Below are 144179 nucleotides of genomic sequence, written 5' to 3'. Positions count from 1 at the left end.
GTACGACATATTGGTGATTCCTGTTTTTTGTTTATTTTAAGGAGTCGCCACCTAATTATTTATGGTGAATTAGGACACCTGAAGTTTATTAAAGTTATGTTTGAAGTTAAAAAAAAAAAAGTCTGCGAAACTTAAGATTCTAGATAAGGGTTCAACTAATCTAGAGGGAAGGTATTAGGCATCCTCTAAATTCCATTAATAATGGTTAATCCGACCGGACTTATAATTAGTTAGGCTAAGTGTAAATATAGTATTATAGGAAAGAGAATAGCTTTGTAAATATAGCTAAAGTGGTAAATAGCCATGTAAGAATGCTAATAAAAATAAGACTCGAAGGAAAATAGTAATTTGCATAAGAGCTTTGTTATAAATAAATTGAAGGAAACGTGAGATGGTGTAACATTTTAAACGTATATGAAAAATAACTCAAAAAGGGAGACATTAATTGATTTTTGTTTTAAGAGTCAAACAAGATGGGATTTTCCTTTCTCCTTTTATTATCTCCTATTAACTATCTTTAGCTATGCGTGATTAATTCAAAATTGAAGAGTTGTCTATAAAATATACTTGAGTTCATTACTTACATCTTAGTGATGTTTCAAACTTTCCTAAAATAATAAGAATAAAAATGTGATCTTGATTTAAAATAGATGCTCACGACTTCACGTCCTTGAAGATCAATTGTTTTAATAAAAATGGATACTATAGGTACTATAAACAATTTTAGAAACAAAAAAAAAAACAAAAACCGGTGGAATTAACTAATAGTTTTCCCTTAAGATAACTAACCGTTGTTTCTAAAACTGCCCATACTAATTCCCTATAATTCATATAAGCTAAGAGGCAAAAGTAAGGTGTTAATCATACAAAGTAAGTCCAAAACACACACAGCGAAAATAAGATAGAGGGAAAGAAGAGCAAATGGATCAGTCCATCCTTAAGACCACTGTTGCAGTCCGTTTTGCTATTGGGCTTTGGCCCAGAAAGTTTCTTTTTCTTTTACTTTTTCGCTGCGGGCAGGCTGGACAAGAGAGGAGGATTTTGTTGGGATTTTAGCCCAACACCGAATGCGGAGGAGGACATCGGATGCACGTTTCAGGCCCTTGTGAGGTGACGTCGAGTCTTAAAGTAATCTTCGACTCCGGTATGTCATGCAAAAGAAAAGAAAAGAAAAGAAAAGTGGAATTAGCAAAGGGAAAACATAGGCAGTCGACTAATAAGAATGACTTCATGTAATAATTGAAATGAACACAGAATTGAGAAAGAATGGGATTGATTCCATGCTTTACACGTATATCAGCCAGATGAAAGTTAAGCAATGAGAAATCAAATAGTCTACGAATGCTCAGCAGCAGATTTATGGTCATCAATCAACAAAGGGCTGGCATTGCTATTTAACGGACACATAACAGGAACATCCAAATATAGGCCATGTACAACATTCACTGTAATAACCAGACCGTATACAACACCATACAAAAATAAGCACAATCAAAACCTCACGGAAGCGGAACAAGGCGAATGCTAATAATCCTTTAGCACAGAATTATCACGAATTTGGCTTGAAGAGTGACAAATAGAAAAAAGGATCATAAAATGAACTAGGTATTATTTTGGTTTTTCGAATAAGGGAAAAAGAAAGATTCTGGGAAAAGGAAGCAACCATAAAAGAGTAGCCATTAGGGGTGATGAACATCAAACAACATTAGATCCTAAATCACCAGACCAAACCTGATTTGGGAGAACACACTTTACTACATTTCGAATTAGGAGCAGACCTATTTAATCAACGAAATGGATCATAACTCATGCTTGTTATACTAACTAATTCCTAAAGAAATTCTGAATCTAAACATAATGTTACAAAAATGCAGGGGGAGCAATAGCTAAAGGACTGATTTTACTTGATCTTGAAATGATAATGAAGGTGAACTAAGTACTAAATGGCGCATGGTTTACAAGTAGGAGAATAAGGCAGGAGTCACTGTAAATGGACTATCATCAGCCTTCACATATATATATCCTAAATGACACAAAACTTGATCTAACACAAGCTTCAACTAAACGAATTGCACATGAAGAACAAACATCATACTTCGGCACAAAACAATAATGAGAAGCTGATTTAGCCCGATAACCCGAATAAATCTTTCAATCAAAGTCATTCAAACTTTACCAGCTAAAAAAAAACAGCAACTAGCTAATAAAAAAAACACAATCTACATAAAGATTCTTGCTTTTATCAAATACCCATTACAATATAATGGACTGAATTTGATTCACGCTTTTTGTCGAACGGGTAGAGTATAAAGTTTGGTTTAGTCAACAACAGCGATACAACGAATATAGTCCATGATATGTCATAGTATACTACTTTTATACACAGTGTATATATGTTTATATGCTAATCCAGTGAGCTGAACTATTCAGTTCCTACGACGATAGGGGTTCATGACTTAAGATTAACTAACTCACATATTAAACCAAACCAACCAAGAAAATCAGATATTGAACCTGTATGAAATCGAATGGATTTAAACCAAAAACAACTTGAACATACTCCTCCAAAATCCCGACGTATATTATGTGAACAAATCACAGAACCTAAGGACGTGATTTTTCTACAACCTAACTAATGTCGACAGAGAAGAAGGACAAGATCAAGTATTACCTATTGTCGAAACAGCTGAACGACATGCTCATACAAATAAAGACCCAAAAAAGAAACTAAACTAACACTGAATACAGTATAAACTAGGAGACTACTCTTGGCTTATCTATTTGCATATAACACACTAACAACATACAACTAAGCTAACCCAACAAAGCATATGGCTACATTCTATATCTTACGAAAACAGTGAATCTAAACTAAACAACAATTAACTTAAATGTTAAACAACACACGAACACAAATTAAACTAAACACGTAAAATACTAAAAATAAAGAGAAGGTGAAAGGTTTACCGACCTCTTGTGGGTGCAGTGAACTGGGCGACGAAGTCTCGAATCTACTCTCTCGTATGAGCGACTTCGAAACTAGCGTTGGGTGAGTCGAACCCCTTGGTAGCGGTTAAAGTTTGCCAGAAAAGGGAAAATCGAGTTTTAAGATTGATTGTGTCCCATAAAACACTGAATCATTCCCTCAAAACACTCAATAAAATCCTCTAAAATACTGAAAAATCCCCCCTTCGGCTGAATTTCAAGAAAATGTTTTTAAACCCACTTGATGAAAACTGTCCGTTTTCTCGGAAATTTGAGGTGATTAAAACTTATGTTTTGTGGGAAGATTTTTTGTTTCCAGATCTTCCACCTTTTTCGATCTCTCCTCTGCCTAAAGTTGATTAGGTTTTTCCGCTCAAAAAAAAAATCCTCCTCGATCTCCTCTCAATTCCCCTTCTTTATAGGGTTGTGATTAGGGTTTAAGAAAGGAGAGAGGGAGCGTGGGGGGACAGAGATGAGTGGGTGACAGAGGCGTGGGGGACAGGGGTAAGTGGAGGAGAGCGTGAGAGGATCGGGAGAGAGAGGGTAGGGTAGAGAGATGGAGAAGATGACAAAGAAGAGGGAAAAGAAAGAGAAAGAGGAGGGAGATGGAATGAAGGAGGCGGCTGAAGGGGTTAGGTTTAGGGGTGAAAAAAGAAATAGAAATTGGGCCGGGCTGGGTCGGGTAGTTTTTTGGGTTGGACCGGGTAGGACAAATGGGCTGGTCAGGTCCGAAAGTATGGGCTGGGTATTTAAAATGTGGGTTGATTATTTGGGTAGGGGAATAACATTGTATTTGTATTTTGAGCCATTAATTTGGCTGAAAAATGTTGGTTCTTCCTCCCCTATTTAATTAATTTTGGGCTCCTAATTTAATGACCAGTATAATATATACTATGATAATTAATGATTAATATGTAGAAAATAAAGGATTTAACAAAGTGTTGTCTTGTAATTAATTTAACGAGCTCAAACCCAAAAATGAGACGATGACGAACCATTTAAAATTTGTGATAAAGTAGTGCTCATAATGTTGAAAATAAAAGTAGCGCAAATAATAGTAGTGAAAATAAAATATTTAGCTTGTCAGTAAATTTAGACGCCCGAGTGAATAAAATTAAATAAAGGAGGGACAAAATTGGGTGTCAACAAACCCTCTAGAACTTATCCAAACATTTCATCCACAAAATTTAAAAGAATAAAAGGGAGATCAAGATCAACAACACCAAATCCATGAAACAAAATGTGTGAAACTCAAGTGAAGTTCATCCAAACCAAGAAATTCCAAGGAAGGAAAAATAGGGTTTTGAGGAAGGAGGAAGAACTCCACTCTAGGCTTGTTCCACCACCATCTAAGGTAAGTTTTATGACTTTAGCATGTTGTTTAAGGTATTGGAAAGTTAAGATGCTTGAATTGTGGAAAGACATGGAAAATGGGTCTTAAATGGGAGAATAGTGTCATAATTGAATAGTAGTTGAATGGAACCATAAACGTTGATGTGCCATGATTATGAATATGTTGTAAATGATGTTTATACCAGGAAATAAGCATTATATATGAGAAAACGCGATAACGAACTACAATAAATGTGGAGAAAATAGAGAAAAATGGTGGATTTTGCTAAAAGTATATGAATGACGATTGTTGATACGATATTGTGGGTGTTGTTGTGAATGTTTGGTAGTTGAAATGAAACATGGGAAAGTAGTATAAATAAAGGAAGTGCTGCCCAATTTTCTCTAGAAATAGTGACGCCTTCGCGTAGTCGATTAACTAACGTCAATACGAATTCTTTCGTGAAGGTAGCGACTTGACATTAAAGGAGAGCAAGTGAACGATAGCTTAGCTAAACGACAAAGGTATGTGAGGCTATTCCTTTTATTTCTATGGCATGAATCCCATGATATGATTCTTCTCCCTTTCCATGATTCTCCTGTATCCCGGAAAGCCAAGAGCCTAAGATCATGAATAGTTATATGAGTCAAGAGATATGATATGACGTTCTTATAAAGTAAATGATGTTGTTCCTTGTATACACTCACCTTATATACTAATCCCTTCAAGGTGAGGCAGAATGTTCATATATGTTCATGATGGAATCGAGGGTTCTCGACCTTACGTCACCCCGACATTGTTATAGATTGTTCATAAGCCTCAATGTATGTCCTATGACCAATATTTCGAGAAACTGCGAGTCTATGTTCATAAAAGATTTCATGTGAGATAAAGGTAAGAGATACGCTATAGAAATGATAATGGCAATGATGAGCTTAAGCCCAAAGATTATAAAGACTATCATGCGATATTTATACGAAATTCATGCTACGAATATGATGTGATTTTCATAGATTGTCTTTAAATTTAAATGTGTGCATTAATAGAAGGTTACGATAAGCTTATAAGATGTATGTGACAGCAATGATAATGATGAGATATATTGATCCTTGGATGATTCATGTGATATGGTCGAGCCACTACGTGGCCGAATACGGATATTGTCGAGCCACCATGTGGCCGAATACGGATATTGTCGAGCCCTACGTTGCCGAATACGGATGATGTTTTATGTGTATGAGAAGCTACCGCACTACGATGATGTATTATATGACATGATGATGTATACGCTATGATGGTTCATGTACGACGATTATGTATATGCGATATATGTATGAAATGTATTCACCCTTAAAGGTCGCGCAAGTTTTGCCTTCACCTCATGACTTATGATTTCTCTATTATGTTTGTTTCATTCATGCCTTACATACTCAGTACAATATTCGTACTGACGTCCGTTTTCTTTGGACGCTGTGTTCATGCCCGCAAGTAGACAGGGAGACGGCACAGACCTTTAGGAGCTACTAGCAGATTTGCAGAAGCACTCCATTATTCCGGAGGTGCTAATCAGGTTAAACTTCTGTGTATATATATATGTATAAGTATTTTGGGAACGACGGGGTCTTGTCCCGTCCATATGTCTAGTACTTTAGTAGAGGCTCGTAGATACGTATGTGTGGGTTATATGGTCTCACAAGGTCACTACTGTATATAAGTAGATATGTGTACATTATCTTTTGATAGCCAAAGGACTCATCTATATGAAAGTATTTATGTTCTTTAATGAAAATGATTTTCTTATGATCATGAGATTATGAATGACAAAGGGGGCTTAATGAGTATGATGAGTAGTAGAACGAGCGGTGCTCGGTGGTCAGCCCCGGGTACCCATCACGGCCCCTAGCTGGGTCGTGACAACGGTGCATTACTGTGGGAATACACATGGCAAAAGGCTGATTTGAATGCCTTCAGTGATAATGAATTGCTGCCAAGACCAGTTAGGCCAGCCATAGATTACAATGCAATTGAGACAATAGTTGTTAATCAGTCCATTAGGTTTTAATGTTGAATTTTTATTCACAATATTTTTTGTTGACAAATTTATACATTTTGCTATGTTGTTTTGTTAAGAATTGACAAATTGCAGTGTTTTTTCATCAATAACTTAACTAATTTCTATTACGACTATTTTTTGCCTAAGCCTGCCATATTTATATTTATTGTTTAATGAAACAGCTTCTGATGTATTTCAATGTATTCCAATGTATGTACACAGTCTGCATTTTTGTATTTCTAATTTTATGAAACAATTTCTGGTATATTTCATTGTATTTCTGTGTATATATGGATACTGCAACTTCATATTTCTTAAGCATTTCAACCATATTTCATTGTATTGTTTTAAGTTAATACGTATTTATTCATTTAAGCAACCATTAACACGGAATGGTATGCACTATTATTATGAAAATAAAGGACAAAAAATGCAGAATACAACGATTAACCATTAATTTCTTTATTTAAAATTTTTGGGGATAAGTGTTTTTAACAAATGAACGCACTTAAAAACTAAAAATCTACTTCTTACGGGGCTCATTAGAACAAGAATGTCTATTGTGACCAAGACGTCCACAAGTACTACAAGCATTCCTATGTTTACCAATCATCGTCTCCATTAATGGTTTATCTCGCTTCTTCTTTGGCCTTTCCGGGGGTCTCTTGTATCTTGGTGGCAAAACAACTTCACCGCGTATGTGTGTGGGAATATTCCACTCACTCTCGTCAGTGAGAGGATCCACCGGCACATCATACGTCTGAATCACTGTCATTGGTTTGAATAGGTCTGAGCAATATTCATCAGGCATAAGACTTTTACTCTTTAATACAGCCCATGCATGTGGACATGGTATCTCATCCATTTGGAACATCCGACAACTGCATGTTTTCTTTTTAAGATCAATTATGAAACGTCTTGCCTCATCATTTACGGTATACACATATTCAGTTGATGGTTCAACCTAATCAACAAGAAATGTGTCACACCAGAATATATTGAATATTAACAACGATAAATATATGAAATACATGGAAATATACAATTCAAACAGAATTACTTAAGTACCTTAAAAAATATACTGAAATACATTGAAATATATGTAGGCAGACTTCAACAAATAAACAGTAACATACCGTCATACGTAGAGATTTACACTCGTTTATTGATAATAATGGTTGGAATGCATTTCCAAGTGTTGTGAATGTGTATGTACCATTTCTCCTATTAGTGCAATTTCATCTCCCAAACATCTTCCTCACTTCTTCAAGAAAATCGAAAACAGGCAACTCTCTTGCTGCTACCAGTTTTCCATTAATACATTCCGCTATATTTGAGGTCATTCTTCATCATCTGTTAACGGGTGAATACAGTCGAGCCCACTTTTCCCTTCCAAAATCTTCCAAGTACTCTTTTACCCGAAAATCAACCTTCTCAATCTAGTCCATCAGTTTATCAAACTTATCCTGTGTGTATGTTTTTGCAAGTGCATAGAATACAGGACTCAATACTTTATCATTCGACTTGTATTTCTCTGTCACATTTTTCCATAAATGTCATATGCACGCCAAATGTGGCACAGTTGGATATACTCTAGACATTGCCTTAATGATGCTCTCATGTCTGTCTGATATAACACACATGTTATCCCTATTCCCATAAGCTTGCTTGAACTGGTAAAAGAACCACGTCCAAGACTTATCGTTCTCTGAATCTATCACACCATATGCCAATGGTAGAATATTACCTGCACAAACATGTTTAATTTGAGTATAATGCAGTGTGTCTTTACAGTGAAATATAGCATAAAGCAATTTGAAATACATTTGAAATACGATAAAATATACCATGAAGAAAAAAAATTGTATTTATACATGTTGGCACCTATGTGCACCATCCAACGTGTTGGCTGATACGAATGTACCGTTATATGTAGTTTTAAGATGGGAACCATCTAATACCACTATTGGTCTACAACACTCGAAGCCTTTTATGAACGCTTTAAGTGTTACAAACAAATACAAGAACTCATTTTGTTGTGATTTGTGCATTCTCACATGTGATCCAGGATATGTTTTATCTAATATGTACACATATCTCGGTAACTTCTTGTATGATTCTGCTGGTTCCCCCCTTAATTCAATCATTGCCTTTTCTCTAGCCCTCTAGGCCGTCATATAAGAAACATCAACACCATACTCATTTTTTACGTCGTCTAGTATATCACCAGGTGTATATTTCCTCTTGTGATTTGCTATTTTTGGCTTAACAACTAATCCCCCAATCAACCAACTTGTTGCTGGCCTTTGGGAATACACCTTGTCCTTCAATGGACATGTATGTTCGTCATGGAAATATCTCACTCTGAACATTTTAGAGTTCGCAATACTTGAAGCTCGGAATTTCCAATGACAATCAGTTGACCAGCATACCAGGGTGTAACTACAAAAACCAATCCAAAAAAAAGAACAGTCAGATTGAAGTTTCAATCACATATATAATGCTAAATACATTGCCTTTATATACTGAAATTTTACATAATGGAATTAAATCCTACAAAGAGCACATATTTCGATGTATTTAATCTAATACCACTGAAATATAATGTCACAAAAACAGTTTATTTCAATGTATTTCATAGTATATTTCAATGTATTTCATAGTATTTTCAGTACAACATACCTTATGACATTCGACCTCTCTGTCCTGAAATTGAATCTTTTGCGAATTGCATAATTCACCATAACATTCTTCAAAGTATCCTTATACTTGTAAATTTGATCAACAAAAACTTCCTTCTGTTCCTTGTTTCAAAATTATCAAGTTATCGTTGTTTTCAAATAAAACAACAGCCTTAGCACAATCTGACACATCCAAATCATTTGAATCAACTACGCCCATAGCATGCATATAATCATTAAATTCAAGTTGAAACATATCGTCTCCAACTGCAGATTCACCGGATAAAAAATTCTCAAGATCATTATCAGTTATGCTAACGCACATCGGATACATTTCAAATCCCTTGTTTTCTCTCTTAAGCTCAACATACACCCTAACTCCCATATCGTTATGTATTTCCATTGGCATATTGTCTCCTTCAACAACATATTTTATTGATATCGTTTTCCTGCTAATATCAACTCCTAACTGAATCGCAATAGTTTCAATCAACTCAGTGTATGAACAATAATCTTTGAAGACAACTGCGTCTATTTTGTAATTACCAAAGCAATTCTGGTTGTTTAAAAAATCGGAGTGTCTGATCACAGCTGTTATGCTTGACATTTTTTCGTTTTGAAATAGAACAAAACTAGAAGAACAACGACTGCATTGGAAAAAAAAATTCATCGTTTCAAACACAGAATATAGAATCAAAAAACAATCTCAAATAAATCATTGAAAAATTGGAACAGACCTTTGTAGAATCTGAAATACAGATCTGATCGTCACTAAAATTCTATATATACACTCGTTCGTATGTTATCAAGTGTATGCCAACTTTCCTTTTGAAGAATTCGAATGTTGAAAACAGAGCTCACAAAGATTTTTCTGTATTTGGAAGTTTTCAGATCCTTAGTGGTTTTTGAATTCAATAAGTTTTGATTGTGATAAAAGTGGAGAGAGATACGTAAACTTTTATGGAAGAACAGCCGTTATGCGCGATTTATGGAAAGATTTAAATTGAATCTCAGAATTTAAAAAAAAAAAATTGTTCCATAAATAGGGCCTGATTTTACTCACCAGTGTCTTGCGTTTCTTGTATTTCACTGTATTTCATAAAAATGAAATACACGCGTTTTAGGATAAAAACTAGCTACGCTTGGTAAATAACAATTTTATAGCTATTTCTTGTTACAAGCTAATAAAGGTAGCTATTTATGTAAGTTTCACTTTAAAAATATGATTTCGGGTTATTTTGGGGGATAATTTTTGTCAAGACAGGGGTATATTTGAAAACTTTAAGGATGAGAGGGGTATTTTTGACCCAAAATAAGTTCGGAGGATATTTTTAGCCATTTTTTCAAAGTAAAGGGGTATTTTTGACCCTTTTCCCTATTTTAAATTGCTACTCACTTACATGTTTTCAAATATATATACATGTTAAAAATTATAATTATCCTCAGAAACGCATTATGTAATAAAAAAAAAAGTTACTTAAACTACACGTGGAACGCACGTACGGAGAGACTAGTTTATATATATATATATACTAGTTTCTGGACACGTGCGCACGTGTATCCCTATCTCGTGTCAAATACTAAGAACTTTTTAAAATGACATAAATAAAATCGAAAAAATGCATAAGCGATATGACGTTGAACTAAATGATCGAACACATATGTATGTTTTGTAATTAAGTTACATTCTTATGTTATAAGGTGCAAATAGGTGATACGATTATATGTACCCTAATTTTTCTATATAGATCTGCTTGGAGAATCTGTCTATAAGGGCTTGTTATCACTAATAAAAGTCATATTTACAAAAGAGACTGTGCCCTTCAAAGAAATTGAATGACTAATACCCGTATATGCAAGTCTTCATTCAAAAGTGGATATAATTAGCTGAAAGACCAACATGATATTAATCTTGGTTACAGAAAAGTTAATTAATCAAACTTCAGGAAAACATGAAAAGAAACGCCAAAAGATAAATTTGTAATGCATATTTCTCACTTATCCCCACTTTTCCTCTTCAATTTTTTTCACGTGAACAATTGTATCTCTTGGGTAATTTAAGCTGAAAGGAGTCTATACTAATCAACCTTAAGTCTTTGAAATATTACTTACTATAATTTCATTAGAATTTTAGAATGGATGACGATAGAGGTGACTCAAATCAGACAACAATATTATACATGCAAATTCACTGAACATGTGTCTTTTAAAGAGTTTGACATCATATAACTAACAGGAAAATAAAGTATTTGATATATCATGAATATATTTTAAAGACACCTTGAATGAAAAATAAAATTAAGAAGAAAAGAGAATGCTTACACAACAAAGTAGCAAAATTAGACTTCAACGATCATAAGGGGCAAACTGTATGAGCATAAAGTCGTCATCCAACCTGCACCCACTAATCCACAAGGTAATCCACACAGTTCATGTCTTTTTCTCTACCATATTTGACTTCAAAAAACTCATATCTGTTAGAAATCAATTTAGGAATTTCACTTCCAGATTTCAAAATAAATCAAAAAAAAATAAAAAATACCAACTACATCAATTGAAAACCATATTATTTCAGAAAATAACATATAAATGAATCACCAAAATATAAAAATAGGGTAAAATCTGAAAAATAGAAAAGAACAAATAGCATTTGGAAACAACTATTATCATTGACAAAATAACACATCCAGATGTTACCAAAAAAAAGTACAAATAGGGTAAATGGAATTACATTCAAAGTGACAATAAATTCTAGCCCAAACAAATTTTAAAGAAATCAAGAACTGGAAAAAAAAGATCCCAGGGAAACTGACCTAACGTCAAAAGGAATGACAATGAATAGCACATGAAACTCTGATTTATCCTCCAACTAAATATGCATTACGGTGATATTTTCGGTTGATAATTATGTATTGTTCAAAGATGTGGCACCTAAACGTTGTCATCATAAAACAACAAAAAAGTAGAGAAATAAAGAACAACAATCTTAAAATACAACAAACAAACAAAAAATCGAAAAAGGGACATACCTACTGATCCTTGGAAATCCATTAACGTTGAAGGGTGTAGTATTTTCGCCAATACATAATGGGTACATCAGCATTTTAACGTGCATCTCAGATTTACACTATAAGCAAAATTCAGCGTTAGTATTGAAAAAGTGAATAACATAATGAAGTTATTCAAAGTACTTTAAAACTCAATTACAAAAAAAGATGAGAACGATAATAATTTTCTCAAAGTAAACCAACTTTCCCCTAGCTAATGACTAATAAGAAGGTTTACATACATTAAAATGTGGCCATTGAATTTTTTTAGACAAGAAATAATTGTTAATTTAATAGTAAAGACTAACGTGGCCATTGAATTCTCGCCAAAAACGGTTGTTAATTTAAGAATAATTACTCTTGACTTCTCTTTCACATTTAAAAGTAATGACTCTTGGTTCTCTTTTACCGGATGTTCCAAAGGGACATGATTTTTGCACTTTGAACATAATTTAAAATGAAAAGAATTAATTGAAAAAAATATTTTAACAAAAATAAATAGGTTTGGCCTTTAATAGAAGAGAAGGGTAATAGTCGAATGTAGTCTATGTAAAGTTATTACAACTCTTCAGATTATTCCGTTTTCAGTCCAATGAGGGAGAACATTGATTAATATAAGCTAGGTTTTTTCCGTTCATGCATTGGGTATAAATCAATAACTTATTTATTTATTAAAGGGTATTATTTGGATTCAATGAATTTTGATTGTCTAAAGCGTTAAAGTACTATTACTTCATTTTTTGATTCACAGATTCACTTTTAGTGTAATAAAAAAATTATTTAATTAATTAATGAATTTAGATATTTTATCACATTTTGATTTACTGCAGGGGCAAAATTGTAATCCAACTTTTAAGCTAAAAGCTTCCCATTTTTAGTATTGTAAAAAAAAAAAAAAAAAAAGAAGAAAGAATCGACACCCTTTCTCTGATTCAAACATACAAGTCCTTTCATATGTGAATTTGACAAAAAAATATATTAGTTGAATCATACATATAATGGTGTTATAAGTCAACATCGACCTGTTTTGTGCGAGCATGCAGCATCGAATTAGACAAACATAAAAGTAGTAGTGTACCTTTGTTTGCCAAAAATGTTGAAAGTACACTAAGCAGTGTGTGTTTTTACGGAAGAAGCACATAATGATGTGGTAAAGGATCAAAGGATAGCATTTTATAGCACCTAATAAGGATATTAAAGGTTTTTCTAACTGATAATAGAAGATAAAAGAAGCAAAAATATATTAAATTAAACGCATAACGTTGTCGAAATTAAAAGAAGCTGAAAACGGGGAAAAACGGACAAGCCTTCTTACAATAAAAGCTTGCTGAAAGCCTTAGTATGTACACACTATTAATATTTGTGTATGTGATTTGGAAAAGCGAGCAACTTCAACCAGTAATATATATACTTGTTTACTGTATAGGTTAAAATAAGTCACTATAAAAATGAAAGATAGTTACAATATTGTGATGCCCTAATCCAAATAGCTTGTTGAAAGAATTAAAACACCAAATTTAGACTTCATAGCGAATGAGGAATAGACATATATAAAATAATAAATGTCACATTCAAATAAGAGCTCACTTGATGTATTGGGTGTAAATCTACTTTTGTATAGTAAAAAAGCTGAACAAATTTGTTTGTGGTATTGAAATAAATTCATTTGAATGTTATGGATCCCCTTAAACGGGAGTTATCACATCATTATAATTACGAAATCAACAGCCTCGTAATCTCCTGCACAAATTTGAACTAACCATGTGTTTGAAACGAAGGGGACACAAACTACTCTGTCTCATTTTTTAGACATTTTATATGACATAATCACAATTTGGGAACTATCAGGGGAGTTTATTGTTTCCTTTGTTGTGATATCTTCCTCAAAACCAGTAAATTAAAAAGTGAAGAGTTTTGAACATGGAAACGACAAAATTTGTAAAGTTGTGTTAGAAGATGCTCTTGAATCTCATATTGAATTTCATTTTATAAGTCGTTTATAGGAAAAAAGAACAAACATAATGAAAATAGAAGCTAAAGGTAAGTGGTTACATACTTGCTGAGTTTGTTTCCCCGGTGGTGAGGGGTATGCATGTGTTTGATGTTCATTTATAGTAGATGGTTAATGAGCAAATTTAATGGAAATTCATCATTACTGCTATTGACTTAAAGAAGGAGAACAGAGAGGCAAAAACGCTGCAGAAGTTGAGAACGTGTAGAGAAATATTACAGGTTGAGGCTATTAAATTAGGCGGGGTGTATTAAATATTCAAGGTTATTACTTACTCCCTCCATTCCATAAGAAGTGACTCTTTTAGCTCATGCACATCCTTTAAAAAATTACTTACTTCTAAAAAATTATGAGTATTTTTACTAACTTACTCCTAATTAATGCTTAGAAAAAGAAAAATTATTTAATGATTCTTGATTATAAATAAGGGTAAGTTTGGAAGAATAGGATTAATTTCTTCTTGAAATCCTAAAGCGTCACTTATTTTGAAACAAAATAAAAAACCTAAAAGGTCACTTAATATGGAATGGAGGGAGTACTACTTTCCTTGAGAATTTGAAATGTGCCAAAGTTTAGGATGTAGGAAAAGGAAAAATGCCATAAATTTTTGGGATGAGAACGTGGGGTTTAGGATGAGGAAAAATGCCATTAATTACTACTAATTGGGATGAGAACGTGTGATGCAGCAAAATGGCATAAATTTTAATTGGGATGAGAACATGTAGGGATTTGAAATGGGTTGTGGGGTATTAAATTACGTAGCCCGTTTAGCATTCATTAAGGTGTAGAAAATATTTAGACAATGGGGTATTAAATAAGGCTTTCATATCAATATTAAAGCATTCGACTGGAACGTGGGATGGTTTCCTTTTGTTTGAATTGTCACCTAATTAATGAGAATTTAGAAAATGATGGAAGTCATGAATGATTAGAATAAAAAATATATAGAAAATAAAAACATATTAGCAATCGATATCCAACGCGGCTGTTTGGTTATAGTGGTAAAATGGTATTTCAACTTTTAACTTAGAAGCTTCCCACTTTTAATAATATATGATATGATATATATATATATATATGACCCTAGGCTGCTTGGACCCATTAAAGATGTCAACGAGCGAAGTAGTGCATTTTGAAAGATTCGACGCGGGTGCGACAATATTATTGGAGAGTCTGAGCAATATAATTGAACCCACTTGAACAAAATCTTGGGTCCGCAACTGACCTCACGCTCCCTCAAGCAAAAACTTGTGGTTCAGTTAGGTGATTTTCGTGGCTGGACAGTGGTCACGAAACTGGTTCTCATGGGTATTTAAAGCGACTCAAAGAGAAGGGCGTTCATCAGTGGTGGCGGAGATGATTTGGTGGTGATGTTACGGTGATTGGTGGTGCAGGATGGTGAAATAGAGGCGGTCTTTGGTTGAAGCTTTTGCTGCTAGGTAATGTTTTTGTCTTTTTTCTTTTTGTAAGAGCAAAAAAAAAATGTGTGTTATATGCCCAAAGAGAAAAGAGACGTTGGGTTATAAAGATGGAAAAGAACCTTCCAATTTTGGGAGAATATGGAGAGATTTGTGGTTTAGTCTAATCTCCGAAAAAAAGGTATGACATTGAAAAAATATCTCTTCCTTAAAAATATGGGATTGAGAATGATTTTATGGGATCTTTGACGTTGGAGAGATTTGTGGAACTTGGTCTTTCTATGCCATTAAAATATACTACGTAAGAGAATAATTTGGTTAACTAGTTACAAAATTCCTAAAATAAATAAATAAACTAATAAGATACACAAACCTAATAATAATAAAAATAAAGTAAGTAGCTTTAAAACATATAACTAACACGGAAAGAAGGAGTGCAATTTGTAGGGCAAGTTGAACAATTATGAACGTAAATACATATTTAGTGCATCTCTTAGAAATGGTTCAAACAATTTGCTCAATATTTATAAATAATATGATTATAGAGATAAAGTTATTTATTTTAAAAAGTTAGTATAAAAATAACAGTGAGATGATAACGGTAATCATAATATGATAATATTATAAATAGCCACAAGTATAGACATGACCGGAATATGTCGCTAATAAGAAAGTACTAAGTAAATATTTATATTTATCAGAAGATAGTGAAATAAAGTCTCCTAACCTAAACCCTAGCCGCCACCAGTACTGGCCGGAATGGCCGAACCAATCGGTGGACAACCTCCACCGGTAACCCAGAATACAACCAACACGATCATTCCACAGCCTACATTATTACATACTGAAAATACAAAGCCCAACACTCAGAATCAAACCTATGCCAATTTTTTCAAGCCTGCAATTATGGATACAGCTACTGTCGATATTCCATCAAAGCAAATTACATACATCAATGGGGAACCATTCATTGCTTGGAAATCCAAGGAGATACAAAAGATGATAGTGAAGGAGAAATTACAATATGCAGTGATTGGTAAGTTTTCATACGATAATATAGATATTAAAGAACTTAGGAAGGTAATTCCAATACAATGTGGAATTAAAGGTGTGCCAATCATAGGATTGCTTAATGAAAGACATATCCTGATCCGACTAAATTTTCTAGAAGATTATGTTAGAATGATGTCTACCCCTGCATACTACCTAAAAGTGCATGACCGATATTGTCAAATGAGACCTCTCATATGGGATCCATGGTTCAATCCAAAGGAAGAGACTTCTAGGGTTGTAGCTTGGATAAGCTTCTCTGAACTGCCTCCAAATTTCTTTGCTAAAGAGGCTGTGTTTTCCATGGCAACTGCAGTTGGAAAACCTTTAACTGTAGATCTGGCCACAGCAAACAAAACAAGGTCAAGCTGCGCAAAAATCAAAGTTGAGGTTGATTTATTAGCAACACTACCAAAGAGGATAAACATTGCTGAAGAGGATGAATCAGGAATACTAAAATCAAAATGGGTAAGGATCAATTATGATTACTTACCAAAATATTGCAAACACTACAAACTCCAAGGTCATGAGGAGAAGGAATGTAGAGTACTTAATCCTGAACTGGCAAAGCAATTCAAAGAAGAATTAAGGAAAGAAAATGCAGAAATTGTTTCTACGGAAACACAAAATAAAGAAGGCATTCAAGGGAGAAGGGGATGGTACAATACTGGTAAACAAGAATGGATGCAAAGAAGGAGCAAATACAAGAAGGATAAATCAGGTGTTATAATTGGGGAAGTCAGTCCAGTACAAAAGAATAAGGAGGGAATCATGGTAACTACCAATGCATTTGCAGCACTGGAAGAGGTCTCAGACAATCATGACAAGGTGAATAAAGAACAGGTGCCACAAGAAGATACTAGAACATGGATTGAGAAGAGCTTCTACATCCACAAAAGTCAGGTAAAGGACACAGACAAAAAGACAGATGAAACAGAACAACCACAAGGGGATAGCAGCATATCTGGGGATGAAAACCACAACAAACACATACAAACATCAAGGGACCAGCACATAGTAAATGATTATGTGGAGGGTATTTTACTTGATGAGTCCCAAATGTAGACACCAGGCAAAAGTATTCAAACAAAACATGCAACAACAAGTCATCAAGGGCAGGAGGATGAGCAGAAGAACGAGAGTACAAATCAATCCAGTGTGAATAGCAGCAAGACAACAGCAACAAGCAGAGGGGAAAAATAATATCTGATGCACATGATAACATGGTGAAATTTCAGACTCCAGATCTAAATCAAATAGTGCATGGAAGGGAGAGTGATAGTCAAAGCAAAGAATTGGCATTACAAGGAAATCATAGCAGGTGGGATTTGAAGAGACAGGAGGAAAATGAACAAGCAGGGGATAGTAGTACCAACAATATGGAAAATGAGGCAATCAGTCAGGGAAATATAGAAAGGACAAAATGGGATAAGGAAAATCATGAGCTTAATATGGGGCAGCATGAACAAGGCATATCAACAGTATCAGGGCAGATAACAGTGTGGGAGGAGATGTCAAAATCAAAAATTAATATTAAAGGGGGAAGCAGAGATCTAGATGTGCATACCTTAGAGCATAATTTGGAAGCAGCTGTTAGAGCAGGAGATATTTCACCAAAGTATCTTCAAAAAGAAGGAGGAAAAGCTAGAAAAAAGACATCAAGGGAGACAAGTGTTCCACCTGGGAGTGGAGTTCATACTAGAAGGCAGATTAATAAACTTAATAAACCATGATGAATGCTCTTATATGGAATATAGGTCTGTTAATACCATGGAAGCTTTTACAAGGTTGATAAAACTGAATCAAAGATACCATTTTGGTTTTATAGGATTAATGGAACCTTTTCAAGATTCAGACAAGATAGAGGAATATAGAAGAAGACTTGGAATGGAGCATGCAATAGCTAATATATCTGGTAAGATTTAGGCTTTTGTGGAAGACATTTTTTATTATTACATAATGGTGGATCATCAGCAGCATTTAACCATTAAATTAAGGGTTAGAGGAAGTCAGGAGGATATGCTAGTGTCACTAGTGTATGCAAAGTGTACTCAAGCTGAAAGATAGGAGTTGTGGGACTCTCTGGAGGATTTATCTACCTCAGTTGATATTCCTTGGATGATTGGGGGTGATTTTAATGCAATAACTTCAGAGCATGAGAAATTTGGTGGTCTTCCAGTAACCATCAATGAAATTCAGGATTTCAGAGGTTGCATCCACAACTGTGGAATATCAGATTTGGGATTTAGTGGCAGTAAATTTACTTGGTGGAATGGCCAAAGTGGTTATGATTGTATTTTTAAGAGATTGGATAGATGTATGGGTAATCAGCTACTACAAGCAAAGTATTCTAGTGTAGGTATCAAACATTTGATCAGGAGTGGGTCAGATCATGCTCCTATGTTAATTTCCTACACAGGAGACAATAGAAGCATCAAAAAACCTTTTAAGTTTTTGAACTTTTGGGTAAAGCAGGAAGGTTTTATAGAGTTGATTAAACAAAATTGGACAGCTGATTTTCTGGCAAATCCTTTCATACTTTTTCATCATAAACTAAAAAAAGTGAAAGCAGCTTTGTTACAATGGAGTAAAGCAACTTTTGGGAATATATTTCAAGAAATTGAAGCTCTTGAAGAGATCATTAAGGTGAAGGAAAATCAATTTCAGAATCTTCCAACTCCTACTAACAGACAGGAATTGCATAAAGTGCAGGCATAATTAAACAGATATTTACATCTAGAGGAAGAATTTTGGAAACAGAAAGCTGGGATGCAGTGGTTTCAGGATGGGGATAGAAATACAAAAAAAATCATGCCTATGTTCAGGGGAGAAGGAAAAGGATGCAAATAAGAAGAATCCAATGAGAAGATGGAAACTGGATAGAAGAAGAAGGGGGAATCATTGCTGAAGCCATAACATTCTACACTGCTCAATTTACAAAGGAAGAAGATCCAAAAGATTTTGAAATTCTAAATCATTTGCCCAGAATGGTTTTTGAGGAAGATAATTTGTGGTTTGAAGCAGAACCAACTAAAGAAGAGGTGAAGGCAGTGGTTTTTCAACTAAATGGTGAAAGTGCAGGAGGACCGGATGGTTTTACTGGTGTATTTTATCAAGCTTGCTGGGAAATCATTGGAGGGGATGTTACCAATATGGTGAAGGCTTTCTTTTGTGGAGCTAAACTGCCCAAGTTTGTTACTCATACTAATTTGGTCTTATTACCAAAGAAAGAGATGGTTAACACCTTCTCTGATATGAGACCAATTAGTTTGAGCAACTTTGTGAACAAAATCTTTTCTAGACTGATTCATGAGAGATTGGTTTCCAAACTATCTGATATTATATCACTCAATCAATCTGGGTTTGTTAAAGATAGAAGTATTGTGGAGAATATATTGTTGACTCAAGAAATTGTTTCTGATATAAGGTCGAGGACAAAGATGCAAATGTTATAATTAAGCTGGATATGGCAAAGGCCTATGATAGGGTATCTTGGTTGTTCTTAACTAAGGTACTTAGGCAGATGGGATTCTCAGAGAAGATGATAGACATGGTCTATAGGATTGTTAACAATAACTGGTACTCTGTGTTGGTAAATGGGCAGCAACAAGGTTTCTTTCAATCTACCAGAGGAGTAAAGCAAGGGAACCCTCTTTCCCCTACTTTATTTATCCTAGCAGCTGAGGTTTTATCTAGGAGTTTGAATGCACTTCATCAGAATATTCAGTTTAAGGGTTTTGGCATGCCTAAATGGAGTCCAAAAGTAAATCATCTTGCCTATGCTGATGACATGATTGTCACACCCCATTTTCACCCGGAGATTAAATTAGGAGTACGACATATTGGAGATTCCTGTTTTTTGTTTGTTTTAAGGAGTCGCCACCTAATTATTTTATGGTGAATTAGGACACCTAAAGTTTATTAAAGTTATTTTCTAAAGTGAACTCTGTTTAAGGTCTGCGAAACTTAAGATTCTAGGTAAGGGTTCAATTAGTCTAAAGGGAAGGTATTAGGCATCCTTTAAGACCCATTAACAATGATTAACTGACCGGACTTAATTAATTAGGCTAAAAATGTAGATGAAGTATTTTATCATATTTAAGAAAACATCTTTATAAGGATTGTTGAAGTTATGGATAGATATATAAGAACACTATTAAAATAAGACTGGTAGAAAATAATGATTTGCATAAAAAGAGTTTAGTTATGGATAAACTGAGAAAGTGCACGATTGTGTAGCATTTTTTGTAAATACGGGAGAAAATAAGTTATGTTGACTAACAAATTAAAAAGTTATTGTAAGATTAATAGTAATAAAACTTTAAAGATTTTATAGGAAGACTTATTAGTTCAATACAAGCTGTGAAAAGATTGTTTAACAAATACGTATTTCCAGTGTTGGGAAAGTAACTAAATTAGAACAGTTATCCATGAAAATAGTTAGTTTTCCTTATTTCTCAAAAAATAAGTTAACGTCAGTGCAAAATTTGTAACGCTTTAAATTTCGAAGATAGTAAGAATGAATCTTGATTCTCAAAATATGTAGTCATGATATTTAAAAATCAACTATTCTAATAAAAATAAATAGTATAGATACTATAAATAATTTAACATAAAAAAAAAAAGAGAAATGAAGCCTATGAATTAATTGTTAGCTCTCTTTTAAATTAACTACCCATCGTATCAACCCACTAATTTCACTAAGGTTTATTCTAGCTAAGAAGACAAACCAAGTAAAGTACTAGTTGTACAATATAACTTAAATGTACGAAATAAAGAGCAAATAGAATCAAATGGGTTCAGCCCATTTTATAGAACTGCTGCAAGTGTTTGTTGTTGGGTTTTGGCCCAGCGAATTTAGTATATGGCTGCGGATTCCATGCGGTAGCGGTGTCGTTGAGTCTCAAAATGAGACTCTTCGGCTCCGGGGTGTCATGCAAAAGCAAAGAAAGAAAAGTGGGATTAGAGCAATTGTGAAGGATAAGGAAGAAAGTTAAAGAACTTATGCCAAACAAATTCAAAACATTGCATTTACTGTAATGTAAACAATATGAAGAAACAAACGAATTTCCATATCAAATACGACCAGCCAAAACAGATGTGAAAAGCGCAAAATGGACTGAATAAAATGTAATTTTGGACGTGAAATAGGCCAGCTCAAGAAATGGAAAATCAGCAGATTTAAATGACACGAGACATGACCTATCTTTCTATTTTATCTTAGTTACTAGACTGAAATCAGTGGCAAAGTATTTAAGCATAATAAATTATGTGAGTCAATGATAGAAGCAGGTATTCGAACACCATATCGACCAAACAGATCCTTAGGGACAAACAAAAAAAAACTAAAGCTATGAAAAGGAGTTTAGATTGAACCAACATGGAGAAAATTGAGCTTTATCTAAGAAAACAAGTTTGGGAAAGAGGGAAAAACAACATCTAATTCTATAAGACATGATCTAGGGAGATGAAGCAAAGCATAATCATGGCAAGAAGGAAATGAACACACATCTTTGGATTAGGAACTGTTTTAGACAGGAAACTGCTTCTAAATCTCTGAAGTATCGTGAGATGGACCATTTAGAGAACACACCAGTCAAGTAAAGATGTTATTTTGCCTACAAGATATCAGTTTTTATACAGAAGGCATGGTCACAATACTAAACAAGATGAGATGCCTTGAAGGCCATGTGATTACATAGAACAAGCATATAGAGTGTTTTAGCTAGGACAAGAAGCAGGGTAGGAGAGAACTCTTAACCTTTATGGCTAATACTGATGTGGAATAGAGTCAGAAATGATTTGGGGGCAGATTCCTTACACCGAGAATAACACAGATTTACGAACTAATCTTTCAACTAAACTTCAACAAATTAGCTTATGGAAATGGTATGCTAAACACAAATCAGTTTTGCGGATATGAGTATAAAGGACAAGTTCAGATATATGACTGATTCACTCAGAGGAAATCTAACTTCAAAAAACAGGAGAATACCATATACAAGTTCAACACTTATTCATTAGCCTAATCTTGTGAATGATCAAGTAAACTGGATTCAAATGGAACCAAAACAGGACAAGACCAGATTACTATCTTGCAAATTCAGACAAATGAGTTAAAAGGAAAAACTAATCCTTTTTGTTTCAAGAGGGATTGGAACTAAGACTGGTGTGCGCAAATTGTAAACAGATCAGCAGGATGAAATTCTAAAGCGGTAAAGAATTAGCGCTTGAATCCATTGATACAACTGGACAGATAACCAGAAACAGCCTCAGCATGATTTTTTTTTATAAGCCTTACAAACAGAACCCTCGGATACGATCAGCGTCGAGGTCTAAGATATATCTATTTTTTTTTAAACATACTAACAAATGGGAAATAGAATTAGGTACAATATGTGGTTGCTAACGAACGGAGCACAGAACATAAACTTGAGACCAAATCAAATCAACAAACAACATCGACAAGGGGCAGAATCATTTCATCATATCCAATCCAAATAAGTTAATTACATAATAGAATACATTATTCAAGACAAATAGAGCAAAAGAGGGACAGTGCTGACCTGCTTTAATTATATACATGATATGTCTAAGATATACACACCATGGCGTGTATATCATATGTATATCGAACGTATACGTTCTTTTTACCTTGATAACCCATTGTATATCCTATGTATATTCGACTTTAAATAAGTTCTAAGTCCTGCAAATTTCATCTAATCATCCAAACTACAACAGACATCTTTCAGATTTCATCTTAACGATCGTTATTCTATCCTAACAGCATCCAAACGTCAAACAAATAACGCGACGACAAAGAAACTTCATAACCACTAAGCATATAGCAGAATAAGCTAAAATCTTAAACAAACAGAAATTAAAGATCATGAATGACAAATATATCTAAGTTTACCTTTTTTGTGCGCAATGAACTAGGGTGTCGAAGTCGTCGAATCTACACTCGAACGTTAACAAATTGGGAATCGACACAAATGGATTCGAAGAGTTCTATCGCGGCCAAAGTCCACCAAGACAGAACGAACATTTACCAATCTTAAAGTTAGAATCGTAATCAAAATGAAAGTCCTAAAAAAATGCTAAAGATTTCTGGGTGATTCTTGTTGTATCCCAAACAAACTCAATCCGTGTCTTTTCTTTTTTCCCCCGATCTGTTTTCTTCTTGATTTTTTTTATCTTGTTTGTTGCTAAAAAAAAGGAATGGGGTGTTTTCGTTCCAGAAATCCCCCTCTAGAAGGTGGAGTCGTCCCTCCTTTTATGGGGGAAATTGGGTGAGTGGAGGAGCAGGGTGCGGCGGTGATGATGAAAAAGGGAAAGAGAGGAGCGGGGGGAGCGTAGGTAGGGTAGAGAGAGGAGTGTGGTGGGGTAGGGGAGCGTGGTGTGGGGTGCGACGGCGTTGAGTGGGGAAGGGAGCGGCGGAGAACAGGGGAAAAGAAAGAGAGAGAGATGAGGGTAAAGAGAGAAAGAGGAAGGGGTTAGGTTTTAGGGGGAAAATTGGACCGGGTCGGGTAAAAAATAGAATTGGGCTGGGTAGGGAAATAATGTGGGCTGAATTGTTTTGGGTAGGGAATAATGTGGGTTGGTTGAATTAATTAGAGTATGGGCTGATAATTTGGCTGAAAAGTATTGGTCCTTCCTCCGCTATTTTAATTATTTTCGGGCTTCTAATTTAGTAACTGGTACAATATATACTATGTAAATACAATTAATAATTAATGTAAAATAAAGATTTTTCAAAGTGTTGTCTTGTAATTAATTTAACGATTCCAAACCCGAAAAAAATGAAATGATGACGAATCATTTAAAATTTGTGGTAAAGTAATACTTGTAATGTTGAAAATAAAAGTAGCAAAAAATAATAGTAGTGAAAATAAAGTATTTAGTTCGTCAGTAAATTAAGAAACCCGAGTAACTAAAATTAAATAAAGGAGGAACAAAATTGGGTGTCAACAATGATCATCTTTACTTCAGCAGATGTGGTATCTTTGCAAAAGATAATGGGGATTTTGAAGAATTATGAGCAGACTTCTGGTCAAAAGATTAATATGGACAAAAGTGTTGTTTATATGCATAATAATGTCCCAGGGGACATTAGTATAACAGTTGAGATTGTGACTGACATTAATAGAAAAGAATTTCCTTTTATGTATTTGGGCTGCCCTATTTATCATTGTAGGAGGAAGAAGGAATTCTTTAATGCTTTGATCCTTAAAATCATGAATAGATTACAAGGATGGAAGGGTAAAATGTTATCTTTTGGAGGAAGGGCAATTCTTATTAAACATGTGCTTCAAAGCATGCCAATACACATGTTATCAGCTGTTAACCCTCCTAGTGGGATCATCAGGCAAATTCACAAGATGTTTGCTCAGTTTTTTTGGAGCAATACTATTGGGGGCAAGAGCAGACATTGGGTGGCTTGGAATAATTTGTGTGTTCCAACTACAGAGGGGGGCCTAGGTTTTAGATCATTTCATGATGTGTCTTTGGCACTTTTTTGTAAACTCTGGTGGAATTTCAGGACAAAACCTACCTTGTGGAGTGCTTATATGACCAACAAATATTGTAGGAAAGATCATGCTATAGTGGTACAATGGAAACAGGGGTCACAGACCTGGAAAAGAATGTTAGAAGTCAGGGACTTAATAGAACATCAAATTTAGTGGCAAGTTAGGAAAGGGGATTCACAGTTCTGGTTTGACAATTGGACTGTATTGGGAGCTTTATACTATGTAAATCCAGGGAATACTTATGATGAGAGAATTCAAAATGTCAAAGAAATGGTAGTACAGGGGAGGTGGAATAGAGGAAAATTGATGGAAGTACTCTCTGAAGACATTGTTGATCATATAATGGAGAATATAACTCTACCCAGGGAAGAAAGAGAGTTTGATAGACCATGGTGGATACTAGACACAAGTGGGGAATTTACAATTAAATCAACTTGGGATTTTATTAGGTTAAGGGGACCACAACTGGATAGTTACAGGTTCATGTGGATAAAGGGGTTGCCTTTTAAAATTTCTTTTTTTTCTGTGGAGATGCTGAAAATACAAAATCCCTACAGATGATGTGTTAAAGAAGATGAATATCAATTTGGTGTCTAAGTGTTGGTGTTGTATAAGTCCTAGGGAGGAGACTATGCACCATTTGTTTCTAACATTAGATACAGCTAAAAGGACATGGTCCTTTTTTCTGCAATGCTGCAGGAATAAGTATGGAAAGAATGCAACTGCAACAATTAATTGTGAACTGGTGGAAGTCACCAGTAACTGACAGATTGAAACAGATATATGTTGCAGTGCCATCAATTATAATGTGGGAACTTTGGAAGAGAAGAAATGGTATTAAACATGGGCATAGGAAGGTTAATAGTTCAGTTATCTATCTAGTCTTAATCTCTATTCAAAGACTAGTATTATGCAGGAATCCCTCTATTAGAAATATTCCTGCTGGATGGAAGGATCTGATTCAAATGTTGGAGGGAGACAAGGCAAGAGTGAAGGTAACACAAGTTAGATGGAATTTACCTCCACTTGGGTGGTGTGCTTGCAACATAGATGGTGCTTCTAGAGGTAACCCAGGGAGGAGTGCCTATGGTTTTTGTTTGAGAGATGCTGAAGGGAATTTAATATATGCACAAGCTGAGGAAATTGGTTACGCCATAAATATAGAAGCAGAAATTGTGGCTCTTTTGGAAGCCTTGAAGTACTATAAGCAACAGGGGCTTCATAACATCATTTTTCAGACAGATTCTCAAACTGTTCAGAAAATTTTGTCTGAAGAATGGAAACCTCCATGGAATATTGCAGGTTGGGTGGAAGAGGTGGAGGAATATAAGAGGGATTTGGATGTCATATTCAATCATACCCTAAGGGAAGCAAATAAGTTGGTTGATGCTATAGCTAACTTTGCCTTAGATGAAGGTCCTTTATAGTGCTACTTGTTTGAGGAGTTGAATTTGCAGATGAGAAGGATCTTAAATAGTGATAAGAGTCAAATTCCTTATCTAAGAATTAGGAGATACTGAAGGGGATGGAGGAAAAAGGAGAATGGACACTAGGGGAACATCTCATTCAAATCCTAGAGGAAGAGAATGAAGTCATTTTCTTAACTAACTGTTTGTTTATTTTTGCAGGTTTATGCTACAGGACTAAACAATACAGAGGAAGTGGCAACTGCTGTGTACTACATCTTAGCAACAACAAGTCAGTTACTGGACATCAATACAAACACAAAAGGTACAACAATGACAGGGAACAAATAGAGATGGTGTGGGTCTACTTTGTGGTATTAGTACCAAATGGTACTCAATCAAAGGGTTACACACTACATTTATTTGTATCAATGTCAATGGAAGGCATATCATGCAAGGAGATCCACAGGCCACAACAATCAAAAAAGTCACAATACAGGACAAGCACATATATACAAGGCAAAGCTAGTGTCATTTAGATACAGCAGGTTCAACAGAGGGGGAGAGTACACAATCAAATTCTAAGTCATGACCTATACCAAATAGATTTGATGGATGCCTTATTTGTGGTATTAGCATCTTATGAAGCTCAGTCAAGTGGGCAGAAATTAAATCTATACAAGTATAAGCCATGGCTAGAAGGAGATTTACAACAGATTCAAATACATAGGACAAATCAAGTAGGGAACCAAATAGATTCTACAAAGCTTACAAGTGAGATGAAGTTTAGATCCAGCAGCTAGCGGAAGCTCAGATTCAGCTAGTTGAGGGAGCATGGAGTCATCAAAAACACGAATCAAGTCGAATCCTCAATTCGTATCAAATGATCCAACAGAGAAAGAGGGGGAGTACGTCAGTTTCAACAACATGCAACTAAGGGAACAACAGATAACAATGGAGCAAAAGGACCGTACTTCATTCGGAACACTTACCAGAAAAGGAAAGAAGAAGAGGAGAAAGGCCATCTTTAGATTAGCTTCAGGAGACTACATGATAAGTTTTGTCAGCTGGACTCGACGAATCAACAATAGAGCTTGAGGATCGGAGTGGAAGATTGTTAAGAACAACAAAGGCAGAAATCTCAGGTAGATTTTGGGAAAAAATGAACAGATTTTCGAAGTTGAAGCTTTACCTGAAGTTTTTGACGAACAACACTTTCACACCTGGAGGTGCGAATCAGAGACGAACCACCAAAGCAACATCATTTGGTCTCTTCATCACCTTCACACCACCAGCGGCAAGAAAATACAGAGAGAAACGTGGATGAAAAGAGAGAGAGAAGACACCGAGCATTAGGGTTTCAATTAGGAAAGTAGTGCAAATGTTATTTGTTTTGGTGTTTTTTGTGTTTTCGTTTTTTTCTTTTTTTGGGCCTGACTCGATTTTGGGTTGGGCCGTTCGAACTTCATTTACTTTTTGCACATTAATAAGAAGCTCGGATGGGCATAATTGATTTTTTAAAAAAAAACTAAATAAATATTTATAAATACGCTGAGTAGTATTAGTGCACTAAGAGCAATGTTGTGATGACAGAGAAAAAAAATAAAAAGTTGAATAAGTGCACGTGATAATAATAATAATACAGAAAATTATAAAACAATTGACTTCACATTAATAAAATAATAATATGCTTGATATGTTAATATAATAGAAGCTCAAAGAGGTAAATTGGAAGAAAGGAGTGTCAAAATTGGGTGTCAACAGTGATTATTTGTCACAATCGTTCGACCATGGCATTTTACAATTGCTGACTTCTTTTTTAAAAATATTATGATTATTATTGAGCCTCGACCCATTCCTACTCACAGAGATTTTGTTCTGCTAATGCCTTGAATTTTTCATGACATTCTTTCTTCATTGATTGTAACTATTTTCTTATTCTTAAAGATGTTCACTGTAATCTTAGTCCTAAACAGTGTTTGTTATTGATGGATAGAGATTGTAGACAACGAAATTTAAATTCGTAGGAAATTTGGATTATATTAAATTCAAGATATATTAGTCCAAATAAATTATGGGCTAATGTAATTGGATTAATTGTTTAAGTCCAATAAATATGGATTTAATTAAAAAGGTCCACATGCATTGGGCTATCCAATTAATTGGGCTGTAAATGATGAGCCCACTTTGCTAAGCCCAAGATGTCATCTTCCATGAGGCCCACTTTGGTGCCACGTGAAAAATGATGTAGCACGCCAAGTCAAATAAAGAAGCCTATAGGGTCATCACACGTGTCAAAATGATGCAGCATGCCTAGACAAATCAAAAGCCAATGAAGATGTGCCACGTGTACAAGTGACATGTTCCGGCCAATCATATATCGGCATGTCAGCTTAAATCTGATTGGTCGAAAGAAGTTTGTCCTTATCACAACTCCTCCGTCCTACAACTATAAATAGGGGTCTCATAATTCAGAAAAAGGGACAGAAATTCTAACAAGAAGCAAGAGAGAGCTCGTGGATCAAACGCTGCGGATTTCTATACAAGCTAAAAGCATTCAAGCATTCAAGTATTTCTCTAGAAGTTCTAGAGATCCAGACGAAGATTCAAGATCAAGCTTCAAGCCCTTGAATCCAAGTACAAGTTCAAGATCAAGACCACCAGATTCAAGATCAAGCTCAAAAGCCCTTGAATTCAAGTACAAGTCAAGATCAAATTCATCAAGTTCAAGATCAAGATCAAAAGCCCTTGAAATTATTGTTGAAAAGACGAATCAGAGGAATAATAGAGATTGTAACACTCATATTCTGAAATCAAATACAAAGATTGTTGCGATATTTTCCTGTCTTGATTATTATTTTCTTGACGCGAATTTTATTGTCTACAAATTCTGGCACGCCCAGTGGGACTATCTCTACCTCTCATCTCAACTTTTCAATCATCAAAGCTTAACAACATCGAGATGACTTCAGAGAAGATCAACTCCAAATCAGTTTCCTCCAAGGTTGCTAGCTCCAAGTTCTCTGCTGATGTGGAAAGCATTCTCGACATTACCTTTGGTAGCATTGGACCAGTTACGAGGAGCAAAGCAAGCATGTTGGGACAACAAGCACTCCAAGTCTCATCCGTAACAACTCCTGTTTTTGGATCTTCATCTCCAAAAGGAGCGAGATCCTCTACTGATGCATCAAATAAAGGAAGCAGCATTGCTGAAAAGATTAAGAAGACTCTAGCTCTACTTGATCTTTTTGGATCCAAGAACTCTGCTATGAAGGAAGATGACGATACTTCAAGTGATGGATCCACTCCACTCACACCACATGAAGTAGGCCAGTCAAAGATCAACATATGCGATAATCCATGCTATTCTCCAACATCCCCAACAATCATGCAAGCAATGGTAACTAACGTTTCGTCAATGGAGGAGACACTGGCAAATTTGGCAAAAGTGATTGATGGCTTGGCCAAGCATGTGCAAAATCAAGACGCTCGGATTGAGAAATTGATGGACAAGATGGATGGATTATTGGAAGGAGAATCCAGCCACGCACCTGGGAAGGGTCCAGAAGTACAAGAGACTGAACCTCGTGCAAAGCAAGTACCACCTACCAAGGAAATTCCTGTTTCTTCTGAAGGGATGATCCCGCTTGACCGACTAAAGGAGTTCATCGAAGAGACTATCAAGGATAAGTACGAAGTTACTGCCAAGTCTTCGTTTACTTACGGAAAGTCGTACACTACAAGAATCGATAGCTTCAAGATGCCCGCCGGTTATCAACCTCCCAAATTTCAACAATTTGAAGGCAAGGGAAATCCAAAGCAACATGTTGCACATTTTGTTGAAACATGTAACAACGCTGGGACCTATGGAGACTATCTCGTCAAACAGTTTGTTCGCTCCTTCAAAGGAAATGCCTTCGACTGGTACACTGATCTTGAGCCTAATTCTATCGATAGTTGGGAGCAACTAGAGCAGGAGTTCCTCAATCTCTTTTATATCACAAGGCGTACCGTGAGCATGGTCGAGCTTACAAGCACTCGCCAGAGGAAGGGCGAACCAGTTATCTATTTCATCAACCGATGGAGAAATGCGAGTCTAAACTGCAAAGATAGGCTCAACGAAGCTTCTGCGATAGAGATGTGTATCCAAGGAATGCATTGGGGGCTTCACTACATATTGCAAGGAATTAAGCCAAGGTCTTTTGAAAAACTAGCTACTCGTGCTCATGACATGGAGTTGAGCATGTCTTCCACTGGGAATGAAGTAATGCCTGTCTACGACCCTCGCAAAGGAAACGACAAGCAGGAACCCAAGAAATGGAGCAAGTTCGACCCCAAGAGTGATAATAAAGAATCCATGAACGTCAACACCTCGCCTGTAAAGTTTACTACGAAGGTGAGCAAGAAGCAGAGTATGAAAGCAACTTCCTTTCAAGACAACAAAAACCGAAAGTCTACCTTGAAGGAGATGCAAGAAAGAGAATACCCCTTCCTGGATTCTGATGTCCCTGAAATTTTTGATGAACTACTTGAGCTGAAGCTCATTGAGTTACCAGAGATGAAGCGGCCCAATGAAGCTGGAAGAACAAACGACCCGAACTATTGTAAGTATCATCGACTTGTGGGTCACCCTCTTGAGAAGTGCTTTGTCTTCAAGGACAAAGTTATGCAGTTGGCTAATGAAAACAAGATTCTGCTTGATGATGAGAAGGCAAGTTCGAATCAAGTCTCTATCACCTTTGGCTCTTTCGATCTGGTCCGAATATACAGCTTTGAAGAACATGAGGGAGGACCATTGGAGGAAGATAGAACCCAAGTTGATGAAGCCAATGATAAAGGTTGGATTCTAATGACTAGGCGGAGACGCTGTAAAACAAGTCCACGAAAAGAATCATCTAAACAACCCACAAGGAAAAGGATGGTTAGAAGACCAAGGAAGCAGAAATCAGTTAAGCGTCTGAGGAAAGCAAAAGTGGAGGAGAACTACCACCAAGAACCACGACGTCCTGTGACTTTGGGGGAATTCCTACCAAGCTGGTTCCATAATAAGATTGCTCGAGACAACATTGAGGCATCATGCTTCAATACTGATAAAGAGGAAGCAAATGATGAAAACTTATCAACATTGTCTATGTTATCATCTGAAAAGCCTGTTGAATCTTCTTCGAAAGATGTACACACATGTGATACAAGAATCACATTCACAGATGACGATCTTCTACTTGGTGAAACACTACATAATAGTCCATTGTATATGGTGGGTTATGCCCTCGAGAAGAGGATAAACAGAATATTGATAGATGATGGATCTGGAGTTAACATTCTTCCTATTCGTACAATGAAGGAACTTGGCATCACAACTGAAGAACTTTCTGAAAGCCACTTGATGATACAAGGATTCAATCAAGGGGGGCAACGAGCCATAGGTGCTGTCAAAGTAGATATCACCATCGAAGATTTGCGATCAAGTGCATGGATGCATGTCATCGACGCGAAGACTTCATATAATATGTTGCTTGGCAGGCCATGGATACACGAGAACAAAGTTGTCCCATCCTCCTACTATCAGTGTTTGAAGTATCTCGAAGGCAGTGTCGAAAAGAAGATAGTTGCTGATGATAAGCCATTTACTGAAGCAGAGTCACACTTCGTCGATGCGAAGTTCTACTTGAAGAACTACATGGTGAGAGAAGTAAAAGTCGATGACATCGCAACGACCAAGAGTGATAAGATCGCAACTGAAAGAGATGATGAGACTATTGGAAAAGTTGAAGTTGGTGCTGAGGTGTCGCACTCCAGTCCCAATAAAGGGAACACCGTGTCTTTCAAAGAGAAGAAGACAACCCCCGTGCCCTGCTATGTCCCAAAGTTGAAGAAAAAGGAAGGTCAACCATCTGAAGCTCAAGAAAATACGCTAGGAGGGCTAACTCTTCCCATCAGACGACTTGATGCGATAAATTCGTCCTCAAAGTTACTTAGAGACTTCGTGGCTCAGAATCCGCCACAAAATATGGCACTCCCTACAAAACGTACAAATGAAGGCTTTGATCCAAATGCTTACAAGTTATTTGTCAAGGCTGGGTACAACCCTAATGAGCCGTCAAAGTTAGGGAAACTTCCATCAGGAGCTATCATGATGCAATCACGTGAAGGTTTGGGATACAAACAACCTCCGCCAGTTCGCATATCCATAAGAAGGGCAAGTATCAACTACGTCACTGTGGAAGATGAGTCTGTTGCTTCCAACAAAAGGCCTTCAGTGTTTGATCGTCTTGGAAAGTCGGCCACAAAAGCTTCTGTATTTAAGAGATTAGGGTCGTTAAAACAGAAGAAGAAAAGGAAGAACAAGTTCCACAGAGATTATCAAAGCGTGAAAGCGCTTGCTTTGCCTGGAACCTAGAGGGATATACAGAGTTTGATTCCTTCTAGAATGAGACGACAAACAAAGCTTGTGGTTTCATGTGGAAAGGTGCTAAAAGCAAAGTCTCACACTGTAGTGTATACCAAGGAGCGTGACGAAGATGAGGAGAGTGTAGGTTCTTCATATCATATTACTGCACAAAGTGATCAAGATACTTCATTTCAGATAGAGGTTGCCGAGAAGTTGGAGGACATCTCCTCGTGTTACCACATATCTTTCAATGATGGCGATCCTCGAGAGGATGAAGATGCCAGAGATGCTCCTCCAGAACTTGAAGAAAGGGTGAAGACCACAGTAGACTCTTTGAAAGAAGTTAATCTTGGTACTGATGAAGACCCAAGGCCCACCTACCTAAGTGCTTTTCTAACAGGTGATGAAGAAGACACTTACATGGAAATACTCAAAGAATATAGGGATGTTTTTTCTTGGAGTTATAAAGAGATGCCTGGATTAGATCCCAAAGTAGCAGTCCATCATCTGGCGGTCAAGAGTGGTGCCCGTCCTGTTAAGCAGGCCCAAAGGCATTTCAGACCAGATTTGGTTCCTTCAATCGAAAATGAAGTCAACAAACTGATTGAAGCTGGCTTTATTCGTGAAGTTAAATATCCTACATGGATTTCGAGTATCGTTCCCGTAAAAAAGAAGACTGGCCAAATTCGAGTTTGTGCTGACTTCAGGGATCTTAACAACGCATGCCCTAAAGATGATTTCCCGCTTCCCATCCCAGAATTGATGATTGATGCTACCACTGGTTACGAGGCGATGTCTTTCATGGATGGTTCATCCGGCTATAACCAAATTCGCATGGCACCAAAAGATGAAGAGCTTACTGCATTTCGTACACCCAAGGGTATTTATTGTTACAAAGTGATGCCTTTTGGTTTAAAAAATTCTGGTGCCACATATCAAAGGGCTATGCAGAATATATTTGATGATTTTCTCCACAAAAATATTGAATGTTATGTGGATGACTTGGTGGTAAAATCAAGAAAGAGGAGCGACCACTTACAAAACCTGAGAATGGTGTTCGAGCGACTTCGGAGATATCAACTTCGAATGAATCCATTGAAATGTGCCTTTGGAGTTACTTCTGGAAAATTCCTTGGTTTCATTGTTCGACATCGAGGAATCGAAATTGATCAAGCCAAAGTTGATGCGATTTTGAAAATGCCCGAGCCTCGAAATATTCATGAGTTAAAAAGTCTGCAAGGGAAGCTAGCTTATATTAGGAGATTCATTTCGAATTTAGCTGGGAGGTGCCAACCATTCAGTCGTCTCATGAAGAAGGGCGCCCCTTTCAAGTGGGACGAAGCATGTACTAATGCCTTCGAGAATATCAAGTCATATTTAATGAAGCCTCCAGTTCTAGTAGCCCCTGTACCTAGAAAACCATTGATACTGTACATTTCAGCACAAGAAAGGTCGGTTGGAGCGTTGTTGGCCCAAGAGAATAGCGAAGGGAAAGAAAATTTTCTTTACTACTTGAGCAGAATGATGACACCTAATGAGCTGAATTACACGCCAATTGAAAAGTTGTGTTTGGCACTAGTCTTCTCGATTCAAAAGCTGAAGCACTACTTTCAAGCTCATAGTGTTAACCTCATTTCCAGAGCAAATCCCATCAAGTTTGTGATGTCAAAACCAGTCCTCAGTGATCGACTAGCAAGGTGGTACCTCCAGTTTCAACAATTTGAAATTACATACATCCCTCAAAAGGCTGTAAAAGGACAGGCATTGGCAGACTTCCTAGCAGATCACCCGATACCTGATGACTGGGAGCTAACCGATGAACTTCCCGACGAAGATGCAATGGTCGTTGAAATTCAACCTCCGTGGAAAATGTACTTTGATGGTGCTGCACAACGTGATGGAGCTGGTGCTGGTGTGGTGTTTGTTACTCCACAGGGAGAAGTTCTACCATACTCCTTTACTTTGACACAACGTTGCTCCAACAATGTCGCTGAATATCAAGCACTAATACTTGGACTTGAAATGGCCGTCGACATGAAGCAGTTGCAGTTGCAAGTCTTTGGTGACTCTCAGTTGGTGATCAATCAACTCTTGGGAAGCTACGAAGTCAAGAAGCCTGAATTACTCCCCTATCATGGTTATGCTCAGAAATTGATAGGATGGCTTGGTGATGTGACTCTTCAGCATGTTCCTAGGAGGGAAAATAAGAAAGCCGATGCTTTTAGCTGCTCTAGCTTCAGCGCTTACTCTGCCAGATCAAACACAAGTGACTATCTGTCAAAAATGAGTAGTACCTCCGTCAAATGAGGATGAAGGCGCGGAAAGTGAGCTTGAGCATCTCGTAGATGTTTCTGAAGCTGCAAAGGAAGACTGGCGACAACCCATCATTGACTACTTAAGTTATGGGATACTGCCAGAAGACTCAAGAAGAAGAACTGAGATTCGTCGTCGTGCACCTCAATTCCTTTACTACAAGGATACTTTATATAGAAGATCTTTTGAGGGGATACTCTTGCGATGTTTGGGGGAGGATGAAGCAGTCCAAGCTTTGCAAGAAGCACATTTAGGAGTAGGTGGATCACATCAATCGGGACCAAGGCTCCACTTCCACATAAAAAGGATGGGATATTATTGGCTAACGATGGTGAAAGATTGCTTGGACTATGCTTGAAGATGCAAGGCTTGTCAGTTTCATGCGAATTTTATACATCAGCCGCCCGAAGCATTACACCCAACCGTCGCATCTTGGCCATTTGACGCTTGGGGGTTGGATGTCGTTGGTCCGTTGCCAAAATCTTCTGGTGGACACTTGTACATCTTGGCTGCAACTGATTACTTCTCAAAATGGGCCGAAGCTGTCGCTCTTAAAGAAGTGAAGAAGGAGAATGTTGCGAACTTCATCCGAGTAAACATCATCTACCGCTTCGGCATTCCTCGTTACATAATAACGGACAATGGCAAGCCATTTGATAACAAATTGATGAACAAAATTTGTGATCTCTTCGGCTTCAAGCAGCATAAATCTTCTATGTATCATGCTGCCGCCAACGGTCTAGCTGAAGCGTTCAATAAGACTTTGTGTAACTTGTTGAAGAAGGTTGTGTCCAAGTCCAAAAGGGATTGGCATGAACGAATGGAAGAAGCCTTGTGGGCATATAGGACAACTTACCGCACACCAACGCAAGCAACCCCGTACTCGCTTGCTTATGGAGTCGAAGTAGTCCTACCACTTGAGCGCCAAATACCTTCTTTACGACTTGCTATTCAAGAAGGGCTCACCGAAGAGGAAAATGCTCGATTGCGTCTTGCAGAGTTAGAAGCACTTGATGAGAAAAGGCTGGAGGCTCACCAAAATCTTGAATGTTATCAAGCCCGTCTATCTCGTGCCTTCAACAAAAAGGTTCGCTTGAGGTCCTTCCAAGTGGGAGATCAAGTCCTTGCAGTAAGAAGACCCATTATAGTTTCCCATAAGTCTGGGGGAAAATTCACCTCAAAATGGGATGGACCATATGTCGTACAAGAAGCATATTCAAGTGTCACTTACAAGCTTGTTGATGCGGATGGCTTGAGGATCAGTCCTATCAACGCAAAGTTCTTGAAAAAGTACTATCCTTGAAGCGAGATGACGCTCCTTAAGGCACGAGCATAAACTGCATACAACTCCTGGCCCGCAAGAGTATAAACTGTGCACGGCCCAAAAAAAATGCCCACTAGGTTGAAAATCTCGCAAGAGGCGGCCTAGGCAAAAGTTAGGACACAAAAAAAAATGTCCGCTAGGTTGAAAACCCCGCAAAGGGCAGCCTAGGCAAAAGTTAGGACACCAAAAAAAAAAGAAAAAAAAAACTCATTTTTCTGAACTACGGTATGACTTGATCCTCTTCACCGAGGTACGTAGGCGCTTAGAGTTTTATTCTAAGTTCAGTCGCATGAGTAAAAAAAAAAACGCATCCCCCTATGCGTTGTTCAAAATGAAGTTCGCCTGACTAGGCGCATGGAGATCGTACATACAAGCATCCTTTTGCTTCAATTTGGACTTTCACTAAATATTAGTGGTCCAATGAAGGCAAATCTCCATGATAAATGGGTTTCCCCAATGGAATGACTGTAATCTCTTAGCAAGTGGTTAAATCAAGGAGTTAAAGTCTGCAAGACCATTGGTCTCCAAATTGAAGGCCTCAAATCCGGCAACTCTTTGAGTTGAAGACCAAAGCCATCGCAACTCCAAGGCGAAGCCTTCAAATATGTTAGTCTTCAAGCTAAAGTTTTAAATTCACCACGTCTGCAAGTTGAAGTCTTAAAATCTAGCAAGCCTTCAAGCTCAATCCTTCAAATCCATCAAGTTTTCAAGTTGGGATAAAAAAATCTAAGGTGGATTTCCCGAATTTATCTGGGATGGTCCAAAGGGTTTCCAACTTTGATTTTTGGATACATATTATATTAGTAAGTCTAGTTTCCTAATAATTTGGCGGCTCATGATTTTGATGTTCCTACATCGAGATATGAATTTTCTCGATGAAACTGCACAAATCTGAAACTATCGACGTTTTAGCATGTATTGTCAATTTCTTGAATTTATCTGGAACTATTAAGATTGTTGTTGGCTTTGATTTTTGGATACATGCTAGATTTATGAGTCTAGTGTCTTGGGAATTTTGCGGCTCGTGATTTCAACGCTCCTACGTCGAGATATGAATTTTTAGCGAGACTGCTCGAATCTGAGAAATATTGGCGTTTCAGCATGTAGAGCCAAATTCTTGGATTTATCTGGGATGATATATATGTTTGTTGACATTGATTTTTGGATACATGCTATATTTATGAGTCTAGTTTCTTGGGAATTTTGCGGCTCATGATTTCAATGCCCCTACGTCGAGATATGAATTTGTTTGGCGAGACTGCTCGAATCTGAGAAATATTGGCGTTTCAGCATGTAGAACCAAATTCTTGGATTTATCTGGGATGATCGATATGTTTGTTGACATTGATTTTTGGATACATGCTAGATTTATGAGTCTAGTTTCTTGGGAATTTTGCGGCTCCTGATTTCAACGCCCCTACGTCGAGATATGAAATTTTTTGGCGAGACTGCTTGAATCTGAGAAATATTGGCGTTTCAGCATGTAGAACCAAATTCTTGGATTTATTTGGGATGATCTATATGGGATTATACGACGAGCTAAGTATGGTAGAGCGGACGCAATATTGGCATGATGATGGTTTGGTGCTTGGAGTGACCACATCTTGGATGATCGATTAGAATTTTGGGTTTTCTCCGATGTCCAATTTGCCATGTGAAGCGGATTCCTCAAAGAAGGCCACAGACTCGCATATCGCCAGCTAGTATGATATGAATCAAGAATCTAGTTTGGTCCGCGCCATCTTCAGTCTCAACTACGAGATACCTTAGTTTGGTGGATGGGGAAGTGTAGTGTCTGAAGTAAACCATCTCTTCAAGTTGCAAAGGACAAGAGAAGTTATTAGTAGCAGACTTGGACGTATATCCATAGGTACAAAGACCTTGACAAATGAACTCCCTAAATTCTTAAGGCGGGGACGAGTGTCCATCCCTTTGCGCCGTAAGATTACCTTACCATTCTTAGGGCGGGGACGAGTGTCCATCCCTTTGCGCCGTAAGATTACCTTACCGTTCTTAGGGCGGGGACGAGTATCCATCCCTTTGCGCCGTAAGATTACCTTACCGTTCTTAGGGCGGGGACGAGTAACCATCCCTTTGCGCCGTAAGATTACCTTACCGTTCTTAAGGCGGGGACGAGAATCCATCCCTTTGCGCCTCAATATTACCTTCTTCATGCATGGGTCATTCTCTTGAACAAGAACTCATCATTGTCGTTTGGACAAAAAAAAAGGGGGGGGAGAAACAATGCAATAAAAGGAAACGCTGAAAAAAAAAATATTACCTGTCGGACGGCGCAATTGAAGCAAAATAATGGAGAACATGCTCTTATTTATAGATGGGCAACGTCAGTCACTGTAGTACCACTCCTAATCCAATATTAATTGGATATGGAGTCCTAGTTGGTTGGAAAGACAATACTTTATTTCAATTAAGGAAAGGAAAGGGGTTACGTCGGTGCTGCACCAGACGTCAAATATTTGCCATAAAAAATGGGATCTTTCTTTAATTAAAGGAAAGTGGAACCCTTGGTCTAATACGGGGTTCGTATGCCAAGAATTGCATATGTACGTGGTTTACAATTGTTAGTCCTAGCATATGTACAAAAATGCATTGGCATTAAATTCTCAAACAGTCTGATGGACCTTCTCTTGACCCGAATTTTGAATTACGCTTCAATAATACTTCAAGACTGATCTTTTGAGGGTCAGCACGTCTATATCTCGATAAGTCTTGAAGTAGGGGGCATTTGTAGACAACGGAATTTAAATTCGTAGGAAATTTGGATTATATTAAATTCAAGATATATTAGTCCAAATAAATTATGGGCTAATGTAATTGGATTAATTGTTTAAGTCCAATAAATATGGATTTAATTAAAAAGGTCCACATGCATTGGGCTATCCAATTAATTGGGCTGTAAATGATGAGCCCACTTTGCTAAGCCCAAGATGTCATCTTCCATGAGGCCCACTTTGGTGCCACGTGTCAAATGATGTAGCACGTCAAGTCAAATAAAGAAGCCTATAGGGTCATCACACGTGTCAAATGATGCAGCATGCCTAGACAAATCAAAAGCCAATGAAGATGTGCCACGTGTACAAATGACATGTTCCGGCCAATCATATATCGGCATGTCAGCTTAAATTTGATTGGTCGAAAGAAGTTTGTCCTTATCACAACTCCTCCGTCCTACAACTATAAATAGGGGTCTCATAATTCAGAAAAAGGGACAGAAATTCTAACAAGAAGCAAGAGAGAGCTCGTGGATCAAACGCTGCGGATTTCTCTACAAGCTAAAAGCATTCAAGCATTCAAGTATTTCTCTAGAAGTTCTAGAGATCCAGACGAAGATTCAAGATCAAGCTTCAAGCCCTTGAATCCAAGTACAGGTTCAAGATCAAGACCACCAGATTCAAGATCAAGCTCAAAAGCCCTTGAATTCAAGTACAAGTCAAGATCAAATCCATCAAGTTCATGATCAAGCTCAAAAGCCCTTGAAATTATTGTTGAAAAGACGAATCAGAGGAATAATAGAGATTGTAACACTCATATTCTGAAATCAAATACAAAAATTGTTGCGATATTTTCCTGTCTTGATTATTATTTTCTTGACGCGAATTTTATTGTCTACAGAGATTATTCATGTAATTTCATATGAAAAATTTAATATTAAAAATAAAACATGAATAATTATATCATATTCTTGCATGCTTTTTAACAAATCTTGTGGGAAGAAGAAATTATTGAAAAGAAAGAAAATAAGCTAAAAGACGAGAATAACAAATTTCTTCTCAATTGCAAGGACACCAATGAGAAAGACATAAAAATTAATCTTGGTTTCTTTCTGTTCTTTCCTTTTTGTCATTGTAGGAATAATATTTTTCTTTTTAATTTATTTATCAATTTTTATCTCTTTTCCATAATGGAGTAGTTTCTTGCTGTTGGGATACTAAATGAAGCTTGATGAAGTTTTAGCTTTTCTTTAATTATGTGATTAATAAAAACATTTAGTTTGATCTGGATATTTTATACTTCTGTTGGATTACTCATTTTGTTCTCTCCATCAGTGTTATTAATAGTCATTTTTCGTCGCTTAAAGCGATGCGAAGCGAGGGGTTATTGCTTTATGGTGAAGCCAAGCGCTTCAAACAATGATGTAAAAACGATCTCAGCAAGAAGCAACCTCAATTTTGAGGATTTGGATTAGCAGCGGCATTATTGTATATTTGAGGCTGAAATTAGTTATTTTAATGGCACTTTAACTATTATGGTACTAAACTCATGTGTTCAGTTTTTAATTTTTTGTAACTTGTGCACTTGACTTAAAAGAAACGTGCACTTCACTTCATGCTCTTCAAGCCTCATGAACCTTGTCATTTTGTTTGCTTTTCACTTTCAAAAATATTGCTCTCCAGTGATTTCATCGGTTACTATTTCATAAATACAGGAAAAGACAGAATATAACACCTTCACTGAAGGATCTGTCTCTTAGATACTTCACACCTAGGCATGCATTCGTTCTATTCAGTTTTGTCAAATAGTTCTCTTCTTACTTTTACGCTTCTTTTTTCGGAAATAAAGCAATACAAGACATGTAACGGCTCTTGATTGAAGGTTGCGAATTTTCATTCTTTTCCAAAAGACTTGTAGCTTTCACAACACATCAGTCTTCGCCAACGGTACATCTTTTTTGGCAGTACTCATACTTCATTATTAAAGAACCATTTTTCCTTAACTCTTGTGATTCTATAGCTCAAATTGTTAGCCTATAATTGTTGTTTGTTATTCATAGAAAGTGATGTTGCATAGGCCTTAATGACATTGTTGATCTTGGACTGAAGTTTTAGAAAATTTCCCATGTCCCTGTGCTACGAGTCATTTTGACTTTTCCTATTTTAGAAACAGTGTACCTCCTCCGCAGGGTGGCCCAATGATGTTGGTGGCCTAAAGCGAAAATATATCAGAAGGGCCCTAAACTTATTTCGTAAATTTCATATAATTTATAATGAAACACAAAAGAACCTCCAAATTTTTTATCTAACGATAAGGCACACACATCACAATTTCGAACTTTACCGTAGGCAAAAGCACGGTAATTAAGTGTAGCAAGGTAGAAAAACAGGTCTATTATCCATCGAGTTTCTAACTTTACGTCACTTAGTTTTAGTGATTTCTTTGTTAAAAAAGATGACAAATGTACTTGATTTCTGATGCATGGATCAAACATGACAAAATTAAGTAGCTAATTTAGAAAAATCGAAAGTAAAATCATTAAAAACGTGAAAGAGAAATGAGTGTACATACAGAAAGAAAAATTCGAATCAACAAGGAATATTAATATACTATTTAATTTAATGAATTTTTTTTAGCGTTATTTACTCACTCATCTGTACAACTTCAATCAAACTAAAATAAAAGTTTACATTTTTTAATTATTAATATTAATAATAATACAGAAATTATGTGTTATATATAATAATATAATACCTAGTATTTGTAGTTATTTTGGGGCCCTAAATTTTTGGGGCCTAAGGTAAAGGCTTCATTTGCCTTACCCTTGGACCGGCCCTGCCCCTCTGCTTCATTTTATATGGTGGTGTTTGACCCGTCATTAAGTTTAAGAAAGAGAGACTTTTTCGTACATACGCAATCATCATTACCATTAGAACTTGTGGACTTAAATACACCATGCCATTTTTATGGCTATAAGAACATATCATTTAGGGTAAAACAGGAAGTTCAAAGTTAACAAATTTTCAAATACAGAAAGGTGTCATTCATTTTGGAACTGATTACAATGATAAGAGTGTCATGAAAAAGAGAAGTATATGATGATTCTGGTCATTTCATTGTTTGAGTTGGATAGAAGGTGATTAGACCTTATTTAGAAATGCATATTTCCAGCGCTGTTTATTTTGCTCAAGAAGGAGATGTCCAACGCAGTTTATACCTGGTGCTCTTTATGCTTACTATGTCCAAATGTTGGCCCCTGACAAACTTCTCAGTTATTAAAAAAAAAAAAAAGTACTTGCACCTCAGTAACTTAGAAACAGGACCCCCTCAAACAAAGCATAAAATCTTTGGTCCGAGATAGACCCCCTTCAAAAACTGCTCAAGAAATGTCTAATGCTGTTTACTTTGAGTGCTAGACACTGAACACTAAAACCAAATAACTGTTAACAACAACATACCCAGTGTAGTCCCACAAGTAGGTTTGGTGAGGATAGTGTGTACGCAGACCTTACCTCTACCTCGGAAGGTAGGGAGGTTGTTTCCGATACACTTGGCCCAGAGAAATCATATCAAAGTAGTTCGGAAGAAACTCTCTGAGAGCAATCAAATAAAATTTTCATAGCAGCTGTTCCTTGAGGCTTCAATCACCAGCTCCCCTATCAGCAGGCAATTGCCTAGACTTAATATGATGATATTACTGTCACTTGCACAATCATAGGGAGAGTCCTCTACCCACAGAGACTTGTAATCAACTTAATTTGAGGTAAAAATAAATTTTAATGTTGTCAATGCTAAATAGCAGGGATGAAAGGGTGGATAAAAGTGATCTCTCAAGCTATTAAGAGGTAGCTTATGCCAACTAGAAGCTAAGAAAGTACAATGTGATACAAAAAGAATGAGCAAATCCACTTTTTCATATTAAATGGCCGTGCATCCACTCATGCTGTTCTTCAACTAGCCGATCTATTTTAATTTCCATGGGATTATTCCATAAGGGTAAAAACTGCACAACTCCCTCTTAACATCAACATCTAAAAATATATCAACGAATAAACAACTGTCCACCTGATTCCACCCGTCGTTTCTTGCTGCCCCATTCGTTAAATAAGCTGGAAGATAACTTGTTAGAATCATACTTTAGGGTGGAAGATATCTTGGTCTCGTTAAACGAGGAGGGGCCATACTTTATGTCTCTCCATATTGATCGACAACATAAAAGTTCCCCTTATACACAATGATATCGTCAATCTTGCGACTGAAGTCTTCTAACCTCGTACACTTCTCATCCGCCGACTTTAAATAAAATAAGTGATCCCGAATACCAATTGCCATTAGCGTGGTCTGATGATCAGTCCGTGCATGGTTGGTTGAAATAAGTAAATTCTACTAAAAAGATGCTCTCTTGATATATCATCTTTAAGGACCAAACCATGACATACCTTCTGCACGTAACAACTTTTACAAACTTGAGAAACTCGGAAGTCCAGTAAATTCACTACCTTAGGCATATTATGAAGCAAAAGCCTCAGTCTGTTGTTTAATGGATTCAAAACCAGCAGTTCTCCATCTAGTGTTTTTTTAACCTTCACCAACCAGCCGCTGCACTTCACCAACATCAGGGAGTTGGAAAAGATAATTGGTGATTCCAATTAGATAAAAATCAGGGTTGCCCCCCATAGTACCTGCCATGTTGGGTAGAGGGGCAGTTTGATGAGATAATCAAAAGAGTATTGAAAAGGAGGAACTGAGGAATGCCATGAATAGCAGACTGCACGAATTTGGAGGACATCAATACCGCTGTTGAGGCATTTACTGATTTCTCAAATATGGTTCTCAGTTTTAAAATCATTTATGAAGATAGAAAGATTGACATCGACGGCTATGAAGACAAACAAGAAAATAGTGTTTGAAGAATACATCATGAAGCTGAGCATGAACTAACGGCTAGTAAGCTCAAGAAGGAAAAGAAGCTGAAGATGATCATGGCATTGAAATGTTTCAAAATTAGCAAGGAAAGAAGTCCAACAGCTACAAAGATCAAGACTTCAAGTATAAAATGCTGCTATGATGAACAAACTGTACAACTGATCACAATCTGCAATGTTAACCTTCAGAAGCATCCTTACTCTCAAACTCACAGCTTTTAATTTTTGTCATTCATTTTGAGCATCTATTCTTGTTAGTAATTCTGTATTCCACAATCAAACATAAATAGAACGGAAATATAGAAAAGAAAAATCTGAGCCCACTAATTTAACAATGTGTCCTTAAGGGAAATTATTCACCTCAGTTTACCCGAGGTTTGGAATATTTCCTCCCAGGATAGAACGGATTACCTTTCACAGTGTAGAGGAAGTACAAATGCAGTGCTGGTAGCAGCTATCACGAAAATACTTTAGAGTGCAGAAATGAAGAAAGGAGACAACTCAGAATTTCGCAAGGAATATCTGATGGAATTGCCATGTATATAGCCAAATGTTGGGTTGAACGAAAAGGTGCAACACAAAGGTTGCAACCTTTCTGGTGGCTGTTAACACAAACTGATGGCGAGAAATTCAAGATAAAACGGAAAAATTAAATGGACGAAAAAAGCTAAGAGCAAAAATTCATTCTGAAGGTGAGCGACAACTAGTAGAAGTGACTTGGTATTTAAACCCAAGAAATGTCTTTTCCACTTCCTATGTGGGATAAGTTTCCTTTGTAAAAGGAATAATTCCATTTTTCTTCCCATTTCCCATTTCCCATTCACACCACATTTACAAAACTCAACAATTCTTACTTAGAAATTTTGTCACACCTTTTGTAATTGGGCAAAGAGTCATATGCCCCTCTATTTTACTTTATTGGTTAAATATACTCTCCGTTAGCCAAAGTATCTAAATATACCTCTCTGTTAGCCAAAGTTGTTAAATATACCCCTACATGGATGGAAATGCCCAAATCAGATGAAATTAACCATTTAACTTAAAAAAATCATGCCCCATAATTTTAACCCGACCCGACCCACAAGCCATGCCCGAGATTGGCAGCTTATATCGGCTTTATTCTTTAGATCTTTCTAAAAAAATTATGGACTAACTAAACATTTATGCTTCAAAGAATTTTTCAAGAACAGTGGTTTAAAGATTTTGCAATATATCAAATTCCTTGGAACTATAATAAGATAGACCCATCAGTTTAAATAAAATAGTAACTCAACAATTTTTAATCATTGATTGATTAAGTTATAATAAACGCTCGAACTATTGTTAATTTTTTATGTCATTCATTTAATTAACTTAAAAATTGACATAAAATTCCTTTACAATAGTTTTTCCTAGTTCCCGTGCACAATGCATCTTTTCAGAAGAAAAAAAAAATTATCAACTTATGTACAATATAAAAAAAATTAGTCATATTCAATTGACTTTTTATGTCTAATTGCAAAAGCCGAAAGTCATTTTTCATCGTTCTTCATTGTAACTTTAACAATGCTAAAGCTTCACCCAAAAAGAATTCACATATAAGATTCTCACCCAATTAGAAAGTTGATTATTAACGATATTTTTAGAAAGGTTTAAAGAATAAATCCGAGATAAGCTGCCAATATCGGGCATGATTTGTGGGTCGGATCGGGTTAAAATTATGGGGCATGATTTTTTTAAGCTAAATGGTTAATTTCATCTGATTTGGGCATTTCCATCTAGGTAGGGGTATATTTAACAACATTGGTTAACATAGGGGTATATTTAGGTACTTTGGCTAACGGAGGGTATATTTGACCCTTTGTAATTTGTTGAAAGACATGGAAAGCTAGGTTTGCAACTAAATACAGCGACTCTAGGATATATTTGAAAGGCATCCAATTTCATATTCTTTCTCGGCTCCTCAAATGGGCATTGGGTAGTATCCAAGCTTACAGGGATTAATGTGTGGACTTGTGATTGGAGTTGTATTTCCGAGCAGAATTTTCAGTTAAGTCCCAAGATCACATGTATCATTGTGAACTGGGGTAGAACACTTCCGAACTGGATAAAAATCGACACTGATGGTAGCAGGAATGATGAAGGACTCTCAGGTATGTGCAGAAGCCAAAGCTGCGTTATTTGGGGTTTATTGGCAATGGATACAATCAGTTTATTCTGGAATGTGAGCCGCTTTTGGTTATCGATATTTTGACTGGGACCTTGAAACCTCCTTGGCACATGTCATAACACCATCAAGGATATTAAAAACATTCTGCAGCATGCTACCTGCCGAATTCAACATTATTACAGAGAAGTCAATCAAGCAACAGATGCATTAGCTAAATGGAGTATTGAAGATCGAGTCTTACCAAACACAATTTGTAACTTCTACACATCAATGATTAATGCAGTAAAAAAAAAAAAAAAAAGAGTATTGAAGTGCAGGAAATTGTATTCAACTCTCCTACTGAATTGCCACAAGGGCAAGATGGACTTACATGTTTGATCTTGTTAGAATGGCCACCATTAGACACAAATCAAGTAGGAATTTTTGTGTTCTTAAATAAGTACTGAACGGGTCTGCTATACTTTACCCAAATTGGGTGTTCATAGAATGTTGAACGCTAACCAATTAATTTCTCTAAGGAATAAATGCTGCTATGCTATGTAATTAAAAGTAGTTACTTTTATTAAAAATTTCATTCAAGTGTAACAAATTAATGAAGCGAAGTATTAATCCTGAGTATACATGTTGAACATCATTTTGTCCAATCATATGGAAGCCATCTTTTGTGGTTAAACTTTTTACAGTCATCCTCAAATGTGCTGAGTGTTGTGGCAGAGTAGAATAGAAAATTTCAGGTTCAGACAACAAGCTTGGTGCTTGCTAGTAGGACCTGCAGGAAAATGTAAAAAGAGCTACCAACAAGCATTTCTCATTAAAATCTACAGTATAACTAAATTTGGTTAACTTTGCACTGAGATATAACTGCCTAACACAAAAGAAGTTGGTAATTATAATAGGGAAGAAACATATACATCCAAGTTATCCAAGAAGCAAACATCTGGAGGAGATGCTAATATTTCATGTTTTAATCATGTTAGTGATGATGTCCTACTGCCGGTAAGCCGCGTTTCCTAAATGCATGACAGAGATAATGTACAAGCACCAAATCATGCGTCACGGTTCGTCACTCGTCTAAGTTCAAATCATTTGAGTAGTATTAATTTTAAATGAACCAGAGGAGAACATGCCAGTTCAACTCTCAGCTGCTCAAGAGTTCCTGGTTGTAATTCATTATACATCCAAACACTTCAAATTAAATAACATTAACGTAATAGAATAGAAAGGAATATGGTGATGACGGCTTGCACATTCTCAGATAACAGAGTTTGATTAAGAACTCACTGTCCTTTCAGCTCGAAAGACATGAGCATTCACATAGATTACTATAGGCTATTTAATCATGTTAACGTCTAGTTTATCTGGCACTTTTCGTCTCAGCACAGCAAGGTGCGGCATCTTTTAAAAGGCATGTCATTTGTCTCACAAAAGAGTAGATGCAATGCGACACTTGCACAAGAGTACCCTTTAGCACAAAAATGTAACAACACAAGTAAATTTTTATCTTCTCGAAGGCAATAAAGTTTACAAACGAGTAGACGCAATGCGACACTTGCACCAGAATACTTCTTTAGCACTAAATTGTAACAATGCAAGTAAGTTTTCCCAAAGGATAATCAACTTAACACCAAAAAAACTACTAATACGACATAGATTAGTCCAGAAAAGTAAATTAAAAAGGTGTGAATAAAAGAAAGGCATTGAGTTCAGAAACAAAGTTCCTAAATCTTCCTATCATTAGCCAGTATATCAAAGTAGCAAAAGCTTATTAAAAAAAAAAAAAAAAGGGCAACAGTTGCGGCGAAAATTCAGTTGTGCGCGGCTGAAGAAGCTGCCTGATCCTCTGTATTAAGCCAAGTGGTGGTGGCCAGAAAATATCTGCATATTCGCGGAAGGATAACAATGAACCAAGTTTACCATCTTTTAAGGTAAAGATACCCGTGTGATCACCATGTGATCCTTTATATCTAAGTTTCAATTCCTTGCAAAGAACACCAGATGATTTGCTACCAAGGTCATTCTTGTCAATCTTGCCATCATTGCTGCTAAGTTTACATCACCATCAACATGAATTGGACCATAATCATCATCACCACTAACTACAGCCACCACAATAAAAATCATGATCAAAGTCGTTATCATAGTTATCATAGTGGACTTCCCAAAAATGTCCACTATTATACCTTGTTTTCATAGTAAATGCAGTTTCCTCTGCACTAATCACCAATATCTAACGAAGAAACAACAGTCATCACCAAAAAACGAAAATTGGATCACTTACCCAATGTCGTTTGCAAAAGGACAAACTAGGCTCTCAATGTAGAAATCCTCAGCAAAACAGTAACTAGAGTTGGCGACCTCTAAATACCTGATCGAGTCATCCTTTGGATTGTATATCATGAATGTTGATCGAAATGCAAGGAAAAATTCACCTTTATGTGACTTGCAAAAAAGTGGAAACCACACATTAGAAATATCATGAGAAAAGTTGATGGTATATATTTTTGCCCAAGACTCTTTGACCCCATATTCCTTCATAACCCACACATCCGCGCAAGTTTTCTCATAGTCATGAAACATGCAAAGATCACTTCCCAACACTCCAAGCTTATTACAAAACTCTCCTTTTCTATAGCAAGGCTTCTCCAACTTTCCCCATTTCTCATCAGCCAAATCAAAAGAAATGATGCACCCCTCATTACACCAAGGATTACTGTCACTGCTAACCCAATGAAGCTTCCCATTGACCAACTTAGCCGAACCACATTGTCTCCTCCCAGCCGGGAAATCATCAACTGTTCTCCAAGAGTCACTCGTCAAACTATATATTTCGACCTTAAGATCATTGCTAGTAGTAGTATACATCCGCAGTATTTTATAATCATCATGAAGCTTATCATATCCAAAACCATACACTTTCTGACCATACCTCTCTACAGCTTCTGCAGTAACTTTCTTGAACTTCCTTATAGATGGATTCCATATAAAAAATGGTTCTACCCCGACTCTAAGACAAATCAACCCATTGACCGAACCCATAATCTGAAATTTGTCTTTCAGGGGACAATCCAAATCAGATGGTTCTAAGACAGACTCATTAAGTATAGACCGAACAGAACAAAAGTTAAGATTTTTTTCCTTAGGTCCAGAAAGACTCAAGATAAGCCTGTGGTGGGCGTAATCCTTGTTATTAGCTGATAAACTGAGATGGGTGTTGATAAATTGAGGGCTAGATATTAAAGCAAGCCAAGATTTTGAAACAGACCTGAATCGCAAGAGGATTTTTACGGGAAGCCTTAGGAGGATCTCATTGATGAGTTCAGATGGAAGGGTAGGCAAGATTGCTGAAGATTGAGCATTTTCCATTTGGGTTTCACTGGAAATAATTGGGTCCTGAAATTCAGATGGAAGGGTCAAGATTGAGTTTTGCATTGAAGATTGAGCATGCTCTGCTTCATTTTCCATTTGGCTGAAGTAGGAAAAAATTGATTGTGTACCCGAAAGAATCAAACTACCTGGGTTTATGAGGGTTTAGTAAGAGTGATTCTGGAATTTGAGGAAGGTCTCTGCTGGCCTTATAATCCTTGGTGTAACATGAAAATGGCTCAAAATTGATTGATTTATGTGGCTCTCTATGCAGAAAATGTGAATTGGGATTTTTTACTTTCACAAAAGAAAGTCAACAAGTTATAGGTTTACCATTTTTTGCATATGTGGATAACCAATTTTTAATATACTAGTGGGGAATCGCCCGTGCTATTGTAACATCTATGATGAATAAGCGGCGATGGAGTGGATTAGGGTTTAATTAGAAATGAATTGGGAAAGTGAGTTGGTGCGGATTTATAAAGGGTTAAGAGTGAGTACACGCGGCTCAAGCTCAACAATTAAGCGAGCACGTGAACGCATGTGAGGACTTAAATGAACAACTGAGATCGAGTACAGCGAGTTAGATCTAACGGCTCCAATTAATTAGGTGACTATGGAGTGTGTTATATCGAACATAGCTATAAGCAAAGACATTAACTGATTTCTGGTGTTTTCCTATCCTCTCCTAGATTCTTTCTTTCTCTTTACTATCTTCAACCTAATTCTCGTCTTCCTCACATCAGTCTCTCTTTTTATCTCAGGTAGTCTTCCATTAAAGACGGTTCCAAGCTTTTGAGTATTGTAATTGCTTAGAACTTTTAACCTTTTCCAATATTATCAATAAAATTCCCAATTCTTTCGAATACTTATGTTTGCAATTATAATTAGTTACAATCTATTACAAATTGGTATCAGAGCATATCCTGGCCCAAAATGACTATACCAGAAACAAGATCTAAATCTAATTACGAGTTTGTAAAGAAAATAGATACACAACTTCAAACCCACATCGCAGAATCCAGCAAAAAAATTGAGTCCCGTAACTCGAAACTGGATGATTTGGGATGAAAAACATCTTGATGAAGAAACTTCTTCCAACTCAAGATGGTATACTGCGCGCCGAGAGATGTTGTTGCCTGGACGGTGTTAACACCTAATTTTTAACCTCGCATAATTTATTTTAATTACCCAAACTTCTTGAATATCAAACGAAGTAAAATGTGCATTTTTCTACAAGTCAAAATGATTCTATAAAATTATTCAGATAATATTTTGCCATGTCATTTGGCGACATAATTTCTATAATATTATTAATCATCTAGAAATTAATTTACACATTTTATCATCAAGAAGGTAATTTAAAACAATTGTTTATATAATTTTTAAAATTACCAGAAAATAAATTAGCAGGCACTCTATTCCGTTTAATTCAAGGAATCTGATAATTAATTAATTAAATTGATCATTTTTATCCCTTAATTCTAAATTTTGCATGTCCTAATTTATTTAAAATTAATCATAATTAATTAAGTGTTTAATTTTAGTTAAATTCCATAAATTGCTTGCCGCATGGCTAATAGTGGCTACAATTGAAATAATCAATTGTTAGCTTAATTCTAGCCTTAATTGAAATAGCCAAATTCATTGGTTCAAATCAATTAAGGTCATTAATGCAAATTAGCTTTAATTGTTTAATTGGGCCAAATATGGCCATAATTGAAATAACCAATCCCGTAGGTTAAAATCAATTCAGGTCGTATTTGCAATATAAGTTCATTCGCATAATTAACCATGTTTGTCGTTTTGATTAGCCAGTTAAATAATCAGGTTTGGCCATAATTAGAGGATTTAAATTAATTGAATCACTTAATCACGGCCATTTATTTAACTAAAGTTAAGTCCATGCACATATATACCTGTATATCATGTATATATGGATGTATATATATGCAGCCCCCTTTGTTATTTTACTTTTAGACGAGCCCGGTCTATTAAGGACCTGACCCGGCCAGTACGTGAAATTAAGGAAGGGTAATACCTTTTTCTTTTCCTCATTTCAATACCAAACACCCCTTAACCTTTTCTCTCTCAGGGTTTGCGAAAATGCTAGCCGCCGCCTGCTTCACCTCCCTCTCTCCTACGTTACATTGCCGGATATGGCAAAGACGAGGGCCCACATGGCTTTTGCAGCTGTGGAGTTGGCCGAGAATGGCAAGAGCATTAAATGCTCTGCAATTTCGCACCTATCACCACCCAAAGGCCACTCTAAACACGGTATATCTCTCTTCTCTCCTGACTTTTCTATGAATCAACGGTTTAAACTCGGAAAATCCTTAATGGTTTTTGTTTGCATACGTTTTGAATACTAATTTTTCATTAGTTCATAAAGAATCATACGGATTGGCTTTGATTGGGTCAAATCTAACCTTTGATTTGTTTGTGTGTTTGATTCCTAACCGTTAGATGTGGTTTTGAGAGAAGCAAACTCTCAGATTTGCTATACTCCCACATCGATTACAAACTAGGGTTTGAGAATTTGGGGGTTCTATATAAAGAACTCCATTCTCCACTATTTCAACAAGTTTAGGCATATTGATATACCACTATACTAAAAAAAAAAAAACTCAAATACCTAGGGATTTCAGCATAAAAATTGCGAGAACCTTTAATTTTTTAGTTAAGTTTAAGTTTTAAAATTTGATTGCTTGTGTTGCGTGTGGCTGAGGTGATTTGGGAGCAAGGAGAATCTCTAAGTCCAACCTCGACTTGGCTGCACGAGCAAAAGGTACTTTTTCATCCTTTTCTTTAATTTAGTTACTTTATATGTTTTCTCTTATGTGATTATGTGGTAGTTTAGCTTAGTTTAAAATAGTCTTAGTTAATTTATATTTCTTCTGCTATGCATTTGTTAGAGTAGTTTAGTATTAATCTCTGCTTATTTGATAGTGTTTTAGCTAATTTGAGACTGCTTAGTATTAATGTTTGGCTTATGATCATTTTGAATCAGTGTAGCTCTTGCCCTTAGCTTAGAATGATTATGTGATCTATTCTTATGGTATAGTTTAGTTGGTTCTTGGTCAGTGTTGAATTTTCTTACAAATCAATTTTGGTTTCTTTTTGTTCTTTTTTTGTCCAAGACTGTTGTACACTATTTAGCTAATGTTTTAGTCTAGATTGGTTATCTTGTGGCAGTTTGCTTTGGTTTAATAATCAGACATAGTCATGTGGGTTGCTTAGTAGTCCATAGGCCAATTGGAACATAAGTGGTTAATATAATGTAATCATATATCAAGTATGGTTTTGAATATGAACTGATGAACTGGTATTAGATAATAGATACTTGTTTGTGTTTGTTGAAGCCCATAAACCTGATATGAGTTCCAATTTTCTAAAAAAGGTTGTAGTATGGTGGTTTAACCAAACTGTTTGGAGTCTATATTTTTTAGATCACCCTTAGAAGCTATGAGTTACCATCATGTGTCAAAGGCTGTTTCTCTTGTTTGTGGTTTAAACCTTTTTCTGTCAAAAGATTTTAAATGAACACTGAGTTTAGACCACAGTCCATGGTATACTTTGCTTTCCAGTCTTTGTTTAAACATTATTAAAGTGAGTATACTAGTTTAACTGAGTCAGTTTGGTTCTCCTGTTGGTTCTTATATCTGTGTTTAGCTGTCTAAAAGAAAAGAGGAATTTAGGTTCTTAATCTCATCTAGGAGGTCTTGTTCTTCATAAACTATCTACGCACTTATTTGTTTACTCAGATTTTTTTTTTTACAAAAAAAGACTGTTCTTGTTTTTTACATGTCTAAGTGTCTTGTGTAATCTGGAGTCCTATTTGTCACTATTTAATCACTGGTTTACTATGGTTACTGTCATAATGGGTGAATCCCACACTTGATAATATGAAAGTTTAGTTAACTGATTAGGTAAACAAGCTTAAAAACGATTGAACTAATTTTCCTTGGAGTTAGTTAAATCTCTTAAGTTTACAGATTAGGAGTTAAGTAAAACAGGATCATGGTTTATTTCTTATTTTCTCTTGTTTGTCCTCTGCGCTCCTAAATGTTAAACACATCAACTGCCACTGCCTGTGTCCTGTGTTGTTTTATGGGTTTTGATATTAAATTGGCTTCAAAGTCAGGACCTCAACTTTCTTGTTACTATTTTGACATCTGACGAAACTGAGTAGTCATTTGAACCTGTTTTATGGAGTAGGATATTTATTTATATGGACTTTAAAGGACTGAAAATAGGGAGTAAAGATTTGAAGTTGAATTACTTGTGTCCGGTTGTCCTGTTCTGTTGAAACTTATAATGTTAAGGTGATTTCTTTGTCTCTCCATGCTCTGTTTGAATGAGATGTCTTTAGGTTAAAATCTTGAACCATGTATATCCCCTCCCCTTACCCTTTATTTGTTTGAACTAAATATCAGTTATATACAATAGATATACATAGGATATACAAGTCCAGTATACATTCCGATGTACCCAGAGTTGTATATAATGTATATCACCTGAATTTCTCTTAAAATAAGCTTAAACATCATGGGCTTGTCTGATCCAATCTGTTTGTCCTCACGTGAACCTTATGGGCTTGAGTCCAATTTGAATCATCAGGGCTTTGATATAAATTTTTTCTGAAACTGTTTGCATTTTTTTACCGTCTGGGCCTGCGTTTATGTATCCTTGGGCTTTGAATAGTGCTCACGTCTCATCCAAACTTGTTGAAGTGTATATCTGAATTAAATCTGTTTAGTATATGTATGTTTGAATACTTGTGTATTTTAATTTCTGTTTAATTGTTGTGAATAAGTTGGGTGGTTCTAACCCCAAATCTCTTTTTCCCCTTTCTCTTTGCATGGCATACTACCTGGGTACTCTTCTCTTTTTTATACCATGTTGGTCCTGAGGCCCAATTTCCTTGATCGAGTCAGCATGATTTTAGAAAGGGAAGCTAATATATTGAAGGCCCAACGATGGGTGAAAATGATCACTGGTCGGCTTAGGTAGGCCCACCAGTTTTAAAATCTTATTCCTTAGTCTCTTATATATATATTACTTGTATATATTGTATGTATAACAATGTGTGAATAATGAAACCCTTATGTATGGTAGAAGTTAGGAAAAACGTTTAGTATTGTTAGGAAGTCGCTCAAATATTTGTCAAACCCCACTTGATACAATATTTGCATGAAATCAAAGCTAATTTTCTCAAGATTAAAACGGGTCTAATTGGCTAAGTCTAAACGATTAAAAAGATGAAGTTGAGTTATAGAGTTAGGTGTTCGCCCGTATAAGAACTTGTAGCCCATAAATATAGTTTTGGGCATTAAGACCGTTTTGAAAATCCTGCAACCTTCTTTACTTGGAAATATTTTGGGAACTGAATAATGAGGCAGACTTGAAAATTTAGCTTGGGAAAAAATTGGGCAAAACGACATTTTTGTAGAACTTGTATAAAATTGGATAAATACTTGAAATAAAAGGTTTCCACAACTGAAATGGGCCATTTTGATCAAGAGATTTGGACAGCTGTTTTTTCAGAAAAGAAGTAAGGATTTTGGGACAAAAGCCCAACTCAAAGGGACCAAAACAAGGAGAAGTACACTTGGACTGATTCTAGATAAGATGGCTTTGGGTATGAATATACTTTTTGGGCTTCAAATGGATAAAAATGGACTCAACTAAACTTTCTTCCTTTACATATATTACTACTATATAGAAGCATGGGTCATGCTTCATCGTCAGTCGTCATTATTAAAAAAAAAAAAAAAGGTGGGCCCCCTACTAAAAACATCAAGCAATATTTTTAAAAAAAAGTGGATCCCACCATCTCCAAACTCATGTTAAAAAAAATGGACACCGTATTAAAAAAAATCCAGCAATATAAAAAATTAAAAAATAAATAAAAAAAGTGGACCTCATATTAAAAAAAAAGCAATGTAAAAAAAAACGTGCACCCCATATTAAAAAATCAAACAATAGTCATGTAATTCTCAAAGTATTCCCATTAAGTCAATAATGGATTCATTGTCATATCAACGCATTAGTGAGAGCAAATGAAATTATTGTACAGCAAAAAACATGGACCCCATATTATTGCTTTTCTTCAAAAGGTTAAGTAGTCAAACCATACAATTTCTTTTGTTTTCATATATTAGCCTGAGATCTAATCTAGATATTTAACTGTTGTATTTGCTATTCCGTCAAGTCATTTATTTGTTATGTTTACTAAAATAAATATACTTAAAATATTTATATTTTAAAATATGATAGAATTTAATTATTTTTCCATTTTTATTCTTACTCTAATAAATGTGAAAAGAGATTAATGTCATAAAAGAAAAAATAATATTAAATGGAGATCAAATAATTAATAAGGTAAATTAGTCAAATTATAATTCTAATTGAAGTTTCCTTAAAAAAAAACGTGCAAAAGATAACATAACAAATAAAATGAGCTAAACTAAGAATATTTACCAAAAATTAAAAAATAGTAGTTCTTCATTTAAATAAAAAATCAAATTTCTACTTTGTTTCGTTTTAAACATGTAAAATTAATTTAATAATTTGAATTAGAATTATACAATTCACAACTTGATAAAAAATAATAAGTATTGTTTAGGTTCAATCTACATACATTAACAATAGAATATTTTCCACCTTTAAATAAATCGAATAAAAATTCAAAGTATCAATTGATGCTTAAATATTGCTATTGTTTTATCTCAAAGAAAGGAAAATAGTTTCCTTTTAAACAAGTCTTCTCTTTTAAAAAGTATTAATAAATTTTTGTCAACTTTGTATTTGTAGCAAACACTAATATAATAAAGTTTTGGATACAGAGCACAAACTACAATGTTATATTAATCGTGTTTTGAACATAATATATATATATATATACTATCACTACCCAAACACAACTACATACACATAGATACACTATAATCCAAAGTGTTGGGCTCGTGCGCAGCACGGGCATACGCCGTCTAGTATAAGTACAAAAATGGGGTATATACTCCATATTTTGCTATATATGTAATAAAAACCTATAAGTACTAAACTCATTTTATTAGGACTAAAATAGTGGTGACTCTATTTGGGAGAAATCTTGGGTGTGTCTTAGACCGGCAATAAAATGAGTTGAATACTTACATGGATTTTGAAACCAAAACCCTCTTATTCTAAAGGTTTAATTTGCCAAAATTTTAAATTTTATGATAAATGAATGACAATTTTTTTTTGCGAAAAATTAAACACTTAAGCAAATAAATACATTAATTACACATTGAAGCTCGTAGGTCAACCGTATTCTACGGATCCTTAATACTAGGGTGTTTAAAACCTTCCTTATGGGATCACCAGAACTTTTACCTCGAACTCTGGTCCAAAAAGGATTTTTCTCTTGCTTGATAAACCCTTTAAACTCGGTTTTCTAATTTCCCTTAATTAATTAGGTAGCGACTCTAAAAATACTAAAATCCAATTAGAGCACCAACAACCTCTTAGTAGCTTTTATGTGTCCGCGTAAAAGTGAACCATAACAGATGGTTCGAGTAGCAGAACCAGGTCAGATGAACAAAATGACAACCAGTGGGTCGCACCCAAGAGAATAATCACCACCCTCGACTGGATTTTCCCTTCTTTAATGGAATTGACTCTTGTTCTTGGTTGAGGAAAGCCAACAAGTACTTTCAGTACCATCACTTCTCAGACCCTGAGCAAAACTTGGGGATTGCAGTGCTCCATCTTCAAGGTAAGGCTAAGTCATGGTATTTCCTACTACACAAGTAAAGGCAAGGTTAGATGGCAAGAATTCATTGATGAAATATGTAGAAGATTTAAAGGAGCTGATAATAGCAAACTTAACCTAGTAGGGGAGTTTAAAAAGGTGGAACAAAGGGGACTATAAATGAGTATCTAGCGAAGTTTGAGGATCTCAAGGCATGGGTACTGATTAGAAATCCAACAATTCCTAAGGATTTCTTTATGAAGTTATTTGTGGAGGGTCTGATTCCACAGCCAGGTTATTGGACCCTTATTCACTCAGCAAAGCAGTGGATAAGGAAAGACATCAAGAGAGGTTGTTGAATGCACAAAAAAGAAAAGAGGGGCCATGGAACAGGGGTGTAACTAATGGGGGTCAAGGTGGTTATAGGGCTAATAGGGGCCTCAATCCAGCCAACAAATTGTTTGAGTTAAGAAAAACTCAAGGACTATGTTTCAAGTATGGAGAAAAATATCATCCTGGTCATTAGTGTGAACAAAAACAACAAAATTCCATTAATACTGCATTGGAACAATTGGAGTTGGAACAACAGGGAAACCCTGAGTCATGACTAAAGAAGAATATGGAAAAGTTTATGCAAAAAATTCACTAATACCAGAGAAAGAGATAGTGCAAGAGGCCATAAGCCTTTATGCTTTATCTGGTACTGAAGTACCTAATACAATTAAGTTTTAGGGTGAAGCAAAGAGGAACAAGTTACTATATTGATAGACTCAGGAAGCACCCATAATTTCTTAGACATGAAAATTGCTAAAAAAATAGGATGTGCATTTGTGGAAGTTGCTCTTATGAGAGTAACAGTGGCAAATAGAAATCATATAATGAGTATGCACTCTTGTCCTAATTTCAAATGGAGGATACAAGGAGTGGAGGTTGAGGACTCATGTCAAACTAGGTGGGAATGATATGGTCCTTAGGAGGGATTGGATAAGAGACGCAATCCACTGTTGCTTGATTTTGTGGAATACAATATACAAGTGACCCACAAGGTCAGAAGGATGGAGTTGAAAGATATATAAAACCAAGCAGAACTAAATAATATGACAATTACCAGGGTCAAGTTACTTAGGAAGGGGCAAACTGTGTGGACATATCACGCCCGAACCTGGGCCTGGACGTAACACGGCATCCGGTGCCTGACTACATGTGACCAAGCGAACTAATTGGCTGACTGAATTAACATGTGATATCACTACATACTGAAAGCGGAAAATAGAACTAAGACATGCTGATCTACTAAAGTGTGACTGAATAAATAACTGAAAGTGCAGAATACTGAACAAAGTACAACCACAACAACAACAACATACCTAGTGAATCCCAAAATGTGGGGTCTGGAGAAGGTAGAGTGTACGCAGACCTTACCCCTACCTTAGGTAGAGAGGTTGTTTCCTGAAGACCCTCGGCTCAAGAAAAAACATAGGAAAGGTCAGATAAAACAAACAATTCAAAGCAATTACAAAACAATGAAAGTAAATAAGCCATGATAAACCAACAGATACTCGCAGAAATCAAGGGACAAGAAACTATAGAGCAATACAACTACTCGTAAAAAAGGATAAACGCGGCTACCTACTAGCCTTCTACCCTAATATGAGTCCTCCATACCCTCCTATCTAAGGTCATGTCCTCGGTAAGCAGGAAATACGCCATGTTATGTCTAATCACCTCTCCCCAATACTTCTTCGGCCTACCTCTACCTCATCTGAAACAGTTGCTAGCCAGCCTCTCGCACCTCCGCACTGGGGCATTTGCGTCTCTCCGCATCACATGCCCAAACCATCTCAGCCTCGCTTCCCGCATCTTATCTTCCACCGAGGCTACTCCAACCTTATCTCGGATGACTTCATTCCTAATCCTATCGCTCCTAGTGTGCCCACACATCCATCGCAGCATTCTCATTTTCGCCACTTTCATCTTCTGAACTTGAGATTTCTTGACTGGCCAAAACTCCGCCCCATACAACGTAGTTGGTCTAAGCACCACTTTGTATAACTTGCCTTTTAAGTTTTAGTGGCACCTTCTTGTCACACAACACTCCGGAGGCAAGCCTCCATTTCATCCACCCTGCACCAATACGGTGTGTGACGTCATCATCAATCTCCCTATTTCCTTATATAACAGACCCAAGATGCTTGAAACTATCTTTCTTCTGTATGACCTGGGTGCCAAGCTTCACTTCCACGTCAGCCTCATGCACTATATCACTGAACTTGCACTCTAAGTACTCTGTTTTGGCCCTACTCAACTTGAACCCTTTAGACTTTAGAGTTTGTCTCCAAACCTCCAGCTTAGCGTTAACTCCGCTACGAGACTCGTCAATCAGGACTATGTCATCCGCAAATAACATACACTATGGCACCTCACCTTGAATTTTCCACGTCAAACCATCCATCACCAAGGAAAATAAAAATGGGCTAAGAGCTGATCCCTGGTGCAACCCCATCACCACTGGGAAGTGCTCTGAGTCTCATCTCATAGTCCTTACCCTGGTCTTGACCCCATCATACATGTCCTTGATCGCCCTAATGTACGCCACAGGTACATCTCTAGCCTCCAAGCATCTCCATAGAACCTCTCTTGGCACTTTGTCGTATGCCTTTTCTAGGTCAATGAATACGATGTGCAAGTCCCTCTTCCTCTCCCTATACTGCTCCACCAGTCTCCGTACAAGATGAATAGCTTCTGCAATTGAGCGCCCCGGTATGAATCCGAACTGGTTCTCTGAGATAGACACGCCTCTCCTCACCCTCATCTCCACCACCCTTTCTCACACTTTCATAGTGTGGCTTAGCAGCTTGATCCCTCTATAGTTGTTGCAACTTTAAATGTCGCCCTTATTCTTGTACAATGGAATCATTGCACTGCATCACCATTCTTTTGGCATCTTAGCCGTCTTAAAGATGACATTAAATAACCAAGTCGATCACTCCAAACTTGCCCTTCCTACAGTGTTCCAAAATTCCCCAGGAATTTCATCGGGCCCGGTCACTCTTCCCCTACTCATCCTACAAACAACACCCTTAACTTCCTCAACCTTTATACTCCTACAATATCTAAAATCATGACACCTCTCGGAGTACTCCAAATCTCCCAACACAATGTCTTTGTCCCCTTCGTTGTTCAATAGTTTGTGGAAGTATGACTTCCATCTCCGTCTAATGAGAGCGTCCTCCACCAGTACCTTGTCATCCTCGTCCTTGATGCACTTCACCTGATCCAAGTCACGCGCCCTCCTCTCCCTCGCCTTGGCTAGTCGGTAAATATTAAAGATATTTAATACTGAACAAAGTCTTAAAGATAAATATTATAGCCAACAAGGCTAACATTAAAGCCTGAGACTATGTCTAGCTGCTAATATGTTGTAAACCGATTGTTACCTGGATAAGGCCCCTGGCATACCTGATTGTTTATAACTACTATAAAGACTGTAAATAAATGATAAGGCCCCAAAAGAACTGGGACTCACCAATCAGCTGATACTGGAGATCCTAGCGAGCAAATGCGTCGTCCTATAAATTATTCGTGCATCGCGAGATGCAGGCCCCGGGCAAAAAAGACGTCAGTACATTTGAATTGCACTAGTATGTAAAACAACTAAAGGAAAGAATTGTAAGTGGGGTGCTCAGAAAAGGGCAACCCAAATCAATAAATGGTAATATCATTTGAAACTGATAACTAAACTAAACAAGAGAAGTAAAGTAATAGGTACTCCTTGTTCTGAATATGAATTCACCTATTTTAACTAAGTTGATATGTGAGGCCTCCACCCAATATAAGTGCATAAATCAATGGCCTTGGCTAAGTAAGTGTGTCAGTCAATAGCCTCGGCCAAGTATACATATACATGAGATTGTGCGCTCGGGCAAAATACGTATGATCAATATTCATTAATTATTATTAAGGATCGAAGGTCACTGAAATAATGAACATTGCTAAACTGAGACATGTATTCAAGGACTGATTATGAGGTCTGAAGCCTTAACTGTTTCTAAGCATGCTGAGTGTCTAGACTGAGACTCATGGGTATCAAGCACGAGTTTATATATATTACATTTTGAGTTCGTAACATCTGAAATGAAAGTCACGAACGAATTACAAAACTAGAGAACAGAGGTTCTGCAACTATTCATGGAACTAAGGTATAACTATAATTCTGAGGCAAATCGTAATAGTCAATAAACCGTATCGTAGGGAGAATCATCAATATTCCCAAACGTAGAGAGTTAGCCTCACATACCTTAATTCCAGCCCTTTGAGCAGTAATACAACGTTCGTCAACCGTTTCAACCTTAATCTATAACAATACAAGTAAAAGGGATTCAATAAATCTCATGCTCAAGCCATCTAGGCATTTTATCAAACACTTGGTGGGCATAAAGCTCCACAACCTTCATTAATGGTGTCTTCTTCACCCAATTCTCATTCTATTACTTCTAGGTGATTCTATAATCTCAATTAGATGTAATAACACCATTCTTCATCACCCATGTGATTATAACAATCCTAAGTCAACAATCCAAAATCCTACCATAGTCCATATGATTCTCTTTATCAAACTCATTTACTAATCTCCTAAGAACTCATCAATTCACAACTACAAATGATTAGAAGAGGAAAGAATTACCTTTTTGGTGTTCAATTTCCTTGAATTCGAATGCTAGTGTTTCCACGTCCACGATAACGTCTCAATCAAGGTTCTAGGATTAGAAAGGTTTTAATTACGTTAGAAGGTTATTAAAGACTTGAATTCAACTTAGAATCATCATAAAACTTAACTTGGAGGATTCTTGAGGCTTGGGACTTGTTCTCTCTACCCTTAGGATGATTTTTTGTGATTAGGGGTGTTAGGGAAATAACCTCAAACTTAAATAGGACTTAAAACACGAAAATCTGACTTTTTGACCCAAAACTCCACCTTTTCCACGATAGCCCTGCGACGCATGGACATCGAGGGACCACCTGCAGGTCAGAGAGGCACTTTTTGTGCACTGGGCCCACTATGCGTGGCCATCGCACGCGACGCGTGGCCATCGCGAGTGCCCTATGTTGGCTTTTGCGTAGTGTTTTTGTGACACACATAACTTCTTGTACAGAGCTCCGCTCGTCCTCCACCACATATACTTGGAAAGGTATTTCAAAGATCTACAAATTTCATGTTTTAAATTTTCTCAAATTCTTAACGAATTTTCATGAAATCAGGCTAGAAGGCAGACCTCCGTAAACTTAGTTGATTCTATCGAATCTTAAGCACCTCAGTATTCATATTGATTTCAAAACAACTATTTCCACCCAAACTCATCCCAATAGTACTTCACATGTCTAAAATGCCACATTAAATTTAACACATCCATACCTAATCCGAATTACGGAGTATTACACGACACATTTATTCACACTTACTGTTATGGGTGTTAAAAGTGCTTTTCTAAATGACTTTATTGAAGAAGAAGTTTATGTTAAATAACCTCCAGGTTTTGAAAATCCAAAACTTCCATATTATTTTTTCAAGTTGACCAAAGCCTTATACGGTCTTAAACAAGCTCCTAGAGCTTGGTATTATCGTGTAAGTTCATTTTTAAGTGATCATGGTTTCTCTAGAGGAAAAATTGATATTACTCTTTTTATCAAAAGATCCTCTTTAGGAAATCTCATTATCCAAATTTATGATGATATTATTTTTGGAAGTTCTAATCCTTCTTTGTGCCAGGAGTTCTCTGATCTTATGCAAAGTGAGTTTGAAATGAGCATGATGGAAGAATTAACCTTCTTATTGGGACTCCAAATTGTCCAAAGTAAGGATGAAACCTTTATTTGCCAAACCAAGTAAACTAAAGAACTTATTCAAAAGTTTGGCATGACTGAAGCTAAAGCTTTAGGGACTCCAGTGAGCCCTACCAACTCTCTCGATAAAGATGAAGAAGGAAAGCCTGTTGATGAATCTAAATATTGTGGTATGATTGGATCTTTACTTTATCTAACTGCCAGTCTACGAGACATTATGTTTAGTTTTTGTAGGCGTGCAAGATTTCAATCAACTCCAAGATTCACCTCATATAGTTGTTGAGAGAATTATTCGATATCTTGTTGGAACTCCTAATTATGGTCTTTGGTATCCAAATACTAACAATTTTAAACTTGAAGGATTTTCTAATGCGAATTTTGCAAGTGATAAAGATGAGAGAAAAAGTACTAGTGGAACTTGTCAACTCTTGGGAAAATCCTTGATCTCTTGGAACAGCAAGAAACAAGGATCTGTCTCACTATCAACAACTGAAGTTGAATACATTGCCATAGGACAATGTTGTGCTCAATTAATATAGATGACTCATCTTATTGATTATGACTTGCTATTTAGACTTGTCAAAAAAAATTGTGATAACTCTAGTGTTATTTGCTTGTCAAAGAATCATGTGCATCATTCTAGGGTAAAGCATATAGATATTAAACATCACTTTATTAGAGATCATGTTATTAAGGGTAACATAGAAATTGCTTTTGTTAGCAAGACTCTCAACTTGCTGATGTGTTCACTAAACCCTTGCTTGAAGAAAGATCTTATTACTTAGAGACTCACTTCGAATAATTGCTAACCATGTGATATATTTATAATTTCCCTAATTTTTGCATGTACTCTTAATTATTTTTCCTTAAACGTGTGGTGTACGAGTTGTTCGTGCGTCAATCAATATATTTTCATTTATTCACTGCCTTAATTGGGTACTAGGATCCTAGCCTTTTTCCCACCACTTCACGCCTCTACATTTTCCTTTTATACCAACTCCCTCTGTTCCATCATTACTCTACCGCCTCTTCCTATACCTTATGATGTTTCTTGTCACACGTCACACCAATTCTCTTCCCCATCATTTTGAATTCTATCTAACCCTCTTATTTACTCTTCCCACCTTACACCACTCTGCATCTTCCCTCCAAACCTTTCACCTTTCATCTTTTTCATCCATGACTAAAACAACCTAGAATCCTTCTAGCCCTGTCCGCAAAAGCTCTCACAGCAAGACCAACACATCTCGCAAAATGGAACCTGTTCATATCGACTCTAACAACTCTGACCACACTCTCTCCGATCATGACCTCTCCGATTGTGGGGAAATTTTGTCTGAAAAACAACTCGGTAAGCGTCCTATCTCACACCTTGAGTGTTCTGAGTTTCCCAAAAAGGTAAAAATCGAGCTTGATAGTTTTTATGACAATAGGATGAATTTCTAGGAAACTAAGAATTTTGATCTTTTTACCATCCTTAGGACCAAACCTGTTAACCCAGGTCATGTTGTTGATCTTAACTTGTTTGAGACTCTCCATTGTAATCTTAAGCCTTATTTTGACTATCAAGGTTGGAGCAGTATATTCCATGTCCTGCTGAGGTTTATGATAATCTTGTCTGTATGTTCTATGCTAATCTTCGTTCCTCTCGTCCTAATGAACTCGAAACTCTTGTGCTAGGAAAACGTATCTTTCTTGATTGTGAAATGTTTGATCCCTTTTATGTTGTTCCTGCTCTGGCTACTCTTGTCCTTTTCACAATGCTTGGCCTGAAAACTTTGAAGTTACCTATGAACAAGCCAAAGAAGTAATTTCTGAGCCTTCTACTGACCCTCCCCCAAATCAACTCACTCCAAATGAACTCTGTTTCACCACTAGAGTCCTTGCCCACATTGTCTCTACCACAATTTCGCCCCGAAATGGCTCCGTCTCAACACTCACTCAGCGGGACACTCTCATCACCTACTATCTTGTTATGTAAAAAAAACTCAAGCTATCCTCTCTCATTATCAACAGTATGATTGAAGTTTCTCCTGATTCTCCTTACCTTCCTATTGTATGCTCATAACAAGACTTCTTGAAGCATGTGACCTCGAACTTGTCTAATTCCGTAGTACCTCTGTCACTAAATGCTATAACTCTAAGTATGGGGTATGTTCTTGGAGGTGATTCTTGGGTGAAGAAAGAAATTGAAGTCCCTCTACCTCCTCTCACTTCTGACACCAAAGAATTTATTGCCTTAGATTGTGATCTTCTCGCTAAGCTAGTTGTGTTAGATGGAAAAATTAATGGTTTGAGGGAATTGCTCCTGTCTCACCAATCCCAACTCGACAAACTCAAGGATGTCGCTACAGAAAGGGAATCTGACGTGAGCAAGCTCAGGTTGTTGGTGGAGAGAACTTCTAAGGATGCGATCAAGACTTTGAAGAACGTCTTCTCTGCAGTGGATGTTGTCCCTGTTAGAATTGACACAATGCAACATAATGCAGGAGGCCCTCCTTCACAAGTTGGACAATTTGAAGACCGCTCTTCTCCAGCTCTTACTTACTTTTTTATTCCCTAGATGTTGGGTTATGTTGCTATGTTAAGACAATGTTTTGCTTTATGGTTTGTTGCTACTTGGTTGCATGTCTCTGTGAACTGCCCCTTTTGCTACTTGCCTACTATGTGTTAATTCTCTTAGTTATATTAGCCAATCCCTTCTATGAATGTGTTACTTGTATCGTTTGTTTGCTCCTTTCTTTTTGTTGATGCCAAAGCGGGAGAAATATTGAATTCAGGGGGAGCATAAGTGCAAGTCCTATGCAAGTCAATTACCAAGAACTCAGGGGGAGCAGTCAATTTGCATCTAAAGGGAAGTACAATACATTATATTTCAAAAAAGGGGAGATTGGCAGATTTTAATGATGACTTAATGTATTATGCAGGTACACCAAAATAAAAAAAAATAAAAAAGGACAAAAGTGACACTGGACCCTATACCACGAAGAGTCAACAAAAGAGAATAAGAGGAAGAATATTGCATTAATTAATTAATGCAATGATACTAGGTAGGGGTGGCAAATAGGTGGATTTGGTTGGATTTGGTTCGGTTGAAAAAGGTCTGAACAAAAATGAATTGGGTTTCAAACCGCTCATATTTTATATGGGTAAATATGGGTTTGGTGATAAATATTTGGGTTGGTTATGGGTTAACCTATACTCCTTCCGTTTCAATCTATATGAATCCATTTGACTGAGCACGATATTTAAAAAAGAGGGAAGACTTTTGAAATTTGTGGTTCAAAATAAGCCTTGAAAATTTGTGTGGCTGTAAACATTCATAAAGTGAATTTATTTTCAAATTAGGAAAGAGATCATTCATTTTGGCACGGACTAAAAAGGAAATAGGTTCAAACAAATTGAAACAGAAGGAGTATTATACAAGTGTATTATTATTTCAAGTGTATGCTTATAATTTTTTTCTTTTGTCAAGTTAAATTAATTTTTTCATATAAATTTCAGGGGTGGGGGTCGTGGAGGGTGTGGGGTGGGGTAGGAATTTTTTTATAATTTTTTATAAAAGTAAAATATATGATTGATTTTTTTTTGTCTGGGGGGGGGGGGTTTGTTGGAGGTAGGGGAGGGGGTGGGGTGGAGGACCAGAAATTCTTTTTCATTATTTATAAATTTTTTATAGAAGTAATATATATGAAAATTGAAATGGGGGGGAGTCATGGAGGGGGTGGGGCGGGGGTAAGAATTTTTTTTTCCCATTTTTTATAAAACTTTTATAAAAATAAAATATTTGAAATTGATTTTTTTGAGGGGGGGGGGGTCTGAGAGGGGTGGGGAGGGGGTAAGAAATTTTTTCCATTTTTTATAAAAGTAAAATATTTGAAATTGAAATTTGTGGAGTGAGGTGGGGGTAAGAATTTTTTTTTCATTTTTTATAAAATTTTATAAAGGTAAAATATATGAAATTGAATTTGGGGGGGTATAGTAGGGGTCGGGGTAGGGATCAAAGTGGGAGGTAAGAAAAAAAATTCTCCTTTTTTATAAGCTTTTTACAAAAAAAAAAAAAATGTATGAAATAAAAAAAAAGTGCGGGATGGGTAGTGGGGTAAGGGTCGGGGTAGGAAGTAAGAAAGAAATTTCTCATTTTCAAAATGAGTTGTTATTGGGTCTATTGTGTTCTTATATGTATACTCATATTTTACCTATATTTGCCCGTATTTTTATGGGTTAAAGAGAGACTTGAAGTCCATATTTACCCACCTGAAATATGAGTAACTCACTAACATGTGGATAAAATGGACTAATTTTCTAAATATGGGTTCAAATTACCACCTCTAAATTACTAGGAAAGAACATATCTCTCAAGTACCAACGGTCAGTTCTACTTAAGGAAGCAAGTATCAATCAACGAGATTCAAGAAAGAATAATCAAGGCCATTGATGGGAAATCTTCAGTCAAGATTTCACAAGTATCAAGCATGACTTCGCTAAGGAAATAAGAGATCCGTTGTCATTCAAGATCAAGCAATGGATTGCTACGAACTTGGAAAGCAATCGGTCAAGGAAAAGCTCTAACCTTATTCTTAGAAATAGGATCAATCAATCCCTCTTTTCAAGAATCAATTCTCTTGGATTGCCATTTCTGTGAAAAAGCCCAACAAATATTTTCTAAAGCTATATAAGGAGGCACACCGAATAAGGGAGACATACTTTCATTCAACCTTCATCTCTCAACCTTTAAATTCTTTACTCTACTTTTCATAAGCATTGTATATTTGAGTGATTTACTGTTTAACAAAAAAAAAGAAGAGGAGAGATAAAATATAGTTGGTGAGACATTATATCAAAAGAGTACGAGAGTTTGAGTGTAGACGTAGGAGCTCCATTCAAACAAACTATTATAACAAAACCAATTACAAAGAGCTACAGAGAACACCTTTGCAACTTAAGAGAACTGGAGTAGAATCTACATTGGATCCGAACCAATATAAAATATCATGTGTCACTTATTTTCTGCAAGTTAGTTTCTCCGTTACTTAAGTACTAGTTGACTACTATACCTAGACAGTCAACTAACAAAGAAAAATTCCCGCACTTTCTAAAATGTGCCCGCGCGTTCTACTTTAAAGTCAAATGTTTATATAATACGAAAAAGCCTCCTATGACAATGATTGCTTGTATCTTTTGAATTGCTTATGAGAAGATGCATATGTATTGCACATGTATAGAGCATAGGTTTACCACAATTATATAGGGGTATTTGTTCAAATATTATTTTGTATTAAAAATAACTTAATTTTGAATAATTATGAAACAGTGAATGAGTTTCAAACCGCAACCATGAAAGTTATTTGTCAAAATCGTCCAACCAGGGCATTTTACAATTGTTGACCTTTTTTTCAAATATTATTATGATTATGATTGAGCCTCGACCCATTCCTACTCAGAGAGATTTGTTTTCATAATACCTTGAATTCTTCATGCTATGATCTTCTTTCTTCATTGATGATGGTAACTACTATTTTTTTATCCTACCGCCAAAAGATATGGTGTAGTGGATGGGCTGCTCCTCCCTTAACAAAGCCCTCGGGCTCAAATCCTGGGTATGAAAATCCTTGGTAGGAAGCGATTCACCCAAATGGGGCCTATGCGGCGCGAATCCGTATTTAGTCTGACTCCAATGCAGATACCGGACACCGAGTGAGGAACCCGAAAAACAAAAACTATTTTTTTATCCTTGAAGTTTTTCACCGTCCTTAGTCCTAAACAGTGTTTGTCATTATCCTATTATTCAGAAGTCTTATTTGGTGTGGGTTATTTACAATAAGTTTATGTCATCTCTACACTTCAAGAACTACCTCGCGACACCTTTTTCTAAATCATATGTGTCTTTTGCAGGACCTCGATATCCTTACTGCAGAATGTGGATGAGCTTATTGTTCACAGTCTTAGTTTAATGCAAAGTTCCTGATCAGATTCTGCATTTAGTAACCAGTATTCAGGTTGTTGCAGTACAAATGTACAATATGTTTCTATATGTGCTTTGGGAACTTCCTTCAGTGGTTGCATCGCTGCTACATAAAAGGGAGACCAGTTTGGGAAGTTCAGACTTGTACAGAAAATACTTAAGGCTAGAGAGACATTAATTTGAAGTTGTTGGTTACTCCTCAGATGATGTGATCCAAACGAGCTCCTTCTCTATCAAGAAGCTAAACCATGGGTGACTTTCCCAAAGTGAGTTGGAGGAAATTGATATGCAATAACTTGAGAGCACCCAACTGGTGCTTCATACTATACCTAGCAATCAATTATAGGCTGCTCACCAAGGATACATGCATTGGCAAGGTGGAAAGACATGGATGACTTGTTGTGCCCTCTCTGTGAGGTGGAGGAAGAAACCATTGATCATCTGTTCTTTAAATGCTCATTATCCTCTTCTTATGGGGTAAGGTGTTGGTCTGGCAAGGTGTTAACAGGGGTTCACTATGTTGGAAGGATGAAATACAATAGGCAATATCACATACTAAAGGAAGAAGTACTGGTGTTTCTATTCTCAGAATGTCCCTGGCATGCTGCTCCTATACAACTTGAATCGAAGGAACAGAAGGATTTTCCAAAAGCAGAAAGTTGCAGTAGGTAGTTTAGTGAAGCAAGTAGTGCGAGAAGTATATTGTTGTGGTGCTAAGTAGGGCAGGCTAAGGAGTAGACTTCATAGTTTAAACTATTATTCCTAAGCTTGTGTGAGGAGTGCTAGATCTTGGTTGCAGTGATGCCTGGTAGTGCAGGTTTGAGGTTGTCCAAACTCTGTTGTTTTTGTTTTCCTGCTCTGTAACATTTCACTTGGTAAATAAAATCTATTACTTATTACCAAAAAAAAATAATTAAGTTTAACAAATTTTGCGCCAGCTTCTATATAAAAGCCATTAGGAAGGGGTTTACCTTTTGGATCCCTATGTTAAAGGGGCCCTTTTACGTAGAGAATTTAAGTTTCAAGACAACCCATTGTCAAAGTTATTCGTTAGGATGCTATTTCAATGGAGCTGCATTATTATCCAAATCTTATTTACTTATTAAAGTGGCTCAGTTTTAGATACTCATTTTAATTTTAAATAAGAGTTGAAAGTGGTTATTTCTGCACTTCACACATCAATTTTGGAGATTCTGCATGTCGTACAATAAACAAAGCCCAATCTGGTATTCCAACCCAATTAACAGTCCAAAATTTTGGTTTAAAAAGTGAGAACAACAAGTTACTCTTTAAGAAATTGAACACAGTTTTGAGACACAAACAAAAAATAAATGAAGGATCAAGACTTTGCGGCTGCTCCTCTTCTAATATCTGCCCGAAAGATTTCCTTGCAAATGTCGTTACACTGTCAACAAAACATTGTAATAACCGTGTAAATAAATAGCACTACAAAACTTTAGCGTAGTGACCAATGACTTACACATCATAATTCAGTAATGACATATAGATTCACTAAAATAAAAAGAAGGCTTAATGCATATGCGGCCCCCTAAATTTGTCCTTTTTTGTCATTTTGACATCTTAATTAAGCGTTTTTCCTATTAAACCCCTTAACTCATCCCCAAGTGTGTCTATCAAACCCCATAAATCTAATTTTTTATTAGAAGCATAAATTAAAATGGGGAAATTAAGGTGGAGTAATTTTTAAACATGTGATAAGCTATTCTTTAGGTCATGGATATGTCGGTTTCTGTTGGTTCTGCTCTTCTATTGCCAACTTAATTAATAGCTACTCTTTTTTTCCCTCGCAATTGTTGCTAATCTTAGCTAAAAGTGGCATAATTAAATTATAATATATATTAGCATGTTGCTACATTGAAGATAAAATACTATGTGAGACGGATTGTGTTTGATAGACGCACTTGAGGACAAATTCAGGAGTTCAATAGGAACAACACTTAATTAAGGTACCAAAATGAAAAAAGGGACAAATTTAAGGGGCGAATATGCATTAAGCCTAAAAAGAAACATTGACAAGAAAACTACACCATTGTAAAATGACAGCTTGACGTGAGAATCAACTCTAATGTAATATTTTCGAGCCCTCCTGGCACATCTATATAATCCATTCAGAATCCAAAAATTAAAATCAACATTTTCCTTGTTTTCCCTTTCAACTCCTAAACAACGAAAGAACAAAAGATCATTAAGAAAGATGAGTAATTTATTATCTCCTCCAGCTGGTTTTAACTTTTCTCAACTCCCTTCAAACTTGATTCCGGACGATGCGAATCCGCCATGGATGAGCAAAGGTGACAATGCATGGCAACTAGTTGCAGCCACCCTAGTGGGGTTACAAAGTGTACCAGGCCTTATAATACTGTATGGAGGTGCAGTAAAAAAGAAATGGGCAGTGAATTCAGCTTTCATGGCTTTGTATGCCTTTGCTTGTGTTCTACTTTGTTGGGTTTGCTGGGGATACAGGATGTCGTTTGGGGAAAAACTTATACCAATATGGGGGAAAGTGGACGTCGCGTTGGAACAAGATTACCTCTTTCGCCAAGCATTTCTAGGGATGTTCCCTAATTCAACCATGGTGTTTTTCCAGTTTGTTTTCGCCGCGATCACTTTGATTTTGATCGCGGGAGCATTACTGGGGAGAATGAATTTTTATGCTTGGATGCTGTTTGTTCCATTGTGGTTAACCTTTTCTTATACCTTTGGTGCATACACCATTTGGTCTACGGATGGTTGGCTATCTGTTGAGGGTATCATTGACTATTCTGGTGGCTATGTCATCCATTTGTCTTCTGGGGTCGCTGGTTTTACCGCTGCTTATTGGGTAAAGACACAAACATTTCCCCACTACTAGAAAAATCAAGATTTCCGATGGACTTTCAGTCGGAAATGTACTCTCGCTGTTTCCGACAAACTTTCCGACAGATATCTGGGATTTCTGACCGAAAGACAAACTTCCCGTTTGGAAATTGATCAGTTTCTAGCAGTCTCATGAACTCAAAAAGAATGATACGTTTTTTATATTTGGAAGTTCTTTAACTTTAAACTTCCTTAGTAACATATTCTTATAGCCATAGAATTGTCTTGATATGTTTTAGACCACAAACTTTAAGGATACTTTTGATGTGACAAAAATCCTTTTTCTTTTTTACTTCCAGTCAAACAACCCCATATATATGAAATGAAATGAAGGGAATAACTGGACAGGGATAAGAAGGAAGAAAATGAAAAGGGAAAACTGTAGCTCTCTATTAAAGGGTTGCCTATGATTTTATTTTTTGTTTAATATTCCAGGTGGGTCCAAGGTCAACAAAGGACAGAGAGAGATTTCCACCAAATAACATACTTTTGATGCTGGCTGGGGCAGGACTACTGTGGATGGGGTGGACAGGGTTCAATGGAGGTGATCCATATCAAGCCGGCATAGATGCATCCTTGGCTGTATTAAACACTCATGTTGCTGCTGCTACAAGCTTGTTAACATGGCTCATTCTTGATGTCATCTTCTTTGGAAAGCCTTCTGTTATTGGTGCTGTCCAGGGCATGATCACTGGCTTAGTTGCAATCACCCCTGCTGCAGGTACCAGAACAAATTTATTTTCACTAATAAACTTTAAACATATTAAAACTAGATAAAATACTACGAAATTTTTATTTTCATAAACAGTATTATCTTTACAAAGATTAAGCCAGAAAAGATGAAGAATAAAAAGTATATCTTGAGAATTGAAATCAAATAGAGATGGTAACAAATAGAACTTACTTTAGTATTTTCTATTGTAGAAAGAGCTATGTTGTGACAAACATCTTTCTTGCCTTTTTAAAGTAACAAGTACTTTAAAACAACAATTGTCTAGCAAATGTGACAATTATTATGGGGAATAACGTGTTTTACTTGTTTAATAATACACAAACTTAAAGTACTAGTTATTGGAAACTACCATAATAAATATCGTTACATTATATTTTATTTGTATCTAAATATGTAACTTCCATATTAGGGTCATTGCTGTCATTTCAGGCACTATATAATCAGAAGCTTAGGTTACTGTATGCTGACGATGTATAAAACATTTACATTATCAAGTTAAGTTGCCTATACTAAGAGTAACCATCTCTAACAAAATGATCTGATAACCTAGCATATGAGTAAATCGTGGTATAACATGATAAATTATATTGATCGTGTTACAGTATAAAACTTAAACTCAATATATATTTTAAACCCTTATATATGTTGATGTGTAGGTGTTGTACAAGGATGGGCAGCCATAGTCATAGGACTGTGCTCAGGCTCTATCCCATGGTTCACAATGATGGTAGTACACAAGAAGTCTGAGCTTCTTCAAAAAGTGGACGACACAATGGCTGTTTTCCATACCCACGCGGTGGCCGGATGCCTAGGAGGAATCCTCTCAGGACTCTTTGCTAACCCAAGGCTATGCTACCTTTTCTACGGCGACTATAAAAAATACTATGGCCTCTTCTATGGTTTTCACGATGGACAAATCCACAAAGGATTCAGGCAAATGGGTCTCCAGCTTCTCGGGATTCTGTTTGTCGTGGTGTTGAACGTTGTGATGACAAGCTTGGTATGTTTAATAGTGCAGCTCATTGTGCCACTGAGAATGTCAGAGGAAGACATGGAAATTGGAGATGAAGCTGCACATGGTGAGGAAGCTTATGCAATTTGGGGACAAGGTGATAGACTTGAGAAATCTGCTGGATTTTCAGCTTACAATGATGACACTGCTAGAGCTGCTAGCTCCACTTATAATACGTCTAGAAGTCAGGTCGAAATGGTCTAATTGAAAATAATTTCACAATATTGGTGATGTGCTGATGCATTTCTTTTGTATTGTTCTTTTTATGTTTTGGTGTAGTTTTCTTTTGTCAAAGGGATATAACTGATGATGATGTTAAGTCATCTTTCGCACTAGCTGCAGGCTGCAAGAGGGCTTTTTGGCATTCATTAAATGTATTTCCTAAGGAAGTGATAATAATAAGAAATACAAGGTTTCAATTTCTTGTTATACAAGAATAGTGGCAAGGAAATTGCTTTGTTTGTTCACATATTATGTTTTTGTCGCTTTTCTTCTTCCTGCATTTTTCCAATAAAAAGAAAGGTGAAAAGTTCAATCTAGAGATTGAATAGTTTTCCTGCCATAATGAACTCGCATTTGCAAGTCTAATTTTCCAATCACAATTTACAACTACTAGCTATTGACCAAAAAAAGGGGGCGACATCAGTGGCGGATCCAGGATTTTCATTCAGGGTGTTCGGAAAAAAAAGAAGCTAAATATACACTGTAATTTTTTTGCCGAGGGTGTTCAAAAGTTAATATATGCATATAAATACAGAAAATTTATCCTATATATACACTATAATTTTTTGTCGAGGGTGTTCGGGTGAACACCCTCACTTACACGTAGATCCGCCCCTGCATGCTATAGTGGTTAACAAATTCCAAAAGAATTAATATTTTGTTGTTATTCACATGAATCCCTTAAGTTTTTCATTAGTCTTGGTTACTTCATAAAAATTACCCCGCGGCATGTTAATCATACACCATTATAGTCACGGAAAAAGGCCTAAAATGCCCTTGAACTTTTAGATTTAATACAGAAATACCCTCCGTCTATCTTCCTGCTCCCAAATATCCCCGACGTCAACCAATTGGACCTACTTTGCCCTTATTTTTAATGGCTCCATTTCAAAATCCAATTAATCAATTCACTTTGTTATGTGGCACCCTATCATTAGTCATCCCTATAATTAACTTAAATTAACTAATTCCCAATCCATTACCTGGATCTACCTACTAAATCCCCATCCGCTCGAATTAAATCCCATTACATCAAATGAAAACTTCTCCGAACCTAAAGGTGGTAACCGGTTTGACCTTACCGGTTTTAACCAGTAACCGGACCGGTTAAACCGGAATCGGAACCGGAACCGGAACCGGAACCGGTAGAACCGGTTAACCGTTTAATGGTTTACCGGTCCGGTTCCAATATTTTGGAAACCGGAACCGGACCGGTTAAACCGGTAAAAAAAAAAAAAACGAAAGTATATATAGTATATAGTACATATATATAAGTATATATAGTATATATATTAAGTTATACACATATATAAGTATATATAGTATATAAGTATATATAGTATATAAATATATATAGTATATATATTAAGTATATATATATAGTATATATATATATAATAAGTTATACATATATACATATATTTAGTATATATATATTAAGTTATACATATATATAAGTATATGTAAGTTATACATATATATGTATACGAAAAACACTATTCTGTATTGCTGACTTACTGTTAGGCTGTTAGTCAGTAAATATTTAAACTTTAATTATAAAGTTGTATAACATATGAAAATATAGTACAATATACAAATAAATACTATAATATATATATATATATATATATATATATATATATATATATATATATAATATACAAAAAACAAAAAAAAATAGATTTTAAGCACTCCAAACCGGACCGGTTCCGGTTTGAGGTTTAAAACCGGTAAACCGGAACCGGCCGGTTCCTTAACCGGTTCCATAACCGGTTCCGGTTGGAACCGGTTGCCAGCTTTATCCGAACCCCTTTCATTTCCAATCAGCTCTATCTCTTCTTCCTCTTCTTATTACGGTTCTTAGAAAATGCAATTTTCTTCTTAGTTTTCCCCCATCAATCAGGTACATTGCTGTTTGTTTCATTCTTTTTTGTTGAAATACCGGCATCCTCTTCTGTTTCTTCTCCTCAACAAGTTCAGTCATGTGCATGTAAGCGCAGATTGATTGCAAGACATTTTACTGCTATGACCCCTGAGAACGGTGGATGTCGATTCTACAAATGTAGTTGTCCTGGGTCAAACTCTTGTGGTTATTGAGATTGGATCGATGATAAACTTCCACCTCACGTATCAGTGATGACCCACAATAAAAAAATTGAGTTGGACTCGATTCGGAAGGAAAAAACCATTTGAAGAAGATCGTGACGGATATGAGTGGTATTGAAAGTCAAGAACTCAACAAAGTGTCTAGCAATGATTCACATTTGAAAGATATGGCTGCTACTTACTGAAATTTCTGATTTGAAGAAAGTTTCTACCTTGGAGGATAAAATGTCAAACTTGGAGTTGAAGGGTGGTAATGAAAGTTCAAATTTGAAGAAAGTGGACACCTTGGAGTTGAAAAGGCATCAATTGATAAGCCGACTTCTAATTTCTTGGGTTGTTTTTGTTGGTTTTGTAGTTGCCAAGATGATGTAGTGTGATGATATTGTTTGTTTGTGTTAGAATAGTATTATGAGTTGGTTAGGTTAGTTTTATGAGATGGGTTTGTTGTCCAATGAAAGAAATCTGCAGATTTAGTAGTTTAGGAATCTGTAGGTTAATTGTAATGTAATGTTATCCATCTTGGTGTTTTGCTTACTAATGAACAATATATGTCAAGAATTTTGCATTTTGCTCTTATTTGCTTGCGTTAAGAATTTGCATTTAGAAATATATGGTGCAACCCACAAGACACAAGTAATGTAAATCAACAACTTATAAGACATCTTCATAGATGACTAGCAATAGCATTGTCTACAACCCACAAAACACTTAAACATTGTTCAACAACTAAAAGAGTACTTCATTGCCATTGACATACATGGCAACCCACAAAAACTAAGCACCCAAAAACTTTCTGGAGTGAATCAATCATTGACTTCCAAGATTGATTCACAACAAAAAAACAACAAAATATGAAGTTTCATTGTGCCATTACATAGCATTGAGAAAACTGGAAAACAACTACATAATGCAATGACTTCTGCCCTAGTGCTTGCTCCTCTCTGCCTTCAATCAATCTTTTTCTCATTTTCTGCTGCCAACTGATTTCAGGTCGCACATGGTTTGCCTCTCCAAGCAAGCTTTCTTTTGCCCTAATAAATGAAGTGCATATTTTTTACTATAATATTCGCGCCTATTAGCATTTAAAAAATTCTCGTGTAATGATTTGAGAAATTAGTAGTTAATTATAAAGGTAAAACATAACAAATAGTTTTTTTTTTTTTTTTTTTTTGATATGCTAAATTGGACAAGTAAAATTTAAAATTTATTTTTAGTATAGTAGACAAATAAAGTGAACATAGTAGTTTAAAAGATGAGCAATTTACTTAGCTATTCTAGTTGTAAGAAAAAAAGCACTCGAATTTGATACTATGTGGATTGTGGGGTATACTTGGGTGGTATATTGACAATTATGCCCCAACTAGAAATGTTCGCATCTTCCAAAATATAGTTTTTTTTCCCTATAAGATTTTAATCAAAAGTAGAAAATTTGGAGAAAGATAAATTTAGACAGTGAGTGAGGTAGAAACCCTAAAGCTGCATAGCCTTTATCGCCGCTCTCGTCCTTACATCTTTTTTGCTCTTTCTTTTTATGTCTAATTTTCAGGTACCCATCTTTCTCCTCTGCTCAATTTTCAGATTATATCGCCTTTTTATGCTATAATTAACTATGAATTTGTGCTATATATGTGTTTTTTTTCTTCAAATTGTTGTGTCTAATTGATTAATTTTTGAGCTAATTGGCTGGTGTTAGTTGAGATTAGGTACAAGAGAAACAGTAGGGTTTTAGGTACTTTGTAGGGCTTTGGCAATGTCGATGTTATTGAGGTTTTTGGTTGCATAGCTGTTGAGATTTGTCTTGCTGTTCTCGTGTTTGAAATTTATCATAATTTGTGGTTTCTCTTTGCAGATCGTTCAAATTATACCAAAAAAAAAAAAAAAAAAACTTAGCTAAACTGATTGGATGAAATTTAGGGATATTTACGAGGCGTTTGCCCAAATTTTTGAGTTTTTTTTCTTTTTGAAACCATATCTGTTTGAGTTAAATTTGCTCTGTTTGATATTTCACTTTACCTTTTTTTTCCAGCTTTGTTGTCCATATATTTGTTATTCGTGTTTATAATTATAAAACTTGTTCTAAACGTATATATTTGTATTTTTTTTTTCTATTTGCGCTCACGCTTTATTGCGCTGAAAGCCTCAACAGCCGTTAGAACTTGTTGTGCTATTCTCTTTTGATAACATTGGAGTGTACGCAGACCTTACCCCTACCTTGGGAGGTAGAGAGGCTGTTTCTGATAGACCTTCGGCTCAAGAAAAACATTTCAAAGCAGGTCGGAAAAATAGCGAATTTGAAAAAGCCATGGCAAAATACTATTGAAAGCCGCTTTCCTCTTGTCCTCTTTTGCAATTGGTGCTGCGTACTAACCTTGTCAAAAAAAAATTGGTGCTGCGTACTAAGTTTGCTTTCTACGTGTTGTTAGATGGGCGTGAATCTAGCTGAGTATAACCTTTAGGGTGAGCAGTTTGCTGTGTGTACTTAATGATGGGACTAGTTAAGATTTATTACTTGTTGAGTTAACACGGTTCTTTTTTTTTCTTCTTGTTGGTGTTGGTGTCTATACTTTTTAAAGGTAATTGTTGGTTTAGCAATAAAGATTCATGCGCGTTTACTTTTGATGGTTGGCTCTTTATGCTATTCTATATCTTATGTTGGCCTTAGTTTTTTTTTTTTGTTTGGCACTTTTTGACCAACCTTTTTGTGATGATTGCATGCTGCGAAAGACTAAAAGCATATCTTTTGGTAGAGGATGCGTGGTTTGTTGAATTTAACCTTATGTTACTGGATATATGTCTTTAATTTGTTGTTATTAGGTGAAGTTAAAACTGTTGTTAGTTTCACCAGATATTATAACAGCCAGCCTTCTTATTTGTTCTTTTTGGTTTTTGTTTGTATCAAGTAAATGAATTTTGTTTTAATAGAGCACAGTATAGTCAAGTCTGAAGTGAACAAGTTTGCACCAGCTATACAATCTCCCCTTAAACTCAACTTTCCTTTTCATAGCTCAAGTGGAATTGCAACCTTCTTTATAGCTCATGCTCTTACTCCCCTAATTCTTATTTGAAGATATACCTGCCAGCCTGAGGTTGTGAAGTAACAAGTTCCATAAACATGAGTAAGAAGAAACCACAGGTGTTCCTTGATGTTTCTATCGATGGTGACCCAGTTGAAAGAATGGTTTTTGAGGTATCAAGCTGTCAACTAGCTGGCTTTGTTATCCCTAAATATATTTATTAGAACTCAGAGACATACTTACAGTTGACTCCCCTTGATTTCTCTTATTTGCAGCTTTTCACTGATGTTGCTCCAAAAACCGCAGAAAACTTTCGTGCACTTTGTACAGGTGACAAACATAAGAGTGCTGCTCATGTATCACATATTAGTCTAAGCTTTTTATATTGGTTTTCTAGTTACATTTTATTCTGTGACCTTTTATCCTGCCCGTATTCCACTGAATTCTTCCCTTTAACATACTTTCGACCTGCATTCAGACCTTATTTGTATTTCCTTGACTTGTGGTTCCATAACGTGACTTTGGGTTAGTGCTTTGGGTTAGTGCTGCAAAATATGTGGATAAGTGATAAACTCTATCAGACAGATAGAATGGGGAGTTGGGGACTCACTTTGAGTAATTCTTAGTTCTTCTCTTTTTTGAAAGATCCAAAGTTGTTTTTTTTGGTGCCAAATTGTTACATACCATTAGATATTGAATATCTGTCAATCTTTCTTGCTGTCTCTGAATTTTCTCTTAATTGTGCTAGAATACTTTCTTTTATGATGCTTGTCCATGATAAAGTAACTACCCTTGACATGAGAAGAAGTATAAGTACTGTACTTTAAAAAAAGACAAAAAAAGAGGATAGATAATGAACTTCCTGGAAATATTTTGTAAGTAAGTGGCAACTCCACGTAAAAAGAAAATGTACACTCACCAGCAAACAGTTTTTGGATAAAGAATTACTTGCAGTGCAGGTGACAGGTAGATAAAGTCCACTAGATGTTAACTCGCTTCATGGAAGTTTGTCAGCTCAGTTTTAATACTTATTTCCTAAGGATTTTTTTTTTTATAGAGAAGTGGTTCAGGTCACCTTAATAACTTCCTTTGCTGGGGTATTGGCTGGTTGCTGTTGGCTGGTGGTTCAAGGTGCCAGGGTTGTTAGTTCCTTATGTTATAGATAATTTGGTGACATGACTAGTCATCCAGTGGGGACTGATCTTTGTCTTCTTCCTTTTCATAGATGCTTTATCCATCTGCATGTTAAGTGCTGTGGTATCCTCAACTGATATAGGAAGAAATTGTTATTCTTCAGGGGAGAAAGGACTCAGCTCTAAGACAGGAAAACCATTGCATTATAAAGGAACCTTCTTCCATCGCATTGTCAAGGGATCTGTGGCTCAGGTATGTTTGTAGGTTCTGGGTATACTGGTTCTATTGACATGTAGTTTGAATGTGCACCATTGCACAGTTACCTTAAAAAAGTGCTCCATTACACAGCTCTTAGCTTTGTGGTTGAGCACGGGTAAGAAGAGGCGTTTCTTTTAGTCAGATATCCTTTTTTATGCTGTAGGATGCAGGGCTGATGGTCACGACTGCATTTCTTGTGATGTAGTTTTAAGGTTGTGCTACCTGAGTTGTTCGTCCTCTGTATTGATGAGCTTCGGCATATTATAAGGCTCGTTTTCATGTACTTTTATAATAGCTAACTTATTGTTTTTTTCCTTCTCTATTGCAGGCTGGTGACTTGCTGAGACAAGATGGTATGCCCCTGATCAACATACTACATTAAGTTTTGTGTATACTCAACTGTTGGTCAGCTAAAATGCAGTGTTTGTTTGTCTAATCTTAGTTGAAGCTAAAGTCCTAATTTTGGGTTTAGTTTTGACCATTTATGTTTTTGCCCTAATAAGAATCTGTAGGCTCCCCAGACCCCCCTTGTGGGACTATACTGGGTATGTCGTTGTTGTAACTTGTAAGAATCTGTTGGTGAAATGAGATTAGCAAAATTGAGGTACCTGCATGAAGACAAAGACGATGCGTTTTTTTGGCTTAGTCTTTCTACTAATTGTAAATCGTGTTGCCTTTTGTTGAGTTGAAAATGATCCTCATATGCATTTTTTAAAATATAAGAATTTCTCGACTTAGTCAACAAATTTTGCAAGGCTGAAGGAAACTGCAACAGATTCTGGTTAAAGTTCCGGAGTTAATGTGCCTACTTCTTTGCAGGGAACTATGGGGAAAGTATCTATGGAGGAAAGTTTCCAGGTGAGACCTCTTTTATTGTTTCCACCTTTATTCTGGAATTTGCTGCATATCTTATGACTGCTTGATGATTGTCTCATTTACTGAATGAATGCCCTACTATTTTTGGGAGACTAAGATATAATGAATAGTAAATCAAAACGCAAACAACAGTGTGTATTCCTTTTAGCAAAAAATTATCTTGAAAGAAAATGGGTTTCCTTTTGTATTGCCTGTGAAGGTTGGGGCTGACTTTGATCTAATTCTACGCTGCTTGGGAGCTTCAATCTATTGGTATTGGACATTGTTCCTCTCAGATAATGGTAGGGGACATGAATGCTATGTTGCCTGTGCTTTTGTCGATATTGTTTTTGGTTTTCTAATTTATAATAGTTTGAGAATTCGAAATTTAAATTGCAGTTCTTTTTTTTCCTAGAGATTTAAGCCTTGTTTTGATTGTTCTGTGTGGTTCATTTTGTTCAGAACAATCCCAGGGAAATCTATTATAACTTTACTGCAGAACTGAGGTAATTGGTTATCAGATCAGAACAGTATTCAGCTGTATGGTAGAATTTCTGATTTATTTACCTAGAAAAAATGTCATGAGGGCAAAAATGCGGATTGGCAAAACTTGGCAATTTCTATTGTAGAAAAAAGCCCGTTTGTACTTTTATGGGTAATAATACTACTGTAATCTGTATATAGACATCTTATGTTCGTTGTATATTGACACCTCAATTATTCTCTCGGTCTAGGTAATCTTCTTACAAAAGAATCTTTTGGAAAGATTCAGTAATGGATCCTTTTTATCAATTTCTACATACACAGCTTCACAGGCAATTGTAGTAGGTTATGTTACTTTTGGACATAATGGCTAGGGAGAGGGCATACTTTACAAATTAAAACTATCTTGTTGGTCTCAGTTTTATAGTTCATGGTATAGTGCACTTCATATGTAATTAGTTCTCCGTCAATTGTATAAATGAAATGTGTCTAGCATCACCTTTTGGAGGTGCATTATTTGCAGGGCCCTCTAGATTTATTACTTTATGTGACATCTTGAACTAATTAATTCAATCAATTTCTTGAGAGAAAACTGTAACAAGTGAAATCAATTGAATATTTCAGATGAGTCGCCGAAGATAAAACATGATTCCCAAGGCCTTCTATCTATGGCGATTGCTGATCGTGATGCACGTGGTTCTATATTTTCCATCACCTTTCAGGCTGACCATCATCTTGACAGGTTTGTTATAATTTCTCAATAAATTATAGTGCCTCTTGTAGATGCTGATTGTAATTTCCTACTCTGCTGGAAGTTTGCTTTTATGGATTGCTGCATTAACCTTTTCTTTACAGGAAATGTGTTGTCTTTGGGAAACTTATTGATGGCCTTGAAGTCCTTAAGAAGATTGAGAATGTGGGAAATGAAGAGGGAAAGCCTGATGTAACTGTGAAGATAATCAATTGCGGCGAGCTACCTGATGGTGAGACTTCTGAAGTTTCATTGCTCATGGAAGTTTGCTTTGAAACACTCCTTTACTGTTGTTTTCCCCTGTAGTTTTTGTTAATTGAAAAGTCTGCCGGTGATGAGGCTTTATTGATTTTACTTCTCCTTGTGCAGATAAGAGAAAGCTAAATAAATTGAAAAATGGGAAGCACAAAAAATCCTCCAAAGAGAGAAGGAAAAAGAGGAGGAGATACTATACATCAGAATCAGAGAGCTCTACAGATAGTGATACCGAGTCTTCTGAGTCTGATAGTGATTCTGACTCAGATGTATCTTCTGATTCTGAACTTAGCTCATCAAGTGATGATAGACGGAGGAAGAGGAAGAGATCTAAAAGAGACAGGCATAGACGTGCTAAAAGAAAGGAGAAGCGACGTGAGAAAAGGCGCAAAAGGCGTGATAAGAAATCAAAACGCAAATCAAAAAGGTTTCTCTTCAGCATTCTATCCTTTGTCCCATACTTTGTTAAGTTGTGCAGTTCCATATGTTCAATAATGGGTGATAACAATTGGAATATTTTCATTATCTCCGAAGATAATGATTTTGTGCCATCTCTTAAATATGTGGGTGAATTTAAGAGGCTAAAATTCTTTTTCTTCTTTTCTTTACAATATTCTTTTACAGGGCATCAGAGAGTCTTTCAGAAAGTGAGAGTGGACGTGAAAATAGTTCAGAGGATAATGGTTTAAGACGTGTTTCCGAAGGGAAGCACAAAAGTATGGAAAAGAAAACAGGTATTTCGAAGAACCTTGTAATTATGCCCTCAGTAACATAGACATACTCCTAGATCATATTGGGTTCAGGAGTCAATTCTGTAGTCTGTATATGTGATTCCGAATTTACTCTTTTGGATGCATGAAAACTCTCTCAACTTGGGAGCCGTAAAAGATGAGAACCTGAATTTGACATGCTTTTGAATCTCATGCATTTTCATAAGATGGTTCCATCCAGTATAATTGCAGCAATAGGCCATGGGCAAGAACGTAGTTAATTAACTGTAGAAAAATTTGTGTAGTTGTACAATCAGAACAATAATTTTCCGACTGATTGTTAAATTTATCTGTAGCATTAAAAAAAATACTCACAAGCAAGCAAGTGTAAGGTTACTTCAAATAACAAGCGTAACTGCATGATTCCCCAGAATCATTGTATTTTCTAAGTCTTATTTGAAACTTTTCCAAGTCAACGTTCTGTGTTAAGTGTGTGCAGTTGCATTCTTTGAATTTGTTTCACAACAGGCGAGGTTTCAATCCTATTATGAGTGAACATTTCTAATTCAGGAGGGGGGCAGTCTGCAGTTAATCTTTTTGAGTTATTGACACTGTTGTTCGATCTTCTTTTATATACACCTATGATATCAGCAACCGACCAGCAAATTCCATCAAGTCACTTTGTGATTTTCATGAAAATTAGATAATTTCGGGAGCTCTCCTTTCTCTCTGTTTCTCGGTGTCCTTTCGTGTCCTTCACTTGTTGCTGTCAAGTCTTGATTTCTCTATTTTTCTTAACTCTCTGAAGTTTTGTAAGATTGTTTCCGGTTTTGTACAGTTCTTTCTTTGATGGTACTACTTATGATTCTTCATCTCCATCAAAAAGCTTTTATTGTACACACTTTCTAGTAGATGGATTATGTACTGAAAATCTGTTATTTGGAGAATTTTGGCATTTAAAATGTGCAAGTAACATTTAATCTGTACTGGTCATATTGCAATCTTCTTTATTCTTTGAAAAATCTATATGATGTAACTTGCTTGTGGGTAACTGGTTTGCGGACACTTTGTAGAAGGAAATCATTCTCCTTCGCTTGAGGAGGGAGAAGCATTTTCTCTTCATCACAAGAAAGAGGCAACTGACATTTTTGAAGTAGAGGAGGTAGCATTTCCCAAGGAAAACGGAGAGCGTCAAAGCAATAATACCAAAGTGGAAAATAGATCTGATAAAGCTGTTGATAGGCAGCCTGATGTAGTAGATGATCACCCGGGCAAATCTAGGTTTATTCTTCATTTCTCATTGCTATTCACTTATTCTTTATGCTTAATGGTTCTTTCATATTCAGAATTTTATTAGAAGTCAATGCAGGAGCAGGAGTATAAGTCCCAAAAGGACCATGAGTAGGAGTATGAGCATTAGTCCTCGGAGGAGTTTAAGCAGAAGTCGAAGTGTTAGCCCGAAACGCAGTGTGAGCAGGAGCCCAAGTGTTAGATCCAGACGTAGTGTAAGCAGAAGTCCAAGTGGCAGTGAAAGCCCTCGTCGCGTTTCACAGAGGAGGAGCAACAGCATGGTTAAGAGTGGCAGTGGTAGTCCCGCAAGAAGCATTAGTAGAAGCCCAGTGAGAGGGAAGAGGGGAGGAAATGTCAGCGTGAGTCCTCCAGTGAAAGCTCATTCACAACGAAGGAGCAGCAGAAGTCCCTCAGCATCTCCTAGAAGGCGACTTACCCCGAGTCCAAGTCCACCCAGAACCTCATCAAGGAAATCATTGAGATCAAAAAGTCGAACACCAGTTAGATCTTATAGGAGTCCAAGTGGAAGCCCTGTTAGGCCTTCTCGAAGGAGCCCAAGCAGAAGTCCTGTTAGGTCTTCACGGAGGAGTGCAAGCAGAAGTTCAGGTAGGGTTCCTTCTAGGCTTAGGCCTTCTGCAAGGAGTCCTAGCAGAAGCCCTGTTAGGTCTTCTCGACGGAGTGTAAGCAGAAGTTCAGGTAGGGTTCCTTCTAGACGAAGCCCAAGCCGAAGTCCAGTTAGGGCTCCTAGCAGAAACAATCGACGCAGCTATTCAAGAAGTCCTGGTAGTGTCGGTCGTAGGGCAAGATCTCCTGTACGTGGGAGGAGTTCTTCAAGAAGCCCTTCGGTGGATGGATCTCCCAAGCGCATCAGGAGGGGAAGGGGCTTTAGTGAGCGTTACTCTTACGTCCGTAGATACAGGAGTCGGTCTCCTGATCGGTCCCCTGTTAGGCCATTCCGTTATGGTCATAATGAGCGTGACAGGTGAACATCACATGCCTTTCTTAATATTTACAGGAAACTAAAATCGAATTATTTTTCTCATTAATATACATATTAACCTGTGGCTTTTTTGGGAAGATATTCGAGATACAGAAGATCACCTCGGCGTTACAGGAGTCCGCCTAGAGGAAGAACGCCGCCCAGGTATGGTGTTTCTGTTATCTGTTATTTTTGTTAGATTTATCTGTCTGAGATGCTAATCTGTGACTGCCTAAATGCAGATACAGAGGCAGAAGAAGCCGCAGCCGCAGCCCCTCTCGTAGTCCCGTGCGTTACCGAGCTCGTCGTTATAGTCGAAGCCCCGTACAAAGTCGTTCTCCTGTGGGTAGATACCACAGGTCACCATCAGCTGAGCGGCGTAAATCACCTTCTCGGAGCAGAAGCCGATCAGAGTCAAGATCATCTGGGGGGTCACGATCACCAAAGCAGGCCAGCAGAGATAAGTCAGTATCATCCTCGGCGAGTCCCCCTGGGAAGGCAGGTCTAGTTTCCTATGGAGATGGATCTCCTGATTCGGGATAAGGAGTAGAACCATATATGTAGTTGCTGGGTAGTACTCTGGACATACTTATTTGGGTTTTCACCATTTTGCGACTATGGCTTGGACATATTGAAATATTTCCCCTGTAGTGGGGCGTGGACGACGTGTTGGATATTTAATACTTGTGTGTTTGGTTTGTCTGATTTATGCCTTGAATAATTTGTTATGCACTGCTAGTAGAATGGGTGTAGGGAGTAATGTTCACGCTGTTCGCTTACAAAATATTGGATGGTATTCATCATGCAATGTATCTTGGATTCCTTCACGGAGGAATTCTCGGTTTGACATGACTATTTTGTAAGTCATTTGTTGGTTTTGCTTGGCCTTGACGTCTTTCATGGCTTGAATCTGCAGCAGCAGAACTTCTATTCGCGCTCAAGGAACTTTTTCACCCATTGATATTCTGCGTTCTTCTCTCTTTTTCTTTCAGATATATTTTAAGTAATTCTTGTCTTGCCTTTTTTAATCTGTGGGAATGATAATCTTTAATGTTCTAAGGAGAGCTGGGAATGCCATTTCAGCTCGCTGGCTACTGCATTTAGCAGCAGCGCAAAAATATTTTGATGCCACTGCCTTGCAATTCTGATATGAATATGTAAATAATCAGACCCATATGTGTGATTACACTGGGTAAGGCAGATGTTTTGAGCTGAAGGCAGAGCTGTTTTGCTTTCTACTTTGGGCGGGGGAAGCTAGGGAAATACCTCAAGTGTTTATAAGCTAAGTTAGCCAAAAGCAATAAGTTGGTCGTTGTTTAACTTGTGACTTTTCGGCTTATAAGTACTTTTGATTCGACCAAATTTCGTGTTATTTTATTCTCAATATTTTTGCTAGTTCACAAAATACCCTTTTCATAATAAAAACCCGAACTTATTCATTGTTCTTTCTTTTCTATAAAATTTAAGGGTATTTTGGTTATTTTAACAATTAAAACATTTATACTTATCAAATACATTAAGTGCTTATTTTTAATTTCAACATTTTTATTGGGACATGTAACTATTTACTTATAAAATCAATTCAACACTTAAATATTTTACCTATTTACAATAATCTAATTCAAATGGGCGCACTCAAAAGTTATCAATTATTTATAATCAGCTAACCTTAAACATTCTCTTAGTTTTGTGCTTTGTGTTGGGATGAGAGGGAAGAAAGGCGCTGATATTATTTCAATATCTACAAACTAGGTAAGCTCAGGTTGAGAGATGTAATTTCGTTTCCCCTAAGATACTTGCTGCTGGTCTCAAACGTTGGAAGGGTATTTATTTGGTTTCTATGTCACGAACTTTATTTTTGCTTTTCTTTCTGTACATGCTTTTAAAATTATCTTGGTTTCACTTGGTTGGGGTGACGCCTGACCCTAACAAAATTTTCCAAATTGGAACTTTTTTATTTTTCTAAAGATTTGTCATATGTTCCAACTCCCAATAGGTGGGGTGTTTGTTCTCTAATCAAATATAAACCCTGAAAAAATGTGGGGTTTGGTGTTTGTTCGCCAAGTTGTCTATTGCTTGTTTATGGATTTAACAACAGTTTAAGGGTGTGTTTGGTATGGTCCAATTTTCTCATGTTCGTTTGGTTGAAATTTTTGGAAACATTTTCTTTAGGAACAAGTTCCTGAAAAATGACTTTCCTAATCAAAGTAGGAAAAACAAGTTCACAGTGGCATTTCACTAACCACCAACCAACCCACCCCCAATCACTCCCACAACCCCATGCACCCCCCCCCAAACCAGTCCCATAACCCCACGCACCACCCCCGCCCACTCTCCCCCCTCCAAAAAAATTCTTTTTCAAAAAAGTTTTAAGGCCTTTTTTTGGGGTGGATTTTCTACGCCCCCCCCCCCCCCCCCCCACCAAAAAAAACAATTAATTTTGTTTTTTTTCAAAAATAAGTTTTTTTTTGGGTTTTCTATGACTACCCCCCCACCAAAAAAAAACAATTAATTTTGTTTTTTTTCAAAAATAAGTTTTTTTTTGTGTTTTCTATGACTACCCCCCCCCCCCCCCCCCCCCCCCCCAAAAAAAAATCTCGAATTCTCTACTTCATATTTAATTTAATTTTTATAAAAAATTTATAATGTTGGAAAGTTTGTGTGGTTAAATTTGGTGTGGGGTGGGAGCCGGGAGAGGGGTAAGAATTTTTTTTTCATTTTTCATAAATTTTTTATAAAAGTAAAATAAAATATATGGAATAGAAAATTTGGGAGGAGGTGGGTGGGTGGGGGGGTTAAATGGAGCGGTGGTGTGGGTAGGGGTAGGTGAAGATGAAGTGCGTGGGGTGAGTGGTGGTTGGGTGGGGGTGGGTGGGGTGGGTGTGGTATGGAGGAGTGGGGTTTGGGTGGTGTTGGTGGGGCTTAGGTGGGTATTTTCCGAAAATGTTTTCTACCAATCAACCGAACATGAGAAAATAAGTAAGAATTTCACTTATGTTCCACTACTCAACCGAACATGAGAAATAATTAGAAATTCACTTATTTTCTACTATCCAACCGAACATGAGAAAATAAGTAAAAATTTGCTTATTTTCCAAAAACACATTTTCTGTGAAAAGCATTTTCCTTCGTACCGAACACACCTTAAATGGTTGGCTTATTCGGAAGTCTCCATATCTATTTTCAACATCTCGTAGCTTTTTGACTCCGTCTTGAAGGTCTCTTCAACTACATTTCAATCGCTACTTAATGAAATTCTATGAGCATTTGATTGGATTCTCTCCACTGTTTATGTCTGTTTGACGACCTATTCTTTTTCTCCAGAAATGCAAGAAACACATTTACTAATTCAAATATTTTAGAATGTTTCGCGTACTTAAACAAGGATAATTCGCTTCGTTCTTCCTAAGTTAAGTGTGGCATACTATTTTAACGAGTACTAATTTATTAAACTTTTGATATCCAAGATTTAACATACTAAATCAATTCTTCGACCTATTTTAACGAGTACTAATTAAATGAAAGCACCTTTTATCTTTTCCAACTCCCTGACGTTTAGAAGCAGCGGTTGGTTGCTGAGGATTGAAAAAACACTAGAAGGAAAATTGCTGGTTTTGAATCCACTAAACCACAAGCTAGTCAGGCTTTGCCTGATAAGGTAATGAATTTACTAGACTTCCGTGTTTCTCAACTTTGTAAAAGTTATCACTTCCAGAAGGTTTTTAATGCTTTGTGTGATGACCCGTCACGTCATCATGCCACCTAGGCGCCACGTGGAACTATTTTTGTCACGTAAGAAGCTTATGTGGATGCTTACATGGAGAGGAGACTAGTTATGTGAGAAGGTTCTAGAGAAATATGGAGATTTCTCATGGAAGACCTTAGAACCTTATGAAATTGCATGGAAAGTCCTTAGAATAATCTAGTTGTGTAGAAATTTCTAGAATAGGGGCTTATTTGTAAATATGTAGGGACTTGTATAATAATTATTATTTACATACTAGTCCTTATTTACATACTAGTCCCTAGGTGAGTAGTATAAATAGGAGGGTCATTCATTCGTAAATCATCAAGCAAAATCAATCAAGTCTTCTATAATAAAAAGCTTCCTTCTAGCAAATTTCTCTGGTCTTTCTCAATTACTATTCCCTTAGTGATCTTGAGTGTAGTAATCTAGGTTGACTTAGCATAGCAAGATCGTGAGCAAGTTGTGCAAGAACGCGAGCGAGTTGTCAAGTGCCGAACGTGCGCTTAGTTGAAGACTAAGGACGTGACATTTGGTCCTTAAAAACGACCGAAGTGCAACAACAGACATCAATTAGGTACTATTACTAGCTAGTTGGTGTCGTCTATATTAAGCATCTGTTTATATTGTTTGTTTGTTCATAACTACATTTGTCTTGGTTCTTGCAGATTATGATTTTTTTTTTTTAAAGCTACCTGGCTCCTTTAGAGCACCTTCAATTGTTGTAATATAGCATGTTCAAGCATATATATGTAGAAATATACATATATGATGTGGCCAAAGACCTCACTAATTTTTTCCTCTAGTGTGTATGTTACTTTTATCCTCTATGACCCTTTCTAGTTTTGTTCAATTTTATATGAACATACATCCATTGTAAATATTTGTATACCTGTTGTGCATATGCTATTTCACCAAGCAAAATAATTTTGATGCCACTGTCTTGCAATTTTGATATGAAAAATTAAATTGCTTTGCGCTGAAGGCAAAGCTTTCTACTTTGGGAGGGTACCCCGAAGTGTTTATAGGTTAAAATCAGTCAAAAGCAATAAGTTGGTCCTCTCTAACTTATGGCCTTTCAGCTTATAAGCACTTTTGATTTGACCAAATTCTTTACTATTTTATCCTTGATATTATTATTAGTTTTTCAAACACCCTGCCAAAATAAAATCCCGTACTTCCCCTTCGCCTCTTATTCATCGTTTCTCCTTTTCTTTACAAAGATACTTTTAAATTTGTGGGTATTTTGATAATTTTAATTGTTAAACAATATATCAGCATTTTTATTTATCAAATATATTGATTGCTTATTTTTAGCTTAACGTACTTATCTGAATATTTAATTGTTTATTAATAAAATCAGTTTCAACATTTGAAATATTTTTTCCCCTTAAAGCTTTTATTATCTATTAAGAATCAACTAATTCAAAGGGTCTCAATGCTAGTTTTGAGCTTTGTGTTGGGATGGAAGAAAGGCACACAAGCTATGTCGATATTCACAAACTAGGTTAGTTGAGAGACATAATATCATTTCCCCTAAGATACTTGTTGGTCTCAACATTGGAAGGGTATTTGTTTTCTATGTCTCATGACCAAAAAAAAAAAAAAAAAAAATATCTCGCTGTCTCGGCTTTTATTTTTGCTTTTCTTTCTGTACATGTTTTCAAAATTAACTTAGTTTCACTTCGTTGGGATAACAAAAAATTCCAAATCGGAACTTCTTTTTTTGATTTGTCGATGTCCCAATAGGTGGGGTGTTTTTTTCTCTAATCAAATATGAACCATGAAAAAATGGATGGCCACTTGTTTCCAAGTTGTTTTTTGCTTGTTCATGAATTCAGCCACAGTTTAAATGGTTACCTTATTAGGCAATATCCATATCTATTTTCACTACTTGACGAAATTAAATAAGCGTTTGATTGGCTTCACTATTTCTGTCTGTTTGACGGCCTATACACATTTACTAATTCAAACATTTTAAAATGCTTTACATAATTAAACAAGGTAATTTGTTTAACGAGTGCTAATTTAGTAAAATATTGACATCCAAGATTTAGCATACTAAATCAATTCTTCAACATACTTAAAAACTAAAAGAAAAACTCAAATATGCAAGCTCAAAATCTTTAATTTTAGGTAGTGTGGCATCACAGGGGCGAAGGGTAACATTTGATGATCCGAAGATTAGTGAGAGTATTAATTGATATTAATTAACATTAGTAAGTGTAATTTAGTAAAACAAACATTTGATCAATGCTTTTTAAGAGGAGTGTAAAATACATAGTGGACAAGTAAAAAGAAACGAAGAAGTAATACGTAGCTGCTCAAGCGTTCATATAAAAATATATCTCGTAATGGCCTCTCAATCCAACACAAATTGTAAGCAAGTCCAAAGTAACATACTCTACTATTATTTCGCTTTTTGTTAGAATATGACAAAACCTGTACTTAGTTTCGATGCCAGGATTTTCAATTTATATATGATGTATGGAAGCCAGTTATTATTCCCTAACAATACATACATAAAATAGGTCGAGAAAATGAAAATGAATGGAATAAAACAAAACTATCAGAAAACAAATGAAACTAGGTCGAGAAAATCAGAATGAATGGAATAAAACAAAACTATCAGAAAACAAATGAAACTAGGTCAAGAAAACTAGAACGAAAAGGACAATGAACAAAACTATCAGAAAACAGATCATCATCATCTGTCCCTTGACGTTGGCCTTCTTCATTACCATGGCGACCTTTTTCTGCACCAAGTTGTGGTTTCCGCATGATCAGAATACTATTAACAGTTATAAATGTTCACAGAGGATGTCGCTCAAACAAATGGAGAGAATTTTGAAAACTAGAGAAGCACTGGCAATCACCTGAACAAAATCAAGACGATTAGATGTACTGTCCATCTCCATGCCCAATTCATTTACGCTCTTGTCCTGCAAGGAACATATATTGATTTAACTACATTTTCCTCCAAAGGAGTTTCAATAGAAGATTGAGAAAATTAGCAAAGCTGCTGCATTTGTTAAGTACCAAGAAATTCAAGCAACTGATTAAGCAGGTTACACTAGTAGAAACTAAATCTCACCTGTGCAAGAAGCTCATCGTGTATGGTGAGCCCGACATCTCCAATTCTAACTACACTAGCACTAAGCTCGTCTAGCTCATCATCCTGTTGCCTGCACAGGGCATCCATTTTGTTGTCAGACGTGCCCCAGAAAGTAGCTGCAATCTACTCCCAAGGCTAAATAAAGAAAACAAGCTTTCTGGAAGTTTACATGATGACTGAGAATAAATAAAAATGAAAACCATGAGAACGCCATAGTACAATATCAATAGAAGATTCTGCCACATAGTCCATAGTTAATTAACGTCTTGCATAGGTATTAATGAAGTTGAGCAAACAATTTCAGAAAGCTAAAAGGACAAAGGCAGAATGGTTATGATTATGACATAAAGATCTTGGGGAGGTTAATGATGTTAGGATTGGAAAAGTCTTCTATTCATAACCGGAACAGAATTACAATAGGAGGAGCAACTCTCACACTCAACTATTACAAAAATCAATCCTAAACTGTATATCTATATCTCACTCAAGTGTTTTCCTTACTGTTTTTCTCTCTTGCTCTTGGTGATACTACAAATGATAGAAGGCTTCCCTATTTATAGGGATGAAATGAACCTATTGATGTTATTTGTGACTCAAGCAAGCACTTGACAATTTGCCAAATACAAGGAAGATGTTTTCTTCCTTAAAACAAGGAATATGTTTTCTTCCTCAAAAAACAAAGGAAATGTTTTCTTCCTTAAAATGAGGGAGATGTTTCCTTCCACAAATTATGGGATGGACCCAACAAATCTCCCCCTCCAGTCCCATACACCTGAAAGAGAGTACACTAGCTTTTAGTTTGAGTGTATGCCGACAAGTTCTTTGCACAATTCGAACTTGTCTCTCGGTACCACCTTGGTCAGCATGTCTGCAGGGTTGTCGTTTGTGTTGATCTTGGAGAGCTTCAGTTCATGTTGCTCGACTGCTTCTCTGAGCCAGTGATATCGAACGTCAATATGTTTTGTGCGTGAGTGGTACCTCGAGTTTTTGCTGAGATCCATAGCGCTTTGACTATCACAATGAATTGTGTATTCTTCTAGTCGGAAACCCAGTTCTTGAAGGAAACGTTTCAGCCACATAAGCTCCTTCTCAGCTTCAACTGCGACAATGTATTCGACTTCTGTGGTTGATAGTGCTACACACTTTTGTAACTTGGATTGCCATGACACAACTCCCCCTGCAAATGTGAATATATAACTCGAAGTTGATTTCCTGCTATCATAATCTCCTGCCATGTCAGCATCAGTGTAACCTTCCAAAATCGGCTTAGCTCTCCCATAGCACAAACATAGTCTGGATGTACCCTTCAGGTACCGTAGTATCCACTTGACAGCTTCCCAATGTTTTCTTCCTGGATTTGATAAGTATCTGCTCACAACACCGACAACATGAGCAATGTCTGGCCTTGTGCACACCATTGCATACATCAAACTTCCAACTGCTGAAGAGTAGGGCACTGCTTTCATCTTCTTCTTTTCTTCTTCGGAAGAAGGACAACTTTCCTTGCTCAACTTGAAGTGATTTGCTAGTGGAGTACCAACAGGCTTGGTATTTTTCATGTTGAACCTTTTGATCACGCATTCAACGTATTCCTCTTGTGACAAGAACAACTTCTTTGCCTTTCGATCACGAATGATTTTCATGCCCAAGATATGTTGTGCAGGGCCTAAGTCTTTCATATCAAATAACTTAGACAAATCTTTCTTCAAGTTGTTGATCATAGTTGCATCCTGGCCTACTATCAGCATATCATCCACATAGAGCAGAAGGATGATAAATTTTCCATCGGGGAACTTCTTCAAGTACACACAATGATCTGCAGTTGTTCTTTTGTATTGATGTTTCAGCATGAATGAGTCGAACTTTTTGTACCATTGCCTTGGGGCTTGTTTGAGACCGTAGAGACTCTTCCTTAATTTGCAAACGAGATGCTCTTTCTTTGGGATTCGGAAACCATCGGGCTGCTCCATGTATATTTCTTCCTCCAAATCACCATGCAGAAAAGCTGTTTTCATGTCCATCTGCTCAAGTTCAAGATCCATACTTGCCACCAATCCGAGAACCACTCGGATAGACATCATCTTCACAACCGGCGAAAAAATCTCATCAAAGTCGATTCCTTCCTTCTGTTGGAAACCTTTGACTACGAGCCTTGCCTTGTACTTCACGATATTTCCGCTAGCATCTTTCTTGAGCTTGAAGACCCATTTGTTCTTCAAGGCCTTCTTTCCCGGAGGAAGTTTCACCAACTCATATGTTTGATTCTTTTGTAAAGAATTCATTTCTTCCCCCATGGCCTGTCGTCAATTGGATTTTTCACGAGGAGATTGAGCTTCTTGAAAGCTCTCTGGCTCCCCCTCGCTGGTAAGAAGGATCCATTCTGTTGGCGAGTATGACCTTTGAGGGATTAACCCTCGTGCAGAACGTCGAACTTGATTATTTCCAGCTGCGTCTTGGGGTGAAGGCTCCCCCTGCTCAAGAATTTCTTCGTTTTGATCATCATCAACATTTAACGGATCAATGTTTTCTTGTTCATCATGGACATTATCATGAAGTTCCTCGTTGTTGAGAGGAATGTGTGGTGATTTAGGGACATCATCTGGAGCATGATAACTTCGTTGCTTGTTAACTGTTGGAGCACACTCATGAAACTGGTTTTCATGGAACACGACGTCTCTACTTCGAATCACTTTCTTCATTTCGGGATCCCACAGCCTGTATCCGAACTCTTGATCTCCATAGCCAATAAAGATACACGGAGTTGATCTGAGATCAAGCTTCTGCCTCAACTCCTTGGATACATGCACAAATGCCTTGCACCCGAACACTTTCAAGTGAGAATATGAAATATCTTTCCCAGACCATATCTTTTCTGGAACTTCAAAGTTCAATGGGACTGAAGGTGACCTGTTTATAAGATAACAAGCTGTCAGAACAGCTTCGCCCCAGAATGGCTTTGGCAGTTTAGCCATACTGAGCATGCATCAGACTTTCTCAACAATAGTGCGGTTCATTCTTTCAGCTACACCGTTATGTTGTGGTGTTCGTGGCACCGTTTTCTCATGTCTGATCCCATGTTCAGCACAATATGCCAAAAACTCCCGGGAAGTGTACTCGCCTCCATTGTCGGATCGGAGGCATTTCAGCTTCTTTCCAGTCTCCCTTTCTACCATAGCATGGAATGTCTTGAAACGATCGAATACTTGATCCTTCGATTTGAGACAATAAGACCAAACCTTCCGTGATGCGTCGTCGATGAATGTCACGAAGTATTTGCTACCACCAAGAGATTCTTCTTCAATGGGTCCACACACGTCAGAGTGGACAAGGCTCAGCAACTCGGAACGATTCTTTCTGGTGGAACTGAAAGAAACTCTATGTTGTTTCCCGAATAAACAGTGATCACAGGGATCCAAAGTTACGTCTTTATCTATTGAGATGGCTTCTTTCTTTGCAAGAGTCGTCAATCCCTTCAGACTCATGTGGCCCAATCGTCTATGCCACAAGTTTGGCGATGTCTCTTCTTCAACTGCATTGAGACTCAGTCGTTACAAATTTACATTGGTTTTGTAAAGAGTACCACAAATATGTCCTCTAGCAATAACCATAGAGCCTTTGGACAGCTTCCACGTACCATCCTTGAACAGATTTCCATACCCCTGTCGATCCAGAGCTACTCCTGAGATCAGACTCAATCTCAGATCCGGAATATGACGAACCTCTTTTAACACAAGTGAGCTTCCATTGCTGGTTTTTATGTGCACATCACCAATGCCAACAATGCTCGAGAAACTGGTGTTGCCCATCTTCACAACGCCGTGGTCTCCAGATTTATAGGTACTGAACAAATCCTGGTGTGGAGTGGCATGGAATGATGCAGCAGTATCAATCACCCACTCAATATCATTTGTGCCCACGTGTAGGCATGCTTCCTCTCCGCATGTAACAACTGCAATGTCTGGTGACATGGTGACCATGGTCTCACCATCTTCCTTGCTCGAACTCTGGTTAGTTTGAGGCTGCTCCCGTTTAAGCTTTCGACACTCTACCTTCTTGTGGCCATAGTTGCCACAATAGTTACAATAGCCCTCGAACCAAGTGTTGGTATCGACGGACTTTCCCCGCTCTCGTGATCTCCCTCGAACTTGAGATCTTCCTCTACTTTGACCTCGACTTCTACCTTTGCCTCGGCCTCTTCCTCTACCTCCGCTTCTACCTCCGTTGCGTCCACTATTTTCAGAAACAAGGGCATATGATTGATCTACCCCGGCTTCTTTTCTTCGCGATTCCTCGTTTATTAAGGCGTCCGTGACCATCTGCATGGTCACCTTACCATTGGGGGCGGAATTACTGAGAGTGATGACAAGAGTCTCCCAGCTATCAGGTAGAGAACTTAGGAGCAATATTGCTTCTTCATCTTTGAGAACCCATTCGGCTGCACTTAGCTGGTTCACGAGATCGTGAAACTGACTTGTGTGTTCTGTGACAGAGGTACCGCTACGTAGCTTGTGATTTACCAATCGCCTCATCAACAATGTTTTATTTCGAGCCGTTTTTGCTTGGTATATGCTCCCAAGCTTTTCCCAAAGTTTGTAAGCACTCATTTCCTACGCGACATGATGGAATACACTATGGTCAATCCACTGTCGAATTTGTGCGACCGTTTTCCTATTCATTCTTGCCCATTCTTCGTCTGTCTTCTTGTCGGGTTTGACACTTTTATTTTCAAGCGGCTCGGCTAAATCCTTCAAATTTAACAAGTCCTCCATACGAGGTTTCCACATGTTATAGTTTGAGGATGTTAGCGGAATCATGGTATCCGATGATGATTTCTCCATGATAAAGTGCACCTAATCTGCTTGTACTGGACTGTGGAAGCAGAATCAGGCAAAACGGGACTCACGGTTGAATCCGGAATGGTCGACAACCTAGGGAACCGGTCTGACCAATCTGAAAACCGGACAAAAACAGAGTGAACCGGGCTGCACTAATTCAAACCGAACCGGGCCGGTTTAACCACTGGCTGGTTGAAAAAGTCAACAAAAGGATGATGTGGCAATTGGACTTTGACCAGACATTGCACTTGTTACCTATATCTCACTCAAGTGTTTTCCTTACTGTTTTTCTCTCTTGCTCTTGGTGATACTACAAATGATAGAAGGCTTCCCTATTTATAGGGATGAAATGAACCTATTGATGTCATTTGTGACTCAAGCAAACACTTGACAATTTGCCAAATACAAGGAAGATGTTTTCTTCCTTAAAACAAGTAATATGTTTTCTTCCTCAAAACAAGGGAAATGTTTTCTTCCTTAAAATGAGGGAGATGTTTCCTTCCTCAAATTATGGGATGGACCCATGATGACTGAGAATAAATAAAAATGAAAACCATGAGAACGCCATAGTACAATATCAAATAGAAGATTCTGCCACATAGTCCATAGTTAATTAACGTCTTGCATAGGTATTAATGAAGTTGAGCAGACAATTTCAGAAAGCTAAAAGGACAAAGGCAGAGTGGTTATGATTATCACATAAAGATCTTGGGGAGGTTGATGATACATAAAGAAAACAGGCTTTCTGAAAGTTTACATGATGACTGAGAATAAATAAAATTGAAAACCATGAGAACGCCAAACAGCTATCTCCAACTTGAGTTTCACATAGAGGACTATGTGAGATTTAAGTGTGGAAGAGGTAACACCTTTTATGCTTAGTCCCAGTCTATGAAAAAAATTAAATTATTGGATGGTTGTGTTCTTTTTTTGGGTTGGTCTTAGTGAAATAACGTGGGTGTGCTATGTAAATAATATGAAACAATTTTTTGTACGAGCCCTTTAGCAAGAGCTCAGCTAGGAGTAGTTTCTACTTCTAGTCGGCTTAAATATTATTATCAAGATGCATAATATATGTTAAATGTTTTTTTTGAAAATGGTAACTTGAATATTGAAAAGAGGCACTAGGACAGTGCCAGAACCATAGATACAGTCACGCAGAGAAATAAGGCAGCAGATCCAACTATGAAATCCTAACCGCTACAAAGCACCTATCAGATCTACTAAGGATACTGCCTCCTCCACAAAACATTCTTTACACCAAAAATGAAGAAGAAAAAATCTCTTCATCTTAAAATTCTGTACAGAGCTACTTCTTCCTTCAAAAATTCTTAAATCTCTTAATTTGCAATCTCTCCACATAAGGGATTTAAGTCACTATTATCTATATGTATCCTACCCGTCCCAAACCCTACAGTACAACCTTATAAAAATCCTACATGATCTCAACCCAAAGACTCCAACATTAGTGGAGAACCACATGATAATCAAGATTATGGCAAATTCTGGTAGCTGAAGCTACTTCTTTGTTGAGAGTGAGCGGATTTTTGTTATCTATTCCCTTTTTTGTTCTATATCGATATGAGAAAGCATTAAGAAGGTTCCTCACAAAATATAAATGGATCAGCTGCATGCAACATTTTCCGTGACTACGCCTCAATCTCAATATTTTCAGTGAGATTGGATTATCGATCAGTATAAACATGATATTTGAGGAAATAAATATAAAGAAATGCAAGGAAGATCACCTCATAAGAAGCAATTGTCTATCTAATTCTGATGACATGAAGTCATCATTATCTCGGGCAGAGTATGCATCAGATCGCTCATTCTGATCAGAATCTGGCAGTCTCAACAGTTCTCGCCGCATCCCATTAAGATTAGATGTACTTGTCCCATTTGACTCCTTTCCAGCTACTACTGCTTTCTTCATGCTTCCTACCTAATTAAATGCAATTAAATTAGCTCTTTTATTTTAAGGAACAAAGGAGAATATATATATATATATATATATATATAGTGTCAAGACCCAACCCCGTAGGCCGTGACTGGCGCCCTACTTAAGCACCCTGACATACCTATCCATATCTGATCACATCCAAATAGCATATACGACCATAAACACTATATGCCGTCTCAAACTATGTCAAACTGTATCAGACACATTTCAGCGCAAACATATACATATACTTATATCAAAAAGCCGGCAAGGCTAACAGATGGTGCAACGGTCCAAAACATATACAAAGTGCACGCCGACAAGGCTGCCATAACGAACAGGGTCATACAAACACATCTGTACAGAAGTAGGCACACACACCCACAAATACGTCTACAGACCTCTAAACAAACCAAACGGATCATATGGCGGAACAGGGCCCCGCCGTACCCCTGAACAAATATATACATATGCATCAAACAAGTATATATACCAAAATGTAGGCTCCGGAATAAGAGGAGCACTCCAAACAGCAGAAGAGGGTGTCCTAAACTGGTGGATCACCAAACTGTGCGTCTGTACCTGCGGGCATGAAACGCAGCCCCCCGAAGAAAGGGGGTCAGTACGAAATATGTACTGAGTATACAAAGCAGAAAATACAGAAACAAATCTGAGGCATAAACAAAATAGTAGTACAGAACATAAGTATAAATCCAACATATCAAAATTTGTTTACTTTCAAAAATATGTAAGTCATGCGTAAGGTACAAAAGAATATGGTCGCCCGCCCGTCGATGGCGCCATAACACAACATAACACCAGAATGTTTCAAATCTCCGTATCCCCGTCACATATCACATCACAACATAATGCCATACACAGCATAACACCAAATATATGTGGAACCCGACCCTCTTTTGCGAGTAGCTCGGTGAACCATAAACACAACATAACTCCGGAGTATATCAAAGCGCGCACGATAATAGAACCGGCCCGGGAACCGGCGAAAGATATAACAGAACGCACGAGCAGAGTCATGAGTAACCATATGCATAAAATCATTATCATAGACTCAAATATAAGTAAATGACCATACTTGAAATTCGAAATGATAATCATACCAAATTCTTTCAAAAGTCGTCCGAATTACATAAAGGAAAGTCGCGGGACCCACGGACGGGCATTGACCCGAGTCGGGCCCGCCTATGGAACATATACTCATTATATGCCATATAAACTTCTACAAAAATATTGAAGCAATCCGAGCCTTTCTGTGAAAGATATGGTGTTCACAAATTACGAAATTCTTTAAAGTGAAACCTTTTTATGCAAAGTTCGGAAAGCGATTATTTCAAAGACATACTGGTTCATATTTCATCAAATCATACATAAGAGTTCCAAGGAATACATATAAGGATCATAACATGCTCGGATTTCGATTTTAGAATTTCCTCGAGGCTCGTGATATAGCCTATTGAAAACTAAGGCATGCCAAAAGAAAGAAGGGTTGCGCTTTACATACCTTGTACGCACTCCAAGCTAGCCAATCTAACGCTAATCCAAATCTACGCCTCGGGCTCCCCAAGGTCTACAAATATGCCCATGAATATCCAATGTTAACCATAGGCACTTAAGTAATTATTCATTCCAAACTAACTCTCAATTCTACAGAAAATTCGGCAGCATTTCCCCTGTAAATAGGCCATCCCGAGAATTTAAATCGCTCAAAAATCAACAACAACAACCACAATAACCAACCTAGTATCATTAATAATCAATCCGAAAGGCAAAACAACATTAGTAGCTCTTTTTTACACCATTGACAACTTTCTAATTATTCAATTTAATGACTTACTTTAAAGCCACAATATCGTTCGTACATTCGATTATTAACCCAAACCCATACCAACAACATTCAAGAACATTCTAAACAATTCACATAATATTTCTAACAATCCACAATTTTTTTTTTCCAAAACAGCCCACGGTTCCAACATCAACATATGAAACTTATTTACACATTCAAATCCAAAACAGTCCACGAATTGGACTGCTTTCCTTCATCACACATAGCATTTCTTTTACACATCAAACCCACATGTTTACAATGAAAACAATGCATCACAATGTCCATAACAATCAACAACTAAAGCATCAATTAAATCAGTCCATAAATTCTCCTAAACCAGCCCCTACACGGCTTCAACATAACCACATACCAAATTCCATAATTTTCATTCCCTTCATACACACTACCACATTCTAAACCCATCCCACGGCTCACTTAAAAATTCAACAACAATAATCCAATATCTTCATTCAATTTTTTTTTTTTTATACACTCAATTCACATTTATACATATTCACAACACATCCAAACTCATTCTAAATATAAAAAGAGTGACAAATTCTTACCTTAGATACTTGGCTCCAATTTGTATCTTAAACTTTTATACTTATTCTTGCCTTCCTTTCCACCTTCATTTCCTTTCCTTTGCCTTAAAATTTTATCAAGTAATAAAAATCAGCTTTCTCCTTCAAAGAAGTCAAGCTGGCCGAACAGCTATGAGTACCTTTTCTTGTTCTTGAAAGCAAAATTTCAACAAATGACTTTGAAAGTGTCATTTGCACTATGCCCTATTAAATATATATGGTTTCCATCACTCCCCCACTTGATGATTCACCATTCCACCTTGTTTTGTTAATTTTCAGATTTGATTCCTTTTTTTATATTCGGGTGTGGCCCACATGGCCCCTTAGGCTTAATTATTTAATGAAGTGATTAAATTTTAATTCCACTTACTAATCTAACCATGGTAAATTAATCCCAAATTTATGAATTGTGGTCCCAATTTTCCCTAAGTGTTCAATACCAACAATTTCATATATAACTTATGTCTCAAAATAAAATCAAAGGTCAAAAGTCCCGACTTCAATTCCCGGAATGGTCTTGGCCTTGAATTATCATAGTTAATCCGGGTTGTCCCAATGTATAAAAATACGGGACATAACATATAGCATCAACAGCTATACTTGAGCATGGGCATTGCTGGTCCATCTTCTTCTTTTATCAAGCTCGATATGATCATTACCATACCAAGAAGGAGATCTCGCTGCAACAACAATTGTTTTGATCCACCTTCTCATCAAGAAAACAGGAACTTAGTATCGATAAAAGGATATGAAGTTAGTTAAAGCTGCAGAAGATCAATATCAAATCACATCCGCAGAAGCTAATTTTTCCCTTCAGAGAAAAGATCGACAGATTTGTCAGTACAGATTCATAACCCGAGCTTAAGAGTTAAGACAGGTGCAACACTTAAAAGAAGCTATTGCATATGGCTCTGAAATCATCATTTTTCGTTCATGTGCAGGCAATCAGGAAGACATAGAATGATCATGTTTCAAGGGCCATGTTTTGGCACATACCTGCCACTCAATGCTCTCACATGCAGCAAGAAGTTCCTTTGTAAGATGTACTTTCTCACCACTATCTGCAGGAGTTTGCTCCCATTGATGAAACAAGACAAGAGCTTGTCAATCTAACCAACCAGAAAATTCAAGAGTATTAGATTCTGCAGTCAACAGACTTCAGCAAGACTGAGAACAAACAGATTCTAACACGATAAAAATTCTCTTTTGAGAAAGAAAAATTATGTAAATGTATGTTTGTTAAGAGGTTCGAACGCGAGGAAAATTCTTAGTTTATCTTTTTTATTTTTAACAGTAAAACAGATGGATAATTTTCAGTTTATCTTGCTTGCTATTCTCTTTTCTAAAATAATTGACACTTGAGGCCTTTCCAGCTCACAGAACACACCTCAAAAGCTTTACCTAAAAGAAATTACTTTAATTCCTTTGCATTCTTCTGTAAACAAAAACGAAAAATAGACTTGAGTCTAATGATTATGTTCTGTCATCACAGAATCACTCGTCCAGGAAAAATCTGGTGCCACTATTCTCTGTTTCAGGAACTGCGACGGGAAGAGTGAAAGAAACCAAGGAACTAAGTGACCAATATGTAGGGTTATATGAGGGAAAGAAGAAACTTCTAACTGATATTTAAAAGATCTAGACTCTGACTTATGTTTCGAGAAGTGGCAGGTTAGTAAGATGGAAGGCCAGTCCTAATCATTAAGTATGTAATCATTAAGCATTTATCGTAGGATTTGCATTACGTGGCTTATTTTTCAAGCCAGGCCAAAACTTTTCTTCTACATAAATATTAGTGAAGGATTTATAGAACGAACACTTGCCAATATGAATATAATGACTAAGCTTTAATACTTCGAAAATCATGTTATTTGACACTCCTTTGTTGGTGAACTTGACAGTTCGAAAATCCCCTATGAACCACCTGAAACAGTTGGCTGGAATTGTTAGAATTACCAACATCAATAGTCTGGCAATTTCTCCCATATACCGATCTGCTTGCCCAACTAAGCCTCATGTTCCCAAGTTATTTGTCTTTTGCAGGCAATAATTATCTACCTTCTATTTGTGTAGTAACATTTTCAGAGTTTTTCGTTTGTCAAGACTATTAATGCCCCTTACATTACAACTGATAATTTTGAAGTTCCTACGATCTTGTTTCATACCTCATACTGCTGTTCCCATACCCTTCATAATTATTATGAAACTTCAGCTTCTTCAAAATCCTCTATTTTTTAAATGACTGAGCTCGGGTTTTTGGCCTCCGTCTTTCCCCTTTTCCCATTCTCCCTTTTTTGTCATTCTTAGTCTCAAAAGTCTTTGCTACAATGGCCTCCCTTATCCTTTACATTTTTTTTTGAAAGGTTATCCTTTACATTTTCTTATAACCGTTAGCAGAATCTGGAAATTAGGAAACATTAGATACATGAATTTGGCCCTGCTTCCATTTGTTCGAGTCTGTTTGTTTTGACCGAATTAATAGAAGAGTCAGCCGAAGATTTAATTATGTAGGTCAAGCCACGTATCAATACGTCTACCTTACCCCTTGTGTATCCGCATTCTTTTGTGCTGGTCAAAACATACCGCTGTCCTTCCCAATGTCTGTCGCCACACTTTTTCAGCAATTTGCATCGGCGCGACGACTAGCTACGCAAATACACCGTAATGTCTAAAGAAGACACCTTAATGAAGCCCTCTAGTATCAAAAATTATGTTTTAGTCAGTAACCTTCATCATATAGGTCATTTCCTGTGTAAACAATGCTAATTGATTATAGAAAGCATGATATTTTATAAATAGAAAACTAAAAATATTTACTGGACCACAACAAATATTGCTTTGCATGTGTCTGCTCTACCTAAAAGACCACTATTTTTCTATTTGGAATCGTGTTAGGTCTAGTTCCTATTACTTTGGCTGGATTATGTAACTGCATATTTACAATATAGGCATGCACAGGATTCGATTGTTATTAACTTTCTAAATCTTTATCCCATTCATGAGGATGAACAATACACTTATTAAAAAAGCAAACTTTAGACAAATGACATTTACTTTTTTTTTTTCAAGACTACTAGAATATTACTAGATAGTAGAAGATGAACTTAGAGATTCTTGAATTTGCTCCTTGACAATATAAAAGGGATCTTGAGCTGAAGACATGTTATCACCAATAGTACAATGTTTACCTGCACAAATCATATAATTGTGAATATAGGTATGAAAGGCATCAGAACAAAGCAGTAGTTGTAACAACTCTACTCAAACGAGAAAATTTGATCCACGAAATCGGAGAATAAAAGCTTAAAGTTGTCTGAGAAATGGTACAAAATGAGATGTGCCAAAATAGTGAAAAGAAGCAAGCTTTACTTACGGTATTTTATATCATTTGAAATTATCAAAATTCAAACTAAACTGATCCTCTTTAAATAAACGTAGCGTCGCCGGAGAATGGACCGGAGAGAAGTTTGAAATAGGCCATTAACGCAAAAACAGAAAGAGAACATGAAATTGGGCTGATATACAATAAAGGCCTGTGTGCAGTACATATTTGGGCTTTTCTCTGGTCCAAATACAATCAATCGAGTGAAAATTACATCACAGGTCAAGCTTTTAAAGTTAGACACATAAATAGCACAACTTTTAAAGTTTTTCAAAAATAACACCATATATATATATATATATATATCCTATAACTCCAAAATTCATCCGTGTATAGCTTTCAAACTGAATTTCTCTTTCACCCTCAAATTCACTCTCTCCCCCTCAAACCCACTACCATATGCTTTAGGATAAAAATTGATGGTGCTTTTGGTGGAATTTTAATAGCAAAAATTTATGAACAACGATAATTTTAAGGAATTAATCCCTCCCCCACCCGCCCTAAACCCCTTTCTCTCGCTAAAATAAGTATCCCAAAAGTCATAAATTCTTCTATGCTTTTACTATTGACATGGAGAAAATGAAATTTTTGTGTGAAATAGAAGCAAGAGCATTTTATAAAAGATCGTAGTTTGCATGTTCAAATCTTAAGTTGTTGCATTTGATTTCTCCTAATTCTTCATTTTTCTCAATTGGTTATTGTATCTTGGTACTTCTTTTTCTGTTCTTTCGGAACTCATGTATATATCAAAATGTATATTATTAATATAGCAGTGATATTATGAGTATAATAATATCTACTAATTATACTAGTAATACTATGAGTATAATGATAGTTATACTTGAAATATACTATATATATTACCTACTCAAAATACACCATGAATATTTCTCTAAATAAAAATGCATAAATAAACATAAACACATATATATTATATCATTATTATACCACATATATAAACACATATAGAAGTCATTCTAGTGTATCTTTTGGAAGGAACATAAAACATAATCAAACTATAGCTGATACGATTTATAAACTATAGCTGACACGATTTGTAATTTCAATAATGCTGCTAAACTTTTGTAAATATTTTAAAATAACGCACAATTATGTTTTTTCCCCATAAATTAACTGGCCCATTTGATGCATTCAACTCTGGATTTTTTTTTTTGGGGCAATTCGCAGGAATGCCCTTTTTTTGGGGCGGTCTTTAATTTTTTTCTTTCTTTAGAACCCCTTAGTTTCGGGTTCGAATCCCCGTTCAGTTAAAAATTTTTTTAAAAAAAAATCGCAAAGCAGAGTTTCTGCCTTAAGGCAGAATTTTGCCTGAAGGTAAAATTCTGCCTAAATGACTTTCATGTTGTTTTGCATATTCTCAGTATGGAAATTTGGCAACTCATCCATGCCACTGCTTGATTTTCAATCGACCTATTTACGTCATCATGCACAACCATCACTGCTTGCAATTTTACAAACATCAAGCATTTAGAAAACAAAAATTCAAAATGCAGCAAAAGCGACTTGGAAGTTCTGCCTTAAGGCAGTGGCGGAGGCAGGATTTCAGTTCAGGGGGTTCAAAAAATAAAATAAGCACGCTTGTGTTGGCAAATGAGCGGGTCGGATCAGGAATAACTTAAATACATAAAGTATGCTTAACGAAGCACATAGCAATGAAAAGTCAAAAAGCAACTAACTTGCATGAGAGAACCTTAATAGTCCAATAATATATAAAATTTGGAATATAAGTAATACCTTGCAGACTTTTATCTAAATCACGCAGTAAGGCATACTTCCTCCGTAAATGGTTCGGAAGAGCTTCTATATCTGAGACAATGTCATCAATGTAGCAAATTGTTAGAAATCAAAGTAGAACTACACATAGGAACTAATTCCTATATAATAAATCAAGCATCACTCTTGCACAGACAATACTAAAAATCATGCTCGAAGCAAGAATAGTGTTGTCAAAGGCCTGCTTGAGGCGTACATAAACCTCGAAGCTGGGTGAAGGCACCTCCGCTCATGATGAAGGAAAATATCACAATAAAATCCCACAATATAGGTAATAAACTAAGCAAAAGCTAATAAAGTAAGAAGTTTCCATTAAGAAAGGCAACTTGAAGATGCCATATTACAAAAGTAAAAGCTTGGGAGCTTTTGAAGCAAAAACAAAGAAACTAAGTTAGACTACACAAGCAAGACCATGGAGTTCTACAATTGTACTCTACGAGGTTTCATATCTTGAAATGTCTTAATAATAGCATCATTAGAAACATTATCAAATACATCTTTTTCTAGATAAGGCACCAAACAACCGCAAAAAAAATCATCACTCATTTGACTCCGCAAGTCATTCTTGATAAACTTCATTGCTGAAAAAGCTCTTTCAACGGATGCAGTGGCAACCGGCAGAAGCAAAGCAAGTTTCACTAAGCGGAATACAAGAGGATAATTTAAATGCTTCTTTGTCTGAACTAATTTTTTTGAAAGATCACAAAGCCCTTTTAGATTGTAGAACCTTTCATCAACATCACGAACATCAATAATGTAACTTGCAAGTTGATTCTCAAGAGAACCCATATTGAATTCATTAAAGTCATCAGGATATAATTTAGCCATTTTCATTATTTTCCTGATATCAAAACTTGAAAACAAGTCAATTGGATTCAAACAAGAAATTCCATGAAGCAAATCAGTCGTCGCTTCGCCAAAACGATCTTTAAGTTCTTGAAGTTGCCAATCAATAATATTGCAAAATACCTCAACACGATAATGATGAGAGACTTTATTGTCACCAAGTCTCCTTCGTGATCTTAAAGAGCTAACACATGGATCCTCAAAGTTAGGTACCAAAATTTCATGCTTGATACAAAACAAAGACACCCTAGCAATAAGAGAATCCCATTCTTCATCCCTATATGCTTGCAACCTTATTTTTGCTACTTCAACAAGTAACATGGCATTTGCCAAATCTTGCTCCTTTTTTTGTAAGCATTTATTAAGCTCATTTGTGATTGCTAAAACATCACTCATCAAATGCAACATGAACGCAACCTCATATGTTCGACAAGCTTCAAGATATCCCATTGCCTTGGCTCTTTCATCCAATAATCGTGCATCAAGAACAAGTGATTCAAGAACATTAAGAATAGAGCCAAACATAAGAATAAAATTGTTGAAAGATTTAAAACGAGATCCCCAACGCGTATCACAAGCTCTTGAAAGACCAAGTTCTTGATTCAAGCCACTACCGGTTGTAAGCTCACCCAAATCTAATGCCTCTTGAATTCTTTCTTTTTAAGAATCTCGAAATTCATCCATACGCTTAAAAGAAGATCCCAATACATTCAAAATATTTGAAACCAACACTACACGCACATATGATAGACTTAAGGAATGTTGAGCAAGTAAATTAACAATTGCCCTCTTTAGAGATAAAACACTAGTATCTTGAACATGAACAATGTCAAGAAGCCGCTCCATCACAAATCCATTTCTATCAATATATCGTAAGACAATAGCCATTTGCTCCTTGCGTGACACATCAAAAGACTCATCAACTAGTAAAGAAAAGTAGTCACCATTTAATTCCTCAAGAATAGCTTTAATTGTTTCTATCTTACAAGCACTCACAATATATTTTTGAATCATTGGAGAAGTCATTTGATCATTTTGAGGAGCATGTTCCAGTACATAATCACGAATATTATCACACTTTTTCGCATACCATGAGAGAATATGAAGAAAATTACCCCTACTAAGTGATGATTTAGATTCATCATGACCTCGAAATGCCAATCCTTGAGTTATAAGAAGTCTTACTACATCAACGGAAGCACTTAAGCTGACCAAATACGCATGCTTAAATTGACTAAATTGCATCTCAAGTGCAAAATGAATAGACTGTTGTACCCGCAATAAATCTTGACATTTCTTTTTTGACTGGTTATGTGGGCTGTTCGGTAGACCAATATGTTTTCCAAGATTCTTTTTTTTCTGCCAACTCTTAAACCCAACAGTTGAAAATATTTCACCCCCACCTTGATTGGTGTTGTAGCCTTTAAATAGATAACAATACAAACAATAGACTGCATCTTTACTAACACTATACTCCAACCAATCATGATATACATCATCAAACCATTCAGAATTAAAACGGCGCATTGATCCAGAAATATTCGTTTGAGGATACTCATGCTGAAGCAACCGAGGTTGACAAGGACCATTAATAAGGTATGTTCTTCTAATAACATCACGATGATTTGGATGATAGTCCAAGATTGGGGTTCTTTCACCCGGATCATAATTTAAAGTACTCAAATCAAATACTTGAGAAGAAGGTAATGGTACTTCTGAATGGTTGGCATTTGCTTCCTGGTTAGGTTGACTAGAAGAAGCTACACTTGATTTCGGTACTTTCGTAAAATAGTTCTTCACTGAACGTTGAGACTGAATCGTAAAAAATAAGAATTTTGTTAGAACTTAAAAGAAATAAACAATTCTGTAGACAATTTTACTCATTTAGTTCCTTCTTCCTAGAATAAATTGTTCTTCCTAAAATAAGTAATTGCATCTGAAAATTATATATTCATTTATATTAAAATTACAACTGAAAAATTGCATCTGAAAGTTGACTATCATATCTCCAAGATTCCATGGGTATAATCTAAAAAGCAAGAGAAAATTTTGCAACTGACCAATTCTCAGTCACTCCGGACAAATTTGAAGCAATCGAGCTAAAATTTATAGCAAATATACAAAATAACAACAACAACAACAACAACAACAACATACCCAGTATTTTATTCTCGCAATAAAGTAAATATATAGAATTTTAGAAAAGATAAAAAAAAATGGAGAAAGGAGGGATCTAAGAACTTACCGAAGAAGCCATGAACGGAGACCAGAGAGCAGTGGCGGAGGCAAACAAATCAGCAAAAAAAAACTGAGCAAAAAAAAAAAAAGAAAGAAAGGTGTTAGGTGAGGTGACAGTGACGGAAGAGAAGAGAATGAAAACATTTGGTTTGTTCAATATTTGACTTATTTAGGGATTTGAATCCAATTAGATTTGTCCCCTACAAAACTACGTCGTTTTGTCCATTTATTTTAAGTAAATATAACGTTACTAAACTACGTCGTTTTGTTTAATCAAAACAGTTGAAATAAAATGTTCAGGAAAATATTGCAAGCGGGGCTGCTGGGGTTCGAACCCGCATGTAACGGGCAACTCTGAACCCCCTGCGCCACTGAGCTGCGCCTTTCGTTTGTTTTGAGGGGGTTCAATATTAAATATATACACATAAAATAAACATTTTTCCTTATATAAACAGTGTAATTTTTCGACTGAGGGGGTTCGGATGAACACCCTGGGATATACGTAGATCCGCCCCTGCCTTAAGGCAGAGTTTTGAAGGCAAAATACTGCCTTGCGATTTTTTTTTACTGAGCTAGGATTCGAAGCCAAAACCTTTGAGTATTAGGTGAAGGAAAAAAATTAAAGACCACTGAGGGCAAAAAATTAAAGACCACCCCAAAAGAAGGTCAATCCGCGCAAAAAAAAAATGTTTTTTTGTAGAATTTTTGCAGGGAGATACCAACTGAGTGAATGATTGCCATGAAATCGACAAATTTTATATTAATGGCAAGATCATGCTCATATTGGTATTTCTAATTCAAAATTTGGCAAACCTATAACAACAACAACATATTCAGTGAAATCCCACAAGGGTGGTATGAGAAGGGAGAGTGTACGTGTAACACCTCGTGCATTCCGGCTAAAGTTCGACTCGTAAGACGGGGGTATAATGGAATCCATATGATGAGTATAGGAAGTGTTTTGAAAACAAATCAAGTCATAAGAAGAGTCTTTGGGCAAAGCAAAGTCGAAAGCCTTTCTACTGAGCATGTTTTCAAGTGAGTTTGTAGAAAGGCTTACTTCAAGCGACTATAATTCCTTTATTAATTGAGAATTTGGGAAAACTTTCTTGATGGGTCAAATGCAATGGCGGAGCCAGAAACTTTGTTAAGGGTTTTCAAACTTAGCCAAGTAAATTTTCTTTGAAAAGAATAAATGGGTGCACCAAAATTTTTAAATCAAACTATCATATATATTTAGTTCAAAAATGACTTTTAAGATTTGTTTACTTGAAATAAGATTAACTAAAAAGTAAAAAAGAAAAGTCAAACAGAGATGTTGTGAATTGGTACAGGTAATTTTGCTCTTTAAAAGAGTAAAGTCGCTGGCTGCTGCTGAGAATCGAACTTGGGCCATCCAAGACCTTCTGAACAGCCTTTACCGCTAGACCAACTTCTCTAATTGATTCAAGGGTGTTCAGAATATCATATATCATGATATAAGACAGTGTTTCACCTACATACACCGTATAATTTCTGGCGAAGGGTGTTCGCCTGAACACCCTTGGTGGGCTGTAGCTCCGCCCCTGCTCAAACGGACATCTGTACAAAAAGTTATGGCCATTTTACTGAAGGGTCGCATAGCAGGCTAGTGAAATACTGCCTGTAAATGCGGATCATATTTTGAAATACGGTCCGTATCTTGGGGCCGTGTTTAGTGAAAAAATCAGCTTCGACATTCTGTTTTGTGCTATGATAAAATACGGACCGTATTTATGATCCATATTTCTCCGACACAGTTAATTATAAATACACCAGTTCAGTCTTCAAATTCTATTTTTTCATTCCTTCAAGCCCTAGAATGAAATTCATCTTCTCCCATCAATCCAAGACATTAAGGTAAGCCATTCCAAGTCAATTATAACATGTATTCATGTAATCTAATTAGGAAATCATTGTTCCTAACTTAGGGTTTTCAACAAAAACCGATCTCAAGGCTCAAGGTTTAAGCTTTTGGAATTCCATTACGAGTTTTGGAGCGTTTACAAGTATGTAAGGTTTCTATCTACGTGTGGGAACATCATTATTCTTCCTCACGCCAAGTTCTTCCATGATTATTCGAAAGTTTACTAAAAACTAGGGTTCTAAACATGTTCATGATAACCCTAAGTACATGTGCCATGATATACCATGTTTGTGTTGATAATTCGTTATTGTATTCTTGATATTCCATTTTGGTTATTGAGAATCTGTCCGTAATCTATGAAAACCCATACTTTGCATTCCATGGGTTCTTACATGCAAGATATGAACTATTATGCTTATTTTCATGAAAATCCTAAATGTCTCCATGTTTTCATGCAAGTTATATTATGTATCTATGTTCATGTTAAACTATAATTATAAACCACGTTACAAGTCATGTTTATGAAATTCATGGGATTCTAAGCCAACTATATCCATGTTCATGTTTTGGGAGTAGTATAGATTACAGAGATAGCTCAGATAGCCTGAAACTACGTTTACCAGCGTAGGATAAAGATCGCTCTGCCCAGTTAGGACAATACCTTTATGTTTACCTATTGCGGATTGTTGGATCCATTCATGTTCATGTCTTGTACCCCGGTAAGGTACATGATGGCTTATCTGGTCAGGCAGAGATCAGACGCCACATACTTACGTGGTGGTTATATGTCGGTTATACTAAGGCTCTCCACTTAAAATGTTTTACTCATGTTATATATATATATATATTCATGTCAGATGATACTCTTGTTCATGTTCAACATACATTTTCAGCTCTATGATTTGATGTTCCATGTTTATTGACTTCAATTGCTTTACATACCAGTACAGTTCAAGTGTATTGACGTCCCCTTTTATTACCTGGTGGCCTACATTTCACGATGCAGGTATTGATTTACAGGACGACGGATCTGCTCATTAGGACATCGCTCGTATCAGCTTTTGGTGAGCCCTATCTCATTCAGGGTTTAGTCATTATTTATACTTTATGTTAGTTTTGCAATTAAGGTATGCCGAGGGACTTGTCTCGGTAAACAGTTTAGCAGTCAGACTCATGTCAGAGGTTTCATAGACTAGTCCAGTTATGTCATGTCAGACGTTCAGTGTTGTATAGCCAGTATTGGCTCATTACTTATTACGTTTTCAGACTATTTCGCATTCATGATAAATTATTATTTTCAAACTTATGATTATTAATCCCCACGTTTATTATAAGTCATGCATGTTTTATTGTGTTCCGCATCAGCTTATGCCCCGTGTTGATTCAGCAGGCCATGTGGTTCGCTCGGTCACACGCAGTCAGGCACTGAGTGCCGTGTTACGCTCAGGCCATGGTTCGGGGGGTGACAGTATGCAGACCTTACCCCTACCTTGGGAGGGAGGTGTAGAAGTTGTTTCTGATATACCCTCGCCTCAGAAAAACCTATAAGTGTTTCAAGCTTATGATGAAAAAAAAAAAACTAAAAAGAAGGAAAAAGAAACATGCGGTCCTCCCCAATTAATTTGCTACATTGGTGAAGTCCCTCGTCTTTCTCTCGCAGAAAGTCCTAGTACACGGTAAGGATTTCAAGCTTCAAACATTACATAAATTAATCAAAACTCTCTCAACTTACAGGGCTACAAGAGCATACGATCCTTCCACCATCCCACTCGTACAAAAGGCATACATCATCAACGAACATGATGATGTTCTCCATCATTGAAGTTTGAAGGTCGAAGGTTTGAAATTTGAAATCCAAAAAGGTGTTGTTAAATCGAATGGATTTGGTTAGAGTAGCTTGGAGACATCTTTAGAAGCTAAATATGAATTGAAGTTCATTTGGAGAAGATTTGGTTCATATATTAGTTGTTATCTCAGTTTTATATTTGTGTATATCCTTATGTATATCCTTTCATATTTACATGTATATAAGTATATACCCCCTTGTATACCCATGCATTTATGTCTATGTTTGCAAATTCATAACAAAGTTTGTGTCCTAACACTGATAAAAATCATATACAATGTGATATACATATATTGTAGGTGTTTATTACAAATGTAATAGTTCTATACATGGGTATGAACCAATATATACATGCTATTGCCCTGAAATGTCTGAATTCGTTAGATTGAATATTTTGGTGAATGAGTGGGATTTTCTTAGACGATTCTGCATTTTCTTGGTCAAACACTACTTGCTGCTAATATGCTTTTCAAATTGATTAATTAACTGCTCATCACCAAAAGTATTTTTTTGAAAAACACTTTTCAATAGGCTAATTTTAAAAGCTTGGCCGACCAGATTATAAGTGTATTTTGTCAAAACTCAAAAGTGCTTTTCAAAAAAGCACTTTGGGGAGAAACTAAGACCTGAACAAGCAGTGTCGCTACAGGAAATGTTGGAATATGTCGCAGATGATGATGGGTCGAAAATTGTTTGTTGTTGAGCGTAACAAGATTTAACACATGGTTTGCATTGTGTCCATGTTAGGTCACTACCCGTGTCGAAAATCAAGGAAAGGTCCTTTTTTGGGGTACCAATTCCGAGGGTAACAATGTAATTTCCGGTGCCGAGAGCATTACCGGGCTGGGCCGGGAGATTCGCCTTTGACTCTTTTACTCTCTTGTTCTTCTTGTTGGAAGATTTGTCTTTCTTTCTGAAGAGGTCGTAGTTTTGGGCTGTGATGCGGGCTTGGATTGAGTCTACTCGGGCTTGATCGTGGGCCAAGATTTCTGTGAGGGTTGGGGCTTTTTTTGCTCCCTTTTGGTTTAGTTGAGAACATGGGCCATGCCTGTTGACGATTTCCAATGATGCCCCTCCTGTTTTACCTGGAAAAAAAGAAGGAATTGAATTTATGAATTAAATAAACTAAACCAATAATTAAGATAAGTACGGAATCAAAGTTTCAAGAAATGCAGATACACACAATATGTCTAAACTCAACAAAAGCTAGAGCAAACATATAATAACATATTTTAAAGTGTAACCAAGCATCGGTTCTATACTGACTCATTTATATAATAATACTCTTTTTGTTCCATTTTATGTCAATTTTCTTTTTAATCTGTTTAAAAAATAAACTTATCTATAATTTAAACTTAAAACCTTTTATTTTACCATGTATGATATGTTGTTGTAACACCATAAAAATGTCACGTGATGTTATAACCCATGTTCGAAGAGTCAAATATTGTCACATAAAATGAAATGATCTGGAGTACCTTTTGCAGGTAGAGGAAAAGTTCAATAATAATTAAAAGACAAGTATGAGTATCAAAATTTAAGTTGGAGTTATTGTGCATATGAAATCAAGTTTACATACAGCGTAATTGAATATCATTTAAAATCTGAGATAGAGTATACTAGTTGTTAAATCAAATGAAAATCTAAAAGGTGGTCAAATAAAAGTTAGGGAATATGTGCAATAATTTTCCCTAAAATTTTTTTAAGTAGACCCGAGTCATTAATCAAAATTATTTCGAAGTAATCATTTTTGTTTGGCTAAATAAAGACAAGACAATGGTTTTCAGATGTCATCATTTGCTGCAAAAAAAATTGATTTGTCCATACAGCTGTACCTTTACTCATTCTTCATGTTTGGTTTTGAGAACTATAGGCCAAAATAGTGTGCTTTCTGATTATGGTGGAAATACTAGTAGTGTATAAGATGAAAAAAAAAAAAAGTAAATGAAATGAATTTTTCTCTCTCTCTTGTGTCTACCATCAAAACAAAAAAGGAATTTACGGAGCAAGTGATTCCTTAAATAAGTTGATTGGAATATGTCATAATCAGTCTAGTGTCCGAATAATTTAAAGCATTTATGAAGATCTATGTACTTCTCAAGTTTAAATAAATGAAATAGACACACACATACACACTCTATTTCATTTATTTATATATATATATATTGACGAAAAGTGAACATTTCAATAAATGAAAGGTAAATTATGGTTAATTAGATATTATAATGATCAAAATTAGAATTTGTCTCTATGTCATGAACTAAAAAGCACAAATTTCCTTAATTATTGGGCTATAGGGTAGAAGAATGCTATATATGTATGACTCTGTACAGAGCAATAATGAAACTTAATTTTTTCTTAAAAATACAAACAGAGAAGGAAGGATAAATGATTAAGGAAATAAGTCAAATATGTTGCTAATGGGGACTTATAAATTCAAATGAATAAGCTTTCAGCCTTTCCAACTAAAGAATCTCAATTTATAAGTAAAACAGATGGCTTAAAAACTTGTAATAGAGTTTGCATGTTCTGGAATTCACATGATCACTCCGCATTCCGCATTCATATTTTCTTATTGAAAACTTTGATTGATAGCAACAACAATCATTAAGATATTGATTACATTTTGACTGGTAGTTAGGTTGTATTTTGGATAACTCTTCACCAATTTATTTTTTCTTCTTTAACTTATTTTATCTTCACTATTCGGGAGTTATCTCTATTCTCTTTTCTTTTCTTTTAAACTTTTCTGAAACTTGCATGACAAGGTGGAGCTCGAAATAATCGATATTAAAGTGAGTCAATAAATAAAATAACATAACAAATCATGAATATGAAAACATCAATAATTGCAAAATAACGTGATAAATTGCAGGTGGCAAATTTAGTACTGAAAGCTAGATGCTTTTAAAGCGGCATAAGTAGGATTATAATTTGCAACTTACCAATAATTTTGCAACTTTTTGAACACTATTGTGAATTTATAGGTAACTCTGGGGAGTAACTCTTTTTTATTTTAAAAAAATATTTGTTGGCAAAACTTTGGTCCCCATCATAAATGCAACTTCTTATAGTAATAGTAATTTCAGTTCGAACCATATTTTATGCTAGATACATTTATTCTTTTTTCTTCAAATCCTTCTATTACATTTAGTGAAAAACAAGTGAAAATGTAGGAGCTGTACTCAATCATGTGGATAATTGCTTTTACTTTCAACCCCACAACTTTTTGAAAAGAGAATATCATCCGTTCGTTGACCTCCTTTTCTCACCACAACCCTACCCCATCCAAATTTCACCCCAAAACAACAAATAAACAAAGGAAAAAAGAAAAATAAATTAAAGTAGGTTGATGTGAAGTAATATTCTATCCATTTCATTTTATACAATAGTGTTTGTTCGAACATGAAACTTTTTTTTTTTTTTTTTTTTGATATATACCAAAAGTTACTTTTAAATTATGATCTTAATCATATCATGACATTTATACAAACATGATAATGAAAATTTTAAATAAAAATATTTCAAACAAAAAAGGTGTGCAGTTTTTGCAAGAGATTAAAAAAATTGCCATATAAAATAGACAGAGGGGAAGTAGAATTTCCCCTCGCCTTCTTCCCTCATCCAACCTTAGGCCACCATATGATCACATCAAAGAAAAGTCAAGGATAAGATTTAAAATGAAAATGGTGATAGCAATATACAACATTAATACACAAACATATGTGGGCATATATACTTTATTCACACTTACACATAACTCTATGTGAACTTACGAATCTACATTAATTTTGTTGTCTCTATTTGAGTTAGAGTGCGGCCTTTCTTCGGATCCTGCAGGAAGCAGAGTGCTTCGTGCATGGGCTGCCATTTGAGTTATAGTACGCAAAAAGTAAATATTATGAGAATAAAAGGAGAGTTAATTAGTTACCTTTTCTAGCAGGGTTGCAAGAAGAGGAAGGAAGCAGAGAGCTGAGCTCGAGAGTATGGAAATGGGATTCTATGGTTTTTCTTCCTTCCAAAGCATGGCTTTTCTCCAAAGAGAATGAAAGCAAAATTAGAAGAAAAGAAGAAGAGAAGAACAAAAAGTAAGAGGAAGAACAACTTGGAGTGGCCGTTATTGAAACAATGATTTGGTTTTGACAAGAAGCCCTTTCATCCTGCTTATTATATAGAGTTTTTGGACCCTCCACAAAGACACCTCAATTTTCTTTTCTTTATTTTTCTCTATAATTATATTATATTCTGGGGTGGGGGTGGGGTGTGTTTTTTTTTTTTTTTGGGGTGGTGGGGTTGTTTCTATTATTAGAGAAATATAGTATAGATTGTGAAATTGGTAAATCTAGGTAATTTTGCATCTAATAAGACGTCAAGGATCTTAATGACATAAAAATGAAAGGCAAAGCTACCCTTCGTTCAATTATTAAAATAATTATCTAATTCAGATAATTATGAAGTGGATTAATTAAATATATGTACATGTTATATTTATGAAAGGACTTAGCTTAGCTAGTTTCCTTGCGTGGGAATAAAATTTAATAATTCTAGATGGAGGAACATAAAACACTAACGAAGTTTCCTTGCTAGACACAATCAATTATATGATTTTGTACCCATGTGGAAGGCTTTTCTAAATCTTTTCTTAACGGTGATAGAAAAAAAATTGATCATTTTTCGATTTGCGTCTAACGTCACGCGGGGTCATGTCTATTTCTTTCTAATGTCCGCAAAGAAACTTTAACATGTGATACAATTTGAAATTAATTCAAATGAAACTCTTAGCTAGATTAATTATGTCTGTAAAAGTTTCTTGCAAATGGCACATCATAGCCTATGTTGTGTCTCAGACTAAAGTTGGTTCGAATATCCGAACCCAACTACAAATAGTTGAATTAGAACCATCGATGTGAATGTTGACACCCAATTTTGTCCCTCTTTTATTTAATTTACTCGGGTTTCTAAATTTTCTGACGAGCTAAATACTTTATTTTTCACAATATCTTATTGCCACTACTATTAATATCACTATTTTTATTTTCAACATTATGAGCATTACTTTATCACAAATTGTAAACGGTTAGTCATCATTTCATTTTCGGGTTTGGAATCGTTAAATTAATTACAAGACAACACTTTGTAAAAATATTTATCTTTCTACATATTAATTATTTATTGTCCTTACATAGTATATGTTGTATTAGTTATTAAATTAGAAGCCCAAAAATAATTAAATAGAAGAGGAAGGATCAACAATTTTCAGCCAAATCAATGGCCCAAAATACAAATGCAATATTATTTCCCTACCCAAATAAACAACCCACATTTAATACCCAACCCACATTTTTAACCCAACTAAAATACAAAACGGACCAGCCCATTAATTCCTACCCGACCAGCCCATACCCGTCTTTGACCCGGCCCAACCCCTACACTTCAACTTCTAGTCCTAATCCCTCACTTCTTCTTCATTCCCTTCTTCTTTCTCCCTCTTACCCGCCGCCTCCCTCGTCTCTCTCTACCCTACCCCCCTTTCTTCACTCTCCTCCCACGCTCCCTCCCACTCACCACTGTCCCATACCTTCTCCCTGCCATCTCCACCTTTCCTTGTTCCCCACGCCCTGTCCCCCACTAGCTACACCCCGCTCCTCTTCCATTTAAAAAAAACCCAATCGCAATCCTATAAAAAGGGGGACGACCGAAGACTTTGGGGGATTCAACATTCTTTCGGTATCCCTACTGCTATTCTAAATCGGAGATGTGTTAAAATTCCATTCTGTTTTCGGAATCATTTTCAGACGCCTGAATCCTTTCTAAAATATTCACATTTTTTACTATCCCTGGAAATACTCTGAAGGATTAAGTGGATTATTCCTTCTGTTGTTACTTTAAAATTCGAGCGTAGATTCGAGACGTCGACACCCACTTCACTGCGCACGAAAAAGGTAAACTTCGACACGTTCATCGCTTATCGTCTTTAATTTCTGCTCGTTTTAAGAATTTAAGTTATTCTGCCGTCTTGAGTAGTTATATATTTTCTTTGTTGTTGTATCGCTTGTTCAATGTTTGGGAGCTGTTAGGATAGGATGTTAATCGCTAAAAGATGAAATTTGAAAGATGTCTGTTGTAGTTGGGGTGATTAGATGGAATTTACAGGACTTAGAACTTATTTAAAGGTCGAATATACATAGGATATACAGTGGGTTATCAAGGTAAGAAGAACGTATACATTCGATATACATCTGATATACACGCTATGGTGTGTATATCTTAGGTATATTATGTATATAATTAAAGCAGATCGGCATTATTCCTCTTTGCTCTATTTGTTGTAAATAACGTATTCGGTCGTGAATGTAATTTATTTGGTTTGAGATAGGACGAAATGATTATACGACATGTCGATATTGGTTGTTGATTTTTCTACAAAGTCGTGGTTGTTTTGTTTAAGCTGATAAGATTAATGTGGAATGGTTAGTTTGAGACTTAGGTTAGCTTACCACGTCATTACTGCATGGTTTAAGTCGAATTCGATTAATGCTAGATGATAGTCGCCTGTCTGTTTAGTTGTGGTTTCCCCAGCTTGCATTATCATGATTGTGTTTGCTAAAAGATAGAATCTGGTTGATGTTAAGAGATAATGATGTGCTTTTATCTGTTCAAATGAGTTGGTGTGATTTTTTTTTTTTTTTTTTCAGATTATATGGTTTGGCCTTCAAAGGCATAAGTGTTTGGTGTTAATTTAAAACTTGATTGTCGTAGTTATTTGGGTTAACTGTCTGGACACATACTAACTGTCACATGACTCATTTCAAAGTTCTGTGTGTGAAAAGGACTTATTTAAATGCTACTTTACTCTCAACATGTTTAATCAGTGTGTTTAAAAAAAAAAACATGTAAACCTTCCATGTTTAAACCAGCCTGCTTGTTTAGTTGGTTTACCCCTCTATCCATGCTTGTCACACTCTGCGATGTGTTAATTTACTTCACTTGATTGGTCTATGCTACCATTGCTTAATTTTATCCTCTGGTTGCAATGAATTCGTGACCAATGTTTGGTTACTAAGGTCACTACCTATCATTCTTATAGTTATTATGCATAATATGTGAGCCTGCCAGTCTGAATTTTGCATAATAAAGCTATTTGTTTTAGTTTGTGTTGACTGAGGCTTGACTGTTTAGTGTGAACCTACTTGGGAGTTTGTTTGCTGCCAAGATTTAAGTATTGATAGGATGCCCTTGTCTTGAACTTATCATAGCCGCAATTTCTGAGTTTGCTTCTTGTTTGTCACTTGTTTTTTTTAGCTCCACTGTGGCCTGCTAAGTGTCTAAGTCCAAGCATGATATTCATGTCCTATTTCTATAGATAATACTACTTGCTTGCTTGCTGTTAATCCTGAGCTTATTTGCTTCTTGAACTTGCCTACACTCTATGCAAAGGTTAAATAACTGCCTTATATTGTCCCCTGCTTGCATGGACCAGATATTGATCTTATGTTGTACATTGTATGTTGTCTCAGTCATGAAATTTGAACTCTTGGGAATATACCTTCTTCTTCTTCTTCTTCTTCTTCTTCTTCTTCTTCTTCTTCTTCTTCTTCTTCTTCTTCTTCTTCTTCTTCTTCTTCTTCTTCTTCTTCTTCTTCTGTTTCACCTCATCTGAACCATTGGAAAGTGCCCCGATTCTATCGCTATGGATTTTTTCTATCGAGTGCCATGTTCGACGTATCTCCAATGACATTGGGCTGCTGTGTTCCATCTGTGATTCAATGCTTGTTTCGTTTTTATACGTTCACGATAAAATGAAAACTGATTGTAAAAAAATGGAACTAAGAGGTGTTGATATTTTAATTCTGGCATTGTAAACCACTGGCAGTGATAATATTTTCCTATAGATCTTAGTGTTATGCCTTGTCAATATGAAGAACGTGGATTAAAAAATGGACCTGAGTACTATGATATCTCTGTTGAACCTAATAGGTGTTCTGTATGTCTCAAATCTGCCATGCTTACACTCGGGTATGTACTATGTTTGACATTTGAAGAACATGTTACGTCCAAGTCATTCTTGATAATCAGTTTTCCCCTTTAGCACACTGAGATTCGTTATTTATTTTTTCATTAAAAATGCTTAGTTTGGACTTCCAGCATGTTTGTTTTGCTTGTCCAGTATTTTGTTATCCAGCTTTTTGCTGATTTGCCTGAATGAATACTAATTCTTTTCGTTCGTTTTAATGCATGACTATCGAGTACGAGTCCAAGGGACTCGTCATCTTCCGCATCCGGTGTTGGGCTAAAGGCCCAACGTAACATTCCTCGAGTCAGCCCCATATAGTAGCAGCCAATTCGCAGCCAAACAAGGGAAATAAAATCTGGGCCGAAGCCCAATAAGCGTGACAACAGCAGTAACAAATAAAAATTGTTACTGGGCCGAAGCCCAGTTGCAAACGGATCACAGCAATCCAAATGGGCCGAGCCCATTTATAATATATCTATCCCTCTATTTTCCAGTTTCTGTGTGCATTTAACATGTATTGTATGACTAACATTTATGCTTGTTAATTAAAATAAACTTTAGTAACATTAAGGGTTCTAGTTTAGTTATGGGTAGTTAATTCCACAAAATTACATTCACTTCTATTTATGTTCTAAACTACTTATATAGTATCTATAACATTTATTTGAGTAATTGATTTTCAAAATAGCATGATTACATCTTTTGGCTTAGGGAATAATAATCTATGCTTACTATTTTAGAAACTTAAAACATCGCAAATCTTACACTAATATTAGCTTACTCTAAGGAACAAAAGGTAACTAATTCAACGAACAACCCTTTCGCTTTTAGTTCTTTTTCAACACTTAGAAATACACATTGAAATACATATTTATCTATAATAATTTTTAAAACTTTATTAAATAACTCTTTTAAATTTTAGTCATTTCCTCCACATATAGACATTACATGTTCCGCTTTCTTTTAGTTTATTTTTAACTAAACTCTTTTATGCAATAGCTATTTTCTACAAGTATTATTTTAAACAACGCTATTATTACTTTCGTCTCAAAACCTTAACAACATTTATAAGTATTTCAAAATAGCATTAAAAGTACCCTTTTATACAAATCATTATTTTCTACAAGTTCTATTTTAAGTAGCATTCTTTCATATCTATCTATAACTTTAAGCATACTTACAAAGCTACTTTCCCTTTTCTATAATACTATATTTACACTTAGCCTAATTAATTATAAGTCCGGTCGGTTAACCATTGTTAATGGGTCTTAAAGGATGTCTAATACCTTCCCTTTAGACTAATTGAACCCTTACCTAGAATCTTAAGTTTCGCGGATCTTAAACAGAGTTAACTTTAAACATAACTGTAATGAACTTTAGGTGTCCTAATTCACCATAAATAATTAGGTGGCGACTCCTTAACACAAACAAAGAACAGGAATCTCCAATATGTTGTACTTCTAATTTAACCCGGTTAAAATGGGGTATGACAGCTTGGCGACTCCGCTGGGGATGTAGAAAGGTTCTAACCATAACAGACTTAGTTTAAATAGGCTTTGTGTGCTTATTTTAATTACTTTATTTATTTGTTAACTGTTATTTACATGCTATTATTTGTTTGTTTGATATAAACTGTCTAAGTGTTACTGCTTTGATAAATTGTCATTCCGTTCATATTTCTTTCACTCCTGGAAAACTCACACATATTCACACGCTTAAAACGGCTTCGCGGTTCGCGCCCGTGCACTACTAAATTACCCCTTTAGTTGGATTGATCTTGTGGATTTAGTCGATCGGCGGTGCAGTCGACGGCCACGGACTTTCCACTCCCAAGTTGTCCGCTTGGGGGAACCTTGTGTCATAGAAAGCCAACTCTTAGTCAGCCTAAGATAGAGCTAAACCAACACCCTTTATTAAGAGCATACATTTCATGACCTAGGAGGTTTAATACCCTTGGTGTATTAAGCCCATTAGATGACTTTACCCAAACGTCCAGGCGGGTTCACGACCCCGAGTGACACCAATCATACTTTATGTGCATATTTGAAGGATAACTGTGCCTAAATATTGACTATTTGCTCTAATTAATTAAACTTTAGGAGGGAGGGAATCACTAACGTTTCTATGACAGGTACGAATTTTCATTGGAGTACAACAAATGACGAAGATCAATGGCATCACAAACGGAGCTAGAAGTTAGGCATAGAAATTTATTTACTTTATTTAGATTAAGAAACACTTTATGTTGTATTCATTTGACATGTAATATTACGTTATTTTGTACTTTATTTTTTGAGAAATAGAATTTGTTTAATTAATCAAAAGCAACGGGAGGACGTATTATGGCACACTTTACCCTTCAAACAAACGCTAGGCCTACCTCTGGCACAAAGAGGCCACATGCATGTTAGGACACGTTATTGTTTGATATACTTGTCTGACAACTTGTTTGCCTTTATTTGATGAATTATTTGCTACATGATATACTTGGCCTTACGTGATAACGACTTTACCTAGATATGTTCGCGAGACTAACGTCATTTATACTTTATGTTTCTTTATCTTATTCCCCGAAAAAGAGAGTTGATTCGTGTTGACACTCAATGGCCGACCATCCTTACATCACAAGGTCAAAGACATCATCGTTACCTCAACGCAGTTGAGTTGTTCAAGGAAAGGCAAATATTACGTCCGATCCAGCCGCACCTATTTCAACTGGTCCAGAAAACATCATGGTTTCTAATGATCCCCCTGAGACTTCTGAACATAGCCCTACTATCCAATGGGATGAACATATCGCCCGCCTAACTCAAGAGATTGAGGATCTACGCGGAGAACTAAATCGGGTTAGAAACATGACCAACTCATCTGTTGCACTCCAAAGTCCACCTCCTGAACCTAGGAACGACGCACCAAACCCGCCTCGTTTTCCATCACTTGAATCTCCAGCCCCTGAACATTTTCCTCCGCAAAACACTGTACCTACCCACCACAACTTACCACCCACCTACACTACCTATGCTGCTCCTGATCCACCACTCGTCAACCCACCAAATCAATCACTAGGTCATACTCCTTACATTCCTTTACCCACCAACACTAATACACCACCTACAACTACTCCTCTAAACCCACCAAACCAAGCCATTGCATACTTTGACCATCCACAACAGCCTTTCTACCCTTACCACTACCAAGCTCCGCTATTCCCTTATCCTGTTTACAACACCCAACCAAATTACTACCAACCCCGAACACCTCACTATCAAAACCCACATGTTGAAGCCCCCACTTACCAAAATCGACCACATACCACACATAGAGCCCGTCCAAACCCTGTCACAAAAAACACCCGTAATTACACTCGGTTCGCTGAACCTTTGGCTCTACTATTTGAAAGACTGAAAGCGGCAGGCGTGGTACAACCTATTGAAGGAAAAATTCTCAATCCCATTCCAAAATGGTTTGATAGTTCCAAGCATTGTGCATATCATTCTGGAGTTCCTGGGCATGACACTGAAGAATGCTATGGCCTCAAAAACAAAATCGAAGCCTTGATTAAGGAGGGAGCAATCCAGCTCACTGGAGCTCGGCCTAACACGGACCACAATCCCTTTGCCTACTCACGAAAACGCCAACGTGAACGTGATAATTATCGAAAAGTTAAGAATTTGAAGGAGGCCGTTGTTCCAATTGGAAAAGATGGAGAGGGGCATGTCATCAACTTTCGTTGCGCCCATGGGGATGATCTAAAAACAAGTGCCAGTGAAGATTGCTGCTACAACTACTCACAACACTGAGACACCAACCATCCAGGGGTGCAGAACCAAGAGAACTCTGAAGCATTGGACTTGTACTCCGTCCCTGATTCGCCAGGAGTCTTGGTAGACTGAACATGTAGTGAACTTTATTTTTAGAGGCTTGAATCATGCTCAAAACTTTTGTTTGCTTTGCTTCATATTTTGGAAGCTTAATAGGGAAAACTATGAATGCGTTTCTGATTTTCCTTAATCATCTACTATTTTCCTTAATCATCTATTATTGTTATTTCCTACTTTACTGTCAACTCTACGATTGTGACGTGAAATGAACGAATAGACAAATCCCGAGAGAGTAACAAAGAAACTAGAGGACAAGACAAGAATCCACTAAAAATTGAGATAGCCGATAGGTGATGACATAAGCCTGAAAGATAGCAATCCAAGAAGAAATCAAAGGACGACATTAGATAAGACAACCTAGTTTGCAACCTTTTCTTTAACAATCAACGGTTACGAACTACGTTCCGACCTGATTCCCGGGGCGGGTGATAACGTCCAAATCCACCCTATTAATTAGAATGGGCACGGTCGTATGCAAATATAATTTACCCAACTATGAGTCGGGGTCGAATCCCACAGAGAACAATATCTAGGCGATTAGGAAAAGTAGGAATTTTCACCAACTACGCTAAAGCCAAACGATGGATAATGTTTTGGTTTTGTTTGAGAGAATTATAACTAATGCAAAAATGTAAACTAACCTAGAAATCAAGTAAAATGATCAATGGCCACAAGCATGGATACAAGGGAAACTACGCTCAAGTAACGATCCAATGTACTTCATGATTTACAAATAATGGTGAGTTTATATTACTTAGCCTCGGATAATGACTCTAAATTAGCTTCTTCCGAAGACTAACTAGACTACCTAATTGAATATCCCTAAAGCAATTAGGAGCATTAAGAACACCCGAATATGGCTACAAGTGGTGTCGCCTATTCCTAGGTCGATTTCCATTAGATGAGGGTTAACGCCCCAAATTCTTGTTAATTAATCTTTCCCAATCCCGAGTTTGCCTCTTCCAAGTTTAAACCGAAATAAATGGGCAAGTCTTAGGGTTAGCTACTCCCTTAAGAATCATTCAAAATGAGATTAATTAAAGAAACAATAACTCACTTCATTAGGAATAAAATCATTCAACACATAAGCAAAACAAGAGATTCAATCCAAACTTTAATCAAGAATATTTCCATAAACGAAATTCAAGTATTGAAATGAAATACTACACATATAAATATTCAATACATAGCAAGAGTAGAAGAAATGGGTAAAGAATTTCTCATTGGTGTCTCCAAATCTTCTCTTCCAAGGTGTTGGTGATGAACCCTAGCCTCCAAGAACTTGTGTGTTGTGCCAAAGATAATCTGATATTTTGCCCTAGTTTTCTATTTATATGAACTGGGATGGAAGGCATCGTCAAAATCCGAGTTCTGGTCGAAAACGCTGGAAAATCCTTCAATGCGATCGCGCCACGTCACTGCGCGATCGCGTGTAATTGCTTCGTTTACGAATCGCGAACGCGCGAAGAGGAACCGCGATCGCGCAGGGTCACGGACGCGCGTGACCGCGACCGCGTGAACTAACTACGCGTTCACGCAGAGTCACGAACGCGCGTCACCGCGAGCGCGTGATCTTGCCGCGCGATCGCGAAGAGCAATATTTCGCGAAAATTTCCAGAACTTCCAGTTATCCCCAGTTTTGCAACTTTTTTGCTTGCTTTCCACACTTAGGCTCTAGGGACCTCGTATAACCTGAAACATGACAAAAACCACGTAAAATAATACAGACTTGCTTAAAAACAAGTAAAACTTATAGTTAAAAAGCATCGATTATGGTGTAAATTCGCGCCACATCAACACCCCCAACTTAAAGTATTTGCTTGTCCTCAAGCAAGCCATACAAATCACGACTCAATCTAATACCTAGATATCATAGAATAACAATGTCTATATTGGTTTTGACTCTGAACTACCGGCATGCATGTTTTTCTTCCAAGGACCACCTTAATTTCTATTTTAAAGCAACATACACAACTCAAGAACACTACGACTAACCATGAAGCTTCAATGAATGACATCATATTATCGAACATATTATGGTGCACACAAACGCTACTTTAGGCGGTCACTTTATTTTGTTCAATTTTCATCCTTATGCCCTCACATAGACCAAAGAATGTCCCAACACACATATATACGACAAGAATGGGACGAAGACGAAAGAGAAGAGAAAAACACTCACACTCACAAAGAAAATTCATATTTACACATGCAAATACCATAGGCTTGCCCTTATTTTCTATGTTCTCATCCTAGGATTGTTCGGTTGTGATCTCATTAGGACTTGTTTCGGCTTGTAATGTAGGTTTAGGGACGGGTCGGATACTTTTTGGATATTAGTGACTCACCCTCCTTGAACACTACAACATCTTTTCACCTTAGTTCGCCTCTTTTCTTTCCACCCCTTTATTTTCTTTCAGTTTTCAACCTCGATGTGGTTTTACTTCTAACCAACCTAGAATTCTTTTTGCGTTACAGTTTTCTGATTTTTTTTTTTTATATATATATATATATATATATATATATATATATGCAGCTACCACATCGAATCTTCACTAGCAAACTCCACCACCCCCAACTTATGTTTTGAACATGTACTCCACATTTAATTCACCTCCAACTTAGACATTTTGCCTCATCTAATTAATAGCATCAAGGAGGGAACGGGTGTGAAGATGAATTAATTTCACAAAGGGTAAGGTTTCATAATTGGCTAGCCAAGAAAAAAGGTCAAAAAGGCTCAAAAGGGGAAACTAGGGGTATTTTCAGCTTTTGGAGAGGCTTATTTAGGCACAGTGACTTATTTACCCAAAGAAAGCCTAAGATCATTTCACAACCAAACTAACTTTCGTATTTCAAACAAGACCAACCGGGCAAGTTCTAGATTATACATGCATAAACAGAATCAAACTAACACTTCACACACACATCGGCATAAGGACAATAATTTTTACACTTGTGACCTCCTAAGTAGTAATTCATCACACACAACACCCCAATAATCACAATGTCATATAAAGAATCAATCATGTCAGACGATAACTGTTCTAAGTATGCATTTTTCAATTTTTCGAGGGGTCCAAAAATTTCAACAAACACAATACATGCCATTAGTTATCAAGTAGTACCAAATAAAATAAAATTATTCTATTCAACCTAAGCAACATCCTAAACATGCCAGTTTCAACAAAATAAAACTCCCCTCAGGAAAAGAACTCTGGCAAAGAAAAGCCGAGGAGGTTCCTACCCCTAACCAAAAAACTTGCAGTGTCCTCACTGCAGTACATCAACACAGAAAAAACTTTTTTTTTTTTTCATACCTCCTAGCACTGCGTGCTATGGTCATCTCTGCTCACTTTCTGAACTGGAGCTGCTGGGCTCTGGCAGGACAAAATCGTCCTCATTTTCCTCATCGTCGTGCTGTGCTCCGCATACACTCCTCAGAATGCTCATCATTTTGTTCAGGAATTTGCTTTGCTTCTTGGCATGCTCCCTTGCCTTTTTCTGCCTCCTCTCTATTTTTCCTTGCTTTTCTTTGATATGCTTCATGTCCTCCACCACACCTGCTAATGTCGGACCAATAGGAACAGAGGGAGCTATAGATGTGCCTTCGCCATGTGGGCCCGCAGGGAGACTAGCTACTAGCTGCTGGATCCGATTGTCCACCCCATGGACCTGGGTGGAGATATATTGGAAAGGCCTGGCGGCTTCTTGCAGTGGTGGCAAGATTGGTATAGCCATGGGAGGGGCTGATGCCCCACCAATAGAATCTGATGCAGTAGATGTGAACTGCTCAAATGATGATGTTGCTATATCAATCTTCCTCTTCTTCTGTACATTACCAGGCCCTCTCTTTTTCAACGGATAAATCGGTCCAGCAGGCCCTTTTTCTCTGTCGCCTGGTCTCGTGGGCACTCCATCAGTGGAGCACAAGTAAGTGATCAATGATGGGAAGAATAAGCTCTTGGTCCGTTCAAGCACCACCTCCCGGATTTCCTGCATAATGAGTCTCCCCACGTCAACAGGCAATCCTTCCATCACAGCACAAATTACTTTAGCCCTCTCAAGCGGCACCTCTGAATCATGTTTTGAAGGCAGCACCCTGGATGTGACAATATCAAGCCAAGTTTTGGCTTCAGCGGTGAAATCTGCAGAGTCAGTCCTTTTCTGCATTGTGTTTAGCCACTTTGGTTGTTCCCCACCGTGAAGGTGGGTCACAAACCATTGTTGCCGCAGGTTTTCGTACATCTGTGCCATCTCGCTGTTGTCACCATCCTGCAGATTATAATAGGCATTGATTCTTGAGGCATTGCACAGGACATCCACACCTCTGACTTTGACAATTGCCCTATGTGGAATGTCTGCCTCTGCAGCATTTGCGTAGAATTCCCGCACCAGGGTATGATTTGCCCTGATTGGTTCATCTGCAAAGCGTATCCAGCCGCTTGTCACCAACCTTCCATAGAACTCGGGCATCTTTTCTTCCAAACTTTCTGTTACAAAGCCCCTCTCTTCAATGAAGCTCTTTCCCAGCAGTCTATCATATAGCTTTGAACATTTTGCTGACTGGAAGGTGGTGGTGTCATAATATTCAATCAATGGTACTTGGGCAGCACTGGATGATGAAGCCATTTTTTGAGTTTAAGTACCTACAAAGCAAACACAATGCATATGAACACCTATAATGATGTATAATGAGGAGTTGGGTTAAGGACATTTGGACACCCAAGTTTGGAACAGCTCTGTGCGAGCATTCTGTCTGTGAACTGGGACTTTTCCTTCAATGCGATCGCGTGACAAGGCAGCGCGATCGCGACATTTTGCTGTTTTCCTCTAGCTCTATCGCGCGAGGAACTTGCGCGATCGCGACATTTTTATTGTCTTATTAACCGCGATCGCGGTTCAACATTACGCGTTCGCGTCAGTTTTGGCCATTTACTCAGCGCGATCGCGCCAGTACAGGCCGCGATCGCGCTGAATTGTTTCAGATGCAGCGAAGCATTTTCACAAACAGGTTGTTGACACCCAATTTTGTCCCTCTTTTATTTAATTTACTCGGGTTTCTAAATTTTCTGACGAGCTAAATACTTTATTTTTTCACAATATTTTATTGCCACTACTATTAATATCGCTACTTTTATTTTCAACAGTATGAGCATTACTTTATTACAGATTTTAAACAGTTAGTCATCGTTTCATTTTTTTTTCGGGTTTAGAATCGTTAAATTAATTACAAGACAACGCTTTGTTAAATCCTTATTTTCTACATATTAATTATTTGTCTTCACATAGTATATATTGTATTAGTTATTAAATTAGAAACCCAAGAATAATTAAATAGAGGAGGAAGAATCAACAATTTTCATCTCATAAGCAATTGCTCGGAAGTATATCAATGTTGGACTCATTTTGAAGCTCGTATTTTAAAACAACGTATTATAATTTTTATTTCATCAAAATATTATTTTACAAGGGGTAAATTCTCGATAATAGCTATCTACCCCAAAAGAAAAACAAAAAGAGAAAATAAAAAAGAAAGAAAACTTTGCAGCATTCCTCTTTCTTCATTTCACCACGCCACACATCTCCCTTGATTTCTTTTCCCTTTTTCTTTAATAGGCTCCACATGCTTCTTCCTTTTTGACTATCTTTTCACTCATGCTCCCTTCCATTTCTTCTTGTCCTCCACGCCTAATGTCCTCCCTACTCTCTCTGTCTCCCCCCCAATTTCAGGACAAAATTTTAACATTTTTTCCGCCTCCTTCATCTCTCCCTCTCTTCTTTTCCTCTTTCCTTTTTTCTCTCCTTTTCCTTTTCTTTTCCGCCCCTTCATCTCTCTCTCTTTCTTTTTCCTTTTCTTCCGCTCCTCCACTCACCCACTCCACTCCACTAACCGCCGCACACCGCTACCCCACTCGACGCCGCCGCTACCCCACTCCTACGCTCCTCTCTCTCTTCCTCAAACCCGAATCGAAAACCCTATAAAACTAGGACGAATTGTTCTGTCAAAGGGGGGGGGGGGGGGATTTTTGGGGGTATCTTGAAGAATTTTTGATTTTTAGGAATTGATTCAGTGTTTAGGGACACACACCATTTTCCAACCATCGTTTTCACTTTTCCGGTGAACTTTAGCCGGATATTACTCTAAAATCACCATATTTTATACAATCAAATTTTGGGTTTTAATCGAAGCATCGTTTGTTCGTCGTCTTCGAGTAGATTCGAGACCTCGACGATCTCCACTTCACTGCTCCCACAAAAGGTCGGTGAATTCTAAGCTTTAACCCTTTTCTCTGTTTTCTTTTACTTTCACGAATGAATCTGCCTATTTGAAATAAAAACATGAATTCGGGTCTTTAGTGTAAAATCATGCCTTCGGCATAAGCTAATGTCGTATATGGGATGCTTTTGTTGATATTCAAACATCTGTTATGTTGATATATTGTGAAAATAGATATCGAGCATTCCTCTTATCGATACCTGTGTCATTTGGATAGAATTCATTTTTTTTAGAAATCATATGTTAAGTTGCTGATGTTTTCGGCCTGTATAAACTGCAGAGTTCTGTTGCTATCTTGGTGGTTTCCAATTAATTTTCTGCTTTGTTTGCTGCTTGTTTAACGTGCGACATGGTTTGGTCGATTTGATTTTATAAGCATCTTAGTATTACGTAGTTTCAGTATACGAATTGAGAAGCATGAATCATTTACAGCTTTTAGTATATATTTTTCCATCTGTTCAAAATGATTTAGTCTGGGCTATAGATTATATGGTTTAGCCTTCAAATGTGTAGGTGTTTGGTTTCATAGTCCTGTTTTCATTTGAATCTGTCCTCGCCTTAGTCTATTTTCATTCTAATAGTTTAGTTTGTTCATGAGCTTTTTTTTTGTGAATTGATTTAGTAATAAGTTCTGTTAATATTAGGCAGTATACTATGCTAGCGTAATCGAAGGGGCTTCGCGGGTAATTAAGTAGTGATTGTGCATGTTTTCTTTATGTAATTCAGTCGGACATGTTCATGACGAGATTTAAATTTTGTTAACATTTACGAATTTGTGTCAGTGCTCTGTTGGAGCCTTATAGAAGTGTTTGAAGTCTTTGTTGACGAAATCTGTAAGTTGTGTGCCGCATTACCTTGTATATGATTTTGTATGCTGCCTTCATTAAATGTACATTTGTTTGCCTGCTTGTGTCTGTTATGCTAGCAATTGGTGTATAAATTTTATGGGAATAAATCGGCCTGAACGTTGCCTAATTTCAGTCCATTAAACTTTAAAGAATTTCCTATAAGAGCATATGTGAAAAGAGGGTTAGTCTCAGACATCTGTTTCATCTTGTGTGGTTTTGAGATAGTTCAAATCTGTTAAGGTCTAGTAGAAGTTCTCATCCGGTAATTAAGGAGTTTTTTTTTTAGTTTAAGTAGTCTCCCTTTTCCATTTAACTTCTCATGAGCTACTAAAAGGAAGCAGGGGAATATTGCATGACAGTTTAAAGAAAGGTAGTGGTCACTATTGCCGTATGCTTATATTGACGATTCAGAATATGACTTGTGAATTTCCAGGCGCACCTTGTTAGTTTAAGAAAGTAAAATATAGTTAAGTTAAGATACTTTCTAGTGAGAATAACTTTGTTCTAAGTAGGTGTTTCCCTTCTCGAGTTGGTATGATTCGAAATAACTAGTTTAGGAAGAAAATGTATCTTCCTATATACTGATTATGCTTGTTTGCTTAAACATATTTCATGTCTTGCTGTTGTTCATACCATGAAGTGATATAGCTGCCATGATGTCGTAAATGTTTTCGATTGCATCATAATATAACCTGCTGAGATTAAGGATCATAATAATTATATCTAGTTTGACATGATATAAACAGGCATATTTGGGGTGATAATGCATGGTCTCGGTTCTGTTTTGTCTCGCATGGGTTCGAAATATGCCATCTGTTAAATTATGAAGGAAATCTGTAAAGAATTTCAAAGAGTGGGTTATGTACCACACTTGCATTTTTTTATTTAGCTGAATGATGTGAGTGTTGTGTTTGAAGTTCTAAAATCATGACATGATCTGGTGACGATTGCCCCTCCCAGGTTCATGATATGAAATACTTTGTTGTTCTGCTTGTTAGCCTCTGTAAATAAACTGAAGCATTGGTTTAGGAGACATCATGTATATATTAGGATATATACATAAGAGTATACCTGGTATATACATGAATCATTTACATTATACATGTTTAGTATTATTTATTGTTTATTTACTAATCCTTTGTCTTTTCATGCATGTCGCATACGAGTTCGAGGGACTCGTTTTTCTCCCGCATTCGGTGTTGGGCTAAAACCCAACGCAAAATTTCTCTTCCAAGTCAGTCAACCTAAAGTCAAAAAATGAGGAAATACAATTTGGGCCCAAGCCCAATCACTACCAACAGTAAACGGACAACCCACAGCGGAAATGGGCTGAGCCCATTTGATCTATTTGCTCTTCTATCTTATTTTTTGTGCATCTAATTTATGTTGTATGACTAACGTTTATGCTTGTTGATTAATATAAACTTTAGTAATATTAAGAGTTTTAGTTTAGTTATGGGTAGTTAATTCCACAAAATTACATTCCATTCTACTTTCTAAATTATTATAGTATCTATAATATTTACTTGGAGTAATTGATATTTTCAAAATGGTATGCCTACATATCTTCAAGCTAAAAGAATCAACATCCACTCCTACTACCTTACAAGTTTGAAACATAACAAATCTTACACTAACGTTAATTTATTCTAAGAAATAAAAACCAATTAGTTTTAACGGATAGCTTTTCACTTTAATCCTTCTCCCAACATTTGGAATGCATATTTGTTGAAACAACCTTAGCGCAATATATACATTTAACCATTAGTCTCTATATGAAACCTTTAAAATTTTATTTTAACATTAATCTCACAATAACTCTTTAAATTTGTGAGTCGGCATAACTCACTTTTCCTTCAAATACACATAAACGTCACATGTCCTGTTTTCTTTTAATCTATTTTAAACTCTTTATGCAACTATTATTCTTCTACAAATTTTACTTTAAATAACTTTAGGAATACTTATAAGATATCTTCTTAAACATTTGAAACATCATATTTACACTCAGCCTAATTAATTTTAGTCCGGTCGGTTAACCATTGTTAATGGGTCTTGAAGGGTGCTTAATACCTTCCCTTTAGACTAATTGAACCCTTACCTAGAATCTTAAGTTTCGCAGACCTTAAACAGAGCCGACTTTAGAGAAATAACTTTAATAAACTTTAGGTGTCCTAATTCACCATAAATAATTAGGTGGCGACTCCTTAACAAACACAAACAAAAACAGGAATCTCCAATACGTCATACTTCTAATTTAACTTTAACCCGGGTAAAAATGGGGTGTGACAGCTTGGCGACTCCACTGGGGAATCACTTAGGTTCTAACCATAACGGACTTAGTTTAAATAGGTTTTGTGTGCTTATTTTGATTACTTTATTTGTTTGTTAACTGTTTTTACATGCTATTAATTGTTTGCTTGATATAAACTGTTTGTTTGATATAAACTGTTTATGTGTTACTGCTTTGATAAACTGTCATTCCGTTCATATTTCCTCCACTTCTGGAAAACTCACACATATTCACACACTTAAAACGGTTTCGCGGTTTGCGCCCGTTCACTACTAAATTACCCCTTTAGTTGGATTGATCTTGTGGATTTAGTCGATCAGCGGTGCAGTCGACGGCCACGGACCTTCCACTCCCAAGATGTCCGCTTGAGGGAACCTTGTGTCATAGGAAGCCAACTCTTAGTCAGCCTAAGATAGAGCTAAACCAACACCCTTTATTAAGCGCATACATTTCATGACCTAGGAGGTGTAATACCCTTGGTGTATTAAATTCATTAGATGACTTTACCCAAACGTCCAAGTGGGTTCATGACCCCGAGTGACACTAATCATACTTTATGTGCATGTTTGAAGGATAATTGTGCCTAAATATTGACTATTTGCTCTAATTAATTAAACTTTAGGAGGGAGGGCATGACTAATATTTCTATGACAGGTATGGATTTGCATTGGAGTACAACAAATGACGAAGATCAAGGACAGCACAAATAGAGCTAGAAGTTAGACATAAGAAACTGTATTTACTTTACTTAGATTAGGAAACACTCCATGTTGTATTCATTTGATATGTAATAAATATTACACAACTTTTGTACTTTATTTTTTGGGAAATAGAATTTGTTTAATCAACCAAAGCAACAGGATGACGTATTATGGCACACTTTACCCTTCAAACAAACGTTAGGCCTACCTCTGGCACAAAGAGGTCACATGCATATTAGGACGCGTTATTGTTTGATATACTTGTTTGACAACTTGTTTGACTCTATTTGATAAATTATTTGCTAAATGCCTTACTAGACTTTACGTGATCATGACTTTACCTAGATATGTTCGTGAGACTAACATCGTTTACACTTTATGTTTCTTTTCATTTAATCCCAAAGAGAGTTGATTCGTGTTGACACTCAATGGCCGACCATCCTTACATCACAAGGTCAAAGACATCATCGTTACCACAACGCAGCTGGGTTGTTCAAGGAAAGGCAAATATTACGTCCGATCCAGCCGCATCTATTTCAACTGGTCCGAAAAACATCATGGTTTCTAATGATCCCCCTGAGACTTCTGAACATAGCACTACTATCCAACGGGATGAACATATCGCCCGCCTAACTCAAGAAATTGAGGATCTACGTAGAGAACTGAATCGGGTTAGGAACATGACCAACTCATCTGTTACACTCCAAAGTCCACCTCCTGAACCTAGGGACGTCGCACCAAACCCGCCTCGTTTTCCATCACTTGAATCTCCAGTCCTTGAACATTTTCCTCCGCAAAACACTGTACCTACCAACAACAACTTACCTCTAACCTACACTACCTATGCCGCTCTTGATCCACCACCCGTCAACCCACCAAATCAATTACTAGGTAATACTCCTCACATTCCTTTACCCACCAACGCTAACCCACCACCTACAATTACTCCTCTAAACCCACCAAACCGAGTCATTACATACTTTGACCATCCACAACAACCTTTCTACCCTTACCACTATGCTGAACCCTACCAACCTAAACAAGGTTCGGTCACACCACAACATAAGTTTAGCATACCCTTTTGAACCCAAAACTGGGGCATATTTTGAAAAGATATAGACGAAAGAACGGTTGGACATCGACAATATTTAGGCTATCAGACAGGAAGTTTTATAGACCAATTACTTTAGAAGTGTCACAATCCGAAGTTGGCAGAATATTTTTACAACTTACATATACATATATATCTTTCCTTACATACATACATACATACATATACATATTTCACAACTTGTATACGTATAGTTACATTTCCTTATACATATACTTACATACCTACCTTTCAAATGAAATATTTTCTTCCAATTGTTTCACTACTGTCCATCTACCGAGGTTTGAACGGAGGTCACAAGATCCAAACAAATAAGACGAATGAAGCAGCCAACAACGTCAAGCTTCGAGTCAAACACGAATCAACTTCCCCCTCCCAAACTAAGAATTTTTCTTTGAGTGCAGGAACCTAAAAGCGCGAGATCAACAGTCAAGTCTATCAATCAGGGCCATTGTGGCCTCGCCTCAAAAACCATACGGCTTTACTTCCAACCTTATCTTTTAATTTATTTTTATCAAAATAATTTTATAACTTTATACACCTATTTTTGTAGGTTGACGAGATTGAAGGCGAATTAAATCAGGATTACGTGTCCTAAATTTGGCCTGTCACGATACCATCAACATCATGAGCCAGACGGCTATTCCACCACTTTACTCCATACTTTATCAATTATTTTATCATATACTTTACCAGCTTTAACCATTTTACTCTGAACTTTGCAGGAATCATTGTTAAATTTCCAAAGACAGCTGAAGGCATCTCCCAAGACTGCTGGAGGCATCAATATCACACCCTGAGGATAACTATACATTTTAGGCTCGTCCGCCTTTAATAGGACATCATTTCTTCAAATACCCGCACTGCATATGCACTACTGCTTTCAAATGCCCGCACCGCAAAGGCACCGCATCGCATTGCATTATTACTTTCAAATGCCCGACAAAGAGACAACATCATTGTTCGCAAAACGCACTGCACTTTAGGATTGTCCGCCTTTAATAGGATATCATTTCTTAAATGCCTCACACGGCATATGCATCATGTCCTTGAAAACAACCGGAGACATGCTTGGGTGCGTCCACCCTAAAATAGGATATTGGGTTCTTCCACCCTAAAATAGGATTCTTGGGTTCGTCCACCCTAAAATAGGATATATTGGGTTCTTCCACCCTAAAATAGGATACTTGGGTCCGTCCACCCTAAAGTAGGACATATTGGGTCATTCTACCCTAAAATAAGAATTCACATATTTTTTTTTACAAGATTGGCGTCGAGTCTCTGAAGACAACCGGAGACATCACATGGCTACACATCCTCACCCGCATAAGCCAAACGACTACATCATTTATCATCAAGTCCCCGAAAACAACCGGAGACGTAGCATCAAGTCCCCGAAGACAACCGGAGACATAGCATCAAGTCCCCGAAGACAACCGGAGACGTAGCATCAAGTCCCCGAAGACAACCGGAGACATAGCATCAAGTCCCCGAAGACAACCGGAGACATAGCATCAAGTCCCCGAAAACAACCGGAGACATAGCATCAAGTCCCCGAAGACAACCGGAAACATATCATCAAGTCCCCGAAGACAACCGGAGACATCGCATGGCTATACGGCCTCACTCGCATAAGCCAAACGGCTATACAATTACTTCACTCCTTACTTCATTTCTTTATTTCATCATCGACTTTACCTACTTTAACGAGTTCACCTTAAATTTCGCAGATATCATTTATCATCGAGTCCCGGAAGACAGCCGGAGGCTTTATCACTATCATCTTCAACTGCAACTAGAGATATTATCACATCCTCAGCATACGCATCATGCATTCATTCAAGTCCCTGAAGACAACCAGAGACAACATTGGCCACACGGCTTCATTTTTATTCCCACACTCATATTTACTGTCATTTTACACTCTTTATAATTTTACACTTTCCACATTATTACTAATTTTGACATGAAATTCAGTTTTGGAAGAATGTACAACTTGCAGAGACGCAACACAACGTGGAACTTTATCTTACGCAGTGAACTGGGGAAAATACGCTGAAGAGGATTATCAAACTCATAAGCAAAGGTCACGAATCTACTCTCGAACTCGACTCCGCCTACGTCCACAAACATGTGATACGTAGGCTATCCCTAAAAAAAAAAATTCTTTCATATACACCACTACAACCATTAAATCAACTCTTTTCATAGTCTCGTATCCTTGGCTATATCCCAGTGTCTCCATAACTCAACACTGGGGCATTTTTTTAGAGAATTTTATCGTGTCTAATAGAGTCCTACTTAAAGGTGTCTTGCACGCCACATTTATAATTAGGAGGCCATAAGCATAGGTTCCATTCTTGAGCGTTCTCATCACTTGTCTACAACCCCCGCAAGATTATGAACCCACAAAAAACTTTCGAACTACACATGACCTGATTCTCGTGCAGCCCGAGATATGAAGGCAACTCGAAACTAAGGTTCGGCCATAATTTTCCATAATTCCTTCGGTCCTCGTAATATTTTCCATCAATTTTCCTAAACCGTACTTTCTTACAAATTCATATTCGTTGGTCCAAACAAAATTGGCTACTACGTCAATTTCTTCGCCCGAAGATTCTTACATCATCTCCGGTCGAAGAGGGGCATCTGTTGACACCCAATTTTGTCCCTCTTTTATTTAATTTACTCGGGTTTCTAAATTTTCTGACGAGCTAAATACTTTATTTTTTCACAATATTTTATTGCCACTACTATTAATATCGCTACTTTTATTTTCAACAGTATGAGCATTACTTTATTACAGATTTTAAACAGTTAGTCATCGTTTCATTTTTTTTTTCGGGTTTAGAATCGTTAAATTAATTACAAGACAACGCTTTGTTAAATCCTTATTTTCTACATATTAATTATTTGTCTTCACATAGTATATATTGTATTAGTTATTAAATTAGAAACCCAAGAATAATTAAATAGAGGAGGAAGAATCAACAATTTTCATCTCATAAGCAATTGCTCGGAAGTATATCAATGTTGGACTCATTTTGAAGCTCGTATTTTAAAACAACGTATTATAATTTTTATTTCATCAAAATATTATTTTACAAGGGGTAAATTCTCGATAATAGCTATCTACCCCAAAAGAAAAACAAAAAGAGAAAATAAAAAAGAAAGAAAACTTTGCAGCATTCCTCTTTCTTCATTTCACCACGCCACACATCTCCCTTGATTTCTTTTCCCTTTTTCTTTAATAGGCTCCACATGCTTCTTCCTTTTTGACTATCTTTTCACTCATGCTCCCTTCCATTTCTTCTTGTCCTCCACGCCTAATGTCCTCCCTACTCTCTCTGTCTCCCCCCCAATTTCAGGACAAAATTTTAACATTTTTTCCGCCTCCTTCATCTCTCCCTCTCTTCTTTTCCTCTTTCCTTTTTTCTCTCCTTTTCCTTTTCTTTTCCGCCCCTTCATCTCTCTCTCTTTCTTTTTCCTTTTCTTCCGCTCCTCCACTCACCCACTCCACTCCACTAACCGCCGCACACCGCTACCCCACTCGACGCCGCCGCTACCCCACTCCTACGCTCCTCTCTCTCTTCCTCAAACCCGAATCGAAAACCCTATAAAACTAGGACGAATTGTTCTGTCAAAGGGGGGGGGGGCATTTTTGGGGGTATCTTGAAGAATTTTTGATTTTTAGGAATTGATTCAGTGTTTAGGGACACACACCATTTTCCAACCATCGTTTTCACTTTTCCGGTGAACTTTAGCCGGATATTACTCTAAAATCACCATATTTTATACAATCAAATTTTGGGTTTTAATCGAAGCATCGTTTGTTCGTCGTCTTCGAGTAGATTCGAGACCTCGACGATCCCCACTTCACTGCTCCCACAAAAGGTCGGTGAATTCTAAGCTTTAACCCTTTTCTCTGTTTTCTTTTACTTTCACGGATGAATCTGCCTATTTGAAATAAAAACATGAATTCGGGTCTTTAGTGTAAAATCATGCCTTCGGCATAAGCTAATGTCGTATATGGGATGCTTTTGTTGATATTCAAACATCTGTTATGTTGATATATTGTGAAAATAGATATCGAGCATTCCTCTTATCGATACCTGTGTCATTTGGATAGAATTCATTTTTTTTAGAAATCATATGTTAAGTTGCTGATGTTTTCGGCCTGTATAAACTGCAGAGTTCTGTTGCTATCTTGGTGGTTTCCAATTAATTTTCTGCTTTGTTTGCTGCTTGTTTAACGTGCGACATGGTTTGGTCGATTTGATTTTATAAGCATCTTAGTATTACGTAGTTTCAGTATACGAATTGAGAAGCATGAATCATTTACAGCTTTTAGTATATATTTTTCCATCTGTTCAAAATGATTTAGTCTGGGCTATAGATTATATGGTTTAGCCTTCAAATGTGTAGGTGTTTGGTTTCATAGTCCTGTTTTCATTTGAATCTGTCCTCGCCTTAGTCTATTTTCATTCTAATAGTTTAGTTTGTTCATGAGCTTTTTTTTTGTGAATTGATTTAGTAATAAGTTCTGTTAATATTAGGCAGTATACTATGCTAGCGTAATCGAAGGGGCTTCGCGGGTAATTAAGTAGTGATTGTGCATGTTTTCTTTATGTCATTCAGTCGGACATGTTCATGACGAGATTTAAATTTTGTTAACATTTACGAATTTGTGTCAGTGCTCTGTTGGAGCCTTATAGAAGTGTTTGAAGTCTTTGTTGACGAAATCTGTAAGTTGTGTGCCGCATTACCTTGTATATGATTTTGTATGCTGCCTTCATTAAATGTACATTTGTTTGCCTGCTTGTGTCTGTTATGCTAGCAATTGGTGTATAAATTTTATGGGAATAAATCGGCCTGAACGTTGCCTAATTTCAGTCCATTAAACTTTAAAGAATTTCCTATAAGAGCATATGTGAAAAGAGGGTTAGTCTCAGACATCTGTTTCATCTTGTGTGGTTTTGAGATAGTTCAAATCTGTTAAGGTCTAGTAGAAGTTCTCATCCGGTAATTAAGGAGTTTTTTTTTTAGTTTAAGTAGTCTCCCTTTTCCATTTAACTTCTCATGAGCTACTAAAAGGAAGCAGGGGAATATTGCATGACAGTTTAAAGAAAGGTAGTGGTCACTATTGCCGTATGCTTATATTGACGATTCAGAATATGACTTGTGAATTTCCAGGCGCACCTTGTTAGTTTAAGAAAGTAAAATATAGTTAAGTTAAGATACTTTCTAGTGAGAATAACTTTGTTCTAAGTAGGTGTTTCCCTTCTCGAGTTGGTATGATTCGAAATAACTAGTTTAGGAAGAAAATGTATCTTCCTATATACTGATTATGCTTGTTTGCTTAAACATATTTCATGTCTTGCTGTTGTTCATACCATGAAGTGATATAGCTGCCATGATGTCGTAAATGTTTTCGATTGCATCATAATATAACCTGCTGAGATTAAGGATCATAATAATTATATCTAGTTTGACATGATATAAACAGGCATATTTGGGGTGATAATGCATGGTCTCGGTTCTGTTTTGTCTCGCATGGGTTCGAAATATGCCATCTGTTAAATTATGAAGGAAATCTGTAAAGAATTTCAAAGAGTGGGTTATGTACCACACTTGCATTTTTTTTATTTAGCTGAATGATGTGAGTGTTGTGTTTGAAGTTCTAAAATCATGACATGATCTGGTGACGATTGCCCCTCCCAGGTTCATGATATGAAATACTTTGTTGTTCTGCTTGTTAGCCTCTGTAAATAAACTGAAGCATTGGTTTAGGAGACATCATGTATATATTAGGATATATACATAAGAGTATACCTGGTATATACATGAATCATTTACATTATACATGTTTAGTATTATTTATTGTTTATTTACTAATCCTTTGTCTTTTCATGCATGTCGCATACGAGTTCGAGGGACTCGTTTTTCTCCCGCATTCGGTGTTGGGCTAAAACCCAACGCAAAATTTCTCTTCCAAGTCAGTCAACCTAAAGTCAAAAAATGAGGAAATACAATTTGGGCCCAAGCCCAATCACTACCAACAGTAAACGGACAGCCCACAGCGGAAATGGGCTGAGCCCATTTGATCTATTTGCTCTTCTATCTTATTTTTTGTGCATCTAATTTATGTTGTATGACTAACGTTTATGCTTGTTGATTAATATAAACTTTAGTAATATTAAGAGTTTTAGTTTAGTTATGGGTAGTTAATTCCACAAAATTACATTCCATTCTACTTTCTAAATTATTATAGTATCTATAATATTTACTTGGAGTAATTGATATTTTCAAAATGGTATGCCTACATATCTTCAAGCTAAAAGAATCAACATCCACTCCTACTACCTTACAAGTTTGAAACATAACAAATCTTACACTAACGTTAATTTATTCTAAGAAATAAAAACCAATTAGTTTTAACGGATAGCTTTTCACTTTAATCCTTCTCCCAACATTTGGAATGCATATTTGTTGAAACAACCTTAGCGCAATATATACATTTAACCATTAGTCTCTATATGAAACCTTTAAAATTTTATTTTAACATTAATCTCACAATAACTCTTTAAATTTGTGAGTCGGCATAACTCACTTTTCCTTCAAATACACATAAACGTCACATGTCCTGTTTTCTTTTAATCTATTTTAAACTCTTTATGCAACTATTATTCTTCTACAAATTTTACTTTAAATAACTTTAGGAATACTTATAAGATATCTTCTTAAACATTTGAAACATCATATTTACACTCAGCCTAATTAATTTTAGTCCGGTCGGTTAACCATTGTTAATGGGTCTTGAAGGGTGCTTAATACCTTCCCTTTAGACTAATTGAACCCTTACCTAGAATCTTAAGTTTCGCAGACCTTAAACAGAGCCGACTTTAGAGAAATAACTTTAATAAACTTTAGGTGTCCTAATTCACCATAAATAATTAGGTGGCGACTCCTTAACAAACACAAACAAAAACAGGAATCTCCAATACGTCATACTTCTAATTTAACTTTAACCCGGGTAAAAATGGGGTGTGACACAGGT

At 36.6% G+C, this 144179-nt stretch overlaps 6 protein-coding genes and 1 long non-coding RNA gene across 16 annotated transcripts; 3 read left to right on the top strand and 4 right to left on the bottom strand.

The window, feature by feature from the left end:
- Positions 1 to 47950: 47950 nt before the first annotated feature.
- Positions 47951 to 50144, bottom strand: LOC132635768 (F-box/kelch-repeat protein At3g23880-like). Of its 2 annotated transcripts, none has more exons than XM_060352284.1 (2): positions 48632 to 50144; positions 47951 to 48449 (listed from the first exon to the last, which is right to left on the bottom strand). In XM_060352284.1, the coding sequence occupies exons 1-2, from the start codon at positions 49813 to 49815 to the stop codon at positions 48446 to 48448; spliced, it is 1188 nt and encodes a 395-aa protein (XP_060208267.1). In that variant the 5' UTR covers positions 49816 to 50144; the 3' UTR covers positions 47951 to 48445. The 2 variants fall into 2 exon arrangements, with proteins under 2 accessions (XP_060208267.1, XP_060208268.1); XM_060352285.1 differs by having other exon boundaries at positions 47951 to 49743; positions 49866 to 50144.
- A 1604-nt stretch (positions 50145 to 51748) lies between these two features.
- LOC132635767 (uncharacterized) lies at positions 51749 to 70121 on the top strand. 2 transcript variants are annotated; one of them, XR_009580734.1, is made up of 3 exons: positions 51749 to 54725; positions 63219 to 66342; positions 69188 to 70121. It is a non-coding gene; the product is annotated as an uncharacterized LOC132635767 (long non-coding RNA). The 2 variants fall into 2 exon arrangements; XR_009580735.1 differs by having other exon boundaries at positions 51763 to 54725; positions 63219 to 63462.
- A 1324-nt stretch (positions 70122 to 71445) lies between these two features.
- Positions 71446 to 74240, top strand: LOC132638335 (ammonium transporter 2 member 5-like). The gene is made up of 3 exons (XM_060355263.1): positions 71446 to 72099; positions 72570 to 72855; positions 73524 to 74240. The coding sequence occupies exons 1-3, from the start codon at positions 71473 to 71475 to the stop codon at positions 74081 to 74083; spliced, it is 1473 nt and encodes a 490-aa protein (XP_060211246.1). The 5' UTR covers positions 71446 to 71472; the 3' UTR covers positions 74084 to 74240.
- Positions 74241 to 77596: 3356 nt separating this feature from the next.
- Positions 77597 to 86822, top strand: LOC132635765 (peptidyl-prolyl cis-trans isomerase CYP95). 8 transcript variants are annotated; one of them, XM_060352278.1, is made up of 14 exons: positions 77597 to 77753; positions 79275 to 79394; positions 79497 to 79551; positions 80519 to 80607; positions 80942 to 80966; positions 81433 to 81471; positions 82576 to 82693; positions 82807 to 82934; positions 83072 to 83384; positions 83582 to 83691; positions 84741 to 84948; positions 85043 to 85939; positions 86036 to 86101; positions 86179 to 86822. In XM_060352278.1, exons 2-14 carry the CDS (start codon positions 79320 to 79322, stop codon positions 86477 to 86479), a joined length of 2424 nt encoding a protein of 807 aa, XP_060208261.1. In that variant the 5' UTR covers positions 77597 to 77753; positions 79275 to 79319; the 3' UTR covers positions 86480 to 86822. The 8 variants fall into 8 exon arrangements, with proteins under 8 accessions (XP_060208261.1, XP_060208260.1, XP_060208259.1 ...); XM_060352277.1 differs by having other exon boundaries at positions 85037 to 85939; XM_060352276.1 differs by having other exon boundaries at positions 85025 to 85939.
- Positions 86823 to 92016: 5194 nt separating this feature from the next.
- Positions 92017 to 105165, bottom strand: LOC132638334 (syntaxin-61-like). The gene is made up of 7 exons (XM_060355262.1): positions 105108 to 105165; positions 102996 to 103103; positions 102604 to 102731; positions 99380 to 99573; positions 92776 to 92866; positions 92558 to 92623; positions 92017 to 92437 (listed from the first exon to the last, which is right to left on the bottom strand). Exons 1-7 carry the CDS (start codon positions 105163 to 105165, stop codon positions 92327 to 92329), a joined length of 756 nt encoding a protein of 251 aa, XP_060211245.1. The 3' UTR covers positions 92017 to 92326.
- A 2434-nt stretch (positions 105166 to 107599) lies between these two features.
- Positions 107600 to 108550, bottom strand: LOC132637358 (uncharacterized). Its single transcript, XM_060354458.1, has one exon. The coding sequence runs from the start codon at positions 108548 to 108550 to the stop codon at positions 107600 to 107602; it is 951 nt and encodes a 316-aa protein (XP_060210441.1).
- Positions 108551 to 108685: 135 nt separating this feature from the next.
- On the bottom strand, positions 108686 to 110691 carry LOC132637357 (uncharacterized). Its single transcript, XM_060354457.1, has 2 exons — positions 110271 to 110691; positions 108686 to 109837 (listed from the first exon to the last, which is right to left on the bottom strand). Exons 1-2 carry the CDS (start codon positions 110280 to 110282, stop codon positions 108686 to 108688), a joined length of 1164 nt encoding a protein of 387 aa, XP_060210440.1. The 5' UTR covers positions 110283 to 110691.
- Between the last annotated feature and the right edge of the window lie 33488 nt (positions 110692 to 144179).

Source organism: Lycium barbarum, chromosome 4, assembly GCF_019175385.1.
Source record: "Lycium barbarum isolate Lr01 chromosome 4, ASM1917538v2, whole genome shotgun sequence".
NCBI classification, from domain to species: Eukaryota; Viridiplantae; Streptophyta; class Magnoliopsida; order Solanales; family Solanaceae; genus Lycium; species Lycium barbarum.
The sequence above is the reverse complement of the archived record's forward strand: the minus strand, read 5'-3'. Positions and strand labels throughout refer to the sequence as shown.

Bases quoted from the DNA above. Each gene is read 5' to 3' on its own strand.
- LOC132635768 (XM_060352284.1), bottom strand. From the start codon at position 49,815: ATGGAAAATGAAGCAGAGCATGCTCAATCTTCAATGCAAAACTCAATC.
- LOC132638335 (XM_060355263.1), top strand. From the start codon at position 71,473: ATGAGTAATTTATTATCTCCTCCAGCTGGTTTTAACTTTTCTCAACTC. The intron at 72,100-72,569 runs GTAAAGACACAA...TTAATATTCCAG, and splicing joins GTTTTACCGCTGCTTATTGG to GTGGGTCCAAGGTCAACAAA. The intron at 72,856-73,523 runs GTACCAGAACAA...GTTGATGTGTAG, and splicing joins TGCAATCACCCCTGCTGCAG to GTGTTGTACAAGGATGGGCA.
- LOC132635765 (XM_060352276.1), top strand. From the start codon at position 79,320: ATGAGTAAGAAGAAACCACAGGTGTTCCTTGATGTTTCTATCGATGGT. The intron at 80,967-81,432 runs GTATGCCCCTGA...ACTTCTTTGCAG, and splicing joins TGACTTGCTGAGACAAGATG to GGAACTATGGGGAAAGTATC. The intron at 83,385-83,581 runs GTTTCTCTTCAG...ATTCTTTTACAG, and splicing joins TCAAAACGCAAATCAAAAAG to GGCATCAGAGAGTCTTTCAG.
- LOC132638334 (XM_060355262.1), bottom strand. From the start codon at position 105,165: ATGTCTTCAGCTCAAGATCCCTTTTATATTGTCAAGGAGCAAATTCAA. The intron at 92,624-92,775 runs GTGAGATTTAGT...TGTTCCTTGCAG, and splicing joins ACGATGAGCTTCTTGCACAG to GACAAGAGCGTAAATGAATT. The intron at 92,438-92,557 runs GTGATTGCCAGT...AACTTGGTGCAG, and splicing joins ATCGTCTTGATTTTGTTCAG to AAAAAGGTCGCCATGGTAAT.
- LOC132637358 (XM_060354458.1), bottom strand. From the start codon at position 108,550: ATGTTTGGCTCTATTCTTAATGTTCTTGAATCACTTGTTCTTGATGCA.